We start from the raw sequence: 121,896 nt of genomic DNA on the forward strand, positions 1-121,896 counted from the left end.
TTACTAAATTGTATACCTGAAATTAATGTAACATTGTGTCACTGTGCTCAAAAAAGAGAAAGGAATAAAGAAAAAGAAAAGAAATATAGATTAACTCCAGCCAAACATAGATGAAGAAAAAATTTGCATCCTACTATGAAAAGAAAAAGTCTGCATCAATGTGATCATATTTTTGTTGGGCCTTCTAAATCATTATTAAGTAAATGTTTTATAGAACATATGCGAGCAGCCCAGGGGGCTCAGCAGTTTAGCGAGGCCTTCAGTCCAGGGCATGATCCTGGAGTCCCAGGATCGAGTCCCATGTCAGGCTCCCTGCATGGAGCCTGCTTCTCCCTCTGCCTGTGTCTCTGCCTCTCTCTTGGTATCTCATGAATAAATAAATGAACATATTCATTAAGTATGTATGTTTTTCATTTATTTCTCTTAAATAATTTTTATCTTCTTCTAGCCTCCACAGTTGATGACTGATGATAAATATCACTTCAGCTGCTTATAAAGTTTCCAATGTTATGTCCGTGGGAGTTTATAAGGAGCTAGAAAACTGGGAGAGGCCATATCCTTTGTCAATCCCAGTCATTATTTTCATTACCATTACTTTATCTATGACTCTACCTTGTCTCTGTGTAATAATTCACTGATATCATTCAAGAACTGTGGGACAGGGGCAGCCCCAGGTGGCTCAGCGGTTTAGTGCCACCTTTAGCCCAGGGCCTGATCCTGAAGACCTTGGATGGAGTCCCATGTCAGGCTCCCGGCATAGAGCCTGCTTATCCCTCTGCCAGTGTCTCTGCCTCTCTCAATCTGTGTCTCTAATGAGTAAATGAATAAAATCTTAAAGAAAAAAAAAAAAAAAGAATTGTGGGACAGCTCTACTACAGAGATCCATTCTACATACCATAAACTCATATAACTTTTGAGGAGATGCTTCTGTGAGTGTTCGACATCTTCTGCCACCTGCAGAAGCCCCCCAAATTATCAAACATCTTAATTTTTGGAAATATCAAACCACTTAAAGTGGCTGTATTTACTTGACATTTTCCTCAAAAACAAAAGCCAACTGGGTGAAGATTATCATCCAGGTACTTGAAAATTTCTGATATTTTAATTCTAAAATACATAGGCCAATAAATGCCACCCTTATTTCCTCTGAAATCATGCAATGAACTAAAACTTAAAGCTAATCTTAATTACTTCCTTAAAAAGGAAATAGAAAAATACCAATAGTGATAAAAAAAGAAAAGAAATCTCAAATTACTACTTCCATAAATTATCCTAATGTAGAATTTAATTTTTGATAGCCATGGAAATTGGAAGAAGGAATTCAGGGTAACAATGCTAAAATCTTGCTAAACTACTAAGAAGAAAAAAATCATTTTTATCTAGCAATTAAGACTGACTTGTTCTAAAAGTGAAAGCAGCTCTGCAACTCCGAGATCTTTGGTTTTTATACACCTTTGCATGTAATGTTCAACATAGCTCCCAGGCCAATGATGGAATACAGGGTATATCTTTTTTTTCTTCTGTCAGTCATTGCCATTGGAGATTTGTCATATATGGAAGAAGACTGAGAGCATCATGGAAACACTTAAAAAGGCTGAATATATTCATAGACAAATAGATTAGAAATCATAGGTATGTTACTACTCGCCTAGAACTTCTAGGTAGCTATGTTTGATAAAAAAATAATTCCATCACAATTAAATTCAGAAAGATACAGATTCATCATAACATAATTATGCAAACTACATTTCACACTTCAAGTGTCCTACAATTTCTAATATTAAAGGTGTTAAGATAAAATTTCCCCATTTTTAAAAATTTTCAAAGCCTCAGAAATTTTTACATTTGATTTTTACTTACATGTACCATACATCCTATAATCTTTAGCTAGATGAAAAAGTAAAAAATCTTACCTAAGCTTTTTAAGAGTTACATTAGGTTAGAATAGTATATGATGCAGTAGTTAAGTTAGAAAAAAAGATAAAGCCCTGGTGGTTGTTTTCTCCCTTTCTTTGTTCCAGAAACCACCTGACAAGTCTGCCAACATGTTAACCTTTCTTCTTCCTCCCCAGAGTCTCTAGTAATAGAGCAAATGTGATGCTTCCTATCAAAGATGAACAATGTGTCTGTGAGCTAGGGGGTTTGAACTTCACCTTCACCTTGATTAGTCTTGACTGTTTGGATCCACACATGAGTTTAGAAAACATGTACAACCTTAAGTCACTTTTCTTTCTGAGACGCAGAAAAATAAAGGAGGTGAATAGAACACTGGATGTGTGTGATGTGTGTGTGTGTGTGCATAAATGAGTCAAGAGCTACGCAAAACTATTTTTTAAATTTCATATAATCATTACAAAAACATTGCAAATGGAAATTCCACAAGTCCCCTAGGAAACTTTGTTATTTGCAACTTACCAATAATCCTTATTTCACCTTAAAAAAATCAGATTGTAGTAATTTATTCTCCATTTGCCCCTTAGATTCGTGTTCCATCTTTTTTGATCCCATAATATCCTTCAGGAGACTATGAACCACATTACTCATTCTCCATTGTCATCTGACTTTCTCTTGGGTTAGGCCAATTGGAGGTGCTGGCGGGAGATCAAAGATGAGGAAAAAACACACTTAGGATATGTTTTCCCCATCTTTCTATCTCTGAAGTGGTTCTGACAGAGGTTTGTCCCTGTGAGAATAGATTCTGTATGGGAGCTCCCTTTGTGTGATCCCTGAACTTAGCCTGGCTTCAATTCAACCCTTAGAAACACACACTCAGGTTTAGATATGCTATTGCTAACATCAGGATGCCTCAACATCCTTAGCTGATTCCAATTACCTAGCACATACATCTATCAATAGTCCCTTCATTACAAAAAGCTCTTAAAAATCACAGCTCAATAAATCCTTATTTTGGGGGGGAACTAGACTGACGATGTTATTACAAAGCTCTCAGGTTTCACCCCAAAAGAAAATATATTCAAGTTAAAACAAAGGAATAAATATGAATTATTCTAAACAGACAAGTCAATAAACAAACAAAACATTTGTATATTTCCAGTTCCTCTACCCAAAGAAATTATGTGTTGACTACATTGTGATATTTCTATTAAAAAAATAGAAGGAGCCACCTCTCAATTGCCCAAGTAAAAAAAGGAAAAAAACATATAATAAGACATTATAACTGTGAACCATTTAGATAAGTGATTTCAAACTGTAGGTTGTAATCTTTAGTGTGCATCATTAAATCCAAGTAATCAGTCAGGACCAGCAATTTTTTAAAAGATATAATAGATTAGACAAGTCAGGGATTTAATTAGAATAGAATATAAATAATCGCAATGAGTTGAACATAGAAAGGATATTTCTCATGAATCTTGATTTATTAAGAACACATATGTGTTTATGAATTTGTCACAATTTAAAATATGGCTTTCACCATGAGTTACACTTTTAAAAGTTAAAAAAAAATTCTATTATAAAATAGAGATCTGATCCTTCCTTCTTTTGGAAGCATTTATAGGGTTATGTACACAGAAACTGACTCTGAATGGGCTACAATATATGCCTTCTAAGATTGAAGGAGCCATCATTCTTCAGGATTCTGACGCAAAATAAAGAAAACAGCTGGGGATTGGGAAACCACTATGAGAAAGAGCTCATTTTTACTTAATATATCTTGTGTAGAATATAAAAAAAGTTTTTATTTAGCCACAAGGTTCTGAGTCTTTTGCTCACTGCTTAATGGCAAAATGTATATGCACATATACTTGTACATGTATTCATTTCACAGGAGATTTGAGAATTGGCAAATAGAAAATTCCTCAGATCACATCACAGATTGCATTTAAAATATAGGAAATATTATTCATGTTTAAGAGAAGACGGAATATTGGCTCAGCTGGAAAAAGTAATCTTCACCAAAACAAAGCCAGCTTGAATGTCATTGCCCTTTAAACGAAAGTATAACCTAATGATTTGTAGGATAGGCCCTATGGACAGAATTCCAGAATTTAGAGCCTCACTTAGCCATGGTTAACTATGTGATCTTGTATGTGTTTTTAATCTCAACTTCTCAGTTTTTCTTCTTAAAATGGAGACAATAAAATTATCTACCACTTAAGATTGTTTAGAGAATTGTATAAGTTAAACAAGGGCTTAGTACCTGCCATATCATAAGTACCCCCATAAAGGCTAGCTACTACTCTTTTTAATTTCTCTGTTTACTTTTACTCAGAATCTCTATTCCTTGGTTCTTTCCTCTAATGTACTGTAATGGTGTATAATGATTAAAATACCCATACCTTTATGTAGGACTATGTTAAGCTTATATAATTGTCTATTATGTATATATTATCTTTTATCCCTTGCATATTTGACAGAGATTAAAAAGATTATCTTCTGATTTACCAGAAAGAGATTCCATATTACATGTTATATATAGTAGTATATATTCCAGAGCATATAAATAACACATAACATATATTTCTTTCTAATTTGAGAATCTTTGCATGAGAGAATTGTAATATCAAATTTGTACAACAATATGAGGGAATATAGTATTTCCTATAAGTAAGTCATTTAAATAATTTTAAATTGCTCAATTACCTTTGACAAAAGCCTTAGAAAAGCATATATATATTAACCAGGCAGTCTGATATGGTTCAAATAGCACTGTATTGGATATTGGACCTGATTTCTTTTTCTTTTATGAAGATTTTATTTATTTGAGAGAAAGACCACTTGCAGGGAAGGGACAGAAGGAGAAACAGACTCCACACTGAGCGGGAGCCTGAGGCAGGAGATCAGTGCAGGGTTCAATCCCAGGACCACAAGATCATGACCTGAATCGGAGTTAGACACTTAATGGACTGAGCCACCTAGGTGTCCCCTGATTTAGGAACTTACAATGTCTGATAAGTTACTTAGCTGTACTGGACTTTGATTTATTCATCTGTAGAATGACATTTTAGAATTACATAATATCTAAGGTACTTTTCTATAATTCTCTGATTTAAAATAATCATTACAAAAATAATTTGCTAGCACTATTCCAATGGACTAATTCTCCGAGGGACTGTTCAAAAGAATAGTGTATTTCGTACTACTTCCCTCACAGTAAAAATCCCCAGTATTTTATTTTCTTGGATCCCGTGGAATAAAAATTTTCTCTCTTCCTCAATGGTATAAATATATTCTACTCCTTTTCACTACTCTAGTGTCATTGCATTTAATTTCACCAACCAAAATAAGTGAAGTGATTGAGAGTGCTAATATAATTCTTTCACTTATTACTTAACATAACCTTAGGTAATTTATTCAAATTTCTTAAATCTCAGTTTTATTGGTACAAAAGAGATATTAACAGTAGTTATTTCACTTTGTGAGAAATAAAATTATTTATTCAGCAAGCCATAGATGGAGTTCTTGCTACAGAGAAGCATTATTCTATGTGCTCCTGAGCAGTAGTATGTACATGAAGGGGTTTGGGACAGGTTGTCCCAAATATGCTACCTTTGTCTGTGGAATATTTTGAGCTGAATGCAATCATGAGCCTGTAGGCTCAAGGGAAACTTTTGACCCTGCCTTAACTACATAGAAGAATTTAAATTGGGGGTCTTTCTCAGAATGAGAGTTATTACTAGGGATAAATTTTATCTGAGTGATTCATCTACATGGCAAGGCAAACATGTACTTACCAAACATCTGCCCTTATTCTTACTTTCCTGTGAATTGAGTTCCTTTCCTTTGAAGTCTTACACCCCTCTACCCCCTCTCCTTAGTTTTAGGTGACATGTATACCTCACTTTGCCTGTCTTCAGAATTTCATATCTATGTGGATTTCTCATAAATAAGAAATTAAATTTGATTTTCCCTGTTCGTCCATCTCATGTCAATTTGGTTCTTAGTGCAACTAGAGAGACCTTGAAAGGGGCAAAAACAAAACAAAACAAAACAAAACAAAACAAAACAAAACAAAACAAAAAAACGCTTCCTCTCCAACACCTGACAAATGTAATGCCCTCATGGATCCTGCTTTTAGAAGGAGATACAAACAACAAACAAGCAAACTGATATGTCAGATGATAGTAATTAAGGTAGAAAAAGTGGGGTAAATGTTTAGAAAGTGACACCATGGTGACTCAGTCGATTAGGTGTCTCGTCTGACCTTTGGTTTCAGATCAGGTCATGTCTCAGGGTCATGAGCTCAAGCCTCAAATGGGGCTCCATTCTCAGTGGAAGTCTGTTTGGGATTCTTTATCTCTTCCTCTACCCCTTCCCCAACCTGTGCACTCTCTCACTTCTCTCTTTCTCTCTCTTTCAAATAAATAAATCTTAAAATTAAAAGAAAGTGATGGACAGGAAAAGTAAGGGTGTGATGGGAGCTATTTTGACCCAGTAGTTAACACCAACAGATACAAGAAATACCCCCAAATTTCATTTCCTTGGCATTGTTTAAATTTACATGCTGCTTATGTCTTGGAACAGTTTGAGTCAGATTGACTCACAGAGAGCTCTGTATTAAGTGAGACTATTTTATCTATTTTATCTTGCCATTGTTTTTGCAGTTGGGGAAACACAAGAGGGAAAAAAATCATGCAAGTTTTTTTCAGTCAGCCTGATATGTGTGGCACACACATCAGTTCTATCCACATCGTATTAGTCAGAACCCAGTCACATGACCCAAACTTAGTTATGAAAAAGAGTGTGAAATGTAGCTTTTTTTGGTACAGCAAAGGAAGTGAACCCAGATTTGATGGACACTCTGAGAGGGACTTTTAGTGGAGTACACCGTACAGGCTTTTCTGCAGAGGAGGTACTGTGATAGAAATGTCCTGCTACAAGCTTTGCCAATTAAGGGGGGGGGGGGGGCAGAACTTACCATCCCAAAATATGCCTCTTTGGCATAAGGATTATCTTAACCTGGTTATTTTTAGGAAACTGAATACATAGAGGAAACTCTGCAAATCAAGCATTAGTTATCCTTTGGTAAGGGAAATTTGTTTATAAGGAAAATATCCATTTACTGTGAGGATGTCTCTTTAGGTAAGAGTGAAAGAGGAGAATCAGTGAATCTAGTAATTTATCAGTGGAGAAGGCATGGACTTCAGTCTGCATAACAACCATGCCCTTGTTTACTGTGATTTGCTGGAAAACCTCCCCCCATAGCTGGCACTTCTTACCCCCAACATCTTCTTTTGTCTTTAATCTAAAGACGTTCCTTAAGATGTCACTTGGGCCATTTCAGGGAGTTACTTTTCCATAAATACAAAAGGTATACATGTTATTAAACTGTTTTTTTTTTCCTCCTGTTAATCTTTCTTTTTACAGGGATGGTCTCAGTCGAGAACCTAGAAGCATATAGGAAAAATAATTTTTTCTCCCCTGCATACTCAATGCAGAAAAATTGTTCATGATTGCCCTACATAATTGAGGTAAATTAACCAGTTTTGCAATAATTCTTACTTTTTGATCCCCAAACCATTATTCCTTCTTTCTGTATTCCAAAACCTGTGTACGTATATACATCATTCTATTCCTCTTGTGATCCATCACCTATTCCTTGATTTCACTATTGCATTATATTTTAATTATTTATGTATTCCTGAAACAATTTTTAAAATCAGTATTTTAATATTCAGTAATATCAGAAAATACCAACAAATAAAATAATTCAGTTACATTTGAATTTCATTAAAAAAAGAAAAACAATTTTCCACAAATTAAAGGTCCATATATATTTGAGTGCATGCCACATTTACATACACCCACACACAATGTGAGTTTAAGTGCACTTAAATTCAAGACTCTTTTTATCATTTTCTTCTCAATAGAATTACTCAACCAGAACAGATCCATTGGTTTCCAAGGGAGAAATTTTGTAAGTAGAAGCCTATTGCTTAAAGTAATTCCCCTATGGGACTACTACCATCTGGCAAAGAAATATGCACATCAAAGCAGAGAGAAAACAGCACCTCTTAAAAGTAATTTTCTCTAAGGGTTTGCCTGCTGGTATCCTGCCAACAGTAATCTTTAAACCCTTAGCTAGCTACACAGTGAAAAGCTTTCAGATTAGGGGAGCCCTGGTTTGTGTTTCTGATTCTGAATAAAATAAATAATAATATTTAGTGGAACCAAGATATAAACAAAGATCTTTAATTTTATGGCAGGAATATCACTGAGTTATTGCTTTTCCTTCATTAATCATGTACTGCTACTAAAAATAAAATATGGAGACCATTTTGGGATATTGAGGCAACTCTAATTAGTCACCTACTATAAAAAAAATTCATGCTGATGGCTCTCAGAATATGTGTAATGCAAAATTACCTAGGTATAGAAGTGAAAATAACAGTGATAAGGAATAATAATATAAGACAATAATGATAACTGTGCTAGTTATTGTCATTTTGTATTTACTATATGCCAGAAAACGTAAAAGGTGCTTCTCATGATTTATTTACTTAAATGAAATTACAATTCTAAGATAGGTCTCATAATTAACTTCATTTTACAGATATGAAAGTTGAGACACAAGAATAAATCATTTTCCAAGGATGCCTGAGCAGTAGAGATTTTTTTTAATTTTTATTTATTTATGATAGTCACACAGAGAGAGAGAGAGAGAGAGGCAGAGACACAGGCAGAGGGAGAAGCAGGCTCCATGCACCGGGGGCCGACGTGGGACTCGATCCCGGGTCTCCAGGATCGCGCCCTGGGCCAAAGGCAGGCGCTAAAACGCTGCGCCACCCAGGGATCCCAGTAGAGATTTTTGATACCACAATATTTGCTCTTTGCCCTTTGGCCAATCATTTTTTTATTCAAATAATCCTATGATACATTCAAACATCTTTCATCTTCAACCACTTGCATTTCTCTCTTAACTGTATGAAGTTAACTCTCTTAACTTCATTATTTCCTTCATTTGGCCACACATGTTTTCACCAAGTCAACCTGCTTAAACTTCTATTGTTAATGAGTTTTCTTTGCTTAAAATTAACTTTCATTTCTCCCCAGGGACCATCCCAAAAGAAATTCAATAACCCTTATGCATGGTGGCCAAGTGTTTCATAAACTGCCACTCCTTTATTTGAAGCTCATACAATACTGGATTTTTACAAGAACAAGGTTTTTAGTAAGATTCTCTTGAATGTAACTCATACCTTCTACATATACTACAAGTAGCTTAAGTTTTCTAAGTATTTTATCACTTTTGAGCTTTGTATTAAGTTTTGCCTTATGATTTTATTCAGAGCAAAGTGATGTCATATAAAAAATGCGAGACATGGAATATTTTTTAACAAAAATTTTCTTTCTAGGGCAGTCCAGCAGTTTAGCCCCGCCTTCAGCCCAGGGCATGATCTTGGAGACCCAGGATAGAGTCTGACGTCGGGCTCCCCGCATGAAGCCTGCTTCTCCCTCTGCCTGTGTCCCTGCCTCTCTCTCTCTCTCTCTCTCTCTCTCTCTGTCTCTCATGAATAAATAAAATCTTTTTTAAAAATTTCTTTCTAGGTATAGTTCCTTTCTTGATCTCATTCTCCAAGTAAATTGTAGCACTTCTTATTTTCTATTTCATATCTATACTTTGCCTTTCTTGCCTTAACATTCTGTTGCATCCATTACTGCTCAGCAGAATTTTCCTCCATTTTTTTCTAGAAAAAAAAATCTATTTATTTGAGGACCAATTCAAAATCACCTCCTCCAAGGAGTCTCCTTTGATCTTCCAAAGAAAGGTGTTTCTCCATCATTCAAAACATAAATTTATTACTTCTAGCATATTCTTCCTTGAAAAGTGTTTAATTATTATTTTTTGTCTATATGAAAAAATAGTCTTTTCTTGCCTACTACATTGGAAACTGAAGATCAGGAGCTATTTGAGACATACAGTAGAGCCTTCTCATAAATATCATGATGACTTCTATGTAGTAGAAACAATAGTCACTACTTGAAGGCAATCCATATATGTTGTAATTCATTTAACATTGTTCTGAAGTTGCAGTGCGCATTATGCACTAAAGTAGTACACTGTATAGCTTTACCTACTTAGGCGACATAGTATAGTAACTGTCCCTTCTGCATTTAATGCATCTGCCTTTATACGGTTATCAATGTACTTTGTGATGACCTCTTCTTTTGGATCCTAATTCACCAACTGACAGGGATGGTCTAACTTCCATCCTCCATTTTTTACTCTCTATTTCTTGAGTATTGTGCCATCTTCCTCATTGCTTCTTCCAGATAATTATCACTGCTGTCCATTCCCTTTTCTTATTTCCACATTTACAGATAATTTAGGCAGAACGTGCATCCTTAAACTATGACTTCTCACCGAGTACAGAACTTCTACCAAGTTGTAAAAACAAAATCTCTTATCAGCTCTGGAACAATACCTGCAGTTATTTCCCAGTTGTTTTGGCTAGACATCTTAGTCAAAATGAATTTATAACTACTGGAAATTACCATGCAGTTTATTTGGGTTGTATTTTGTTTTATGTCTGTCTTAGTACTGTCTCCCCCACTCTTCAGAGCTCAGAAGAGTAATGAAGGAAATGACAGCTATTGATGCAAATGTTAATGCATTACTACTGGTATTATATATCAGAAATCAACAACTGTATGAAGTTTCAATTTCAATGAAGCTTTGCTAATTTTAAGTGTTATGCATTTTTTAACATTTTATTTATTTATTCATGAGAGACACAGAGAAAGGCAGAGACATAGGCAGAGGGAGAAGCAGATTCCCTGCAGGGACCCTGATGCAGGACTCAATCCTGAATGCCAGGATCATGCCCTGAGCCGAAGGCAGACGCTCAACCAGTAAGCCACCCAGGCATCCCTTAAGCATTTTTTTTTTAAGAGAGAGAGACAGTATATGTGCATGTGTGTGTGTGTGTGTGTGGGGGGGGAGAGAGAGAGAGAGAGAGAGAGAGTGTCTAAAATCACCGTATTTTCTCACACTGAGAAGATACCTTTTGGTATCGTCTCATGTTAATTCTTCAATGGACTTTGCAAAGCAGCTCCTTCAAAGCTAGTTATTTCCATTCAAAATTTTTTACTGTATTTCTGAGTTAACTGAGCGAATTAAAAAATAAGTAAGGCCTAATTGATGCACACTGATCTGGGTCCCCACATCCGTAGACATTTATTCAACTTCTAATGCAGCTTCTCTTAAGCCATATTATCTAAATAACAAGAAACTCTCCACAAGAAACTCCAAGGGAAAAAAAATCACACATATCTATTCTTATTTGATTATTTGGCAATATTTAACAGTTTACCCATCCTGTTTTTCAGGAATATAATTTTTATTTTTTTTTAACATATGTCTCATCATTCTCTCATAAATCTCTACCTAAGGAAAAAAAAATTCTACCTATTCTGTAAGCCCATCCACCTCAAACTCATTACAAAATTTTCTTCCTTGATTTTTCTCTTTAAGTAGGTCTTTTGCTGGCCCCTTTTGTTTTCTCTCTTTTCTCCACATGCAACAATCTATCCCTTTCATTTTCTATCTCTGCCTTTCACTTCTAGAGAGCTAGGTAAACTACAAATACATAAATTCAATTGCTGACTCAACATCTCTGCTTTAAACCCTTACTCTACGAAAATAAAAAAATAATTCACTGAAAACTCAACAATCTCTTTACACCAACTCCAAAATCTATTCTATCCTTTCTTTTTTCACTAAGTTACTTTCTTTTTTCACTAAGATATTCAAGGAAACTAGCTTAGTGCTAGGTATAAGCTTTGCATGTAAATAATATATGTTTAATTTTTAATGGTAATTAAATCTATTTAGAGTTACTATGTGTTCTTAAAACCATGCTAAGGGACATGAAAAGAGGCTAGAATTAAAAAAATATAATCTCTGCCACTTGTAGTTCTTTTAAATCCTAGGATATTCAACTAATATGATGTCTCCCACATACTTTTTTTCTTTAAAGATTTTATTTATTTATTTATTTATTTATTTATTTATTTATTTACAAGTAAGAGAAAGAGAAACAGAGACAGAGAGAGACAGAGAGAGCATGAGCAGGGAGAGAGGGAGAATCAGACTCTTGGCTGAGCAGGGAGTTCAATGTGGAGTTCAATCCCAGGATCCTGGGATCATGACCTGAGCTGAAGGCAGACACTTAACTAACTGAACCACTCAGGCACCACCAGGTACTTTCTTTAAAAGATCAACTCTAGATTAATTTTGAAGTATAATTAATACACAATGTTACATTAGTTTTAGGTGTATAGCACAGTAACTAGACAACTCTATACCTTATGCTGTGCTCACAAGTACACTTACTATCTGTCACCATATATCACTATTCTAATTCCAGTTACTATATTCCCTATGCTGTACCTTTCAATTGTGCCTTATTCATTTCATAACTGAAAGCCTGTACCTCCCACTTCGTTTTGCCCATTTTGCTCATACACACAACCCATCTCCCCTATGTTTTGATGAAAGAGAACTGAAGAAATCATTTGAACTACAAAGAAATTCACTCTTCCTTATTTCCAATGAACTAAGCAAAACCATCTGAAATTCTTTTGAAATTATTTCTGCAAGTGTGACACTTTTTGAACAACTTAATACAGTTGCTACACACAAGTCCAAATTCTTGACTTGGATACATTATTTTTTTAACCTCAGCTAGTAGTTTGAACATACAGATAGTGAACAGCTTGATTTAATATATCAGCAACAAAATACTTAGCTATCCTTTAGTGGAATAAGGGGTGAAAGAACATAATATATGTCACACTTTCATTCTGGATTGAATTGTCACACTAAACTGCTATAGGAGAGGAAAAAATATGATACTTCTAGGTTCTTTGCTCACCTAATAATTACATTGACAGAAGACAAATTAACAGGAGAAAACAAACTTAAACTCTTATGTGTCAGAGCCTGGTGAAACTAAGAGATCCAAGGGCAAGTCAGGCAGGTGAAGCTTATATGCCATCCTAAGCTAAGGAATGGGATGAGGCTGGGCATTAAAAGCAAAGGGGATAAGTCACACGACAATGAAGATAAAAGCAGATGTTGGGTAATTAGATGTTTGCCTGACATACAGAAAGGTCATTCAACTAAACTTTTATTTGTGGTAATAGCTCTCTTTCTGGGCCAGGCCACCTACCCAAATTATTTTAGATAGTTAAAGGAGAGATAAAAGTTTTTCTTGAATCTATTAGGTCTTGATTGCCTTCAGCTCACATTAATCTGTGAGCCAAAATGGCACATTTTGGGGTGGTGTATTCCACTCCCTTTCACTGTAAATATATACATTTTCAAATACCATAATATTTTATGGAAGATACTGATGGAGAACAAATATTAAATGCACAATCTTTTGACTCTATTTTCTGACTGAAAGGCAAAAATATTTCATTTACTTTTATAAAGCAAATTATATTTTAAAATATAATAGACAAGTAGTAAAAATCAAAGGCCTACTATTTAATGTAGGCCTAAGGCATATCCTCTTGAATATTTTTGTACTTTAAAAGATGGTTCTCAAAACTATTTGCCCTGAAACTTCTCTATGTAACTTTGAATATTCCCCTAACTACTTGTTTCCATGAAATAAAAATGATAATAGAATTTGATATTCACTTTTTTAGTATTTCTCAAAGCGAATTTAAACATATGTTTTCAGATTGCATCTTTTTATACCTTTAATTTGTTATGGTTCTATGAAAATTTTAAATTAGAATTTGGCTTTATTGCATTTGGCTTTAAAATATATAGTTTCACTTAGAAATTGTTTTAAAGATTTTATTTATTTATTCATGACAGTCACACAGAGAGAGGCAGAGACACAGGCAGAGGGAGAAGCAGGTTTCATGTGGGGAGCCTGATGCAGAACTAGATCCCAGGACCCAGGGAACATGACCTGAGCGGAAGGCAGACACTCAACCACTGAGTCACCTAGGCATCCCATAGAATTTCTTTCCCCACAGTTTTAAACTACTGCTCATCCCTTAGTAAATTCTTTTTCAGTGTTTTTTGGGTAATTTTTATGTCATTTAAACTCATATTAGGTAGACTTAAACACATATCTATTACAGAATTCCCTTTGAAATAAATTCTCTATCATAGATTTCTGTACTCATACATCATTCAAAAATAGATGTTATTTATTATAGCATAAATTAAATTTTATCTAAAATAAGTGATTAAAACTATTAAATATGAAATATACGAGCAAGATAGTATAATTTAATGGAGGGGCCATCACATTTGGAATAAAAAATTTAATTTCCATTTGAAGCCATAATATATATCAATTCTGTAATTTTGATCTATTTGGCTTCTTGGTCTCACTTGTGTCTGAAAAGCACATCATAATAAACCTACTTCTCTAATAATTTATATGTATGAATATGAAGTCAATATTTTGGTACCACAAAGTCATATATTTCCTAGTTATTGGAGTTAATGGTTTCTTGCTTTAATCTCCAACAAATTGTCATTTGTAGGTCTTTCAACCTTTTTTTATAAGTCATAGTAAAAATGTTAGTTTTAGGTGTACAAGATATTGGTAAAAGCTGAATATTAAAACATTTCCTTCTTCTGCCTATTCCTTTATGAATCCTCCCATCCCCTTCCCTGCATCCCCCAATATTACGCACATGGCACTTTGTGGGCCATGAAATGTCCCTGTCATTTGGATGAAATTTAGAGAAAATGTCTTTTTACCAAACATTCTAAATTCTTCACCTGTATGTTAGAGCAGCCATATTATTTTTATACCAAACAAGAGAAGAATGAAACTATTTTTGAAATTTAAAAATACTTAAATAGACTATGCACATTATGACAACCATGCAATTGCAAACATCTTTTGACTCTCAATGTATCTTAAGGCTTAGGCTTACCTGCTATTTAAGGCTTACCTAATATTCATTTAAATGGTATACTATTGAGCAGTTACAATATATCTATAATTCTAACTATAGAATTTTTGTTTTGAAATTTCTTAACTACTTTCATTTATCTTCTACAGGTCTCAATATTTGCATAATCCTTGATTTTTTGTTTAATAAAACTCAATGTTTTCTAAAAGATAAATCTAAATTAAATGTAATAAAATGTATTCCATGAACTAATCCCTGTAAATAGCTATCATATCTGGTTCTGGGCTGTAAAAAGATTCAGAATAAGTAAAGTAGCTATTATAACATATCTAATTAATTTCTTACTTCCACATCAATTTTAAATTGTGAGTGTAAAAAGTCTGATATGCTAGGAAATTATATTTTATTGGATTAATTTTATATAGATAGAAATTGCAGGTGGGTGAAGGCTTAACATTTAAAATGTAATTTGAGTTTATTTTTCTCATTAAAAAACTAGAATTGGAGTTTTATAAGATAAAAACTCTATTATAAGTGATACTTTATGTCTAATTTAGAAAAAAAGTTTCTAAAAGCAAAAAAAAATAGTTTCTAAAAGCTCTATCTTATTTTACAAACCAAATGAATGCAATAGAAAGAAAGCAAAGTGAAGGTAAAGAAACAGTTAATTAGCAAATTGGATACTTACTTTGTAAATATAATGGAATTGAACAGCAAATATCTTTAGATACCCAATGGTCATAAAGGACAACAAAAAATAATATACAAAATAATTTATTAAGATAGAATTTTTTAAAGGTTGACCAAAGTATTAAGTAACCAAAATAAAGTAACACAAATTAACAAATGCTAGAATATCTTTTAATTATGATATTGAAGCTCAAGCACAAAGAAAAAATTCTATAAGCATCCAAGAAGAAAATTCAAATTAGCTAAATAGAGAAAAGAAACAATAGGTTCATTTGACTGATAAACCTCTCCTGACCAGCATTCAAGGCAAAATCACCAAAGGATCACAGATTCTAAATGCAGATGCTAAAAAACCATAATCTAAGTTTTGGTTATGCTTCAATGATGTTGTACATGAGCATGAGCAACAGAAACATCTCAAATGTATATGGCTAGGTGACCAAATACATAAGAACAAAACCCCAAGCCTGACATCCTAGTGTCTAAAGCATCACAGTGAAATACAGTGAGACAATGGTAAAAGTTTAACAAGAAAATGCATAAAAGGCAGAGAATAGAGAAATGTAGAGATATCATTTAAAGTTGAATACAGACGAGCACATAGGTGGCTCAGTGGTTGAGTGTCTGCCTTTGGCTCAGGTCATAATCCTGGGGTCCTGGGATAGAGCCCCAGGCTTCCTCAGGCAGCCTGCTTCTCCCTCTGCCTGTGTCTCTGCCTCTCTCTTTGTGTCTCTCATGAATAAATAAATAAAATCTTTAAAAAAAATAAAGTTGAATACAGAGAAAGTAGCATTCAGTAACATTATAAACACCAAATATATAAAAATAAGAATACTGGATACTCAGTGATGAAAGGAACACACATAAGTTTGTCTTTTTCTTAGTGACATAATGTAACATGTATAAAAATTAGAGAAAATGCCAATACAAATTCTTGAACATAAAATACTAAAGGAAGAGATCTACATCTTGTTACTAAATTAATGAAATTAATAAGAACATTTAAAGATACAGAATATCATCCATCTATCCATCTACCCACCAAAATCTGTATTTTCACTGGCAAAAAATTGTAAGAGGGTATTAATCATAACTTCTTATTTGGAGTATCAAAAATAAGCCTAAGCCTGAGAAACAGTTGCATTCTTCTTCAGTTTAATATGGAAACCATATAACTGCCCTAGATTATGCAGGAAAAAAATTGCAGTGTTCACTTAAGCTATGCTAAGCTATTATAAGACAGGTTTTGACACTTTTAACTCATTACTCACCCAGATGATATTAATCAGGGAAGACCAGATCTCTGACTTAGAGGTACTGAAGAAACTGGGGAGCTGCAGAATAAGAATGTTTTCGTAGGCTCTTTTCAGATACCCGGGAGGATGAATCCTTGAAAAGGACTGAGGCTGCTCCTCTCTCACTTGAATTCCAGTGACATTCACACAAGAGAAGTACATAAGCTATTTGGCCTACGTTTTTTGGCATTTAGAGATTGCTGATAATTTACAAACAATCTGAAATCAAGATGCTGGCTGGCAGGGATAGAAAGGGAACCACCTTGAGAACTGCCTGCAACGTTTCCGATTTGGTCATGCAAAGACACTTGCTGCCTCTGTGAACCTGATTTAGTTCAACTGAACTAACACTGAAGAAAGAGGTCTAGATGTGAGTTATTTCACAAGAATCTACCCTCAAAAGAAATGCATTGAGAGGACTAGATCCCAAAAAGCCAGGAACTGTAAGGAAGATGAGTCATAAGTTAAAGATGAGGAAGCATTGCCCATACCAGGGAACTATAGTCCAAAGTGCCCAGATAAGGGATTTATGAGGAATCCCCCCCCCAAAAAATATATATATACTATAAGAGGAAGGATCATGTTTGGTGCCCATGATCTGCTGGATTGCGTTTCGTCTAGATGTCTAAAACCTGTCCCTTTAGGCCTAACCCCAGAGGTACTACCAACAACATCTTGCAAGAGGGAAGGAAGGAGAGGGCAGGAGAAGAGATCACCATCACCTTCCAGTTGAATGTTGTATCAACTTGGGTGATGGATGAGAGTAAGGGAATTTGAAAGTCAGCTGGGTTTGTTTATTACCTGAGACTTATTCCAAAAGGCCAAAATTTCATCCAGATGTTTAAAAGAAAAAATAAAAAAGCATATCAAAGGAACAACTTAAAGGGATCACCTGTAAAACCAAATAAATTTGCTTAAGCTTGTATTTTATCAAGACCAGCTCATTCAATGCACTAGAAAAAAAGTAGAGTAAATATTGGGCAAGCAAACAAACAAATCTTGTCAGTATTTTTCCAGGAATAAACAAAGGATAGAAGGAAGAATTACAGTCAATTTTTTCTTCATTTCCATAGCATATGGAAATGAAAGGTCTATAATCCTGTAATTAGCATTAATATCTGTTAATAAATGAACTCTGTCAAAGCAAAAAAGATTTTATTGAGAGTATTCTAATTGGGCAGAGAATCCAGAATATGAGTTCAACTCTATTGAAACAAAGAGCTGAAATGTTTTTAATATTTGCAGCAGGAGGATCACAGTCCGCCTGTGTTTGTCAATTGGCCTTTTCCAAAACAAAAGTAAACTTCTTCATATCTTCCCAACTGGAGGTCATTTACAGCTTGTAGCAAGGCATCCACCAAAACCATCCAATAGAGACCCTGAGATAGGGGCATTATCTTCTTTGATTATTATATTTCAAAGAGATGGCTCTCAGTACTTGAGAAAGACAATCCTCAGTTATAAAACAAGAAGGATATTTTTAAAGTGACTTATAGCTCATATGGGGCAGAGAAAAGACTGACAATTACTTTTTTAAAAAGTAAATGCTCAGGCAGCCCTGGTAGCCCAGTGGTTTAGCACCGCCTTCAGCCTAGGGTGTAATCCTGGAGACCCGGGATCGAGTCCCACCTCGGGCTCCCTGCATGGAGCCTGCTTCTCCCTCTGCCTGTATCTCTGCTCCTCTCTCTCTCTCTCTGTGTCTGTCATGAATAAATAAATAAAATCTTTAAAAAAAAGAAAAGTAAATGCTCTAAGGGAACGGGTTGCATATTAATGCATAAACTGCCTTTTATGCATTACTATGTGATGGACTAACATATTTCTACAAGTGAATCTTAATATCCAAATCTCACTTTGTTACATTTTTTATTCATTTAGCTTTCACTTACTTTTGAGATGAAAGGATCAAACTGAATAACTCCAATGCATTTACTTAAATAAATCCAATATTAAAAACTCAAAAAGCTGAAAAACAATGTGTTCCTAAAGAAAATATTTTAGTAGCAAACATACAGATCTAAATAATTTCTTCTGAGATTCAAATAAGTGACCTGGAGAATCAAGTACCAGAAACATCTAAACCTCAAGAAAAATAAATAAATAAATGACTAAAAATATATGACAAAAATATAAAATGATGATTATTTTACTTTTTCTGTGAATTGATTTGAGGTTTGCCAGTTTTTTAATTCAATCGATAGCTTCTATCCTTTCTCTAGCACTCTTAATCAAACATACATAACTTTACTCTTATTTGTAAGCAATATTCCAACCATTTCCCCTCATAAAATACATTATTCTCCCTCCATTACCATTCAGTTCTTCCACTCTCTCTCTTCATGTTTTTGTTTTTAAGATTTTATTTATTTATTCATGAGAGACACAGAGCAAGAGAGGCAGTCAGAGACACAGGCAGAGGGAGAAGCAGGCTCCATGCAGGGAGCCTGATGTGGGACTCGAACCCAGGACTCCAGGATCAGGCCCTGGCCTGAAGGCGGTGCTAAACCGCTGAGTGATCCAGGCTGCCCATCTCCCTTCATGAGTTAAAGCATTTTGTAAACATTTGTGGTTTTTAATCTTCCTTTTCCCCGATTTATTTTTTTCCTTTTCCTATCTCCAATGAGTCTGTATCATTGCAAAAGCAAACAATCAAACAGAAATAAAAACAAAAATAACTGTTTTCATGTTTAAGGATATGGGATTTAACAGAAGCAAGTAGGTTTAAGGAAAAGGATTGGATGGGGTGGAATTCAGGAGGCTATGTGTGATGTCACTGCCTTGTGCTACAAGCTTAGGGGATATGATCTTTAGATCTGGCTGCTGTTGCCACTGAAAGTGTTCTCCCAAGGGTCAAGTGTCCTCAACCTTTGCAGGAACAGAAATAGACAAAGCTGCACATAGCAAAGCATGTAGCACAAGTTTGGCAAGTGAATTCACTTAATGGAAACTTATTTGCATCTAAATAATGTTGCAAAGGAGGATGAGAGGTTTTGTTTTACCTGTCCAGCCTCTGCTCTTAATGAAAACTTACTAGAAAGAAGTAGAAATTGGTACCAAATGTCAACTGATTACATGCAGTACAGTATAGCCACTGTCTACTGAATATTTAAATATATCCATTTGCTTATCCCTAAATTTTAACACAGCAATAATGACAGTAACAATGCATTTTTTGCTTAAGAAAAAGAAGGAAGGAAGGAAGGAAGGAAGGAAGGAAGGAAGGAAGGAAGGGAGGGAGGGAGGGAGGGAGGGAGGGAGGGAGGGAGGGAGGGAGGGAGGGAGGGAGGGAGGGAGGAAGGAAGGAAGGAAGCTCAATCTTTCCCCAAAATGGACAAGCAGTTACATCAGTCTTTGTAGTTCTTTCTGGATAAGAATTATTCTGCTTCTAGTTAACTACAATGCCCCCTACATATGCTATAATTTAAAGAATAAGTTATATAATAAATAACAATAAAAATCTTTATATATATAATATAACTGGTAAGAAGAATAACAGGAAAAAAAAAGATAGTTGCTTTATATACAAAACCAAACCAAATAAGGTCAAAGTATATAGATAACCGTTATATTCTTTATTTTTGTACTTTGTCATAATCTTATTTATGATGTTCTTTTACTGCTTAATTCATATGCCCTAAATTCTAAAATAGCTCCTTCAGTTGATCAGTGATTTTTAACTGATGAAGTACCTCAAATGATTATGTATGAAATATCTGAGTGTTGAGGGTATTGCTTAGATGAACTGTAGCTGTTTATTAATTTTTGCCACTGGTATGGAAGTACTCAGTTATCCCAAATAGTTCCCTAGACTCCAGATATATTCCTACTATTCAATCCCACTTCCTTTGCTTCCTAAAATCATGTCCAAAATAAACTTACTTGTACTCAAATCTTCCTCTGAAGTTTTTGTTCAAGTGAATAAAACTAAAGCAATTTTAAGGTCATTTTATTTAATTCAGTAATCTCCATCGTGCCCTGTTTGTTCAATGACATGAGGAATTTATATTTTGTAGGAGGAAAACTTGATATCTGTTCTATGAAATCATTGCTGGGTCTTCTAGTGAAAGCATCTTCCTGAGTAGAAAGTCCTCTGGATAAACAAAGTCTAAAGATTTAGGAGAAGAAAAAAATGTATAAGTGGATTATTAGATATAATGGTGAAACGACCCATTTCTATTTCCATCATTCTCAGGTCCATGAACACTAACTATGATATCTCAACCCCATATATAGTTTTCTGGTTTAGAATATAAAATATAACCTTTAAAAGAGTACCCAAACTTTATGGTATGTGGCCCTGTCTGGTATTTTATGGAGACTTTGAAAAAAGCATATCAATATTCTTAGTAGACCAGCTGCCTCTCAGTAAATTAATTACATCAAAAATAAACGAGAGGAAAAAAAATCATTGCATCCTATCAATAGATACTGCAAGAACATTTGATAAAATTCAACAGAGCAACATAATATAAACCCTTTACTATCACTGGACTAGAAAGCAATTAGGCAGGTATAATAAAGACTGTAACCAATAACCCAAAAGAAGGTGCATGAAAATTGATGACATAATGAACTACTTTGTTTAAAATAATTATCTAGACAAGGACAACTACTATCGCCTTTATGGTTTAACATTTCTTTGGAGAATTTGGCAAATACAAGATGAAAACAAAGTGATTTACATCAACTTCAGAAAATATAAAATCTCCTTGTTTTGCTAAATGAAAAGATGAAAACCTAGAAAATTCCCATATTAGGTTTGCTAGAATGAGGACATTTTGTCTTAATTTAACCCTAAATATCAAGAGTAAAATGAATGAAAATATTCCATTGGCAAAAATGAAATATACGTACTTAAAAAAAACTCATGAAGAAATACTCAGAAAAGACATCTACATGAAACAATTATAAAGCCATTAGCAGACATAAAACAATATATAAAAACAATGTAAAGTTATTTATAGAAAATACTTAGATATCATCATAAAAATATAAGTTCTCAATTAATATATGTATTTATTTGATGGAATCCCAATAGAATCCTGAGATTTTCATGTAATTAAATCGAATGATCTTAAAACTGCTTTAGTTTTATTCACTTGAACAAAAACTTGAGAGGAAGATTTGAGTACAGTAAGTTTATCTGGGACATGATTTTTGGAAGCAAGAGTGAAGAAAGAGGGGTAATGAAGAAAGGGAAAAAAAAGTATTCATAGTATAATAGTTTATGTTTGTGGATCCTGGGCATGTGGGGGGAAGGCAATCACTGGGCTGACCTAAAAAGTATGGAGAACTGTGCATCAGATTGCTAGGGGCCTGGAGTGATTCTCCACCATCTTTGTTCCTTTGTTCTTTAAGGATGGCTCCAAGGAGCATTAAGTCAGGACTGCACAAAACTAGGGCCAAATAAGCTGTAGGTGTTGCAAAAGTTCAGGAGCTGAAGAAAAATCTTAGATAAGACCTTGATTTTGTCTAGGGTCTGACAGTGACAGGTAAGTCTAAATTCCCAAGGATCATCTAATATACATGATTAAAGTTAGATCAAAAGAAAGTGACAGAGTATAGCAGAAATATCTGCAACAAAAATTGAGAATAAATAAGAATAAATGGTAATGTTATTAAACCACTTAGTGGAGCATTTCCTTAAAAAGATATTAAAATGTAGGGGAGTCAGACTGGCCTAGTCAGTAGAGCATGTGACTCTTGCTCTCAGGGTGGTGAGTTCAGGCCTCATGTTGAGTGTAGAGCCTACTTAAAAAATTGTTTTCTTTTTAAATAAAAAGATATTAAAATATAGAGAGTAGACACTAATCAAATTAACTTAGTGTTAATGTAAGAATATACAAACCAATCAAACGAAACAGAGAAATCAGAACTAAATTCCCAAATATGACATATTAACAGAGATGAATGCAGCAAGTTTGATTCAGTGGAAAATGACAAACACTTTCATAAATGGTAGCAGATACATGGTATTCAACAGAGGAGAAGAATGAATTCCCAGCCTTCATCACAGTCAAAACTAAAATCCAGGTGAATAAATTATTTAAATATTTTTAAAAGCATGAAAATGTTACAAGGAAATTCTAAGATACTGTATGAATTATTTGAATATAGAAAGTCTTTTCTAGGCAAGACTTAAAATCAATAATCTATTTAAAAAATAGATATTTGGGTGCCGGGATGGCTCAGAGGTTGAGCGCCTGCCTTCGGCTCAGGTCGTGATCCCAGGTCCTGGGATGGAGTCCCACTTCAGGCTCCCTGTGAAGAGGCTGCTTCTCCTTCTTCCTATGTCTTTGCCTCTCTCTCTGTGTTTCTCAAGAATGGATAAATAAATTTTTTTAAAAAGATATTTGATGAGAATAGATCTGTCAATGGACAAAAATAGAACAAAAATATTGTATCATAGCAGACAAAATTTCTAAGTTATTTATTAGTAATGAGTAAATGAATACATATAATAAAAATGGCAGAGATGAATTGTTATTACAAAAAAGAAAATGTTTTTAAAATTGATAAATAAGTAATAGATGCTCAATTTAATAATAGATGCTCAATTTGCAATTCAAAGATGCATTATAGCTATATATATATTATAGCAATACATCAAAAATTGAAATATGTATTTCAAATGTAGACATCATTCAGTTATTCTACTTTGAAAAATTAATCAATTACAAAGTACTTAAATAAAATCATATTTATTGTTTGCTTTGTTCCAAAATATGGAAACAAAGTGAAGGACAACAGAGAAATAAATAGAAAAAAATTTAAGAGGGTACTTTAACCAAATCAGAAAAGCAATTATAATCAGTAAACTACTTAAATTTTTATAAAATCTATGATGACAATTATGTAGACAGTTTTGAGGGAATTGTCATATTTGAGGGAAACATATTTGGTAATATCATGGCTCATCTGTGTGTAGAGATGCGAGACTGTTATGATTAAGTAGATGCAGATGGATGATGTATCCATAGAGAAAAACAGCATATATGATATGGATTCAGTTAACTGAAGAGTAAGATTGGGATGACATTACATATGATTGTAGGAATAGTGAATTTTTGCTGTGTTAATTTTTTCTTGCTAAGAATAGGTAAATAGATCACACAAATTTTAGAACACATATAATGAAATATCTTCTAATAATTGCTATTATTATTTTTATTTTTCTGATTATATGAACTAAATATATTATTAAAATTAAATCATAATGCTTTTTTAAAAAGTAATTCCAAATTTTATTTGAAATATTACACTTATTAAATTGAGTGAATATGAAACAAAAAAGGTAACAATGAATAAAGACTCCAGATACATAAATATTACATATTTATATTAAAAAGCATCCTCTCAGTAATAGAGAAGAAGATCAATTAAACAGAATAAAAAGCATAAAAGAAAGTCATTGTCATATATAATGTAGGATATAAAAAAAGGCAGTTTAAGTCATTTGAGAAAATATTAAATACTATAGAGAATATTGAGACTTTTTGCTGGTTGAAGCATAAAGTTTGGCTTTTCTCATTATATTACAAGAAGGAAGGAAAGAAGGAAAGGGAGAAGGAAAAGATGTAACATTTAAATATAAAAATGAAACAGTAAAAGTATTTAAGTGAATTATATTTTATAAAGGGAAAGCCCTTTTATTATGATACAAAAAATCAATAAATTACAAAGGAAATTATTAATAAACTTAACTACTACAAATGTGGCAAACATATAAAACATACAAAGCTAAAGAAAATTTTAACAAAAGACAATCTGGTCAGATAAATGTTACAGTTCCTTCTGGATTTTGTAATTTCAGCTATTTTTAATTTTCATAATTATGTTTTATAGATTCTGTTACTATAGTATTATAGTTTAAAAAGCAGTATATTAGTTTCCAAGAGTTTCTGTAACAATATCCTACAAACTAGATGGTTTACCACAACAGAAATCTATTCTCTCACAGTTCTGGGAACCAGAAAATTGAAATCAAGGTGTTTGTTTTGAGGGAGAATCTGTTATGAGCATTTCTCCTTGCTTCCGGTAGTTGCTGGCAACACTTGACATTCCTTGGCTTAAAGACGCATCACTCCCATCTCTGTTTGTCATCATATGTGTGTCTGTATCTCTTTGTCTCCTCTTAGGAGGATACCAGTGATTGATTTAGGACCCACACTAATCCAGCATGGTCTCCTCTTCACTTGATTATATCTGCAAGTGCCTTATTTCCAAGTAAAGTCATTTTCATTGATGCAAGGATTAGGACTTCCATATACCATTTTAAAGGACACAATTCAACATGTAACATAATGTAAATATCTGTAATTTATAGAGTATTTTTTTTCCAAAAAAAAAATCAGTGCTAGCCTTCTGTTTGTGTCATCCTCACCCTCAGAGTTTATGGAATATGTGTAATTAATAAAAGTAAATACTAATATGTTAACCCTTTAAGACACCTTTTGAGAGATTTCATCTTGACTTTTGTCCTTTGGTTTATTATTAGTTGCAGTTATCAATATATTCGGTATCTTGGGAAGGGAAATAATATTAGAGATCCACGTAGTGTCTGCATACTATGTGCATATATGTTCATAGTCAAGAAAAGAATATATATAAAATACACACCCTGTGTCTAAAAATCATTTTGTGGGTGGGAGAAAACTTTAGGAGTCGATGAATATGTTTAGAGCATAGATTGTGGTGATGGTTTTGCAGAAACCTTGCTTCAAACTCACCAAGTTGTGAACATTAAATACACAGCTTTTTATATGTTAATCATACCTCAATAAAGAGGTTTTTAAAAATTGCCTTGATCTATTCATTCTCACATGTGTTTTTTTTTTTCAAAAGTAATCTAGAGGCTTAAAACACACACACACACACACACACACACACGAACATTGTATTACATTGTTTAATCTTCAATAATGCTCTTAATGCCCCCATCTTCCGTAGAGCTCTTTCTTTCACACTTTCTCAGTTTCTAAGTGGCATGTCGTTCATTTATACTGGGTGCAATCTAAGATGTTTTTCTATATCACAACAAATAAATGTTAATACACCTTGTAAGAGATTACACAAATGTATTTAATCTTTTCAAACCTGTTACTAATACCATATTCTAGAGATTTCACTCACTGATATTTGCCATAGCAGAACCATGGACTATTAGAATAAAGTGTTCAAAGATACATTGTTTTTAAATGTTTTCTCACATAACTATGTGCGAAAATTCTTAATAAGAACATTCTTAATAAGAATAATGGAAGATGATGCCCGTTTGTTGTCAACTGTTGCTGAATGAATTTCCTAGAATAATGAAGGAGAATAATTATTAACAGTATCATTTTTACCAAGACTTTTAGCATTACATATCAAATTATGGACTCACTGATGTGTCCTAAAAATCCTTGCTGAGGAAGCAAACCTACAAGGGACAGAGGGACTACATGTGGGTGTGCTGGGTGCCCAAGAACAGAGGGGAGTGGAAACCCCTGTCAATCACCCGGTCTGTGATCTGAATAGAGAGCTCTACTCCCTGAGAGCTTGAGTCCCTTTGTCCCTCACAGGCATGCTTTTATCGCCAAACCTCATGACAGAGAAAAAAGTACAGGGAGGCCCCTTGTTGGTATTCGGTGTTTAGAGCTGCTGCACAGAGATTTTAAAAATCGTTCTTTGATTTTTCAATTTACTCTCTTCTAAGGCTGATAATGCTTGAGGGTTGTGCTGAAGAGAGATTAGAGACAGGTAATAGAAGCCACGGAAGAAGCAACACTTGTTTTCTGCTATGGTCAATATGAAAAATTATCCTACTTTGATGAATGGAAGCCTGGTGTGCTGAGAAACACGGAAATATGGAAAAATGTAAATTGCACAGCCCTTTTACATTCAAAGGGAAATTCAAGTTATGTTTAGAACTGGGTTCTCTCCAGATGCAAGTGAATGACAAACCCTGTGTGTCCCCAAAGAAACATTCTCTATAGACAGAAATACAGAATAAGGCCTATATCTTTATTTCTCTTTTTTATGCTGCATGGCAAAACTTTCGAAGGTAATCATTTTTACGTACCATACCTACTGGAGGGCATTTCTCAAACTGTTCTCTGAGAAATTCTTGCTTTCTGGGCAGCCCAAGTGGCTTAGCAGTTTAGTGCCTGCCTTCAGCCCAGGGCGTGATCCTGGAGACCCGGGATTTAGTCCCACCTCGGGCTCCCTGAATGGAGCCTGCTTCTCCCTCTGCCTGTCTCTCTGTTTCTCTCTCTGTTTCTTGAATAAATAAATAAAATCTTAAAAAAGAAAGAAATTCTTGTTTTCTGAGATTATTACAAGGTGCCTCTAACTACAAATTGCCAATCATAAACAAACGTTAGTAACATATTTTTCCAATAATTTGTTTTTAACATATATGCGATTACTTACATATCTGTCTCTTACTTGTCTAATAAATACTGGGAATTCCAGAGCATAAAGGAGAGATGAGAGACAGTCTACTGATTTGAAGTCAGATATTTTGTTTGATAAACTAACATATATAGTGCATTCACTATATGCTAGCTGCTGATCAGAAGTTCTTCGAATGTATTAATTCCTTTGATCTTCACAATGTAAGGTAGGTGTTAAATTAATTAAACATAGAGGCCATTATACTGAGGTGGCTCTAATGCCATGGCAGCCTGTGCAAGCAAATCAAAATCTAAGCCTCTAAGTGCCTCTGGGTTATGAATTGAAACCTAAGGACAATCAATCACAAGCAGCTAAAAGGCTTTAAGCTACAGTCAATCACATAATTTCCTTGCTTTGTTTTTGTCATCTCTCTACTAGAGTCTTTCTCCAGCTTGGAGTGGACCACTCCTAACTACTTCTGGTTTTGCGCTGCCTGATTCCAATTCATTTTTGTTCAAATAAACTCTTAAAATTTTTAATATGCCTCAGTTTCTCTTTTAACATAGATAATTTAACTGTCATCATTGTATGGAAAAGTGAAGCAATCCACCTCTTAGTGTAAGGACTGAAATTTAGATAATGGATTTGATTAAAGGCCAAAAGTAAGCCCCTCCCTACAAACATAATCACCTGATTTATAATGAAGGTACAAGTTGGCTAGATTTAATAAGAAAAGAATATCCTTTTCAACAAAATGTATAGAAACAATTGAACCTCCAAATGCAAAACTGGAATATTGATTTAGAAGTTATTAAAATTTCTAGAATGAAACATAAAAGAAAATATATGTGCTTTTAGATTCAGCAAAGACTAATTATATCACCAAAAATATGCATGAAAGAAAAAAATAACTTGAATCTTATCTAAATTTTAAAAAGTTTGCATAGCCACACTGTTAAGAAAATAGAAAGATAAAGTGAAGACTGGGAGAAAATATATATAAATCACATTTATGACTAAGGATATAAATCCAGAGTATATAAATAACTGTTAAAATCAACAATAAGATGATACAAATAGATATATTACAAATATACGAAGAGACATTTTGACAAAGAGGATACACTTTATGGGTGTCAAATAAACATGAAAATACACAACATCATTAATTACTAGAGAAATACAAATTAAAATAGAAATGAGATACCACTACCTACTTATTAGAATAGATAAAAACAAAACTGACAATACCAAGTTCTGACGAGGAGATGGAGAAACTAAAACCAACATGGTTGGTGAGAAGTTACAGGCAATTTGAAAGAGAGTTTGGCAGTTTCCTGATTGATCAATCGATTGATTGACTTTAAGATTCATTGGTGGGGAGGAGCAGAAGGAGAGAATATCCAAGCAAACTCCTGATGAGCATGAAGCCCAGCTCAAGGCTCCACATCACAAGCCATGAAATCATGACCTGAACCAAATCCAAGAGTCAAATGCTTAACCAACTGAAAACCCAGGTGCTCTTCTTATTTTTAAGCTTTATTCTTGAATAACTACTTAAAAATGGAACTATACCCTGAAATATTTTTTGCACAAAATAATTTATGTAAGATTTGTTTTCACTAAGAAAGATAATTTAATCAGGCTTCATTTCACAAGCTCTTCTTGTGGGTGTATAATGTCATCTTAAAAGTTTCCTTTAGTTAAATAATCTTTTAAAAATCTAGCAAGGAATAACAAGAAGAGAAAGAAATATAATCTGATTTGTGAGCAAGAGGAAATGGGCTTCTATATATGGAACAACAAATCAAAAACAGCAATGATGTTTACAATGTGTAATCACAGATTTGTGCTAAAATCATTGAGAGATATTCAGAAGGCTCCTTTCCTTGATCAATTTTCCCAATTGCCAACTAGTATCCCTTGCACCTCTCAAATGTTTCTGGGAGTATCTAAGACAGTCTGAGCCCAAGTTGAGGTAGAAAAGCTCAAGAGACTATTTTACAATAATAGCTCCATCTCTGCTGCTTTTCTACTTGTGTTCTGTATATCTACCTATGTTTTATATAGTGCCTCCGAATAAGTCAAAGTAGTTAGGTTCCCATTTCAAGGGGGAACACATAGCCTAAATCTCTTTCCAATACAAACCCCTAACCCCAAACAATAAAGAGACTCATTCTCCTTTCTTTTCTGAGTCTCCAAGACATTCCATCTACTATTCTCTACCTGTCACTTACTCTATTCAGTAAACTCTGCCTTCACTTTTGCTGGATTGCATTTGATTTCTATCCTGCCTGATGCCAAGCACCATCTTGGCTGATCCTTTGGAACCCCCTCCAGGTATTCAGACCCAGCCTGCCTGCATCAGTTACTACTGGTAGTACTACACATCTATCTTTTCAAATATGAATCTAAGCAAAAACTCTGAGATGTTAATGCTTTGCAGATAATTATGGTAAATAAAGAAGACAATAGTTCTCTGCTAAAAAAAGATCAGAAATTGAAATTTCAAAACAGATATTTTCTAATATATTGTTTTTAAAGCATCCTGCTTTATTTACTTATTCATGTTCTGATTTCTCCTGTTAGGAATGTAAAAAAGTTAAAAATGTGATTTTTTTTCATGAACCTATCAGGGTGTCATTTATAACTCCCCAATAAATACAATTTGTGTAACACAGCTCATATGAGAGACAAGGCAGCAAATAGTTGATTCAATTGCCTCACAAAATCCTCAGTTCTATTGTAAAAAAATACAAGCCAAGAAAGAAACTCCCTGTGGTGTAACATGAGGATCAATTATTCATTTGATTCGTGTAAACTGGCAGGAATGACATTATTTGACAAAAAGCTTTTGTTTATATGATTGAAGGCAAATGAAAAAAAGAAATCAAATAACTTGAATATAAAGGCTTTATTTACATAAGAGGCTTATGAGATCCATGCAACTGGGGTTCAGTCAAAGCAACACTTCCATCAATGTATATTTATGATTATTTTAATTTTCTTTCTTTATATACATTTCCCAGAAAGAAGACACCTCAGCTTGATGATTCCAAGAACTATTTATGCTTGAAATGCAAAGGCTTTTGATTTGTTTTTTTTTTTTATAAAATATTTCCTGCATTATAGTGGATATATAAAGATAAAATAAAAGCCATAAATTATAAAGTAATCCAGAAATCAAAACTAAATTACTATAGAGGAAACTTTTTTTGCTGTATTTCATTTTTAAGAATACCTTTTTTGTGGGTAGAATGTTATATATATTCATTTATGAAAATCATAAAAAAGCATAATAAACGTATACTTTGATATTCCAAATAATTAGATACTGATTAGATTTAAATGTGTAGGTGTGCAATCTCTTTTAGTCTAAATAGTCTCAAATTGGAAATTTGTTTTTACTTTTTCCTTTCCTCTTTTAATTTCTATTTAAAAATGACTTCCTCACATCATCAGAAACTCTTAAGAAAAAGCATAGCCTAATTGACCTCTAATCATTACTTCCCCAAGTTTTATGTTATCTATTAAACATGTATCTCTTTCCAAATTTTTACTTTTACAAATAGTACAAAATATTTTACTTTTCATTTATTATGCTTGTAGAATGAATTCCTAAAATTAAATTATTGATTAGCTTCTAAATGTTATCACTTATTTTATATTGGCAGAGAAAGATAAAAAATGTATGCAAGCATACAGTTTTCCTACAATTGCTGATTTCATGATGTATGATTATAAATTATGTAGAAAAATAAATAATCTTTGTTTCTCATCAATAGAAAAATATAATTTTATAATTAATTTGTAAATTAACTATTACTTTTGAATTTTAACCTTTTTAAATTTATTATTGGAAAATTATCTTTTTCTAAAGAGTTTGTTGATGCATTTATTATGAGTACTCTCCTTTATGATGTGCAAGCTCTTAATTTATAGATGCTATAGTTTGGGGTTGTCAATGTTACAAGTGTTTTGTCTTCAATAAGCCACCATTTTTTGGTGCTTTAATTTTTTGTTTATCATAAGGTACAGAAATGTTTATGTGTTTACTGAGATTTGTTTTGTTGGGCCCAGAGAAAACTTTTTAAAGAAAATTTTGGGGGACGCCTGGGTGGCTCAGGGGTTGAGCTCTCCTTTTGGCTCAGAGTGTGATCCCTGGGTTCTGGGATCGAGTCCTGTATCAGGCCCCCCACAGGGAGCCTGCTTCTCCCTCTGACTATGTCTCTGCCTCTCTTTCTATGTCTTTCATGAATAAATAAAATTTTTAAAATAATATAAAATTCAAGACCATATTTCTTATTTATGCTGTTCTAAATATTTTTTCTAGTTTTTATAGCTTCAACAGGTATACAACCATTATATTGCATATGTCAAAATCATAATTGAATAATTGATTCTCCATATGAAGTACCTTATTAGGAATTATTTTGATCAGTCATAAATTGTATCCATATTGTATTACTAAGAACTGATTATTCTGCAACATATAACACTTCAAATGTCTATGTAAATAAAGCTTTCTGTTTTACATCATAGTCTTTATATTTTATAGGCAGAAGATTAAATTTAAATAGAAATGCCCTTATTTTATTTAAGAGGATCTCAAATTTGTTTACTAATTCCAAGGGCGATCTCCATGTATACCTGTAAAATAGGATCAAATAAATGAACATCTGTGGAGCTTTTGTTGGCATACTATGAGTGTAAGTGAGGTTGGATGATTATTCCCCACTAACATCTCTTCTAAATAAACAGTATTAAGAAAGTATTCTGTAAATTAGATAAGTGTCACCTGATGTGATAAAATAAACACTAACAGAAGTGAAACTCACTAAAAAAGCAGAGCAGAAGTCATCCATTTTAAGAGATAGAAAATTAGGGCATGTAAGCTATTATAGTGGTGCCTTATAAAAGCAGTAATAGTTAAGAAAGAAAAGAAAGACAAACTTTTCTCCAGAAAATTCTTGAATGCCTTACAAAACATGAATTTTCTTTTTTTTAAAGATTGTATTTATTTGAGAGAGAGAGAAGGTGAGAGAGAGAAAGAGAGTAGGTGGGGGGGGCATAGTAGATGGAGAGGGAGAAGCAGACTCCTTGCTGAGCCAGGAGCTCAAGGTGGGCTCAATCCCAGGACCCTGGGATCATGACCTAAATCCAAGGCAGATGCTTAATCGACTGAGCTACCCAGGCACCCCAAAATGTGAAATTTGTAATCAATAAGACCACTAATCTGAGAGGAGATCTTTTGTCTCATTTTGTGGTTGGATTTTTAAAATCAATTAGCAGCTAGATTAATACAAAGTTTGTGTTTTAGATTTATCAGTCATGCCACTTCCTCTAACCAACCACCAGGCACGCATGTATGCATGCAGATGTGTGTGCACAAACACACTGAGTTTGGAACTAATTGAGGATCAGAAAAATTGTTATTAATGAGTTTAATTAGTTAAAATTGTGAAACTGAGATTGTTGAATTACAGCGAGTAATCATTGGATAGGATAGAGACCCTGAGAAAAAGTTTCATCTGCATAGTAACATAGCTTACAGATGGTTCCCACCTTATACTATAAGGCAAAAGAGGGAAAGAAAGAGAAAGAAAATGACAGGAATATTATATATATATACATAATATATATATGTATATATATAGTATATATACATATATATACTATATATACTATATATATATAGCATTAGAAAAAAGGAGGGGGAGGAAAAGAGGTAAAGGGAAAGAAGAATACTATTTTTAATGTACCCCCCCCATTAGAAGATTGATAATTCACTCATTCTCCAATGAGGTTAACAGTAAAACTAAAAATTGGTATTCTTATACAAATAGAACTTCACTAAGGGCACATGAGAAAAATGAATTTCCCTCTAAATATATATTATCAAACATGTTAGAGACAAATTTTGAGAATTGTCTTGTTTCAATAAAAGAATGAAGGAAAACAAATACACATTAAAAAAAAAACCCACCTGTACCTGTCATGATTTACAATATGCAAAGTGTCTTCTATAATTATTGTCTAGTCAACTATAGCAAAGTTAAATTTAACTGGAAAAATTAAATAATAACTGCAATGTATGTCAACTTAACTTTTTAAATAAAAGAAGTTATAAGACAGCTTATTCTTAATTGAGAAGCAATAATTTTGAAAATATAATTATGGATATACATTATATGTCTCATATAAGTATGTCAATATAATTCAAATGAACATTTCTACAGTCCATTACACTTTATAAAACTTTTTCTAATGCCTATCTCACAGGACCCACTTAGATAGGTGAACATTGTTATTTAGGATAAGAGAATGAGGTCTTAATGAGTTTATGAAACTTATCTAAAATCAAATAGAAAGAATATTCTAGAATATGATCCCCAATTTTATGAATTTCTTTCTTCCATGATTAGAAAGAGATGAGGAGGGAGAGACAGAGACAGTGCCTGTGCATACATACAGGCCTATATTGGTGTGTATAAAAGAGAAAAATGGATTTTGGTCAGAATTGATAAGATCTAAGAATGATGATATGGGCCAGGTAATAATACGCAGGACGCTTTAGTTAAAATACAATGTAAATAAATCAAAGTGAATATGCTTAGGCTGGTTGAGCAATTTATTTTCAGGTAAGAACTTATAATGGTGCTACTCATCCTAACAGGATGAAAATATCTTCTATGTAAAGCAAGATCACTCAGATAATATATAAAACAAAGACAGTAATTTTGATCTTTGGAGTATGATGTGCATTTATTTAAGAATAAAGATGACATAATAATGATATAGAAGATAGAGTATTTTTGCCCTTGTAGAACCTACCATATGATTCAGTAATTCCGCTTCTGGAAATATATCCAAAGGAAATAGAAACACTATGTTGGAGAGATATCTGTACCCCCATGTTTTTTTTTTTTAAGATTTTATTTTATTTATTCATGAGATACACAGAGAGAGAGAGAGAGAGGCAGAGGCAAAGGCAGAGGGAGAAGCGGGGTTCATGCAGGGAGCCCAATGTGGGACTCGATCCCGGGTCTCCAGGATCATGCTCTGGGTTGAAGGCGGCATTAAACCGCTGTGCCACCAGGTCTGCCCTGTACCCCCATGTTTATTGCAGAATTATTTACAATACCCAAGACATGGGCATTCATCAATGGATTAATGGGTAGAGAAGTTGTGGTATATATGAACAGTAGAATATCATTCAGCCAGAAAAAAAGAAGGAAATCCTGCCATTTGGGACAACATGGTTCAGCCTTGAAGATATTATGCTAAGTGAAATAAATCAGATTTTTTTTAAAAAAGGCAAATACTATATATGATCTCACTTTAACGTAGAATCTAAAACAAACAAACCAAAAAATAAAAAATAAAAATAAAAATCCCTCTTAGGAAAAAAAAAAAAAGGTCAGATTTGCAGCTATCAGAGGCAAGAGGAGAGAAGAGAATTGGAGGAAGGTGGTCAACAGACACAAAATTCCAGCAATAAGATCAATGAGTACTAGCGATGCAGTGTACAACAGAATGGCTATAGTTAATATTGCTGTATGGTATATTCGAAAGCTTTAACAAGGGTAGATTCAAGGAGTTCTCATCATATTATCTGTATGACATGATGGATGTTAACTAAATTTATTGTGGTAATTATTTCATAATATATGCAAGTCAAGTCATTAGCCTTTACAAAAGCTTATACATGCTGTATAACAATGACATCTCAATAAAACTGGAAAAAAAATAAGTACAGGAAGATGGCAGCATAGGAGGACCTTAAGCTTATCTCATCCCACAACCTGGTACAACCAGATAACACTCACATCACTGTAAATAACCCAGAAAATGACCTGAATACTCGCAGAACAAACTTTACAACTAAACATAGAGAAGAAGCCACATTGAAGAGAGTAGGAAGAAGCATAGTGGGGAGCTAAATAGATCCCCAACCTTCTGCAGGATGGAGGGATCCTCAAGGGTGGACAAAAGAGAGAAACACACCATCACAGGAAAGACAAATCCCCATAATATTCGCTTTGAAAATTAGAGAGGCTGAATTTGATGAATTCTTAGAACCTGTGTGACTTAAAGCCTAGAATATTAAAAATCAGCAGGCTTGGTTTCAGGAGAGCCTGGAAGGTGATAAGAAACTGAGTCCTCACACTTAAAGAGAAAGCACAACAAACAGCCTGAGGAGATAACAGCTCAGAAACATCAGTTTGAAAAGCACCTGGGGCATGCAAAAGAGAGAGTTGTTTATGCATCTCGGAGGAGCGGAGATCACTGGAAGACTCCTCTAGGAACAGGGAAGTTGGCAAGCACCATTTCCCTTTCCCACCCCCAGCATAAACAACACCAACCACCTGTAGGAACCAGCCTAGCACTCACATTCACTACCTAACTAGCTTAAACCAAGCCCCATACTCCCACTGTCCCATACTTCAGCAGATTCACCCTTTCCAGTCATGCTTGCCTCAGTCCCTGCACTGCAGGTCTCTGCCCCAGAAGATCAGCATAAACCGTGCCCACCCAGGTCTCCTGACCCATGTGCTTTAAGGGCCTTCATTCTAAGCAACAGCAGCAGGCCCTACCTGTGGAAGTCCAGCCTGCAGTTTCTTAAAACTGCACACACCATACAGATCTGCCTTGGCTGGCCTTGATTCTGGCAGCAGCAGCAGCATGTCTCCTTTTGCAGCAGACCAGCATGTACCCTGTTAAAACTGTGACTGGTCCTGGAAAGCTGGTCCCACAATGACTGCAGGTCCCCTCTCATCAGTGTGAAATCTTGCAGGCACTGTGTACCACCCCCCTTCCAATATGCTCTTGGCTAAAGGCCATTTAAACTGGGGCCACAAGTTTAAATGTGTGTGCCAGGAACTTGACAGGGGTCAGCACCACTCCAAAGTGACTCTTGTCTTGGAAAGATAACCATGCACACCACTCAGACTGAAGCCCCTGCAGCAAGCTGGGGACAGAGAGTTGGTAATTATAAGCCCCATGCACAAATGAAAACTTTTCTGGTGACAATACAAGAAAAGTATCCTGCAGTTTAATGCTACTGCACCTCTAGCAAAAGCCTAGTCTGACTAACTCAAGTCCAAGGTGGCTCCAGAATGGTCCACTAACAACACAGGGACCAAATCCTGCCCACCGTAGGCAAAGAGAGTCACTGTAGATAAGTAGTCTGAAGGAAAAAAGTAGCCAAGATAAAACAGCAGGGTGTATGCAAAGCCCATAGGAGACACCCCTGAAGCACCAGGTTCTGGTGAACAGGGGACATTGCACTCCAGGGCACCACAGGACCTCTTCTTCATAAGGCCATTATTTTCAAGAGCAGAAGATGAAGTTGACTTTCTTAACACTGAGAAACTGACTCAGAGAGGTAGAAAAAATGAGGAGAGGAATATGTCTCAAATGAAAGGACAGGACAAACCCACAGTAAGAAAACTAAATGAAATGGATATAAATAATGAACTTGATAGAGAATTTAAAGTAATGATCATAAAAAATCTTGACTTGAGAAGAGAATGGAAGATATCAGTGAGACCTTTAACAAAGAAAGAAAAAACAATCAGAAATGATGAACACAATAAACAAAATTAAAAATACACTAGATGGAATAAATAGCAGACAAGAGGAAGCAGAAGAGTGAAACAGCGACCTGGAAGACAAAGCAATGCAAAGTAATTGAACTGAACATCTGGGAAAAGAAAAAAAAAAAAAATATATATATATATATATACACACACACACAATGGGATAGTCTTAGGGTAACAGTGACTCTATCAAGTATAATACTTGAATTATAGAGAGCTCAAAAGAGGGAAAGAGAGAAAAGGGGGCAGAACATATATTTGAAGAAATAATAACTGAAAACTTCCTGAATCTGGGGAAGGAAACAGAAATGCATAACCAGGAGGCACAGATCTTTCAATAAAATCAATCCAAGGTTATCCACAACCAGACAAGCAATAATTAAAATTAAATAACATGCTACTAAATGAATAAGTTAACCAAGAAGTCAAAGAAGAAATAAAAAAATTACATGAAAACAAATGAAAATGGAAGCACAATAGTCCAAAATCTTTAAGATGCAGCAAAAGGGGTTATAAGAGACAAGTTTATAACAATACAGGCCTACATCAAGAAGCAAGAAAAATCACAAACAAATAACCGAACTTTACACCTAAAAGAGCTGGAAAAACAACAACCAAATGCCCAAACCAGCCCCCAACCGGCTTCCAGGCAGGGAAGCCGTGGCTGGGAGGTGGGCTGAGGCAGCTCGGGTAGGGACTCAGGGCGCAGTAGGGACACGGGGCGCGGGACATAGCCTCCCATCGGCTCCCCTTAGGTGCCGAGATGCTCAAGGGAGCTGGGGCAACAAACAAGGGCAAGAGCCAGGAGCTAAAGAGGACACCTCCTGGCTTAGGTCCTGTGGTGGTGGACCCCAGAGGTGGTGTCACCATAGCCATCCACGCCAAACCCGGGTCCAAACAAAACATTGTGACAGACATGAGAGCGGAAGCTGTGAGCACGGCCATCTCAGCCCCCACTTCGGAAGGAGACGCTCATGCCAAGCCCTTTTGGTACCTGTCCAAGGTACTGGAGCTAGGAAGAGTAAGTGGTTTTGGATGAGGGTGGTGAATCTCGTAAAAAAGTGGTGAAGCTATTAGCATCCACAACCACTGAAGAGATCTTGGAGAAATTAAAGCAACAGGTCTAGAAAAAAATAAAAGCAAATTTTGAGAAATACATCCTTTTTTTTTTTAATTTATTTTTTATTGGTGTTCAATTTACTAACATGCAGAATAACCCCCAGTGCCCGTCACCCATTCACTCCCACCCCCCGCCCTCTTCCCCTTCTACCACCCCTAGTTCGTTTCCCAGAGTTAGCAGTCTTTACGTTCTGTCTCACTTTCTGATATTTCCCACACATTTCTTCCCCCTTCCCTTATATTCCTTTCACTATTATTTATATTCCCCAAATGAATGAAAACATATAATGTTTGTCCTTCTCCGACTGGCTTACTTCACTCAGCATAATACCCTCCAGTTCCATCCACGTTGAAGCAAATGGTGGGTATTTGTCATTTCTAATAGCTGAGTAATATTCCATTGTATACATAAACCACATCTTCTTTATCCATTCATCTTTCGTTGGACACCGAGGCTCCTTCCACAGTTTGGCTATCGTGGCCATTGCTGCTATAAACATCGGGGTGCAGGTGTCCCGGCGTTTTCATTGCATTTGTATCTTTGGGGTAAATCCCCAATAGTGCAATTGCTGGGTCGTAGGGCAGGTATATTTTTAACTGTTTGAGGAACCTCCACACAGTTTTCCAGAGTGGCTGCACCAGTTCACATTCCCACCAACAGTGTATGAGGGTTCCCTTTTCTCTGCATCCTCTCCAACATTTGTTGTTTCCTGCCTTGTTAATGTTCCCCATTCTCACAGGTGTGAGGTGGTATCTCATTGTGGTTTTGATTTGTATTTCCCTGATGGCAAGTGATGCAGAGCATTTTCTCATGTGCATGTTGGCCATGTCTATGTCTTCCTCTGTGAGATTTCTCTTCATGTCTTTTGCCCATTTCATGATTGGATTGTTTGTTCCTTTGGTGTTGAGTTTAATAAGTTCTTTATAGATCTTGGAAACTAGCCCTTTATCTGATAGGTCATTTGCAAATATCTTCTTCCATTCTGTAGGTTGTCTTTGAGTTTTGTTGACTGTATCCTTTGCTGTGCAAAAGCTTCTTATCTTGATGAAGTCCCAATAGTTCATTTTTGCTTTTGTTTCTTTTGCCTTCGTGGATGTATCTTGCAAGAAGTTACTATGGCCGAGTTCAAAAAGGGTGTTGCCTGTGTTCTCCTCTAGGATTTTGATGGAATCTTGTCTCACATTTAGATCTTTCATCCATTTTGAGTTTATCTTTGTGTATGGTGAAAGAGAGTGGTCTAGTTTCATTCTTCTGCATGTGGATGTCCAATTTTCCCAACACCATTTATTGAAGAGACTATCTTTCTTCCAATGGATAGTCTTTCCTCCTTTATCGAATATTAGTTGCCCATAAAGTTCAGGGTCCACTTCTGGATTCTCTATTCTGTTCCACTGATCTATGTGTCTGTTTTTTGTGCCAGTACCACACTGTCTGGATGACCACAGCTTTGTAGTACAACCTGAAATCTGGCATTGTGATGCCCCCAGATATGGTTTTCTTTTTTAAAATTCCCCTGGCTATTCGGGGTCTTTGCTGATTCCACACAAATCTTAAAATAATTTGTTCTAACTCTCTGAAGAAAGTCCATGGTATTTTGATAGGGATTGCATTAAAGGTGTAAATTGCCATGGGTAACATTGACATTTTCACAATATTAATTCTGCCAATCCATGAGCATGGAATATTTTTCCATCTCTTTGTGTCTTCCTCAATTTCTTTCAGAAGTGTTCTATTGTTTTGAGGGTATAGATCCTTTACCTCTTTGGTTAGGTTTATTCCTAGGTATCTTATGCTTTTGGGTGCAATTGTAAATGGGATTGACTCCTTAATTTCTCTTTCTTCAGTCTCATTGTTAGTGTATAGAAATGCCACTGATTTCTGGGTATTGATTTTGTATCCTGCCACGCTACCAAATTGCTGTATGAGTTCTAGCAATCTTGGGGTGGAGACTTTTGGGTTTTCTATGTAGAGTATCATGTCATCGGCGAAGAGGGAGAGTTTGACTTCTTCTTTGCCAATTTGAATGCCTTTAATGTCTTTTTGTTGTCTGATTGCTGAGGCTAGGACTTCCAGTACTATGTTGAACAGCAGTGGTGAGAGTGGACATCCCTGTCTTGTTCCTGATCTTAGGGGAAAGGCTCCCAGTGCTTCCCCAATGAGAATGATATTTGCTGTGGGCTTTTCATAGATGGCTTTTAAGATGTAGAGGAATGTTCCCTCTATCCCTACACTCTGAAGAGTTTTGATCAGGAATGGATGCTGTATTTTGTCAAATGCTTTCTCTGCATCCAATGAGAGGATCATATGGTTCTTGGTTTTTCTCTTGCTGATATGATGAATCACATTGATTGTTTTACGGGTGTTGAACCAGCCTTGTGTCCCAGGGATAAATCCTTCTTGGTCATGGTGAATAATTTTCTTAATGTATTGTTGGATCCTATTGGCCAGTATCTGGTTGAGAATTTTTGCATCCATGTTCATCAGGGATATTGGTCTGTAATTCTCCTTTTTGGTGGGGTCTTTGTCTGGTTTTGGAATTAAGGTGATGCTGGCCTCATAGAACGAATTTGGAAGTACTCCATCTCTTTCTATCTTTCCAAACAGCTTCAGGAGAATAGGTATGGTTTCTTCTTTAAACGTTTGATAAAATTCCCCTGGGAAGCCATCTGGCCCTGGACTCTTGTGTCTTGGGAGGTTTTTGATGACTGCTTCAATTTCCTCCCTGGTTATTGGCCTGTTCAGGTTTTCTATTTCTTCCTGTTCCAGTTTTGGTAGTTTGTGGCTTTCCAGGAATGCGTCCATTTCTTCTAGATTGCCTAATTTATTGGCGTATAGCTGTTCATAATATGTTTTTAAAATCGTTTGTATTTCCTTGGTGTTGGTAGTGATCTCTCCTTTCTCATTCGTGATTTTATTAATTTGAGTCTTCTCTCTCTTCTTTTTAATAAGGCTGGCGAATGGTTTATCTATCTTATTAATTCTTTCAAAGAACCAACTCCTGGTTTTGTTGATCTGTTCCACAGTTCTTCTGGTCTCGATTTCGTTGAGTTCTGCTCGAATCTTTATTAACTCCCTTCTTCTCTTGGGTGTAGGATCTATTTGCTGTTTTTTCTCTAGCTCCTTTATGTGTAAGGTTAGCTTTTGTATTTGAGTTCTTTCCAGTTTTTGAATGGATGCTTGTATTGCAATGTATTTCCCCCTTAGGACTGCTTTTGCTACATCCCAAAGATTTTGAACGGTTGTATCTTCATTCTCATTAGTTTCCATGAATCTTTTTAATTCTTCCTTAATTTCCTGGTTGACCCTTTTATCTTTTAGCAGGATGGTCCTTAACCTCCACGTGTTTGAGGTCCTTCCAAACTTCTTGTTGTTATTTAGTTCTAATTTCAAGGCATTATGGTCTGAGAATATGCAGGGGACAATCCCAATCTTTTGGTATCGGTTCAGACCCGATTTGTGACCCAATATGTGGTCTATTCTGGAGAAAGTTCCATGTGCACTTGAGAAGAATGTGTATTCAGTTGAGTTTGGATGTAAAGTTCTGTAGATATCTGTGAAATCCATCTGGTCCAGTGTATCATTTAAAGCTCTCGTTTCTTTGGAGATGTTGTGCTTAGAAGACCTATCAAGTATAGAAAGAGCTAGATTGAAGTCACCAAGTATAAGTGTATTATTATCTAAGTATTTCTTCACTTTGGTTAATAATTGATTGATATATTTGGCAGCTCCCACTTCGGGTCATATATATTGAGGATTGTTAAGTCCTCTTGTTGAATAGATCCTTGAAGTATGATATAGTGTCCCTCTTCATCTCTCACTACAGTCTTTGGGGTAAATTTTAGTTTATCTGATATAAGGATGGCTACCCCTGCTTTCTTTTGAGGACCATTCGAATGGTAAATGGTTCTCCAACCTTTTATTTTCAGGCTGTAGGTGTCCTTCTGTCTAAAATGAGTCTCTTGGAGACAGCAAATAGATGGGTCCTGCTTTTTTAATCCAGCCTGAAACCCTGCGCCTTTTGATGGGGTCATTAAGCCCGTTCACATTCAGAGTTACTATTGAGAGATATGAGTTTAGTGTCATCATGATATCTATTCAGTCCTTGTTTTTGTGGACTGTTCCACTGAACTTCTTCTTAAAGGGGAATTTTAAGAGTCCCCCTTAAAATTTCTTGCAGAGCTGGTTTGGAGGTCACATATTCTTTTAATTGCTGCCTGTCTTGGAAGCTCTTTATCTCTCCTTCCATTTTGAATGAGAGCCTTGCTGGATAAAGTATTCTTGGTTGCATGTTCTTCTCATTTAGGATCCTGAATATATCCTGCCAGCCCTTTCTGGCCTGCCAGGTCTCTGTGGAGAGGTCTGCTGTTACCCTAATACTCCTCCCCATAAAAGTCAGGGATTTCTTGTCTCTTGCTGCTTTGAGGATCTTCTCTTTATCTTTGGAATTTGCAAGCTTCACTATTAAATGTCGAGGTGTTGAACGGTTTTTATTGATTTTAGGGGGGGATCTCTCTATTTCCTGGATCTGAATGCCTGTTTCCCTTCCCAGATTAGGAAAGTTTTCAGCTAGAATTTGTTCAAATACATATTCTGGCCCTCTGGCCCTTTCGGCGCCCTCGGGAACCCCAATTAAACGTAGGTTTTTCTTCCTCAGGCTGTCGTTTATTTCCCTTAATCTATCTTCATGGTCTTTTAATTGTTTGTCTCTTTTTTCCTCAGTTTCCCTCTTTGCTATCAACTTGTCTTCTATGTCACTCACTCGTTCTTCCACCTCGTTAACCCTCGTCGTTAGGACTTCTAGTTTAGATTGCATCGCATTCAATTGATTTTTAATTTCTGCATGATTGGATCTAAATTTGCAGTCATGAAGTCTCTTGAGTCCTCTATGCTTTTTTCTAGAGCCACCAGTAGCTGTATAATAGTGCTTCTGAATTGGCTTTCTGATATTGAATTGTAATCCAGATTTTGTAACTCTGTGGGAGAGAGGACTGTTTCTAATTCTTTCTTTTGAGGTGAGGTTTTCCTTCTAGTCATTTTGCTCAGTGCAGAGTGGCCAAAAGCAAGTTGTATTGGGAAAAAGAGAAAAAGAGAGGAGAGAAAGAAGGAAAGAAAAGAGAAAGAGAAAAAAGGGAAGAAAAAAAAACGAAAAAAAAAAAAGAAGAAAAAGAGAAAGAAAAAGAAAGGAGAAAAAAAAAGGGGGTGGGGGAAGGAAACAAATCAAAAAGCAAAACAAAACAAAACAAAACAAACAAAGAAAAAAGAACCACGGGGGAGTATCTTCTGATTCTGTGTAGTCCCTTGGCTTCTCCTGGAAGTTGTCCGTCTAGCTGGTGTTCTGGGGGAGGGGCCTGTTGTGCTGATTTTCAGGTGTTAGCACTTGGGGGAGCTGCTGTGCCCCTGCCTGGTGCAGGGCTCAGTGGGGTTTGTTTACCCGTGAGGCCGCAGGAGGAACAGCCCCAGTGGCGGGGCAGCTCTGGAAACCTGGATTCAGCTCCGGCAGGAACCACGGAGCTCTCTGTCTGCAGGGCCTGGAGGCTCCGGGGCGGGGCCGCTGATCTGCTCAGCTGGGGCAGGAGCGTCCTTGCTATCCTGGGCCCTCCCGGCCTCTGCCTGTCCCGGGGGAGGCGGGATCCTGGGCTGTGTCCCGGCGCCCTGTGCTCCGGAGCCTGCGCTGGTGGATTCGCGCTCCCGGGCCGCGCAACCCCCTCCGCGGAGCCGCCGCCCGAGCACCCGAGCTTCTCCTGGAACCGCGCAGCCCCCTCCGCACGGAGCCTCTTCCTCCGCCCGAGCCCCTCCGAGCTGCTCCCGCCCCGCAGCCCCCTCCGCGGAGCCGCCCCCTCCCCCCTCGGAGCTGCTCCGGGTCCCGCCGTGCGCGCTGCAGCCCTTAGGGAGCTCGGCGCACTCTCCTGGGGCGCAGGTGTCTGTTACTGTCCCCGGGAGCCCGAGGGCATCCCCGCCCTCCTGGGTCCTGCTCTAACTCCCTGGGAGGCCTTTCTGCCCGGGAAGGTCGGTGCAGCTCCTGCTTCTCCGGGACGGGGCTCTCCTGTCCTGGGGACACTCGCCCCGGCCTCAGCCCGGCTCCTCGCGGGCCCCTCCCCCTTGGAGGCCTTTGTTTCCTTATTTCTTTCTTCCCCGTCTTCCTACCTTGATAGAACCGTGAACTCTTCTCACTGTTGCATTCCAGGTGTTCTCTCTTTAATTCTCAGGCCGAATTCATAGATTTTCAGGATGATTGGAAGCTTTTCTAGGTAATTTGGTGGAGACAGGTGATTTGGAGACCCTGCTCTTCCGCCATCTTGCTCCTCCCCCCCGAGAGATACATCCTTGAGAAGCTTTTTAATTGCTATCAGTGAAAAGGCTGTTAAGTAGGAAAATAAATTTCAGGGCATGGAAGAATAAGAAAAAAAAAAAAAGAAAGAAAAAGAAAAAAATTAAGAATAGGACTCAAAAAAGCAGGAATTTTAAAAGTAATGTATGTTCAATTCAGATTCTAACATCCCTGACCCCAAACAGCTTGGAACATTAGTCTAATTTTATCACGTTACACAGTAACAGCTGGAAGAGATCTTCAAGAATGACATTAGTCAGTCCCTTCATCCTGTGGCGGGGCTTCCAGAAGTTGAGAGACCTGTTCAGGTCACATCATACAGGATGGCAGCTAGAACCAAGGCCCCTTGACTTCTGGCTGGATGCAGTTTATCCTGATTGTAAATGAAGATTATTTCCATGCCACTTCTAAGGTTCTGAGGATTTCCTTCTGTAGAGTTTAAAAGTGACAGAAGAAAACCTGTCACACTGCTTTGTGGTCTTACTTTATATTTTAAAAGGCTTATTTAAATACAAAAAATGCTTTTTCTGTCTTTTAAAAACTCAATGGACCATTTTGTGACAAAGTAAATAATAATCAGGACTTGTAATTTAATGTTAATTATTTTGGAGAAGTCACTGAATTTTCATCCTCATTGGATGGTAACTACAGTCTTCAAATCTGGTAGTTCTTATGAATCTCCAAAGATCCTTAAAAGAAGAGGGCCTGAAAGCTACTTTCCGTATTTGTAAAAGCCTATCAGAAATCATATCTATATTAAAGCTTCAGAAGCTAATAATAAATATGTTGTTTTAAAATATCCAATGCAAATTATAGTGACTTGGTCAGGTAAATAATAAGTTCATTACCTTTGTTGATCATAATCAAAGTAGATATGTGCTTTTGTCTAAGTACTTGAGAAAATATATTCGTAGACAAAATGTTTAAAAATACAAAATTCTCCAAGAAGAACAAATAATAAAAAACTACTGATCCTGAAAGAAAAAAAAAAAAAGCCCAAACAGGTAGAAAGAAAGGAATAATAAAAATTACAACAGAAATATGTGATATAGGGATCCCTGGGTGGCTCAGCAGTTTAGCGCCTGCCTTTGGCCCAGGGCATGGTTCTGGAGTCCTGGGATCGAGTCCCATGTCGGGCTCCCGGTGCATGGAGCCTGCTTCTCCCTCTGCCTGTGTCTCTGCCCCTCTCTATCTCTCTTTCTACGTCTATCACGAATAAATAAATAAAATCTTAAAAAAAAAAAAAAAGAATATGTGATATAGAAACTAAAACAAAGGATGTGTGGGTGGCTTAGCAGTTGAGCATCTGTCTTCAGCTCAGGGCATAATCCCAGGGCCTGGGGATTGAGTCCCACTCTGCAAGGAGCCTGCTTCTCCCTCTGCCTATGTCTCTGCCTCTCCCTCTGTCTCTCATGAATAAATAAATAAAATCTTTAAAAAAAGAGAAACTAAAACAACAATAAAACAACAAACAATAAATACCTATTTGAATACTTTTTATCCCCCCCCCCCCGCCTTTTTTTTTGTCTGGTTGCTGTGGCTAGGACTTCTAGTACTATGCTGATTAATGAAGATCAATAAAACCAGGAGCTGGTTATTTGAAAAGATTAACAAAATTGATAATCATCTAGCCAGACTCAAAGAGAGAGAGAGAACACAAATAAAAACACAAATGAAAGAGGAAAAAATAAAAATAGCACAGAAATACAAACAAGTTTAAGAGAATATTATGAAAAATTATATACCAACAAATTGGACAAACTAGAAGAAGTGGATAACTTCCTAGAAACATATAACTTCCCAAAAAATAATCAGAAAGAGAAAATTTGGACGGACTGATAACTAGCAATGAAATTGAATCAGTAATCAAAAACTCCCAACAAATGAAAGTTCACGACCAGATGGCTTCACAGGTGAGTTCTATCAAACATTTGAAGACGTTTAATACCTATTCTTTTCAATCTTTTCCAGAAAATAGAAGAGGAAGGAAAACTTCTAAATTCATTCTAGGAGGCCAGCATTACCCTAATACTAAAACCAGATAAAAATGCCACAAAAAAAGAGAACTACCGGCCAATATCTCTGATGAACATAGATGTAAAAATCCTTAACAAAATATTGGCAAACTGAATCGAACGATACCTTAAAAAAAATCATTCACCATGATCAAATGGGATCTATTCTCTGACTGCAAGGGTAGTTCAATAATCACAAATCAATCAATGTGATATATCACTAAGGCAAAGGATAAAAACCACATGATCATTTCAATAGATGCAGAAAAAGCATTTGACAAAGTACAACATCCATTCATGATAAATAAAACAAAACCAAAACATCAATTCAGTTCCTTTTAGAAGGATCATAACTCAATATAATAAAGGCCTTAAATGGAAAACCTACAGTGAACATCATCTTCAATGGGGGAAAAAAAAAAACCGAGAGGTTTTCCTCTAAAGTCAAGAACAAGGCATGGATGTGCAGTCTCACCATTTTTTAATCAGTATAGTATTAGGAACCAGACAAAAAAAAAAGTGATAAAAGGTATTCAAATTGGTAAGAATGAAGTAAAATTTCCCATATTTGCAGATGACATGATAGTCTATAGAAAATCCTAAAGAATCTACCAGGACAGCCTGGATGGCTCAGTGGTTTAGGCCGCCTTCAGCCCACGGTGTGATCCTGGAGACCTGGGATGGAGTCCCACATCAGGCTCCTCGCATGGAGCCTGCTTCTCCCTCTGCCTGTGTCTCTGCCTCTCTCTCTCTGTGTCTCTCATGAATAAATAAATAAAATCTTAAAAAAAAAAAAGAATCCACCAAAAAAAACCTACTAGAACTGATAAATGAATTCAGTAAGTTTGCAGGGTATAAAATCAATGTACAGAAATCTGTTGCATTTCTATACACTAATAATGAAGCATCAGAAAGAGAATTTGTATTCCCATTTATAATTATATCCAAAATAATAAAATAGTTAGGAATAAACTAAAGAAATGAAAGACATGCAATCTGAAAACTATGAAATATTGATGAAAGAAATTGCAGATTATACAAATAAATGAAAAGACATTCCACACTCATGGATTGGGGGAAGAAATATTGTTAAAATGTCTATACTGCCTAGAGCAATCTGCAGATACAGTACAATTCCTATCAGAATACCAAAAGCATTTTTCACAGAACTAGAATAAACAATCCTAAAAGTTTTGTGGAACACTAAAGACTCCAAATAGCTAAAGCAATCTTGAAAAAGAGGAGTAAAACTAGAGATATCACAATTCCAGGATTTAAGTTCAATTACAAAACTATAGTAATCAAAACAGTATGATATGGTCACAAAAATAGACAAATAGATCAGTAGAACAAAATAGAAAGCCCCAAAATAAACCCACAATGATACAGTTAATTAATCTTCAACAAAGAAAACAAGAATATGCAATGGGAAAAAGACAATCTTTTCCACAAACAGTGTTGGGAAAACTGGACAACAACTTGCAATGAATGAAACTGGACCACTTTCTTAAACCATGCATAAAAGTAAACTCAAAATGGATTAAAGAGATCGAAAGATATGAAAATCCTATAAGGCAGCACAGGCAATAATTTTTCTGACATCAATCATATGTTTCTCTTGAGATAACAGAAATAAAAGTAAAAATAAACTTAGGGCTACATCAAAATAAAAGCTTCTGCACAGCAAAGGAAACAACCAACAATACTTAAAGACAACCTACTGAATGAGAAAAGATATTCGCAAATGACATATCTGATGAAGGCTTAGTATTCTAAATATATAAAGAACTTATAAAGTTCAACTCCCAAAAAACAAATAATCCAATTATAAAAAATGAGCAGAAGGCATGAACAGACATTTCTCCAAAAAAGACATCTAGATGACCAAAAGACATGTGAAAAGATCCTCATAATCACTCATCATCAGGGAAATGCAAATAAAAAACACAATGAGGCATTACTGCATATCAATCATAATGACTAAAATTAAAAAAAAAAAAACTCAAGAAACAATAAGTGTTGGCAAAATGTAGACAAAATGGAACCCTAGTGCACTCTTGGTGGGAATGCAAACTGGTGTAGCCACTCTGGAAAATATCAGGGAGGTTTGTCAAAAATTTAAAAATAAGACTATCCTGACCCAGTAATAGCACTACTGGATATTTACTCAGAATAATAAAAATACTAATTTGAAGGGATATACACACCCTTACATTTATTGGAACATTATTTTCGATAGCTGATCTATTGAAGTAGCTTAAGTGCCCATTGATAGATGAATGAATAAAGAAGCAGTGTATATATATGCAGAATGGAATATTCTTCAGCCATTAAAGGAATGAAATCTTGCCATTTGCAACAGCACGGATAGAGTTAGAGTATAATTCTGAGCAAAATAAGTCAGTCAGAGAAAGACAAATAGTATATGATTCCAATCATATGTGGAATTTAAGAAACAAAACAAATGAACAAAGGAAAAGGAAGAAGACGAACTAACCAAAAGACACGTTCTTAACTATAGAAAACAAACTGATGGTTAATGGAGGAGATATGGAGTGGGGGATGGGTGAAATAGGTGAAGGGAATTAAAAGTACACTTAATGAGCGTTCAATAATATATGGAATTTTGTTTTGGGAGATTTTTTTGAAGCTTTTATTTATTTATTCATGAGACACACACACACACAGAGAGAGAGAGAGAGAGAGAGAGAGGCAGAGAGAGACTCCATGTAGAGGAGTGTAATGTGGGACTTGATCCCTGGTCTCCAGGATCAGGCCCTGGGCTGAAGGTGGTGCTACACCCCTGAGCCACCTGGGCTGCCCATGGAATTTTGAATCTGTATATTGTACACCTGAAACTAATATAACACTGCACATTGGAATAAAAATTAAACTATAAATAAAAAGAAAAAATAAAAAGAGCTGAATGAAATCTTATTACCAAAATATAACACTGCACACTGGAATAAAATTAAACTATAAATAAAAAGCTAAAAAAATAAAAAGAGCTGAATGAAATCTTATTACCAATGAAGCAAAGGTCCCTTCCTTGTTCCATGTCCCACATTTACAATTTTATCCCAGTTATGTTTTTGACAGATGGTACAAGACAATATTTCTTGTTCCAGATCAGAATGAAATTTCGCCTATCAATGTTAGTAGATTGGGTTCATTGGAATCACAAACTATTCGTTTTTTTATACCTGGCTGATATACTGACGTTCAATATATGTCGTTTTTTGGGATCCCTGGGTGGCGCAGCGGTTTGGCGCCTGCCTTTGGCCCAGGGCGCGGTCCTGGAGACCCAGGATCGAATCCCACGTCGGGCTCCCAGTGCATGGAGCCTGCTTCTCCCTCTGCCTGTGTCTCTGCCTCTCTCTCTCTCTCTCTCTCTGTGTGTGACTATCATAAATAAAAAAAATAAAAAACATCTATGTCATTTTTTGTTAGTTATTGATATGCCTTACATCATCTTCACAGATTTCTGAGAAAAAAAATTTTGTTGAAAAATATTTGTACAGAGGAGCACACCAACATTGTAGTTTCTATTATATACTGCTAAATAAAAAAATACATCCTTTTAGAATGTGACTTTAATAAGGAACACTTTTGTTGACTTTTTTACATGTTAAAAATCCACTTGGGCAATTCAGTTTTACTTTCCATTATTATTGAATCAAATTCAGCAGTTGTAATGAATGAATGATTTTGTCACCAAAAAGGAAAGCTTTTCCTTTGCAGAAAGAACATATTCTCTACTCTACTCTAGTTTCATGACCCTTATGAATGCTTAGTTACTTGCAGATCATGAACTGGAAGGATACAAGAGTATGCAGGTTTCAATAGTTCTGTTGCAGTCACTCCTATCTAAGGAGTGTCCCTCTACAGAGAGTTTCCAGGATTCTTAATTCAATGCCTGCCATCCTAGCAATATGCACAGGACGGAGCATAAAATAAAACTCCAATAAATAGGTTTAGATCTGTAAAAATGACTGCAATTCTATTACTTGTACTTAAGAGAGTTATATCTACTTCCAAGTATTTTTATTTCACACAGGGCACAAATTACTATAAATAGTGTTTGGTAAATTAAAGCCTAGTGATTCCTCAAGACTTTTATACACTTTTCTTTTTATCCTTACATTATGCCTAAGTCACAGGGATATCAATAATTAATATAGGTTATTAATTTCAGATGAAATAAAATGAAATCCCTATTCCATGTTGCAAAATGTAGAATATGAGACCACATCTTTAAATGTTATTTTTCTATTAAGCCATTGCTATGAGATTTGCTTCTCTAAGCTTTTTTTTTTTCCCTACCTATTCTTCTTCCTCAAAGGAACACTTTGAAAATTAGTTGTACTTCTGTAAATATGATTTAGATTCCTTAAGAGAGAAAGCACTCAGAATATGGAATATGTAATACATTTATTCAGTAAATTGTTACATCAAATCATAATCTAGAGAGATGTTTATTGAGTTTGTAGAGGGCAGAAACCATAAATATATCATCTTAAAATGAAATCTTATAAAAACAATTTAAAAAAGGAAATTGGCTACCATTAATATACCTTTTTAAAGCTTTTATATTACCATTATACTACCTTTAGCAGCTAGTGTCCATTTATACTGTAATTCCAATTACATAATTTAGACTATATTGATTATACCTTAATTTTATTATATTAGAGATTTTCCATAAAAATCTTATATAGTGATATTTCTTTCTTTTCATAATTATTACAACTTTCTCTAGCTTTATAAACGTTTCCAGTTTATGATGCCTAACTAAATAGAGAGCTGTGTTCCTCCTCAAATTTAAATTATAGAAGAAATTTAATGATTCATTATAGTATTAAAAAAATGTGAGGGGGGATCCCTGGTTGGCGCAGTGGTTTGGCGCCTGCCTTTGGCCCAGGGCGCGATCCTGGAGAGCTGGGATCGAATCCCACATCGGGCTCCCGGTGCATGGAGCCTGCTTCTCCCTCTGCCTGTGTCTCTGCCTCTCTCTCTCTCTCTCTCTCTCTCTGTGACTATCATAAATAAATAAAAAATTTAAAAATAAATAAATAAATAAAATAAAAAAGTAAGTCTTATAACTGCTTAAACTTTTCATAAAATAGAGATTTTAATTTTTAATAGGGCATCATATTACTAAGATAAGCGACAAAAATTATAGACTTCTTGTTAGGGCTTAAAAATTGCACATAAAGCAAAGATACAATCTTTATTATTTGGGTGTGTCTTGAGACTGTTGTTAGAAATAACTTCTGCAAGAAGCTTTATGATATCAAATAGCATATCCCTTTCTGTAGCTGTATGGGGAGAATAAGTAATTCCTCATTTTTATCTTGTGAGATTTCTTTCACAGTTAGATAGGAAAGCCTGTGGCTTTTAAAACCTCAAGGGTTGGGATCCCATTAATTAGCAATGAGAGTCAAACAAAACATGACTAAGAAACTCAAAACTTAAAATGTGGAGAGGAAAGGAACAAAATCAGTCTATGAGCAAATGGATTACAGAAAATGGAATATCTTACAGACATAGCCTTTGAAAGCTTGCTAAAACCTTAAACAGATATATAATATTTTTAAGAGAATTAATTTTGTTTCAGCCTAGTCAATGAATATCAAAATGAAGATTTTTAAAACTAAATTTGGTAGTACAAAATAGAGAAAGCAGTGTTTCTCTGCATAAAACTTTGGGATAGCTTTTCTAGAGGATGTTTTTACTTTTATTACTGAAAGGAAGAATATAGAAAATCAGAGATGGGAGAGAGTCAGGGAACTTCAAAAAACTGAGAAATAAGACAAGAAGCGTGAAAATTATGGTAGACATTGCCAAAAGAATGTCTAAAATCCAGTATACTTTAAGAGTAAAATTCAACTACTTCTTGCCTAAAGATTTTTCTGGTGGTAATTATGATCACCTGGTTTCAAATCCTAGCTCTGCTACCTAGCTGTATGACACTGGAGAGCCACCTAACTTCTCTCTGTTTAAGTCTCTTATCTGTAAAATGGTGATAATTCTGGGACATACTTCCCATAGCATAATTTCTTTACCTGGTGAGGACTCATTGACCTAACACATTTAAAAATGTTAGACCAGTGCCTCTAAGAAAGAAAAGCATGTACATTCCATATATTTTCTTAGAGCAGAGTTTGCAAAGTAAATACACTCTTTTCTCCACATGATAGATTGGAGGATACTTTGTAGTAGGTAAAGGGTAAGTGACTGCCATATAATCCTTTTCTTGGCATCAGTGCTGGGTAGACAGGTCTTAACATTTTACAATACAAATGTTTCCAAGTTTTGCTTTTCTGTTGATTTCTTTTTATGTATACAAACACAACCCTTCAGTAGTTTTGTACTGATGGCTTGGTTTTCTGTGAACAATATTTGTGACTGAGCCAAAATGACTAAGCTAAAACATGCAGTAAAGACAGGTAATATGCATCTAGACCTTTTGAAGATTTAGTTTAAGTTCTATCTATTCTCTAATTTGAAAAAGGGAAGGGTGGGCTGAATATGGAGTTGTTAATAATACTCATAACCACACCACTGATTTTGCTTTTGACACCCAAACATTAAAATTCCCAACACTCAAACTCTAAGAGAACCAATATATATCATGATCTTCTACCTGACTTGAATATTAATGCTTATGTACTGGTTAATATTTCAAGTACTCCTGAAAAAAGAGAGAGAGAGAAACCAAAAGTTACACTACCCAGGGTTGATTTTCATGGTCTGGAGAATTTGTTTGTTCATACAGCTATGGTCAATTTTAATATATGCAAGAAACAAAATTGTTAAAAAATGAGACATTTGGGATAAAAAGGAAAATATGATGACTTAAAAAGAAAAAGGTAAAGAAATTATGCTATGGGAAGATCAAGCCATATACAAGAATTTGAAGTTCAAAGTTTTGTATAACATTTCAGAGGTTCATAGATTCTTTTGCTTCCTGAGCCTTTCCATGGATCCCCTTGGGATAACCTTGATAATATTGAATCTCCTGTATCCAAATCCAAATAAGTTTGAAAATTATTTTTTTTTTATTTTTTTTTTTTAAGTTTGAAAATTATTAACTGTGGTTGTCATACAACCTGAAAAACCTTGTTCTGATATTATGTTATCACTGAATACTATGTATGGTGCTGTGAACATATTCTCATAAAAAATGTGGGACCCAAACACAGGAAGTATCTGAATTAAGACCATTTCATATGGAAGTAAATTGATGGATTACTTGCCCAAAGCCATAATTTTTGTTTTTCCATTATGTACATTTGAATTAATGATCAAGTTTTATCTCAGAATAAAATGAGAATTATGGTCTGGAAAATATTTATAGGATATATGATCAAATGACCTGAACTAATATCAACAAAATATCTCCTGGGTATCTAACCTTGCCCAATGTAACTAACAGAATTCCCATGTAAGGTAAGGTGATTATACTGTATGCCTAGGTAAATTCAGATTTTACTCTACACAACTACATGCTATAAACCAGTTAAAAATTAGAACATAGAACATTAGAGCCATGCTGGAAAACTCTTTGATCTAAACCCTGGAATTATTACAGTAAACAAAATGGGAGCTCTCATGGGGCTTACATTCATATAGGGCAAACAGACAAACAAACAAGCAATATCAGTAAGTAAAATACATGATGTACTTGATAATGATAGGTACTAAGGAGAAAAGCAATGCAGAGGAAAGGAATAGAATATACTAAGGGCAGAGATTTTAAATTGGTATTTAGGGAAGGCTTCACTGAGTTACATTTGAACAAAAATCTGAAGGAAATGAGGGAAAAGAGCAAGTACAAAGCCCGGACCCAAAGAAAATGCTTTCCCTGTTTGTGGTCCTGGAACTGCCAGGAGACCAGGATGACTAGAGCCGAGTAGGTAAGGGGAGGATGAAAAGAGATGGTAGATTAGACATAATAGGGACCAGACCCTGTGGATCCTCATACCTGTTGGCTGAAAAAAGGTGACAACTATTTGACAGATATCTGTAGAGTCCTGAAACAGTCAGCTCAGTACCCTGCTTAAGTGCCATTGTTGTTAGAACGATAAAAGTCACTTAAGAATGGCTAACAGATGGTCATTATTTTACCACAGATTATTACTTGGAGGAAACCAGTGAGGACCTCCTGGAATTTAGTAATCATTACCTGGAAATGTAGGTGGGGAACAAGAATTCTTTAGCTTTGTCTCCATGGGCCATGAATTGCCTCGGAATGAAAAGAAAGTTATCAAATCCACTGGCATTTTGTTTTTATACATATCAGTTGACATTCCATTATAAGGATGGCAGATGGGACACCTGGGTGGCTCATCGGTTGAGTGTCTGCCTTTGGCTCAGAGCGTAATCCTAGAGTTCCAGGATCGAGTCCCTCATCAGGGTCTCTGCCTGGAGCCTGCTTCTCCTTCTGCCTATGTCTCTGCCTCTCTCTTTCTGTGTCTCTCATGAATAAATAAATAAAAATATTTTAAAAATATATATAAGGATGGCTGGAAAAGAATGAAGGGAAGTTTTCTTTAAAGAAAAGATACAATTTTCTCTCCCACAGGTGCTGTTCATTATGAATACAAAGGTAAATATGACAAGATTCATGGCCCAAAAGAATTTGCAATCTAATGGTCTGATACTTTTGGCAAAATAGGCACTAAATATGGAAATATTCTATGGAGAATTTTAGTTGTCACAGTTTAGAAATCAAGAACATTTCATATCTGGTCAATAATTCATGAAGTACTTTATATATCTTATCTTATTATTTCATTTAAAAAACTGCCTTACCTACTGAGTAACTCACACAGCTAACAGATGGTACAGAAAGAGCCTGAATTTCATTATGCAGGACCCAAAAATTCTTGTTCTTCCTCTACACTAAAATCCCTTCAGGCTATAGATATGAAAAGAATTAGACTTCAATCACTGTCACTACCATTAAGAACCAGATCTGACTCAGCTGACTTACTGCATGGTAGATATCCTCTTCTCACCTAATGATTGCATAGTGTTTCTACTGAAATTTTAAAGAGAGATTGATCATTTTAGTTGGTAGGGAGTAGGAATTGTGTAGTCAATGACATATGAGTAACTCCAATCTGCGGGCAGAGAGACACATAGTAGAAAAGAATGGATGGGTCATTTTCATGACATTATTTAGGAATTTTCACCAGGTTTCTGAACCAAAAAATTGGAACACATATTCTAATAAACAGGAGTCTATTTTTAGTACAACAAATTGAATTCTACAAGTGAGAACTGCAGAATATTTCAGTAAAATTTAAGCTGTATGGTTTTATATATACATATCTATGCCATATTTTAACATGGAGATAAACTTAATCAAAAGAGAATATTAGTTACATTGGAACACCTGTCAGGCTAAAAAGAGAAAAGTCAAACCATTGGCTTTCCTCATTAAAGGATCTTATAAGGGTAAGATCAATCATCTGCCATTTGTAGATAAAGAGTCCAATACATGCACAGGCAAGTCTACAAAATGAAATGATGGCCAGTTTGTGGCTATGATAATTCTCATTTTTTAAAATTTATTTATTCATGAGTGACAGAGAGAGAGAGAGAGAGAGAGAGGCACAGACACAGGCAGAGGGAGAAGCAGGCTCCATTCCATGCAGGGAGCCTGAAGTGGCACTCGATCCCAAGTCTCCAGGATCACACTCTGGGCTGAAGGCGGCGCTAAACCACTGAGCCACCTGGGCTGCCAGATAATTCTCAATTTTATCGGCTAAGAATATTTTGAGGAATTTTGGATTATTATATCTATGAACTGCAGAGTGACATAATTTTAACTTCAAGAGTCCCCAGTACCACAGCTTATAATTTATTTTTTTTATATCAGGTGTCATCTTGAAGAATTTGAATTCTTTTAATATGTTAAATATTATATTTAAATATATTTACTTTGACAGCTAAAACGGAATGGATTTTTTTTCTGAATAAATAAAATCTGTGATATCAGATTGTTCAATTCTAAATTTTTATTAAACCAAGTTTTATTTCCTGCTGTGGATCAGGAATTCATGAATAGACCCTGTTCCAAACACATATGGCTGAGTGTTTAAATACAGAAGTTTATGTGTATAATAAAGTCTGATTGCTTGCCAAATTAAAAACCTCCTAATGACAGAGACTAAGGATCTTTATAGAAGTTAAAAAATAGAGTTTGACTATGTTTTATATGCATTTCAACACACTGAAAATTTACTATCTGAAAATAAGAAGAAAAATTTAAAATACGAGGGAAAATAGTTTGTGCTTAAAAGACTAAACAAACTAATTAGATATTATGTAATTACATTTATACCAATCAATGTTTGTGTTTAGTGTATTTTTGTAGTATTCCAATATTCACCATAATTCATTCTTTCAGAAACAAATCAATGTTAGCTTATGTCATCAATGTTAGCTTATTCTGAGGAATCTGAAAATTTCACCTTGTGGTGATAGCAATTATTTCTATTGCCTGATATTTTTCCTATAGCTTCAAGTTAACCAAATCTTATTTTTGTCTTTTAGGTAAGCAAATTCATTCTTTAAGTGATCCAAAGAAAAAGAAAAATGTTCTAAAATGACTAGTTTGAAATTATTGGTATTATTTTAAAAGTTAAAAGCAAATATTTTATAATGTTCTTAAAACAAAGAAAAGTGATCCGTCTCCAAAACTATGCACATAATGAAATAGCCTATATAACTCATATATCTTCAGGTCATCTTCTAATGCTTTGTTTATACACAATGCACTCAGTTCTACAATAGATCTAGGGTTTTTGTTTTGTTTTGTTTTTAATATTTTTTTTATTTAGGAGATACAGAGAGAGAGAGAGAGGCAGAGACACAGGCAGAGGGAGAAGAAGGCTCCATACAGGGAGTCTGACATGGGACTCGATCCCAGGTTTCCAGGATCAGGCCCTGAACTGAAGGCAGCGCTAAACTGCTGAGCCACCCAGGCTGCCCTAGGTCTAGGGTTTTAAAACCTATTGTCCTTCCTACTTCTCTACATCTTTCTTATTTCTTAGCAAAATTGATGGATGCACTTTTCAGTCCATAAGAATTGTTTTTTTAGATTATAAAAACCAGTACCATATTGGATACTGTTTCTAGAAAACAGGTATTTCAAATTGTATTTAGTCATTAGGTCCCAAATGCATCACTTTCTTAGGCTTTTGTAGGCAAAAATAACAAGTTATCAACTCTATGTGTATAGCCCAATGTAATTGACAGCTAAAATTATTCCTTTTATCATTTATTTGCAAGACAATTAAATTTTCCACATACTCTTTTTATGTACAAATGTTCTAATCACTTTCATTTTATAGTAGAGGAAGCAAATTAAAATAGGTTACATAATTGTTCAAAGATGCTCCTCACCTTTAATAATTAATATCACTACATACATACTAAAAAGGCTAACAGGCTATATATTTTATATATATAAAATACATGTATACATGTTTATATATGTAAGTTTGTATGTAATAAAAACATATTTCATACACACATATATATACAAAATAAATATAGACACACACAGACAATACAAACAGCTAGCCAAAGTATAAAGCTCCAATACATTGCTACTGGGAATACAAAAGGCTACATTACTCTGATAATCAGTTTAACAGTTCTTAGAAATGTAAACTAATACTTATAATATGGCCCACAGATCCCATGCCTAGCTATTTATCCCAGAAAAATAAAGGGCCATTTTCACACAAATACCTATAAACTTATGTTTATAGCATCTATATTCATTTGGAATATTTGGATATAATTATCTGAAAAATAACCCAAATGTCCTTAACTGATTAAATTAGCTTTTAAACACTGCAGTACATCATACTATTACTGTTACAATACTATTACTCAGAAAAAAAGAAATCTACTTATACATACAACTTGAATGAACCTCAAAGCATTATACTGAATGAAGGAAGCCAGTCTCAAAGGGTTACCTACTCTATGGTTCCAGTTATATGACACTCTCCAAGAGACAAACTATAATGGTAGAGTGCAAGTCACTGATAGAGAGGAGTTAGATGTTGGAGGGGTGGGGATGTTTGGAGTGATGGCATTGTTCTATGCACTGAACTATTCTGTGTATTGTGGTAGTTACTAAAATCTAGAATGTGCTAATAGACATGTATACATCTAAAGAAACTGCTGGGTGGCTCAGCAGTTTAGCACCTGCCTTCGACCCAGAGCATGATCCTGGAGTCCTGTGATCGAGTCCCGAATCAGGTTCCCTGGGTGATTCCCAGGGTGATTCTCCCTCTGCCTGTGTCTCTGCCTCTCTCTCATGAATAAATAAATAAAGTTTTTAAATATATATAAATATATATATTTATATGTATATATAAATATATATTTTATATATACATCTATATTTATATATAAACACATATTTATATATAAATGTATATTTTATATATTTTTATATAAATATATTTACATTTTATATTTATATATTTTATACATATTTATATTTATATTATATATATAAAAATTTAAAAATAAAACTAAATATCTAGGTACATATTGTGTATATACTTATATATGTATATGCAACTGTATAATGATTATAATGCTATTAAATAGTGAATCCAAGATTAAACATCATTCTTTGAATCTGTGTATAATCTAAATTTCATTTACTAAATTATTTGTGAATAAATTACACATATATGTAATGTGGATTCACATATATGTAATGTGGATTATACGTATGATAGATCTCTAGAAAGAAGAATATGCCAACAGTATTGTAATATATTAGGTTTCTATACTGGGACATGAAATTTGTCAGTTAAGTTAAAATGTAAAGAATACCAAGCCTATAAATAAGAGCAATATAATGGAACCTAAGACAATAAACAAATCATTATATAATTTTCCTTGGTTTTCTTCTCACATGATGAAGAGAATATAGACTATATCAGTCATTGCCATGATGATTATATGAATCAGAACATTGTTTATCTTAGGAAAGAATAATTCAAGTAGTACAAAGATCAAAAAAGGAGAATGGGTCAGAAGAATTATAATAAAATTCATGTTTCAAATTAATTTTATAGAGACATCTTATTTAAAAATTATTTCTTCTTGTCTTCATCCCCATGAGTATGTTAGTAGCCATATATACATTTATCTGTATGTATTGCTGTCCAATCATTTCTAAAGTATTACAACTTCTAAAGAAGCAGTCTTAAAGCCACCAAACAAAGTTCTCAAGACTCTATCACTTTGTCCTCTATCAATATGATATTACGTATGGCTAGGAATTTTATATATGCACCACATTAATGGTATTAAACATCTATTTAAGAGAGTTAATTGAATAAAAATGCTTGCTAAGAAACTGTTTATTAGGCTTCTTGTAATTAATACAGAATATACCTGGCTGTTGGAATTGAGTTAAATTTTCAGGAAAAAAAAAGCTGCTTCTGATTCTACTGACTTTACTACTGCATTCTATATTTACTCAAATCAAAAGGACATTGTGGAAGGGGGTGGGGGATGAGATGGATGTAGGCCCAGCTTTGGACTATTACTACAGTATACATAAAATTGAATTTATGTCACAGAAGTAAGATCATGTAACTATTGAGGTCACAAAGATGAGTAACTTAACAATTTTGTAGCTCAGTTTGCTTATCTGTACAAAGGCACATGGAGTGTCAATTATTTCAGTGGTTACTACCAGCTGGCTGCCTGTTAATCAGTCTAGAGTTTGAAAAGATAGCAGGAAAAATGTAATATTCATATGGCATGTCCTAGTTAGAAGCCTGAAATTCTACCTGAAATAAAGAGCAACAGTAGTTGGACTAGAACATTATGTCCAGTCTTTTCTGTCACTCAGTTAATTATAGTTATTACTAGAACCTCTGACTAAAATGCTAATTAAACATTCCTATTGGTCAATTTACCTGTTGTCACTTTGGTGAATAGAAAGCAAGTTGATATCTGGAATTGCTAGGAGAATATCACCATCAACACTACCCCCACCCACAAATATATGTGCAATTACCAGAAGACTTGTATACTTTTTTGGTGGACATTGTGTCAGGAAAAGATTGCATCTACTTATGACGGCTCAGCTATATGAATAGGACCTTTCCCAGATGATAGCTAGAGATATACTATGTGAAAAGGACTAAGGTAAACAGACCAACTCCTACATAATACAAGCATATTAACTAAAATATTATCTTTTTCAAATTGTACTCTTTTCTAATTTGTTTTACAAAGTATTACTAGAAAACAAAAGTAGGGAGAAAAATAAAACTAATATTAATGAAATGTCTACTGTTTACCAGAAATTCTAATGGAGATGTTTATTATGTTATCATGATAACCCCTCTTGTATCAGATTTGTACTGGTATTCTCATTTTGCATAGAGTAAACTGCCTAAGAATTTTCTTAAAGCTATAAGTAGAAATGTAGAAGTTTAAGTCAATTTCTCTTTGATTATAAATGGAGTGCACTATACCAAACAATAGCACCTATCTCTCGTTGAGAGTACAAGTTCCAAACTACAGGAAATACATTTTAGCCTTGTAACAATAAGATAACAACAACAAAAGTGAGTGGAAAGGGTAGGATATGAGCATACCAGTGACAGAAGCAAGGAGAGTTTGATGCAGTATTCATGGATATTTATGTACATAATTTATATATATGTTAATTTATGTACATGTACTATCTATGTATCTAATGTGTCCACCATTTAGTGATCTTGTCATCTAACATAAATCACAGAATCTAAGTGTCATTTCTTCCCTTAACATGGGGAAATAATAGTAATCCTTACCTCACAATGTTGCTAAGAGGACCATAGATAATTAATGGAAAAGTACCATCAATCATAAATAAAATATATACATTTAGAGGGCCTAAGATGGCAGAGTAGCAGGAGGACACTAGGCTGGCCTTGTCCCTTGAATATAGCTGGTAAAATATTAAGTCCTTCTGAATATCCAAGAAATCAATATGAGGACTGACAGAACAAAATGCATAACTAGAGAAAGAAGAGGCCACATTGTGGAAGGCAGGAGGTGCATATGTGTGATTTGGGAGAGAAATGGATCAGGGTGCTATGGAGAGGAGGGAGCCCTGGCTATAGAGAGAAGCAAGAGAAAGAGAGAGAGAAAGGAATACACAGGGGATGATCACACAAGAAAAACACTTACCCAAAACTACTGACAAGGAAAACAAGAGGGGCTGTTTTTTGTGAGTTTTTACAACCAGTGGGGCTCAAAGACTGGAGTTTAGAGGTCCTCAGCATGGAGCCATGAGGGTGCTATAGTGGTCCTATGGAGAAGGAGGGAAGAGAGCCCAGGAACAAATGGTATGATCTCAGAATCCCCTAAGAGAGACAATTCCCCCATGTTGAGCATATCTGGGAGACATGGCATTGCCTTTCCAGGGACAAAGGAGTTGGAAGGTGCCATTACCCCCTCCTACCCCTCAGCATAGGCACAGAGACACGTACTGAGGGCTGCTAACCTGGACACTGGCTCTTTGCTGCACTTTATTCCAAATGCCATGGCCCTGCACTTTGGTGTGATTGTCCTTCTGGGACAAAACTACATTAGTCCCAGTGTGGCAAGACCCCCCTCCCCAGAGGACCAGCATGAGTCTGTACCATGTGAGGCCGTTAAACTTTGGAATTTTACAACTCAGCCAGCCTGCCTGGGATGGAACACAAATGCAATGTGCTGCCAGGTGGACAAACATCCCCGACACAGACAGAATAAGGGCAGGGATCTGAGGGACTCACAAAGGGAGACTGTTTTCTCTTCTGGAGGGCTTCCTAAACAGTGGTGGGTGCAAACTACCCTCTCTGGGGACAGGGAGGGGGATGGCACCATTTCTCTCCCCCACCCTTCATCACAAACTTCAATAGGCAGCATAGTGCCAACAGTGGCAGTCTAACCTGCTTACACCAAGCCACACAGCCATGCACTCTTCAGGTGCTGCTTTTCATGGGTAACTGTGCCAGAGAACCAGAGCAGTAGGCTCCTCCCAGAACCAGTACAAACCCCCTACACGCACCATGTCTACACAGTATACCCAAGAGATACTTCCTAAAGCTCCAGACACTTCCTGAAGTTCCAGCATATGACCTCTTCTTTATAAAGTCATTAATTTCAGGAACAGGAAACATTAGAGGCTTTCCTAACACAGAAGACAGACACCTAGACAAAATGCCTAGATGGAGGAATTCATCCCAAGAGAAAGAACAAGAAAAGGTCATGGCCAGGGATCTAATCAAAACAGATATAAATAATATGCCTGATCCAGAATTTAAAGCAACAATCCTAAAAGCATACCTGAGTTTGAGGAAAGCATAGACAATATCTCCTGTACCTCAGATGTAAAAGACCTAAAAGCTAGTTAGGCTAAAATGAAAAATGCAATAACTGAGATTTGAAACTGATGGGATAAAATGACCACAAAGAGGGAAGAATAGAAATGAATAAGTGATATGAAAGATAAAGTTATAGAAAATAATGAAACTGAAAAGAAGAGAGAAAAAAAAAATACATGATGAATGTAGACTTAGGGAACTCAGTGACTCCATAAAGTGTAATAACATTCATATCATAAGAGTCCCAGAAGAGAAAGAAAAGGAGGCAAAAGGTTTATTTGAAGAAATTATAGCTAAAAACTTCCCTAATCTGGGAAAGAAAACAGACATCCAAATCCAGGAGGCACAAAGAACTCTCATCAAAATCACAGAAGCAGAGGGATCCCTGAGTGGCTCAGCGGTTTAGCACCTGCCTTTGGCCCAGGGTGTGATCCTGGAGTCCTGGGATCAAGTCCCACAGCAGGCTTCCTGCATGGAGCCTGCTTCTCCCTCTGCCTGTGTCTCTGCTTCTCTCTCTCTCTCTCTCTCTGTGTGTGTGTCTCTCATTAATAAATAAATTAATAAATCTTAAAAAAAAATCACAGAGGCAGTCCAACACCATGACTATATGTAGGCAAATTGAATTTAATTAAAAAAAATTATTAAAGATATTTGGTAACTAAACTTGCAAAAATATATAAAGAAAAAATCCTAAAAGCAGCAATTCAAAAGAAGTCCCTAATTCACAAGGGAAAACAAATAACATCAGCAGTAGATCTGTCCACAGAAACTTGGCAGGCCAGAAGAAAGTGGCATGATATGTTCAATTTACTGAATTGGAAAAATATGCAGCCAAGAATACTCTATCCAGCAAGGCTATCATTCAGAATAGAAAGAGAGATAAAGAGTTTCCCAGACAAATAAAAACTTAAGGGATCCCTGGGTGGCGCAGCGGTTTGGCGCCTGCCTTTGGCCCAGGGCGCGATCCTGGAGACCCGGGATTGAATCCCACGTCGGGCTCCCGGTGTATGGAGCCTGCTTCTCTCTCTGCCTGTGTCTCTGCCTCTCTCTCTGTCTCTCTGTGACTATCATTAATAAAAAAAATTAAATTAAATTAAAAAAAAAAAAACAAAAACTTAAGGAGATCATGACCACTAAACCAGCAAGAAATATTAAAGGAGACTCTTTGAGTGGGAAAGAAAAATCAAAGGTGACAAAGATTTGAAAGGAACAGATAAAATCTCCAGAAACAATGAAAAAACAAATAATAAAGTAGCACTCAATTCATATCTATTAATCATCACTCTGAATGTAAATGGATAAATATTCCAATTAAAAGACATAGGATGTCAGAATGAATTAAATATAAAAACAAAACAAAACAAACAAACAAAAAAACAAGACTCATCTATATGCTGCCTACAAAAGCTCATTTTAGACCTGAAGTCACCTCCAGATTGAAAGTGTGGGTTGGAAACCTATTTATCCTACTAATAAATATCAAAAGAAAGCTGGAGTAGCCATACTTATATCAGACAAACTACATTTTAAACCAAAGACTGTAATAAGAAATGAAGAAGGGCCTTATGTCAAAATAAAGGGACCTATTCAACCAGAAGATCTGACAATTATAAATATTTATGTCCCCAATTTGGAGCATCCAAATATATAAACAAAAATTAATAGCAAACACAAAGTAACCACCGATAATAATACAACAATTGCAAGGGACTTTAACACCCACATACATCAATGGACAGATCATTTAAACATAAAACCAATAAGGAAACAATTGCTTTGAATGATACACAGGAACAGATGGACTTAACAGATATATTCAGGACATCTCATCCTGAAAGCAACAGAATACACATTCTTTTAAGTACACATGGGACATTCTCCAGAGTAGATCACATACTAGGTCACAAACCAGGTTTCAAGAAGTACAAAAACACTGAAATCATACCATGCATCCTTTCTGACCAAAATACTATGAAACTTGAAGTCAACCACAAGAAAAAAATTGGGAAGACCACAAATACATGGAGGTTAAAAAGCATGCTACTACATAATGAATGGGTCAACCAGGAAATTAAAGAAGAAATTTTTAAAAATACATGAAAACAAATGATAATGAAATTACAATGGTCCAAAACCTTTGGGATGCAGCCAAAGTGGTTATTAAGAGGAGGTCTACCTCAAAAAGCAAGAAAAATCTCAAGTATGCAACCTAACCTTACACTTAAGAACATAGAAAAAGAACAACAAATGAAGACTAAAGCCAGAAATAGGGAACTAATAGACTAGAGCAGAAATAAGTGATAGAGAAACAAAAACAAAACAAAAAACAAACAAACAAACAAACAAAAAACAACCCACAGTAGAATAGATGAATAAAACCAAGATCTGGCTCTTCAAAAGATTTAATAAAATTGATAAACCCCTAGTCAGACATATCAAAAAGCAAAGAGAAAGGAACCAAATAAATAAAATTGTGAATGAGAAAGGAGAGATCACAACCAATACCACAGAAATACAATTATATAAAAATATTATTTAAACTATATGCTAACAAACTGCATAATCTAGAAGAAATATATCAATTCCTAGAGACATATAAACTATCAAAACTGAAACAGGAAGAAATAGAACACTTGAACAGACTGATAACCAGCCAAGAAATTGAATCAGTAATCAAAAAATCTCCCAACAAAAGTCCAGAGCCAGATGGCTTCCCAGGGGAATTCTATCAAACACTTAAAGAAGAGTTAATACCTGTTCTTCTCAAACTGTTCTAAACAATAGAAAAGGACAGAAAATTTATAAATTCATTCCATGAGGCCAGCATTATCTTGATTCTCAATCCAGAAATAGGTCCAATGAAAAAGAGATTATAGGCCAATATCCCTGATAAACATGGATGCAAAAATTCTCAACAACATACTAGCAAATCAAATTCAGCAGTAACATTGAAAAAATCATTCACTGTGACCAAGTGGGATTTATTCCTGTGCTTCAAGTGTGGTTCAGTCTTCACAAATCAGTCAATGTGATCTACTGTATCAACAAAGGAGAGGATAAGAACTGTATGATCCTTTCAATGGATGCAGACAAAATAAAGCATCCATTCTTGAAAAAAAAAAAAAAAACACCCTCAAGAAAGTAGGAATTGAGGGAACACACCTCAACATAATAAAAGCCATATACGACAGATGCATAGTTAATATAATCCTCAATGGAGAACAACTGAGAGCTTTTCCTCCATGGTCAGGAATAAGACAGGGATGTCTATTCCCACCACTGTTATTTAACATAGTACTAGAACTCCCAGCCACAGAAATCAGACAACGAAAAGAAATAAAAGACATCAAAATCAGCAAGGAAGAAGTCAAACTACCACTATTCCCAGAATAAATGATTCTCCATGTATAAACCATTAAAGACTCCACCAAAATATTACTAGAACTGATACACATTTTCAGCAAAGTTGCAGGTTACCAAATCAATGTACAGAAATCTGTTGCATTTCCATACAATAATAATGAAGCAGGAGAAAGAGAATTCAAGGAGTGGATTCCATTTACAATTGCACCAAAAACTGTTAGATACTTAGGAATATGCATAACCCAAGAGGCAAAAGACACACACTTTGAAAACTATAAAACACTGATGAAAGAAATTGAAAATGACACAAAGAATTGGAGAAACATTCCATGCTCATGGATTAGAAGAACAAATCTTGTTAAAATGCCTATACTACCCAAAACAATCTACACAGTTAATGCAATCCCTATCAAAATACCACCAGCGTTTTTCACAGAGCTAAAACAAACAATCCTAAAATTTGTGTTGGACCACAAAAGACCCCAAATAGCCAAAGCTACCTTGAAAAAGAACAACACAGCCAGAGGCATCTCAATTCCAGACTTCAAGTTATATTACAAAACTGTAGTGATCAAGATGTTATGGTACTAGCACAAAAACAGACACATAGATCAATGGAACAGAATAGAAAACCCAGAAATGGGCCTACAACTCTATCATTAACTAATCTTCAACAAAACAGGAAAGAATATCCAATGGAGGGGAAAACAGTCTCTTCAACAAATGGTGGTGGGAATACTGGACAGCAACATGCAGAAGAATGAAACTGGACCACTTTCTTAAACCATGCACAAAAATGAATTCAAAATGGATGAAAGGCCTAAATGTGAGACAGGAAACCACCAAAATTCTAAAGAACACAGGCAGCAATGTCTTTGATCTTGGCTGTAGCAACTTCTTACTAGACACATTGCTGGAGGCAAGGGAAACAAAAGCAAAAATGAACTATTGAGACTTCATTAAGATAAAAAGCTTCTACATAGCAAAGGAAACATTCAACAAAACTAAAAGGCAATCTATGGAATAGAAGAAGATATTTGCAAATGACATATCTGATAAGGGGTTAGTCTCCAAAATCTAAAAATAATTATCAAATTCAAAACCCCAAAATCAAACAATCCAGCTAAGGTATGAATAGGTATTTTCCAAAGAAGACATACAGATGGATACCAGACACAGGAAATGATGTTCAACATCATTCATCATCAGGGAAATACAAATTAAAACTACAATGAGATATCACCTCAGACCTGTCAGAATGGATAAAATCAACAATACATGAAAGAGCAGATGTTGAGGAGAATGTGAAGAAAGGGAAGTCTCTTATCTTGTTGCTAAGACTGCAAAGTGGTGCAGCCACTCTGGAAAAAAGTGCTTAACTCAAAAAAGTTAAAAATAAAACTACCCTATGATCCAGCAATTGCATTTCTACATATTTAATCAAAGGATACAAAAATACTGATTCAAAGGGACACATGTACCCTGATGTTTATAGTAGCATTATCAACAATAGCCAAATTATAAAAACAGCTCAAATGTCCATCAACTGATGAATGGATAAAGAAGAGGTGGTATCATTTGCATTGATGTGTCTGGAGCTAGAGTGTATTATGCTAAGGGAAATAAGTCAGCCAGAGAAAGACAAATACCATATGATTTCACTCAAATATGGAATTTAAGAAACAGATTAACATTGGGGAAAGGGGGGAAAAAGAGAGGGAAGCAAACCATAAGAGACTCTTAACTATAAAGAACAAACTTAGGGCTGCTGGAAGGGAGGGGGTGGGGGATAGGTTAAATGGGTGTAGAAATTAAGGAGAGCACTTGTGATGAGCACCGGGTGATATATGGAAGTTCTAAATCACTAAATTCTCCACTTAAAACTAATATTATACTGTATGTTACTAATTGGAATTTAAATAAAAACCTGAAAAAATCTTAAAAAGGAAAAAAGAGACATGGATACTGTATACAGTCAATAGGAATTCTGATTATAATACAGTAATAAAGAGTACAAAAAAAGCCCCACAATAATAGAGAATAAAGAAATTTCCCCTCTTTAATTATATATTAAGCAAAGGGTTGTAATTAGGTAATGCTTTAGATGAAAATAACATTATACAGACTTCACTTGACTCTTCAGGATTTTATAACTAATTAGTTCATCCAAAAGACAAAATGACAAAGTAACTTCTCCTTTCAATAACTGACACTAACCACTAAAAAGAATTAAGAAAGTATTCATGAATATTGTGATTTATCTTCCTACACATCATTAAATGCCAAGTAAATAAATTGAAGTGAGAAAAACATTTTAGAAATACCTAATTTGGACTCACCTTCTGATATTATTCACAAAAGTATCCAGTCTGTATTTTTTGTCTTAAGTTATATATAGTAATGATTAAGATTTAGTTTCTTAGCTCACTTAAAAATGACAATACCCAACCACATAGTTTTCCAATCAAAAACATTAATCAAATTAGATTCTATTTTCATTAGCAGCAAAGTAAAATCACCCAGTACTTATTGAACACTCATATAAGGTGGAGTAGGTGTCCAGGGGGGTAAAGAAAAGGAATAAACTATGATTTTTTATCTCAGTGAGTAATATGAGTGTGAACTATAATTGGAAGATAAGCTAAGAAAGTTTTGTAAGGAAAATTACTAAGCTCAGTAATTAGAAAACAGATACAGAGACCATGATGAAAATATTGTCGATGTAAATGAATGGTATAAACATATCTCAAAAACAGAGAAAGATAGGATTTACAGAGAATGAGTTAGGCTCATTTAAGACTCTGAGAAATGCAAGGATGGGAGGTATACCACCATAGGTTTCTTGAGACAAGATTGTTTAGACTTTGAAACACTGGTTTTAGGTATTATATCTTTTGCTATTCTCAAAATGAGAAGTCATTGCAAATTTCTGAGAAGGATAAAAATTTTATTTGGGTAATAATGAAAAATAGAAGTGAAAATGTCAGGTAAACTGAGGGGTTTTTTTTCTTCTTCTTCTTCTTTTTTTTTTTTTTTTTTTAGTATTGGCAAAAAATACCTAATGTTGCACTATAGTGATATCAGAAGAAAAGAAAGAGAATATGCTGTGAGAAATCCTGAGGAAACAGAACCATTGGGATTAGAAGCCCAGGAGTTAGTAAGGAAGATAGAACTAGCCATCAAGGTAGGAAACCTTTTTGACTTCAGACAGCTTTGAAAATTGAAATATTAAGATGTGTGGGGGAAGTACTTTAAAAGCCTGTTGAATTTGAAGAAGTGGATCATTTAAGTGGAAATATCTGGGGAATCACTGCAGCTCAGGAAAGGTAGACTAAAACTCCAGAAAGAAGTCAGACAGGAAAGAATAATTTAAGGGTCAGAGGATAGAAGTGAACATTGAGGCTGTGGACCTGAGTGAGGTCTCCAATGGAAAGGTAATAAAGAGAATGTTCCTCAAGAGAAATTCGAGAAATGTCTATACATTATGCATGAGAATTTTGAGAAAAAGCATCAGGGAGAGTTATATGTTATGAAATTGAGGGGAAGGAGTATTTTTAATAGAAAGGAAATGACCCATTGGTGTTGCTCTCTACAGTAAGGTCAAAGAAGGTGGAACAATGAGGAAAAACCAGACTGACAATTAGAAAAGCTCTGTTAAGAGATTAAGCTCAGAGAAGTGGGAATGAAAATCAGATTAAGGGACTCCTGGCTAGTTCAGGTGTTGAGCGTCTGCCTTCAGCTCAGGACGTGATCCCGGAGTCCCGGGATAAAGTCTGGAATCGGAATCCCTGTGGCGACCCTGCTTCTCACTCTGCCTCTGTCTCAGCCTCTGTGTGTGTGTGTGTGTCTCTCTCATGAATAAATAAATACATATTTTTAAAAAAGAGAGAAAAGAAAGAAAACTAGATTAAAAAGACTTAAGAAATTAGTATTCGATGAGCAACTGGAGGCAGCAAATAATGCACTATGCTTTCCAGAATGCTTGCAACTCAAGATTTTAATTAGACAATTCTTGAAGGGATTATACCTAGCCAGAAGTTAGAAATGTTGAGGCCTAGATTATACATAACTAACACTAAGGAGTGTATGATATGGCTGCTGGAGTCGGGTCAGGGAGGGGGTCTGGACAGCAGTGAGTACTATGAGGGCTTGTGGGCCCCACGATGGGGTCTTGCGAAGGGCAGGCCTTTCAGAGGAGGCAGCCTGGTAACCAAAATGATGCTTCCAAAGGATGAATAGGCATTAGCCTGGAGAAATGGAGGTGGAGACAGATAAGGAAGGGCGCTTGGTATCAAGCAGGTATCTCAGGGGTGGAAGACAGAATATCAAACAGTTGGGAAACTATTCACATCAGGGTGACTAGAAGGTATAATTTTGTGAGTTTGCTGAGAAATTATGAATCGTGTAAAGTGAGACTGAAAAGAAAATCATGACCTTATAAGCATGCTAAGAAATTACAACTTTCCCTTGAGTACAATGAATAATAGGATTCTAAGCAGGGGAGTGATATTTATCTCAGTCAATCGCAAGATTAGCTTTGCTATTTCCTTAGTTTATGAAAAAGGAGAAAGGCAGAGAAAATGAGTACAATCAATTTTCGATCATGGGACAATAAATTATGTCTGTTTCTTCTAGTTTTGAAATTTTTGATGCCTCCTAGCATGGGAATTATGAGAAGTATGAAACTCATAAAGGTACTGAATTTTAGGTTTATGTTATAGTCTACCTCTAATTTTAAAAAAAGAAAGTCTGTGCAGTCTCTGAAGTTAAAATATCAGCAACTTTGGAGCTGCTGGGAATGATTATTCATCATACAAGGGACCTTATTTGGATCTAAGGCTCAAACCAGTATGACTCTGAGAAAGCCAACAGGAACTGAAGGGAGGTGCTCAACAGAATGGCCAGTACCTAATGATAGCATCCAAACACACTGTTGCTAAAGTGAACTCTTCCCTGAGTTGGAGAGATCTAATAATTTCTCCACAGCAGAAGAAAAAAATGTCTAACATTGGAATATATCACAAATAAAAAGTGACAAACTATGGTGCAAAGTAACCAGTCACCTGGAAATCATTTGCATACACCACTTGTTTGCAAAAATAGAAAAAAATAAAATGATAGTTTCCACCCATTTATTTCATTTGTCAGTGCTTCAGAGTTATAAAAAAGCATCTTTAAATCTTGGTACCGGGAATAAAGATATCAATGTAGCTAAACTATCCATCTTCTTGAATCTTAGTTGATGTACCAAAACTCATAATTTTCAAGAATTGCTGCCCAGAGGGAAAAAAATCAGTTATAAAAACAAACATAACAAGCAAACAAGTTTTAAAATTACCATGGGCAGGTTATTAGGGACAAAATTTCCCTAAATGAATTATCACATTAAGATTTGTGACCTACAACTGTTGCTCTTCTCAGCTGTGAGATTGGCACCCACCAACATGGTGTGTGTTCAGAAAAAAGATGCTTTTTTAAAGATCTGTTAATTTAACTTATGTAAATGATTTGGCTGAAAGATGAAGAGTGCAGAATTTTGCCATTTGGATGCCTTTATTAACTGAAAATGCAGGTGTTGAAATACGTTTAAAGCTCAGTTATTCTGTTCTCTGCTGGTGTAATGTGGGCAGATTCTCACTTGTTAATTATATTGTGTATAAAAAAGTAGAAAAACTAAATTGAAAGAAATAAAAATATCCTATATCAGTACTTTTTTGCATAGAAGCTTATGCCCACAAAGAAATATGGCACTTGCTGTTACAAAACCAGCTTTGTCCTAATCACAATCCCACAGTCACAAATTATTATGACAGAATTATTTACCTTTTCAAGATACCGCTCCCCATTGTAAATAAAATCTCTTATTATTTTACCGTCAGCATTCACCATTATGCTATCGCTACTTAAAGATATCTACCCAGAAAGTAGATATCTATCTAGAAAATCATAACAAACTTCATTTCTTGTCATTTCATAGAGCAAGTCTCCAAAATGAAGTAGTGACACTACCTAATAATTTGTTAAGGATGCCTGAGTGGCTCAGCGGTTGAATGCCTTCCTTGGCTCAGGGTGTGATCCCAGATTCCTGGGTTCAAGTCCCACATCAGGCTCCTTGCATGGAGCCTGCTTCTCCCTCTCCCTGTGTCTCTGCCTTTCCCTCTTTCTGTGTCTCTCATGAATAAATAAATAAAATCGTTAAAAAATAACAATTCATTATTTCTGATTTTTCAGACTGCACATGATTTTGTAAATTCTGGCTTTAAAATTACCCCTCCTCCTCGCTTTACCCTGCTGTTAGAGGGTAAATTACAAGACTAGATTTCAATTCACTAGTTACTCCTAAAATTTTTAATGTTGTTTACTTGTGAGAAAAAGTGATTTCACAACTAATATTTCATAGGCCTGATTCTGCAAGCATGTCAGACATATAGCAGTTTACACCTCTTTTAAATACATTATGAACCTTCATCTTTGCTATGGATTTTAAACACTAAAAGATACTTCTAAAATTCCTGTTCTGATTTAGATTTAGCAGATTAAACATTGAATAATTTATTTAATACGTACATATAAAACAATTATCAAATTGGATATATCTTTTTATATTTCTTTGTTTCCAGATTCTTATGTTCTTGAGAAACTTTTGGACATATGTAAAAATGGATATAAAGTTTGCTTAAATATGGAGTTTGTCAAAAGGTGAAATGAGGATAGTGAGTCTTATTTCACACGTCAGCACCTAGAAAAGTAGAAGATGATGTTTATGAAACAAATAATAATGATTCAGTGTTTTAATAAAAAAAATATAAATGAGGATAAGGAAACATAGCATCACTATAAGGTAGAGAATTTATTCCAATTTAAATTGGAATATTTAAGAACTGGAGGACACAAACCCAATGCAAATATAAGAACTAGCCCTGTGGAATTAAGTAAGACCAAAACAGCAGGTGAGTAAAAGCCAGCCACCAATTTGCAGCTGAGCTTCTGCTGTTGAGTATTAGTGATGCAACTCAAGAGTTTTCAGCAAGGCAGGCTATTTGGTGCATGTCTGAAATAGAGGCCAGGTACAATCAAGACAAACAAAATGTCCATCATGTCTCTGATACCCAGAGACTCTGGGCTGTAAGTTACCTCTGTTTCAAACTGAAACATTAAAAGGCCTAACTGTCCTGGGAGTAAATATTGCCACATGTGGTAATGGTTCAGGAAACAATCTTTACTTGCTAGAGGCATTGGGGAGATGCTTGCAACTCATGCAGAGGAGGAATAAGGAAAAGGCAAAGGAGTCTTAAAAATGGAAACAGTAGAAAAGAGTTCAGGAAATGAGTTAAAAAGTAAAGAGGGGTTTGTCTTTTGATTAAAATCATGAACTCTGCACACAAAAGGAGGCTTCTGGATCTTGCAAATGAGCCCAGGGACCTCTGTGCCTGGCAACCTTGACTTGCTGACACTGTCTGTCCACGAAACTCAGCTTCATGAGTAAATGAATTAGTTAGTCACCAATGAAGTGGAACATGACAAATTATTTCCCTGAGGTTTCGTCTATATTCCATGTTAACATATCAGAAAGCTCTACAGATGGGGGCAGAATTGTGAGATAAGGATTATTAAATGAGTTGTAGTATAACTTATATTTGTTTTTTCCTTTTAAAAGACATCTGTCATATTATTTAGTCCTCATCTCTCAACGCTCATTTTAGAGATCAAGATATTTTGCACAAAAGTTTAACAAATAGTGATTTCTATGGATCAGACACTATATAAAACCTTGTATGTAAATTGAGTTAAAGAAACAGGGGGTCTATCTTGCTGAAGTTTATGAGCATAACAAATATTTACTAATCAACAAATGGAGAATAATACAATTAGAAAATTCAATTTCTTTGAAGCAATGTCCAGGGAGCTATGAGACCTAAATAAAACAAGGGGATCTAGTCAAATCTCAGAGCATCTAGCATTTAAGTGGAGAAATGATACACAAAGGGGAGTTAAAGTGATAAAAGGATGAAGTGGGGTGAAATTCCAGGAAGAGGGATGCCTGGGTGACTCAGCAGTTGAGCATCTGCCTTCAGCTCAGGTCATGATCCCGGGGTCCTGGGATCGAGTCCTGCCTACATCAAGCTCCCTGAATGGAGCCTGCTTCTCCCTTTGCCTATGTCTCTGCCTCTTTCTGTGTGTCTTTCATGAATAAATAAATAAAATATTTTTTAAAAAAAAATTTTAGGAAGAAGAGTAAGCAGGCCAAATACACAGAGACAAGGGGAGACATACTGAGTATAATCTAGCACAAGTATTATAGGTAATAAGGAAGAGTATTTGCAGATGATACTGGGATATCCTACAGGGGCTTGAAGGTAAAGAAGTCTAAGATATTTGGGCATTAGCTAAATAACTGACAAATAGTTTTAAACAAGAATGGAACATAACAAACTATAGCTGCCTTTAAGAAGATCCTTCTGCCTACAGGAGTGAATGGATTGGATAAGGAGGGATGGGGTTGGAGAGGGTGCATTAATAATATTGTCAGTATGAATGCTTAGGAGATTGTTATAACAGAATGACAGTCTTGGCTATCCACACTCTTTCTTCCATTTCTCCAAGCTCTGAACATTGAATGACCCAGGCCTTGGTGTTCTCTTCTCTTCTTTATCTATACTTACTATCTGGATTCTCTGTCAAGTCTCATGGTTTAAAAGTCATCTAATCTGTATTTCTCCATCATGGACTCAACACTTGAACTCCACAAACTTAGGACTATTTTAATTTCTAATAAGCATTTCATAATTTTTTTAAAGATTTTATTCATTTATTCATGAGAGACACACAGAAAGAGGTAGAGGGAGAAGCAGGCTCCATGCAGGGAGCCTGACATGGGACTCGATCCCAGGATTCCAGGATCATGCCCTGGGCCAAAGGCAGGCGCCAAACCTCTGAGCCACCCAGGCTACCCTCTAATAAGCATTTCAAATTTAACTTGCCCAATTGAAGTCTTTATTTGAAATTCTCCAAATCTGTTCTTCCTATAGTCAACCCAATCTCAGTATTGAGAGCTTTATTTTCCAAGTTTCTCAAATTTGTTGATAAAGTGTTGAGCCATTGTCTTTCTCACAAAACTTGCATCTAGATCTTCAGCAATTGTTATTCCAATAAATGCAAAATTCATCCTTGTTTTGCTACTCCACTCTTAACATCATAGTCCATGACATTAATTTCTCTCACTTTGATTGTTTTGATAGATTCGTAATTAATCTCTATTTTCTACAAATGTATTTGAGAGGTATTAGAGTCTTTTGAAATGAGAAAATATATAAGATGACTTACTTTGAATGTTGTGGCTGCACAAATGTGAAATACCAGATACCCAAGTGCCTCCTTGCACTGCCGCCTCTCCCTGCCCCTACAATGAGCTAGAAAGCCAGTTTTGTAGTCACTTCAGAGTCTACAGCTGCGTGAGTATGAGATATCAGCCTAAGCTGCCAGGCTGACCCCTAATACCATGCCTGTTCTTGGAGCTAGCTCCTCCACCTGTGCACCTGCACACTCCCAGTCCAACCCCTGTCACCAGCTTCCATTGTAGTACATGCATGCCCAGGGAAAAAGTAGGTAGCAAAAGGAAAACACACTGACAGTCAAGGTCCTTGTAACTATTTGTAAGCCCATAGTTGACCCCTTTCCTTGCTACCTGAGCTATCACTATGATTATGTCTAAAACTATCCCCTGTAGCTGGCCCCCACAGCTGGGTATATAGACACCACTAGCTCCAGCTACCACTGCTACCTGTCCTGCTCCCTTGTTAACAGACTAGGATGTACCATTTATATTCCCAACAGTTCTTGCAGCCACTTTGGACCTCCCACAGCCCTGGCCAAGGACCACACAGGTATTGATGCTATGGACTAAGAGTAGCTTGAGCTTAAAAGGAATCATGACCCTGAGGCCCAGTGTTTCCACACACCCCTGCACATGGTGCTCTGCACCACTAGATTTAGGGTCACTGCATGACACAACATGCCCTCACACATAGGCAAAATGCTTCCCTTACCAAAGCAATCTATAAAGTCTGAAAGAAGTGACTGATTCTTCAAATGCACAGATATCTGTGCAAAGCTACAGGGATCAGAATCAGGAAACATGTCTTAATAACAACAGCAAAAAAATATAATAAACCTTTAGGAAATTGCCCCAAATAAATGGAAATCTAAGAATTGACCAATGAAGAATTTAAAATGTACTACCAATGCTTGAAAAGCTAGAATAAAACATATATAAATATTTAGCAATATCAAGAAAACAATACAAGAACAAATTGAGAAGTTCAACAAAGAGATAAAAAAAAAAAACACAAAGAATAAAATTTGGGAGCTGAGAATACAATAAGTTAACTACAAAATTTAATAGAGTGCTTCAGCCCAAGAATTGAACAAGCAGAAGAGAGAATCAGTGAGTTTGAAGACAGATTAACTGACATTGTCCAATCTCAGGAAAAAAGGAAAAAATAATGAAAAAGAATGAAGAAAGTCTACATATTAATAAGATATCATCAAAAGAAATAATATAGTATCTTGGGAATCCCAGAAGGAGAAGTAAAAAGAAAGGGGTAGAAAAGTCTATTTAAAGAAAAAATGGTGGAGGCAACGGACTGGCTCAATTGGTGGAATATGAGATTCTTGATCTCAGGGATGTGGTTTTGGGCCCCACGTTGGGTATAGGAATTGCCTGAAAATAAAATCTAAATGCATCCATGCATACATATATACAACTAAAACAATAATGTTTGAGAACTTCCCAAACCTGGAGAGAAATTTGGAAAGTTCATGAAGCTAGGGGTAACTATAAAATTTCAATTCAAAACAATCTTCATCAGAACATATAATAAATAATACTACCTAAAACAAAGGATGAAGAACTTTAAAAAGCAACAAGAGAAAGAAAAATGAACAAACAATAAAAACCCTCTTTCATAAAAGAGAAGCCCTATAAGGCTATCAATGGATTTCTCAGCAGAGACCTTGCAGTCCAGGAGAGAATGAGATGATATAATCAAAGTATTACAACAAAGAAACCACCAACTGAGAATACTTTATCCTACAAAGCTGTCCTTCAAAATTGAAGGCAAAATAAAGACTTTCTTTGGTAAATAAAAGCTGAGGGAATTCAGCCTCATTAACACAAGGACTGCTGAAAGGAATTCTTCAAGCTGAAACAAAAGTATGCTAGTTAATTACATGGAAATATATGAAAATATACAGCACACTAGTGAAGGTAATAATATAGTCAAGTTCAGGGTGCACCAATACTATACTATGCTGATGTGTTAACGACTTAACTCTGGTAAGTGTTAAAGACAAAAGTATTAAAAAGCTATAGTTTCTATAATTTGTTGATGGATACACAATATAAAAAGATGTATGTGACATCAAAAACAAGGGGGGAAAAGCATAGAGTTTTTTGTGCAATAAACTTAAATTGTTAGTATAAATGTTAGTGTAAAATAGACGATATATGGTTAGTGTAAAATGTAAAATTGTTAGTGTAAAATGGATTGATATGACACATATATCACATTATATAGAGAGAGATAGGTGATAGACATAGATATCTATATAAGTGTGTGTGTTTGTATCTTACAACTGTTTAGCATGCACAAGATTTCATGCATCTCACCTCATTAATAATTGCTCTTCACTCAGGTATAAATAAAGAAGTATGTGATCTGAAAATGGTAATACTTTAATTTCTATACTACAAGGTTTGATCAAAGATTAAAGTTCCATGTCTCATAGCATATCATGGATATTACATAATGTTTTATTACTGTTTAATTTCTGTGATATGTAACATTCCACTTTTGATCCTGGCATATAAAAGCAAAAGAATCTTTTACTTTTATTGGGTAAATCTTGTGTTCACTAAATTCAAGTTGGTCATGGGGCAGATTTCTTTAGTATTACACTGCAATAAGTTCACTTAATTTTTACTAAGGACTCTAAATCTTTATTCATAATTTATATTTATCTAGAGAATAAATATACATAAAATGACATACAAATACATACATATATATACATATATATGTATACATATATATAAAATTTTATATAAGCCTCATGGGAACCACAAAGCAAAATTCTACAATGGTAACACCAAAGATAAAGAGAAGGAAATTAAAGCATACCACTATGAAAAATCATCAGTTTACAAAAGATGACAAGAAAGAAATAAAAGATAAATGGAACTACAAAACAGCTAGAAAGCAATTACTGGAATGGCATTATTAGCCCTTACCTATTAATTATTATTTTAAATATTAATGGATTGAATTCACCAATCATAAGGTGTACAGAGACTGGACAGATTTTTAAGAAAGACCCAGTTGGGTGCTGGCTATAAGAAACTCACTTCAGTTTTCCAGAAATATACAGACTCTAAGTGAAGGGATAGCAGTAGATATTCTAAGCAAGTTAAAACTAAAAGAAAGCAGTGGTGGCTATACTTATATAAAATAAGCTTTTATCCAAAATGATAACAAGATACAAATATGGTCATTATATAATGATAAGAGGACAATTTGTCAAAAAAGATATAACAATCAAATATATACACAAACATTGGATAAACTACATATACTTAGCAAATAACAGATTTGAAGGGAGAAATAGACAACAATAATAATAGTACTCCACTTTCAGCAATGGATAGATCATCCAGACAGAAAGTCAACAAGGAAACCTTGGACTTGAATCATACTTTAAAACATACTTTAAAACCCAATGGAACTAACAGACATATACAGAACATTTCATCCAACAATACCAAAATACACATTCTTCTCAAGCACATATGGAACAGTCTTTAAGATAGATCATATTATTGGTCACAAACCAAGTTTTAGTAAACTTAAGAAGACGAAAAACATACCAAGGGATCCCTGGGTGGCGCAGCGGTTTGGCGCCTGCCTTTGGCCCAGGGCACGATCCTGGAGACCCGGGATCGAATCCCACATCGGGCTCCCGGTGCATGGAGCCTGCTTCTCCCTCTGCCTGTGTCTCTGCCTCTCTCTCTTTCTCTCTCTGTGACTATCATAAATAAATAAATAAATAAATAAATAAATAAATAAATAAATAAATAAATATTAAAAAAAAAAAAAAACATACCAAGTATATTTTCTAACCCCAATTGTATAAGACTAGAAGTCAGTAACTGGAGGAAAACTGGAAAATTTATAAACATGTGGAAATTAAAAAACATGCTCCTGGAAAACTAATAGTTCAAAGGAGAAATCAAAAGGTAAATCAAAACTGCCAAATGAAAATGAAAGCACAACATATCAAAACATATAGAATAGGGCAGCCCCTGTGGCCCAGTGGTTTAGCGCCACCTTTGGCCTGGGGTGTGATCCTGGAGACCCGGGATCGAGTCCCACGTCGGGCTCCCCTGCACTGGGCCTGCTTCTCCCTCTGCCTGTGTCTCTGCCTCTCTCTCTCTCTCTATGTCTGTCATGAATAAATAAATAAAATCTTTTAAAAAAAACCTCGAATAAGGATAAAACAGTTCCATAAAGAAAGTTTATAGCAACAGACATCTACATTAAGAAATAAGAAAGATCTCAAATAGATCAAAAAGATCATGAGAGACTATTAGGAACAATTATATACCAACAATTGGATAACCCAAGAGAAACCAATAAAATAGTAGGAACATTCAGCCTACAAAGACAGAATTATGAGAAAACAGAATACGTAAACAAACAATGATGTGTATGTAGAAGGAATCGGTAATCAAATACAACAGAGACAAGTTCAGGACCAAATGGTTTCACTGGTGAATTCTACCAAATATTTAAAGAAAAATTATTCACTTCTCACTTGTCAGAATGGCTGTCATCAAAAAGACAAGAAATAAGTGTTTTTGAGGGTGTGGAAGAAAGGAAATTGTGTACTGTTTGTGGGAATACGAATTAGCACAGCCATTATGGAGATCAGTATGAAGTTTCCTCGAAATGTTAAAATGTAAACATACAAACATACAATATATATACATGCATACTCTATATACACACTTTATATAAACTATATGTACACATATATACTATATATATTGTATATATACACATATATATACATAAACACACTATATATATACACACATAATATAAAGGTCCATTTGAGTTGTTACAAACAGCAAGATTTCCTTTTAGCTCATTACTGAACAATAATCTACAATGGAATATTGTTCAGTTATGAAAAAGAAGCCAATCCTACTACCTGTGACACCCTGAATGAATCTTCAGGATATGATGCTAAGTTAAGTAAGTCATACTGAATGATATCACTAAAAAAAGCCAAATTCAAATAAACAGAGAGTAGAGGGTGGTTACCAGGGGCTGAGAGTGAGAAAAAAAAAAAAAAAGAGAGACACTGATTATAGAGTATAAACTTCCATTTAAAAGATTAACAAGTTAGGGGAGCTAATATACAGCACTGTGATTATAGTTAATACTATAGGTATTATATACTTCAATGTTGATAAGAGAGCAAATCTTAAATATTCTCACTACAAAAAAGAAAATAATTAATGTGAGGGGATAGAAATGCTATGTAGTGCAATGGTGGCAATCATTTTGCAATGTATAGATGTATCAAGTACCTTAAACAGTACTGTATGCCAGTTATCTCTCAAAATGGGAAAAAAAAAGAAAAAGAAAAAGGAATACCATCTCTAGCTGATTCAGCCCAAAGAACAAAATGAATTAATAATTATGTTTAGATGACTCATTGGACATCAATAAGTAAGACAGTATTTACCATGATCTGTTAAATCTTACTTGATAAGATACTGTATCCTACCAATGTTCTCTTCACTCATCCTATTCCAACAATACTGACCCCTTAACATTCCTAAGACAATATCAAAAATACTCTTATTTTATGACCTTTGAAAATCTCTTATCTCTAATTATAAAGCTCTTGCTTCATGTATATATCTGTATGGCTGGCTTCTTCACTCCCTTTACTGATCTGTTCAAATGTCCTCTTATTAAAGAATGCTGCCTTCATCATCCTAAAGAAAAAAAGAAGAAGAAAGAAAGAAAGAAAGAAAGAAAGAAAGAAAGAAAGAAAGAAAGAAAGAAAGAAAGAAAGAAAGAAAAGGAAAAGGCCCACTTCTCCCCAGGATTCGTTTTGCTTCATAATTTGGTTTATTCTTTTTTACTTCTTCAGAGAATTTGTTATTGTATTTCATATTATGCATTCACTTGTCTGTCTGAATTCTTTATCTTTCTGCACTAAAATGCAAACGCTGTTAAGACAGGACCACTTTTTTAAGGACCACTTTTTTTAAAGTTTTTACTGTTATAATTCTAGCAACTAAAATTGGCAGATCAATATTTGTTTTTTAAATAGTAAATTAATAGGAACACCTATTAATTTGAGTATCTGCCTTTAGCTCAGGAGAGAGTCCTGGGATTAAGCCCCACATCAGGATCCCTGCTCAGTGAGGAGTCTGCTTGTCCCTAGCCTCTGCCCCTATCCTGCTCATGCTCTCTCTCTCAAATAAATGAATAAAATATTTTTAAAAATAAAAGAATAAATAGCAAATTAATAAATTAATGGATGGTGGATGGATAGGTAAATAAATGAGTAAATACGAAAGCTGAAGGAAAACACCAAATTTCTGTTTTGCCCAACTGTATTATAAGAACAGATATTATTCATATAGAGAATACAAAAGAAGAATCACAGTTTTGGGAAAAGGATGAAAAGTTTATTTCCATACATGTTAAATGTAATAATCTTTCAGGACATCAAATTGTAAGTTGGCAATAGAAAACAAGAGTCTCAGAGAAGCCCTCTTCATAGGGGTGAAGTGTAGGCTTTACTGCACATTTACAGAATGTAGATGTGGTGATTGAAGGCATTACTACGGATGGTTCTTCTAAAGAAAGTGTCTTAGTCTATGCAGGCTGCTATAGCAAAACTACTGTAGATTGGGTAGCTTATTAACAACAGATATTTATTTTCACATTTCTGGAAGCTGGATGAAGGCACGAGAAAATTTAGTGTTCAGTGAGGACCCACTGTCACATACAGTTTTTCATCTGTGTCCTCATGGAGGGGAAAGAATGAGATAATGCTCTAGAGTCTTTTTTTATGAGGGCAATAATCTCATTCATGAGGGTTCAACCCTCATAAACCAATCACCTCCCAAAGGCCACAAATATCACCATACTGGGGATTATGTTTCAACATATGAATTTTAGGGAGACACACAAACATTTGGTCTACTTCAGGAGGAAAATAAGTGTTAAGAGAAGAAGAGCTAGCATGCAATATGGAGAAGAAAAAATGTTTAAATTATGGTAGAATATTAAGAGCCAGAAATAAAAGAATGAGTAGAAAAAAGGGCCTTTAAGATAGAAGTTAAACCATGAAAAGCTACATGAATTAATCAAAACTCAAATAACAAATAATAGCATTTTGAACACAAGGATCCTTATTCCACACCTTATATTCTTTTCATAACTAGACAGTTGCTTCTCTAGTCAAACTATAACCACAGTGATAATTAATAAAGTAATATAATGAAACAAGGAGCAAGAATTGGCATAGCTTATGACTTAGAAAGGTATTTTTCATAGAATAGAAAGAGTATAATGGAACATTAATGCTTGAGTCATTAGCTTTCCAAGAAGTCTACTTCAAATTATTCAGTGGGCAAAAATAAAAGATAAAGTGACCAGAAAGCAAAATGAAGTAATTGGATATTGGGCAGGAGGTACCAGGAAAGATTCAGACAGATGGAAGGGGACCTAAAATGGTAAAAATATATTCTGGATGGGTGAACCATTATCCAAAAAGGTTAACTGAAATAGTAGATCATTTCTATGTATAAAATTAGGTCCTATATCCAGAGTTCAAAAGGCTTAGTTTAACTTCATGTGCCTCCAATGCCAGGCAATTAGATGAAACCAAAATCAATTTGCTGAGAGCTGGGCTTTGATTCAAAAACCCACAAGTTCTGGCTTGGCAATTGTAACTGCATTCACTCTGTTACTAGGAAAATCAGGAATAACAAAAAGTGGTGCGAGATGCTTCCAAGGTTCTGTCTCTTACAATTGCTTTACAAAAACAAACAGCTCTCATTCATTTGTTGTTGTTACTGTTTTTTGTGCAGTCAGCTTTGCCTTCTTAAGCTTAGGGAACTCTTTTTTTCTCTTGAGAAGCCAAAACAAATGTTCCTGAAAGGTGCTATTTTAGTATAGTTTTTTTTTTTTTCCCCCTGTTTCATGTCATAATGGTCTATTTTGTCATGATTTCTCTTTTCTTATTGTGCCTTTTGACTTTTGGTATTCTGGGGATTTTAAGAAAGAACAAAATGTAAAGTATAAAACGATGTTACCAAGACTAAAAAATTACTGAGGATAATACTGTCACATTTCACAAATAGTTTATTTCTTGGTAAGCTTTTAAGGTTGGTGTGATTTTTGTCAGCTTCAGTTCAAAACTTCAGCTTGAAGAGGTGGAAAAAATGTCTATAGTTGTATAGTTCTTGATCATACTCTTTTAAATAAAACTCTTAGTCCTAAAGCCATTGGCACTTAGTACATAATACTAAAAGTGATTCTAACACCAATTACAATGTGTGTGCAGGAATGAGTTTCCCCACCGATCAATGCTCAAACACCAACTAGGTATAATTCAACTGACTTCTAATACTATTCACCGTGAAATAGCAACAGATTCCACAGTTCAAGGGCTCAGTCTCACAAGACTGCCCTCCACTTCAGTTGTCCAGTACTTCTGACTGCCTGGCTGTAAATCAGAGGTTCCCATAATCCCTTTCTCTGCTTTAATTAATTTGCTAGAGCAGCTCACAGAACTCAGGAAATCCATTTATTCACTAGATTATTGGTTTATTACAAGAGCTATTAAAAGATAAAAATCAAGAGCCAGGTGAGGAGATAAATAAGGTGAGGTGCTAAACAAAGGAGCTTCTGTCCTCTGGAGCCTGGGGCTCTGCATAGTGGCACATGGAAGCATTCTGGTTCACCAGCCTGAAGCTCTCCAAACCTAAATATAACTGAGGAAGTCAGATCTGTGTAGGGCAAGGCATGGGGAAAGGGCATAGTTTCCTCATCCTCTCTATGCAGGCCAGTTCTTCCTGCATCTCTAAGTGTTCACCAATCCCAACGCTCTCTGAACCCCATCTTCTTGGGTTTCTATGGAGGCTTCATTATATAAGCATGATTGATCAAATCAACCTCCAGCCCTTCTCTCCTCCCCAGAGTTAAGGAGTGTGATCCAAAAGTTACCTCATTTACATAAGAAAAGACATATTTATCACTCTCTCATTTAGGAAATTCCACGTGTTTTAGAAGTTGGAACTAGAAACTGGAGGAAGACCAAATATATATGAGAAATACATTTTGGTCAATGAATCATTAAATACATAGTTCTTATAAGTCACAGATGCCAAATAATTTGTATTGCTTTGTGTAGTAATTAAGGTCACAACATAGATTTGGGATTTAGGTAGACCTGAATGAGCAGCTCATACCCACCACATACAAGCTAAATTCCCTTGGAACTCTAACTTCAAGCTTTCTCATTTGTAAAATGGAGATAACATCGTATATCCTAGAATCCTCAAGATTAATAACACTATGTCAAATGCTTAGCACAGTACATGCTACATAGTGCTTATTATTTTTAAAAATTGTGCTCCAGCATACTATTCATGCTTATGATTCCAAATAACCGCTCATACTTATATTTCACTGCAATGCCTTGTTTGTTTTTTAAAGCCTTCGAAGTATTGCTTTTATATGCAAGGACATGGAAATTTGCATTAAGATGAGAGTCAGTGGGGCATAAGGTTTTCACTGAGAGATGGAGGTCACAGGTTTTTCTTTTAGCACAGATTTAGGGGACATGGCTTTAAGCCAGAAAAGACTCCACTGATTCCTCTCTGCTTTGAGTTTCAAGAAAGTAGGACTGTAATACAGAAGCATGTGCGCCACAGGGTTGGTTTGGCAGGCAAGCCCTTTGCTATTTCTGAAGCATATATGTTTCTTTCTGTTTCTAACATGCTAGAGGCTTTTCTCATTGCCAAAATTTCTCCTTTGTGAAACTCCATAGGAAACTGATGTAGTCCATGTTCAAAAGACATTCAATACAAAGCTATGAAGCTGCTATTGACTTCACATCTCCACTGGATGAAAAAAAAAGTTACAGGATGTCAGGCTAATCTTAAAAAGTGATGCTTATGCTATTACAAAGATCAAAAAATTCAGGTTTTAAAATATCCCTCTGAAAATGGTAGGTCTGTGAAAGAATAGAGATGCCATTGACAAAAGGCTACTAGTTCTTTCCTGTTTTTCGAATCCCTTTACACATTTCCTGAAGCATAACATCATGCTGTTATAAGACCTTCTCGTTGGGTGTGGATTTCACTTAGTGGTTTCCCATCAACCATCTCATTGCCAAGAAATAAGAGAAGATGGGCTTACACTCTTTCATTAGAAACAACAACAACAAATAATAAACAACTAGAAACACTTTCATTTTTACTGTCCTACTTATGGAAGCCTTGAAAGCAGTGTAAACTCTAGGAAGTTTACACTATTATTATTATTATTATTATTATTATTATTATTAGAGTGTTCCTGTGAAGAAATTTTAGCAATCATGAACCTAAGAAAGCAACATGTAAAAATTTATGAGTTATTCACTGTGGTCTTTTTCCTTCAATTAAGAGCACACTGTGTAGAAGTATTTTGTATTAGTTAAGATACAAAAAGCGGCTACCATAAAAACAGCACCAGAATGTTGAGCTTTAAGTGAGACTGAAGATTATTTCTTTCTCATAAAGGAGTTTGTGGGTGAGTAGGCTACAGCGGCTAAGGGGCTTGAATATTTCAGATCATTTAGGGACTGATAGTTTTTCTATATTTCTCTTCTTCCATTGTTCAGGGTGTTGGATGTGTCTGTGGGGTTAAAGCTGGAAGCCTCCAGCATTGGTTCCCATAACATAAGGTGGAGGAAAAAAAAAGGGAAAACATATAAGTACATAAAGCTCTGAGGTCATTCCCATCCCCTTCACAAGCACCCTACTAGCCCTAACTTATTCACTATTGTCAACAAGATGCAGTAAAGTGTGAAAAATGGTCTCTAGGGAACAACTAAATCTTGATCAGGAAACAGGGAGGGAATGTTACATTACCTAAAGGGCGGGGGGGGGGGGGGCAATGGATAAGTAGATATTAAGGATATTTGACAAAATTTGGTGTGAGTCTGAGTATTTTCCCTAGGAAATTTAATTGCAGGAATATTCCTAAAGGAATATCTCCCAGGAATATTTAGTTATGGAATATCAAGTTGTAGAGTCTGGAATGTTTAAAGAGACAAACTAATATTAGCGGGTTGACAGACCATTTGGGCTTGCTATACTTCCTACCAAGTTTTCTCTTAAACACACAGAAGGAAAAGGGTTTAGTGTAATTAAAGAAAAATGAAGGACACATGTAAATTTCATCCTGAATTTAAGCAAATGGCATTGTTGATGGAGATGAATTTAAAAGTATATTCTTGAACCACATATCTCATGCAACTACAGCCTTATAAAGCAGAACAGACATCCAAAAATAAAACAGGAAAAAATTATAATACCAGTAGTATTCCACATTCAACCACAATCTTAACAAGCCAGAATAGTTGCCAACAAGAAAGTAGGAAAAAATGACAATACATCTGACTTTACCAAATTGTGAGAACTAAAAGCTAAAATTTAGAAGAGAAGAGAAAATAAGCAACTTTCCCTCAAGTGCACAGAAGTTATCATTTTATTCTATGAGTGCTAGAAGTTCTGTCTCCAACCTTTGTCAACAGCTCTTTTCTCACTGGCATTGGGAGACTGCCGATATACATCACTGCAGGAAGTAGGCATATGCAGTGCTTCCTTACTTCCTGAAATGCAAACATATGGCAGGGAAAGCACCATAAAATATACTGAGACTAAGCTTAGCATGCTGCGAGCAGGGCACTCACAAACTGTAATGTTGAAAAGACGACTTCAAACTGCATCTGACTCTCTAGCTCAATCAAAAAATCCAAAAACATAGAAAATTAGACCTAACTTCAGGCCAGTAAAATACTTCAAATACCTCTAAACACAATTTACAAATTTTGACTTGCGAGTAAGGAGTTTATACATCAATCTGACCATCATATTGAAATCTGAAAGGAGGAAGTTATCACGTGGTGGTAACTGAACCTGAACTACATCAGGACTGAACTAATTCTTTGAACTCAAAAATGAAAACAAAAACAATAGCAGACCTATGAGCAGAAACTAGAAAAATGGATACAATGCCTTGATGATTCTGAAGATAATTATATCTTTCAAAACTTTCTCTCTATACATGACTAAAAAGGATAGAACATCTTGAAATAAAAGTAGAGATGCAATGGGAGCTGGCAGTTCAGAGGGAGGAAAGGAAGAAAGAAAAATCAAGAGAAAAGAAAAATTTAAGACACAAGACAAACATCAAAAACTTCTTTGGAAATAATAAATTTTGAGGTAAATAAAATGACTGTTTAGAAAACAATAATTTCACTCACAATGAATAGGAAAGTTAAAAATAAGAAGAAAATAATAGATGAATGATTAAATAGGGATAGACATTGTAAGAAGATGATAGAAATCCTAAGAATTATATGTTTTCAGTGGAAGAAACCATGAATAATATAAACAAAGCCAATAATCACAAATAATAACCACTACCATGTATGAATCATTTGTCATTTGCATCTACCGTTATCTCATTTAATCCTCAGGAAACTTCTATAATATATATTCTTACATCTACTTAACAACTGTTGAGAAGAAGGTTGCAGGAAATTTTAAATAACTTGCCAGAGAGTTAGAAGCAGATGCTGCAAATCCAGCTGATTCACTTCTAGAGGTGATGTACTATATATTTACTATCAGAGAGCTGGAAAAAAAATAGGAGTTCTAAGTTTGAAAGGGTTTTTGGTGCTTTATAGGAGAAAAATTTTCAAAAGCACTTCCCTCTTTATACCCTGAGGAGGAAAAATGTTTGAGTTTCAATAAGTTAAAAAACAACAAAAACAAACCTGGAATTACTTATAAAGAAAAAAGTGGTTTTGCTACTGCCACTACTAATTATTATTATTAATTAGATAAAAAGAGATTAGATTTAAAATTCTATTTATTGACTTAGACCATAAGAAGACACTGGAATTTTGAGGGGGAAAGTTTAGGATCTAAGTGATCCATACTTGACAGGCTGTCATTTGCACATAAAGACCTCAGAGAAAAATGCTCAATTTCACAAGAACTCTGGAAATACCCTTTTCTATGTAAGAAGATTATTTAAAGAACTAATCTAACAAAACAAATGTCAATCAAAATAAAGCATTGGGAAAGCTGTTATGATAAAGTAGGATTAAAAATTTTTAAAGCAATGTCTACAACCAACATGGAGCGCAAAACTACAACCCCAAGATCAATAGTTGCATGTTTGGCAGACTGAGCCAGGCTGGTGCCCCTGATAGGGTAGGCTTAAAGAACAATCATGGATTGAGAACATGAATTAATATGAATCACCTCTTTAAAGGAGAGTGACATGGAGTTGACCTGCTTTGGCTTTTAGGCCTGTTTCTAGTTCTCCCTGATTCCTGTTTTCACAGTTTTCTCTTGTTCTATGATGGTAGTACAGTAACCCTCATAGTAAGACTTCAGTAAATATGTTTGATAGAGTATAATGTATTGCATTTCCATGAATACAGGTTTCTCAAATAACCGTGTGAATTTCCTCCCTCCTTTGAATGTGGGTAGGGAAAACTCAGATTCTCCCACACAGGCATCATTTACTAAGTCATCAATCAAGATGCCTTGATTCAGATGGGGAATTTTCCGTGCTGTTTGATATCTACCAGGGCCCTTGAAATCAACGGATGAAACTTCTGAAAAACCCCTTTCTTGAAACAATTATCATTGGCTGGATTTGGTATTCTCCATTAGTCCTTGCTGAGAATGCTCATCCAGTGTGACATCAGATGTAGGTTATTGTTTGGTGAGGCATGGCAATTGCTGGGAGGAAACTGAAATGGATTGAACAATGTATATACAGGGGTAAAAGTGTGTGTGACTAAAACCATGCTCCTTGGTATTAAGTATGCCACTGACAGCCACTGTAAGGACAATAATGTTCTTCTGATTCTGCAGCCATATTGATCTCTATGTTTCTATCATTTACTAAAATGCAGAAGACATCATGATTATTCGGATAGTTGTGGATGTTTGGCATTGGATATAGGTGAAAGAACATCACAACAAACAGTACAAAAGATTGACAATGAGCACTTAAATTAAATGTTAACATAACTCTATAATTAGGTGTAAATGCTATAATATATATGGGTTTTAACTGAATGGAAAATCATTTTGAAAGACTTCACATATTAAAATACTGGAGTACAAATTAATATTTTTTTTGTCTAGGTCTATAATTAAACATTATGTTAACTTAGAAATAAGGGAAGTGCTAGCAGAACAAAGGAGGCTCAGTACCTTACCTTGAAAGTGATAACCTTACATTGTCTTTATTCATTCGAGTTATATAGACATGTTTATATTTGATGTATTGAAAACCAGCTATAATTTTCAAAATAACATTTATAATGTCCACACTACCTGCAGAGAAACACAATAAAACAAGACATAGTTTCTGTAAAGAATGTCAAAAGACATAAAACATAAAAAAATAGAATAAAATGAGAAAGCAGATTGCCAAACAACTGTTAAATATTAAACAATAAATACACATGATTTGATGATGTTAAACTTTACCTCAGCCTCATATTCCTGGAAAATATCTACAGTTGAGAAATCCTCCACCACATTAATGTTCTAGAAAATAGTTTACAGCAAAAAAACTATTTTTTCCCATATGACTTAGATGACACTCATGTATATAGCCCCTTGTTTATCTATGACAAGGCAAGGCACAGATGCTTCAAATTCCCATTCTTTGTCTCATAAATGATTAGCTGAACTATTTGTCCCCCTGAAACTAGCAGACACAGAGATAAATATTTTCTAGTTGACTGAGACTCCCTGATTATAAAACAATCTCAGCTGTAAAATCACCCCACATATAACTTTTCTACTCCTCCTTATGAATGTCTAAGGCAAAAACCATCCTCTGAGATACTCTAATCTTCAGACCTGGTGTTCTATTCTTATTCTAGGAATCTGAATGAAATTAATTTCCCTAGCTGTTTGTTTTTCTTTTTGACTGGTGCCACAAAGTGCATGGGACTTCCCATTTCCTTGTATGCCCCTTTTTTCTCTACTCAAGTACTGAGGCACCTGGAGCCCCTTGTGATCCACATATGGAGAATCCCACAGTAAGTTCAGCTCTGACCCCCATATTCCAGACTTTTGCCCATGGCAACATGGTAAGGATTTAATTTTAATTATTTTGTTCAATGCTTTTTTGGGTTAGTTTTGTTGCCAATTCTTATTTAACCTGGTTACTAAGGGAAACTCCAATCGTTTTTCTACCTCCTTCAAAATCCTTGTAAATTATATATTTCACCACTGTAGCATCAACTGAGTTCACTACCTCCATTTGGCAGAATTTTACTCAGGATTATGTCTCTCAACACCAAAAGACTCCTCCTTTACTTCCAGCAAACTCATGCCCTCTCTTCCCTCAAAACTCCTCACATATACTATCCCCAGCCCTTTTCTCACTATTTGTCCTTATTCTAGTTTCCCTTGTTTGCTTTCAGCTCTATTCCTCTTCATTACCTTTCTCTGTCTCCATTAAATCCCTCTACTTTTCAATATTGCATCCTAACTCATCTTATGGCTTTTTCCTACTTGTGATGACTAATGACCTGAGCACCTATCTGAACATCTTAAACCTTGATCTCACTCAGATTGCATGATATTGTCAAAGACTTCCCAGAACCCTGTAAGAATAGAAAATAAATTAATAATCATTTCAGCCTGGTCCTTGGGACATATTTTCCCAGGCTCCATGATTTATATTCACTTGTACAGCTGCTAGTGGGCTCAGGAGATAGACTCTCAAAGAAATTAGAACATGCCTAAAGCATGGCTGAAACCACAGGGGAGAATGAAAATTTATTGGATAAAGATGCAAGATTGCAGACAACAAAGAGATAAATCCAACTCAGTTATAAATCTAGATTAGAATGTATCTGAGCTACTGTAAGTTTGCTCTCAATAACTGAATCACTTCCACCATTGACAATTTCATTAAGAGCTTACAACAAAAGTTAGAGACATTACACACACACACACACACACACACACACACACAAACACAAAAGATAAACTGGTAGAATGTTTCTGTCTCTGAAATGAATATACTAGCTCAACACCATGAGGACTCTATTACAGAAGAACTGAATAATACATTGCAAATTTGTGCCTTTATCTGCAACTTAAATATTCAGAAGGAAACAAACCAGAGAAATCTCCCTACAAAATGCCTTTAGGTAGGGACACACTTGTAGATGTTGTTAAAAAAAGAGAGATGGGGGAGGATGTCATAGGACTTGGCCTTAAAATGCAAAAAGAAATAAAGAGTCCCCAAATCTACCTCCCCAATGATCTTCCTTTGGGCAACCATCCTCCTTGTTCCTACAACTAATTCTCAATAGGCAAGGGGAAATAATCATCCTCATAAATGGATACCTGTTCACCTTCCTAGTGGACACAAGGGCAACACATTACTCTTGTTTTCCTATAACACTCTCTTGGAATAGGCAAACTGTATCCGTGGTGGGACTTGATAGTCAATCTACCTTCCAATTTGACTTTATCTAAAGATTCCTTTGTCTCACAAGGACATCTCATTATTGGATAGGTTTCTGCTTAACCTTATTATCCCAGTAAAACTTCTGGGAAAACATATACTTTCAAATTGGAATATCTGTATTCGTCACTTTCCTCAATGTCTCTAATTCCACACCTACACACCTTCACCCTTTAATGACTTTCACTGCCCATAAAATAACTCTTGCTCATGAGAAAGCTCCTTCAACCCATTAGGGGAAACAAATGAGGTTAATGACAGCTGCAAGGGTATCCTTTGAAAAGAAGCCTGAGCTACTAACCTATTGCAAGCTTTACCTAAGGAATTAGCAATTACCTCCAAAGCTAAAGGTAACTCTGGCTGACAAATGTACTAGGATGACCACTTCCCAAAAAAACCCTTCTTCAATCACCAGTATGCGTTCATTTACTTAACCTTTCTTAGAGTCTTAGAGTCAAGAACCTCTGCTTAAGGAGTTTAAGAGATAACTGCTGTTACCATCTGAGACTGAAAAACGTAACTGGAAATAGACTGGACAGCTGGGATTTTTTGTTTTGTTTTGTTTTCCCATTCAGATAATCTTTGGATACTCAATTGACCCCTGATCTTTCCTTGGACCCTCACCTAAAATATAGTATGCAGTCTATGTAACGTTACATATCATAATATAGAAATTCTTAAAGCTAATCTTTTACAAATATTGGTTAAGTTTCAGGTATCATTTTAAGATGGTAATCTCAATTATCTCATCTATCAGATACTTAACCATGCTAAAAATGTAAAGTTGGGGTATGGACAAGAGCCAGCTTTTATATGAATTTAGATTTAGAATTAAAGCTATAAGCTATTTGTGTCTGTCTGTATGTTTATATATGTATATGTATAAATGTAATATATGTGTAGTATTATCCTCTTTCCATTGATATTATCAAATTAAATTATAAAATCTCTTAATGGAGATCTATTCTGACTAGCTTAAAAATAAAATAAGCACTTAATATTCAGTTTAATATGCTTTTTAAAAAAATACTTATTTGTTTAAGAGAGAGAGTGCACAGTGTGGGTAGTTGGGGGTCAAGGGAGAAGGACGTCCAACTGAGTGCAGAGCCATTACAGGGCTTAATCTAAAGACCCTGAGATTGTGATTTGAGCCAAAATCACAAGTCAGACACTTAAGCAACTGAGCTACCCAGGCACCCAATAAAGTGAATATTCTTAAGATTTTCAGAAATTAAGGAAATTTAACTAATATTTTTAATGTATAAAGAAAGTAATCTCATAGAAACCAACAGAATGTTTTAAGAATTTACTTCACACAATTTTAGGTATGCCTTTGGCCAACAAGACTCATATTTTTTTAACAAAAACAGCTATGTCTTCTAGGTTACCAATGTTAAATGCTGTATAGGCATACATTTTTATGCTAGTTGGACATGTCTCCAAACAAAAATAAGTGCATCTAAACAAGTTTATTAATAAAACAATCTAGGATTACTCATACTAAATGTTTAAGATGATGCAAACATAAATTTGTATTCAATCAAATTGAATCATTCATCTGACAAATTTTAATTCAATAGTAATTAAGTTTTGTAGTATGTAACCTTGAAGATAGTTCCAAAATCTTTGAGTAACTTAAAATCTTAGACCTATGCTACATTAAGTTAATTAATGAGTGGTTGTTAGATTGTTTCCAGAAAGATAAAATACTGAAGCATACTTTTTCCCTTATTTTTATGTTACAAAAAGTCTGTGTATTGCTGTTAAAATTGTGTGAGTAGGATCTCTGCCAGTCTGCTACAAAATTCTGATATAAAAAAGTTCATAATTATAAACTTTTATCTGGGAAATAGAAGTAACTGTGGTTAAAAGTAATAATCATAGGGACCCCTGGGTAGCTCAGAGGTTGAACCTCTGCTTTTGGCTCAGGGCACGATCCTGAGTCCTGGGATCCAGTCCCGCATGGGACATCCTGCATGGAGCCTGCTTCTCCCTCTGCCTGTGCTTCTGCCTCTCTCTCTCTCTCTTTCTCTCTCTCTCTGTGTGTGTGTGTGTGTGTGTGTGTGTCTCATGAATAAATGAATAAAATCTTCTTTAAAAACCTCATAATCATAAATGACAAAGATATTCTGGTAGAAGCAATGGTGGTAGAGAGGAACAATTTTGTATGTCAGGTATACAAGATGTGTTTTTGTCAAGGAAAAAGAGAACAGTTTTGTTCTAAAGTAAAATGACTATTTTTTCAGGATGAGAAAACAGTAAATGTATGACAAGACCTAAAAGATATATAAACTTTTAGGGATCCCTGGGTGGCGCAGCGGTTTGGCGCCTGCCTTTGGCCCAGGGCGCGATCCTGGAGACCCGGGATCGAATCCCACGTCGGGCTCCCGGTGCATGGAGCCTGCTTCTCCCTCTGCCTGTGTCTCTGCCTCTCTCTCTCTCTGTCTCTGTGACTATCATAAATAAATAAAAATTAAAAAAAAAAAAAAAAAACTTTTAGAAGTTTCCTGGTAAGTAAATTTCATTTGTCCTGGTCAAAGCTGGCTGAAGTTTGTTGTATTTATTAAGATTGTCTGAAAAGAGCTTTAGTTTAAAAATTATACTGATGCAAAATTAAGGTTTTGTTTTCTCTTTATAAAAATGATCAAATTTTTTTAGATTATTGGTCTTCTCTTAACGAGAGGTTAAAAAAGTTTTTTCTTTACCTTTTGAAAAATCTGCCTAAAAGGGAAACATATTGTGTCATATCAGAATAATGAACTGTGCTTTAATGTAGACGTTATCAATTCCTTGATTATTTAAGAGAGCAAAGTCTTCTCATTTTTGAAAAATATGCTTCTTCATAATCATGTTACTTTCTTATTTTTTAAATATTTTATCATCATATTAGTTGAATAGGTAGCTGAGTATTGTTACTCACTAAGCCATGATCCTTTTAAGTAAGTGCTCAAACTTCCTAATAACTTTTGACACTTCCCTGTCCCAATGGGTTGTATTTTGCACCTAAAACTGTCTGTGAGATCTCTCAAGGCCTTCAATCTCTTACCTTGTAAAAAAAATAATAATTGCTAAAAAATAATTGTATTTCCTATGTTGTGAGTTGCATAGGAAGTATTGTCAAATCAGAGGAAATGCTTAGCCCTCCCTATGTTTAATCTATATGGGTAAAATATCATGCATGTAAAAATTCCAGAAATTATATGTTGTATCCATGGTGTTTCTACTTACGAAAGTCTTGATGTTGCTTTGCCTGATTTTTTTTTTTAAGATTTTATTTATTTATGAGAAATACAGAGAGGGGGAGTGAGAGAGAGGCAGAGACACAGGCAGAGGGAGAAGCAGGCTCCAAGCAGGGAGCCTGACATGGGACTGGATCCCGGTCTCCAGGATTAGGCCCTGGGCTGAAGGCGGCACTAAACCGTTGAGCCACCTGGGCTTTGCCTGATTTTATACAAAAATATAGTATATTCAGAAATAGTTTCAGTTATCCTTTAAAATATTAACTTGGTTGCAATTTTATTTCTTTAATTTGAATCCAGTATGTTCCAGGCCAATGGTTTTCAATTAGGGATTCACATCACTTACCTATGAAGTTTTATTGACATATAGTTATTTAGGACCCTCTCCAGACACTGAATCTCTTTACTTAATACTCTTGATATATTCTAACTATAAATGTTTGCAATATTCCTGACATATTATTACTCATCTAATAGATGTTATATCTGAAGATTGTTTTCTCTGTAAAGATTATGTTAATCCATTTCAATAAGATAGATGTAAACACTGTTCTTTGAAAATAGGCCTCATCATGATGTTTATAGTTATTTTGTATAAACTTCTTTGCATTGACTATTCTGTTTTGCATGCTATAGTAAAGACCAAACTTCCTTGCCAGCTGAATTATATGTGTAATGAACTTGCATCAGATCTTTCACTTTTGAAAATTAGTAGTAATAAGTTGAACACAGTAATTTTAAATTTTTTGTCATTTACAAATAGATTTTTGTTTACTCTCATGCTTCCCTGAAAGTGCTTGCTACTCTGCCAAAGAGACTCATGGCAAAGGGCTACACCAGGTACTCTTGGCCTCTCTCCCTTATTGGCATAGCCTTAAAGTCATTCTTGCCTGTTTAAATGCGGTGTGATTTTTGCTTTGACAAGACCTAAGATTAATTATGGAGGCAAAGTTTATAAAGCCCTGTTGAGAAAATTGTCATGTATTCCTATGTACCGGAGTTCTAGCTTCATAGATGAGCAAGGAAGGTTTTTCTTGACAGGCTCAGGAAATTTAGGATTTTGGGGGGCCTTGAAAACAGAGAAATTCACCCAGAGAAATTCACTGCAGGTGACATATAGATAGTTCTAGGATTAGCTGCCTAGCCTCAAGAGATTTTAAAAGTCCAATCTGAGATTTCTGATGAAAATTTATAGCAAAGCAAACATAAAAAGGCCTATGTGGTAAATCACCATGCTTGCTTCACCTATATAAGTAATTAGACCAAAACCAATTAAATTAGTTTTATTTTATGATCAAGATAAATATTTCTTTGAGATAATCTTTGATGAAAAGGAGGGGAATCTATAGAGAGAAACATTTTTTCTTTTTTTTTTTTTTCTTTTCTCACTGTCTTTGATCAGGTCTTTATTTAAAATTAACTGTCCAGAATGATTGAGTTTTATGGAATAAACAAATACAAGTTTTTAGGCAGCGAGCTTCTTCTCTTACGTGGTAGGTTTCTTTTCTGCAGGTTTCTTGTCAGCTGCTGGTTTCTTGGTAGCTGCAGCCTTTTTTCCTACCACAGGGTTTCTTCAGCTTTTTCACACCAACAGCTTTCTTTCCTTTCTTCCCTACCATGGGCTTCTTGCCTGGAACCCCCTTCTCCTCTGATTTGGCTTCTAAGGCTGCTGCCGACTTATCCATCCGGAGTTTGTGATTCTTGGCCTGGCGAAGAATGGTGTTCCGGCGCATGGTCTTTGCATACGGGTTTAGCTTCAACATGATTCCAAGGTTCTTCAGTGGATTCTTCTTCAGGACTCTACGATGAATCTTCTTGCGTGGTGCTTGGAGGGCTCTTTGGATCTCTGGGCTTTTCAAGATTCTGCTGAGGTCTGTATTGAGCATCTTATGCATGGGAAGGTTGTAGTTACTCTTGAGGGAGGCAGCCTTATGCCAAGTGCCATACAGATCATCTAACTTGCAGAAAGCACTTTCAGTCCAAATGCGGAAACGTCCCACATGCCCACCAGGAGCAAGTTTCAGAATGTTCAGTTTGCTTACATTAAGTAAAGTAATTCCAGGGATGTTTCTGAAGGCCTTGATGATACCGTTGTCTTCATTGTAGATGATGCAGGGTCCCCTGCACTGGATGCGAGAGGGTTTCTCATTTTGCCCTTGCCAGCTCTCATTCGCTGAGAGGCATAGACCTTTTTGATATCATTCCAGGCTTTAAGTTTCTTAAGAAGCAAAACCGCCTCCTCGGTCTTCTTGTAGCCTTCAACTTTATCTTCAACCACCAAAGGAAGTTCAGGAACTTCCCCAATACGATGACCTTTAGACATGACCAGTGCTGGTAAGGTTTAGGCAGCCAGGGCAGAGCAGATGGCCTATCGCTTTTGTGTTGTGTTCACTTTGCGGTGCCAACGGCGCCAGGTTTTGGTTGGTGCAAACATGCGGCCTTCACGACACATATTTCCAAAAGCACACCCTGGCCAGAACGGTGAGGCCCATCACCTCGAACTCTGGGAATTCCAGCCACGGCTCTGCCAGTACCCCAAGACTCAGCACTGGTTTGATGACCTGATAATTCACTGACAGCATATGGCTGTCTGTTGTTTTTGTGCAAGTTGGTGTGAACAAAGTTCACGATATCGGGTCGAAAGGGAGCCTTAAACACAGCAGGCAAGGTAACATTTTTGCCCGATGATTCCCCCTTTTCGGAGTACACAGATATCAACGGACGAGCTCACGCCATCGCGGGGAGGGGAGAGGGCCACTGAGAAATATTTTTTCAATAAAAAATCTGTAACATATCCTTTTAGACTATCAGATAGATTCTGATCCTGTTTGTTATCTTTGTGCTATTTCACACTTCTCTATAAATTTCAGGTAACTGATGGATATGCAAATCAGAGAAGTGGGGACTTTCTCTCCCACTGTGGAAAACCCAGTTGTTGTTTTTATGTACCGGTTAATAAATTTAATCTATATATTTATTATGAGAACACATTATGTTCTATTTTCAGCAAATTTCAATCAAACAAATCATACAATATTATCAATTATAGACACCGCATTATACATTCAATCCTCAGAACTTATTCATTTTATAACTGAAAAGTTGTACTCTTTTACTAGCCTCTGCCTACTTCCCCAACCCCACAGTCCCTGGAAACCACTATTCTACTTTCTCTATAAGGTCAACTTTTTTTTTTTTGTTTTCATTTTAGGTTACACATGTAAGAGATACTGCATTTATCTTTCTCTGTCTTGTTCATTTTACTTAGTATAATGCCCTCCAGATTTATCCACATGGCAGATGATAGGATTTCCTTCTTTTTAAAGATGTGAACAAAAGTTGTTTCCAAAGCTTGGCTATTGGGATCCCTGGGTGGTGCAGTGGTTTGGCGCCTGCCTTTGGCCCAGGGCGCGATCCTGGAGACTCGGGATCGAATCCCACGTCGCGCTCCTGGTGCTTGGAGCCTGCTTCTCCCTCTGCCTGTGTCTCTGCCTCTGTCTGTGTGTGTGTGTGTGTGTGTGTGACTATCATAAATAAAAAAATAAAAAATAAAAAATATTCAAAGCTTGGCTATTGTCAATAATCCTGCAAAGAACATGGTATTGCAAATATCAGTTCAAAATCCTGATTTCAACTTCTTTGGATACAGACCCAAAACTGGAATTGCTAGATCATATGGCAGTTCTATTTTTAATTTATTGAGAAATGTACATATTGTTTTTCATAGTAATTATAGCAGTTTACATTCCCACAAATGTGTACAGGGTTCCTTTCATTCTATATTCTTATAAACATTTGCTATCTCTTGTCTTTTCGACAATAGCCATTTTAATAAGTGTTAGGTAATATCTCATTGTGGTTTTGATTTGCATTTCCCTAATAAGAACAGATATTGAACACCTTTTCATGTACCCATTGGCCATCAGTATGTTTTCTTTGTTTGGAAAGCTGTCTATTCAGATCCCTTATTCATTTTTTATTGTTTTTTTTTTTTTTCTATTGAGTTATACGATTCTTTGTATAATTTGGGCATTAACTCCTTGTTGGCTATGTGGTTTGCCAGTATTTTCTCACATTCCATCAAAATGATAGTTTCGATGGTTGATGGTTTTCTTTGCTGTGTAGAAGTTTTTTAGTTTTAGTCCACTTGTTTATTTTTGCTTTTTTTGACATTGTATTTTGTGTCAAATCAAAGATCAATATCAACATAAAGGAGTTTATCTCCTATGTTTGTTTTCAGTAGTTTTATGGTTTCAGGTCCTATATTTAGGTTTTAAATCATTTTTAGTTATTTTTTTGTGTATGGTGTAAAATAGGAATCCAATTTTATTCTTTTGCAAGTGGATAGCAGTTTTCCCAACTTCCCAGTTTTACTTGTATAGTCTTGACTCCTCTGTTTAAAACTAATTGATGATATATAGATAGGTTTATTTCTGGGTTCTCTACTCTGTTCTATTGATCTATGTGTCTGTGCCATTACCACACCATTTAGATTACTATAGCTTTATAGAATAGTTTGAAATCAGCAACTGTGTTGCCTCCAATTTTGTTCTTCTCTTTCAAGATTGTTTGGCTATTTGGGGTCTTTTGTGGTCTTACATATATTTTAGTATTTTTTGTTCTATTTCTATGAAAAGTGCCATTGGAATTTTGATAGGGATTCCTTGAGTTTAAAGATTGTTTTGTGTATTATGAACATTTTAACAAAATTAACTATTCCAATCCATGAACATAGTATGTCTTTCCATTTATTTGTATCCTCTTCAATTTATTTTACCAATGACCCATAGTTTGCAGTATGGAGATCTTTCATCTCTTTGGTTAAATTTTATCCAAAGTATTTTATCATTTTGATGCTATTTTAAGAGAGATTGTTTTATTAATTGTTTTATATATTTTATCATTAGTGTGAAGAAACACATCTGATTTCTGATACTTATTTTGTATCCTGCAACTTTACTGAATTTTTTTGCTTACATTAAACTTTTTTTTTTTGCATGTGGCATCTTTATAGTTTTCTATATATAAGATCATGTCATCTGAAAACGGAAACCTTACTTTTCCTTTCTTATTTGAAAGCTTCTAGTACTATGTTGAATGAAAGTGCTGACAGCGGGCATCCTTGATCATTCCTGAACATAAGGAAAAACTTTTGGCTTTTTAATGTCAAGTATGATATTAGATGTGGGCTTCTCATACATGGCCTTTATTGTGTTGGAGTCTGTTCATTCTTTATGAAGTTTGTTGAGAGGTTTTTTTGTTGTTGTTTTGTTTTTTTTTTTACTATAAAGAAGGTTGCATTTTGTCAAATGCTTCTTCTGCATTTATTTAGATGATGGCATGATTTTGATCCTTCATTTTGTTAATGTGGTATAGCACCTTTGTTGATTTGCAGATGTTGAACTATAGTTGCCTCTATGAAATAAGTCCCACTTGATTATGATCCTCTTAATACACTGTTGAATTTGGTTTGATGATGCTTGTTGAGAGATTTGTCATTTTTATAGATCAGGAATATTGCCCTATAATATTCTTTTTGTATGTCCTTGTATGGTTTGGCATCAGAGTAGTGCTGCCCTTGAAAAATGTGTTTAGAATTCATCTCTCCTAAAAAAAAAAAAAAAAATTCATCTCTCCTAAAAAAAAAAAAAAAAAAGAATTCATCTCTCCTCTTTAATTTTTGGAAGAGTTTGAGAAGGATTGGTATTAATTCTTCTTTAAATACTTGGTAGAAAAAATAAATAAATAAATAAATACTTGGTAGGATTCACCGGTGAAGCCATTTGGTCCTGCACTTTTGTTTGTTGGGAGCGTTTTGATAATTAATTCAATGTCTTTATCAGTAATTGTTCTGTCAGATTTATTATCTATAGTGTTTGTACTACAGACCTAGCTAGACACAGAAACATTTCTTGTTAACTAAGATTTCCTTTGATTACAAAAACAATCTTAATCATAAATGCACCTAAACTATATAATGTGTCTACTCCTCTCTTTAAATATGTAAGGTGAAATCACCCTACTAGGCTGATCTTCAAATCTGGATGCTCTTCCTAATGCATGAATTCCTAATGATGAATAAAATCAGTTCTCTACTTGTTTAGCTTGTGTCTTTAATGGAGTTAATTCTACCATCCAAGACAAACGGTTTCAGATTATGAGATTGCTTTTAATCTAACCATATGATATTGTCATCATGTCATTAATCATTCACTATTTAGTATATTACTTGAAGGATTTTTGTAAATGCCTTTTGTCAAGATGAGGTAGCCTCACTTATTGTGAGTTTTCCACAGCTTTTAACCATGAATAGTGTTGAATATTGTTCATTGATTTTTGTTTGCATTCATTGAGATGATCATGTTCATTTGCAAATGTTAAAGCAAGCTTGAAATATGAGAATAATAACCTCATTCATATGAAACAAAATCTTTTTAGATATTTGCATTAATATTTATGAGGAATATTGATCTTTGGATATGTTTGCTTGTAATGCTTTTGTTAGGTTTTGGTATAAGGATAATGCTGATCTCAAAAACAAGTTGGAAGTATTCCCTCCTTTTTAATTTTTTTTAAATTTTAGTCACTTTAGTATCATTTATTTTTTAAATGTTTGATATAATTACCAGTATAGTCATCTTATCCTTGAATTTCCTTTCTGTGGGAAAACATTTAATTACAAACTACTAAAATATTTAACAGGAATAAGTTTATCCATGTTTCTCTTATTTCAAAAGTGATTTGTATCTTCATGGAATTTACCTCCTCTAACTTGTGATTGTCAAAAAATTAATTGGCACAAAGTTGTTGTAATATTACCCTAAAATGCACTTAGCATATGCAAGATTGTAGATAATATTCCTCTTTGAATTCCCAATTTTGTAATTTTTGTATTTGTGTTCTCTCTTCCTCTCTCTCTCCCTCGCACTCTTTCACTCATTCTATTAAATGCTTATTTTTTCATTAACTTTTAAAATAGTAGTTTCAGGGGGTTCCTGGGTAGCTCAGTCATTTGGGAATATGCCTTCCGCTTGGGTCATGATTCCAAAGTCCTGGATCCAGAGCCAGGAGCCCCACACTAGGCTCCCTGCTCAGTGAGGAGTCTGCTTCTCCCTCGCCCTAATGCCTCTTCCCTCTGCTCATGTTCTCTCTCTCTCTCACTTCCTCTCTATCTGCTCTCTATTTCAAATGAATAAATAAAATCTTTAAAAATAAATAAAATAGTAGTTTGGGTTTCATTGATTTTTGCAATTAACTTTAATTTCTTCCTTCTACTTACTTTATTCTTTTTGATAGCTTCTTAAAGTAGAAGCTCACATAATAAAGTTAGCCTCTCTCTTTTAATGTAAACACTGACAATTTCTAAGCACTGGTTTAGCTACATTTGTAAATTATTACCTTGTGTTTTTACTGTCAATTACTTTAAAATATTTTTAATTTTTCATTTTGATTTCTTCAACCTGTTATTTTTCTAAAGTGTGCTGTTTAATTTCTAAAAGCTATTTGCTACTGATTTCTGATTTAATTACACTGTGGTCAGATAAAATGCTGATGTGATTTGTCTCTGAATAAAATACAATGTTTTATGGTCTGTGTTGGTCAAAATCTCAGTAATTTGAAAAATTCGCATTCTGTAGTTTTTGCTAATTGTGCAACTTTTCTTTTAATCCAGTTGTGTCTTTATGTTGGTAGTACACTTCTTATTGGCAGAATATATTTGCATTTTGTTTCTCTAATCAGCCTGATAATAGCTGGTTTTAAATTATATTATACTGGCCATTTTTAATGTAATGATATGCTTGATTTTTAGGTCCACTGTCTAGCTATCTGTTTTCTACTTATTTCACTTGTTCTTTATTTCTTCCTTCTTGATTTCTACCTCTTTTTTTGGAAAAAAAAAAAGTATATTTTTAGATTATATTCCTCTGTATTTTTATCTTTCTAGCTCTAGTCATGGTTTTAGTTTATTTTACAAATGTACTTATTTATTTCATTGCTGCCACTGAGATTACAATATCCATTCTGAATTTATCACATATCTCTTACATTAATATTATGTAATTTTATATATAGGGTAAGAATCATATAGTAATATACAACACATATATCAGAGTCAAAATCTAATAAACAAATTACTTCAGTTCAGAAAATAATATATTCATGACAAAATGATGGGTAAGTACTAAATCGTAATGAGAAACAAAGAGAGGAAGACATAAAAGGTGAACATCATTAATGTGCTAAAAGAAAAAAAGTTTTTAAAAAGGCATTTTTATCCTCTAATTTAATAGTTATGGGTAGCGTAAAATTCAGAATGAGTAAAATTTTCTTGCTTCTGTACATGCCTAGTAATTCTTACTGTATGACTGATGTTATGGATGCTATTGTTAAAATTATATTCCTATCTGCCTTTCAACAGTTTTAAGTTTGTCCTGCTTGAAAAATAATTTACTGGTGATTGCCAATACTTGTTTTTAAGGTTTCTTAGAAATCTTAGTTTAGTTCTATCTATAAGAAAGATTACAGTACCTCTACTTTTGAGATCTTGCCTTTCTAGGGCTTAACTAAATACACATGTTGTTCAGTAGGATTTCCTCACTCTGTATGGTCAGAAATCCAAAGTGTTACTTGTATCTGATCCCAGAACCTCTATCCTGAACATGTTTAGTCAATCATTGTGCAGAAATTCCAAGGAGACTTATTTGTATACTCATGGAGTTTCCTTTCTGTGTGTTTCTCATTTCTGCTAAGTTGCACATTTCTGCTAAGTTTCTATTTCAGTTATCCTAAACTCTGATCAGTTTTCTCTGCTCAAATAATACATATGCTCTTTGTCTGGGCTCCACTTCTCTGTGTTTTTTTAAATGCCTTAAAGAGAAAGTTGGAATGAATGAAGAGCTCACTTTGTGTGTTTCCTTTCTTTCAAGAACCAGGGATCCATGCTATGTATTGTGAAATAGTTGATTCATATATATATTTTGCAGTTAACAATTGTTTACAAAAAGTGAATAGGTCTGAAATATATTATTCTCTGATGACCAGGAAGACCCCTGATAAAATAGTTTTTCAACTAGGCTGAAATAGTTTAGGACAAAAATGATTATAAATACAGAGTAATCTATTCAATCTTCCTGGAACAATTTATTCAGTACACCAAAGAAAACGGAAAACCACTTTCTAGAAATTAAAAATTCAAAATATTCTCTGATGAGATGAAGAAAATCCAAAATAATTGCCAAGACTTCAAATAAAAACATTCTTGATAGAAATTTAAAAATTCTAAGATGTGAATTATGTATCAAACTTAGAAAGAAACTATTTCAAATATAATATTTTTTTCAAATGTAATGATTTAGAAGTAAAATTACATATCAGCTGTTTGTGAGGTGACAAAAACTCAAGATGGGCATCTGGGTAACTCAGTAGGTTAAATGTCGCCTTTGGTTCAGGTCATGATCCAGGAGTCCCTGCTCCTTGGGGAACCTGCTTCTCCCTGTCCCTCTGCCTGCCACTCCCCCTACTTGTACTCTCTCTGTTAAATAAATAAATAAATAAATAAATAAATAAATAAATCTTTTTAAAATCCATGCAAACCAATGTCAGTGAGAAGTTAGCTATTTAACAAAATTCAAATTTTAAAAATCCTTTTTATGATTTTTTTCCCCATGCTCCTCTCCAAATTTTCATTAGATATATTTCTCCTTTGGGAAGCAGAATTATAATGACATAGAGTTACACATACATCTCTATAAGCCAAAACTCATCATTTTATTTCTGGAGTACATGTTTATAACCATAATTTTGGCTTTAAAAATTAACCTATGAATATATTCTGGAAGATTTTATTTTATTTACCAGAGTACAAGTTCTATGAATTTTGCAATAGTACAATGGGTAGACATGGGGAATAAGAAGTGGTGAAATAATGTTTGGAGATGGATATGTTGACATATTTATTGGGAAAGTGTCTAAAATAACAGATCATGACACAGGTGATAACTATATATTATGTATAGTTATACATATATATATAAAGAGCTATATATATATATATATAGGTACATGTATATCTACACATATATAACTACAGAAAGTATCAGTGATAAAATTTTTTAAGTTTCATAGGAGTAAATAAACTTTGCTTATGATCAAGAAATAAGAAACTAAATATGTAAAAATAATTATATAATTATGTTACTTACAGTTATAATTACATATAATTATAATTATATTATTTAGTTATGGAGATAACCAGTAACATTAAAGGCAGATATTCAAATCCTTATTTCCACCACTACCCCAGAATCTACTCTCCAGAAATGACATCTTATCTAAAGAAAATCCCCAACTTCGTGAATACCACAATGAATAAAAATAAATCCATGCAGAGCAATATCCTGACAAAATTTCAAGTTTCAAGAAAAAAGTTATTAAAGCCTATAAAGTAAGAGAAAAAAGACAAAGAAAAGATAAATGCATCCTTAAATTACAAGTCAGGTTTATATCAGGCTTCTAAGCGCTAATCTTAAAGACTAAAAAGACAATGGAGCAGTGCTTTAATATAATCAATAACAATAATTTTACAGTATTTTGAAGTCTTAAATTCTCTATTTTAGTGATATTTATTAGGAAATATGTTTTTTTAACTGCAAGTTTACTAAAGAAGAAAAGCTAGTTTTATGTTGAAGAATATTTTTTTTATTAACCAAAAACAATTATTGAATAATCCGATTGGCAAGGGAAAAAAATATGGAGAGCTAGAAAAGGACTGAAATGTTTATAGTTCAACCAAGAAAATGAGTAAGGCTGTGAAACAAGAATTTAGGAACAATACAACAGCCTTGTGCTGGAACAAGCATGCCAAGAGAGAACTGTTCAAAAATTATTGCATATATAATCATAAGAGACAGCATCCAGAAAATAAGAATTATAATTTATTCAGATGTAGTTCTGTGGCTCAGAGGTATTCACTAGCATTTTTCTAAATTCCAGGCTCCATAGTGAGCAATAGAAAAATAAAAATGATTTCATCAATATGTGCTTTTATAAAAATTCCACTGAAATATATTTGAAATATAAAGTACCATGGAGAAAAGGACACATTTAGCCATATATACTTTTACATTTAAAATGTATTTTCCACGAAGTTTTATTTTATCCTCAAAGCACCCTAGACATGGATATCATATCCCTCTACCCATGACATCTCCTCTCTGGCAGTTAATTACCTATTTTAGAGAAATAAATAATAAATGGTGAACTATGCAACTTAATATGTTGGCAGATATTCCAGTATAATTTCCAAATGTTTAAGCTCCTTTCTTCTAAAATATGTTTGATACTAGAAATACTTGTTATATTATTTCTAATTAAATCTCTTAACTGTGAATGCAAAAAATGTTTTTAGACATATTTGAGTTTAACACATTTTTAGTAATGTTAATTGAAGTTAATTTTCCCCTCCTATCAGTGAGAAAGATTGAATGCATTTGTAACTGACCTCTCTTAGGAAAATTTTTGTATAAATAGGTTTGCTATAGAGCTGAAGATCCAAGAGGAGAACTCTAGGAATGAAATTCTTTTATATTCTTTTATCATGAGTTTTAGCAGATTTCAGTATCAATCAATTCCTTTTAAAAACTTCTAACAATATAAGAAACAGACATATTAGGATAAACCGGTCAACTTAAATAACATATTGGAAATGTATCATTGAGCCAAAAGCACATCCCACTTTGCTGAATTCTGATTACATACTTGAGACTTTGGCTAACACTCATAAAATAAGTAAAGCAATCTTTAAAATACTATAATTTATTTAAATAATTAACTGACAACTTTTAACCATGTTGCTTTCTCAACATTTTACATGATGTTACATGCGTTGTTCTTCATTTACATTAATTATGGTTACAATACATGTAGCTCACACATTAAGTAATGGAAGAACAAAACATTAAGTTACTGAACTTCAGTAATACTATTAGCAATTAAAACATGTAATAGCACAATGCAGGGGAAAGAAAAATATATATACGAAAATAATTTGGATCTTATTTTTTTGTTTTGTTTTGTTGATGTATGGGTACATATGTGTGTGTCTATTGCAGAGGGATAGCCTCAAAATTCTTTTCAACAGAAATAAAGGTCACTATAATGTCTCAGTTTGTCATTTTCTGATATCTTCCTCTTTATTCATCTTCTTTCTGGGTCAGGCAACAAGACAGAATTTGTTCCCAGGAGACCATAGCATGTTTTTTTTTACAGACTATAGAGAGGAAAATGTTTTTCTCTATTGGGGCAAAGATTGTCAGGTATTTACTGAAGCCCATTTCCCTTCTCTCTGGGAATGCACCTAGACTGCATTTTCAGTATCCCTGGGGATAGAGAAGTCAGTTATAATTAAAGTAATGATACATCTGAGCGGTAGGTGAATTTTTTTTCTTTGTGTTTACTGCCTTGTTTGGACTATAAAATCCTTCTATGTATCCTCCAACTTTCTCTTCATGGAAGCAATCTATAATGGAGAGGTGCTAGGAGTTGACTGAGAGAAAAAACAAGGAACAGACTCTTAACTATAAAAAACAAAGTCATGGTGACCAGAGAGGAGGTGCGCGGGAGGATGGAGGAAATAGGTGATGGGGATTAAGGAGAGCACTTGTGACGAGTACCGGTGATGCAGAGAAGTGCCGAATCACTATATTGTACACACTATATTGTACACCTGAAACTAATAAAACATTGTATGTTAATTAACCGGAATTAAGATAAAAACTTAAAAAGAATTAGGGGTGAAACAAAGACAATTTTATCATTGTTGAGCTACAAAATAAGGGCATGGAACAGCATGCAGGGCAGCTCTTGAAAGGCCTATATATAAAAGAGAAGAAAACTTTTCTGAAGTAAGGTCAACATTTTGTAAAGGTTTCTTCAAGTCTATCACTTCTTAAGAGAGAGCTCTTAAGCCCAGAGTCTCTAGGAGAGTCACGAGGCTATAGAGAGAAAGCTGAATGAAGTTCAGGGCTACTAAAGCAATCCAATCTTGAGGAGACAAGATCCTATAGAAAAAAAAGAACTGCAGAGAAGTGAGGCCAAATCTGTCCTAGCACCCCACCCACTTCCCCAAAGAATTTTCAGTTGTCTCAGACTGTACATGAGGCTTTTAGTATACAAGTAAAATACACCAGCTAAAAAGAAATAGGACTATTAAATACCTTCAGGAATTCCACTGTGCTGGGAATACAAAGATCAGAGTTAAGAAACCACCAGGTTATTATTTGAGCCTTCATATGGGATGCATCTTGAGTAAAATCAAACCAAAAATGATATACCTTAAAAAAATTAAATGCAATGTCTAATTATTGCTATCCTCAATTGGAATAATGATCAGACTACTTATAAACTCTCATTGTAGGAAAATGACATCAACCAAAGTCTCTAGAATAGCCTTTTCCAATAAAATTTTCTGTCACTGTGGAAGCTGCCCTGCCCAAATGTGTAGCCACTAGCCACATATGGCTAATGAACCCTGAAAAATTATCTATTATGACTTAGGAACTTAATTTTAAATTCCATTTCACTATTTAAATTTAAATTTAAATAGTCACATGTAGTTCATGGATATTTTACTGGGCAGTGCATTTTTTATCAAACAATATCTGGCATTCATTCAAAAGTTATATATAACAAGAGATCGGACTAAATAATAGTAACTAAGAGGTTAAAAACAAAAACAAAAACAAAAACCAAACAAAAAAAATCATTAAAAACAACCTACCAGATACTACACTTTCTGGAGTTTTCGGGTACCTGTACACTTGATTTATTAAGAAAGTTAGTCAAAAAGAAACAGGAAGGAGAACGGATATGGGATAGGAAAGGGAAAGAGGCCAAGCCAGGGGTATGATCTCACATGGAATCCCCATCTCCTGCTGCCACAGGAAACTCTGGCTTGTAAATAGCAGACGGGCTTGTCCACTACCTCAGAAAATGAGCCGTGCTTTTAAATTCTTTTATCGATATGTCGTTGTTGAATACAGGATACTCAAGGGGGACAAAACTTAGCAAATGATTTTGGTTCTTTCCATGCCTGGGCAAAATAAAGTGGTCTAAAGAAGTTGCAGTATGAATTATTGGGATTGAAGTACAGAGAAGCTGGGGGATGAGCAGATAAAACTTAATTAAACAGATATTCAACTGCTGACAGCATCCTCTACAACAGAAGGGGAATCCACACTCTGGCAGCATTCTCTAAAGCAATATTTTTCAAAATGGAGTACCTAAGCCTGTAGCATCACCAATACCAAGGAACTTGCTAAAATGCAAATCTTCAGATCACCATTGTCAATCTTGTCTTTTATTTCTATACACTAGTATTTTAAGTATTATTTTAGAATCTGTGATAGGGAATTCCATTATGTGAAGCTCCCATTAATCTCTCTCTCTCTCTTTGGTCTCTTTTTCCTTCACTATTCTTTACATCAATATGTTTCCTTATATGCCAAATTACTTTTAATTCAAAGCTGGATTTTTGACATCATATTATTTTGATTTTTCTCTGTCTCACTTAGGATTTATCATTTATACATGAACCACTCTATGTATTTCAAGTAAGAATTTGAAGCTTAAACTACAATTAGAAGGGCTGGGGGACTAAAGGTTAATGAGGATGTATTGGTTTCTTAGAAAATTGGAAAGTTCAAAATCTCAAGAGAGGCAGCACAGGTGATGGTAGCTTCTGAAGCACCAGAGGGTACAGATTCTTAGGGAGATGCTTGAACAGCCCTCGCAAAAACCCCACATTTATCACATACATATGCCACATGCTTGCTTTAAGCTTTCACCAAAGAATAATAGCTTATTTTTCATACTCCACTTTCCATCTCTCGGAAGTTCTTTTCATCAGCTAACTCTAACTGAAACCCTGCTGGTAGAAAAGCTAAGAAAAGTAATTCCAATCTTTCAAATCTTTTGACACAGAGGGAATTTTAGAATGTTGGAATGAAATGAAGCTGTGCCAAATAAAGTATCTGGACAGATATTACTATTATATTGTTTGCTTTTTTTTTCCCCTACCAGTAACCTAGATGGTTTTCTTTTCAACACACCACCTAAGTATAGGTTTGAAAATAAATAGTATACATTTTAACTTCTCCTAACAATCATAAATGTTGGTTAAGGAGAATTCTGAAGGCATGGAGATGCTGTTGAAGTATAATACTGTGTTTAGAAATAAATATTTGGAAAAAAAATATCAGCTTTACTTGGATTATTACTCATGTCACATGGGATTGGTTTCTTCATTTCTTTAGCATCCTGCCTTGTATACTGATACATCTTAATAATATATCTATCATCATCTTCATCAAAAGCTAAGGTCTGACTACTCTTTAAAATAGAACCTTGATTCTAACAGGCAGATTGGGCCCATTTAGCTCAAATAGCTCTATTAGACAGCACATGAATTCTTTTGGAAATAAGAACTTTATAAAGATAACAAAGATTTGTTCAGAATAACTGAGCCTATATGCTTTAAAAAGAGCTATAAATATTTTACATTACATGGTTTTGGACTTTAGATAAAAGAAAGTACTGTTTCTTTCTGTGCTGATACATTTTTCCCTCCCTCTTCTTCCAGTGGCAAGTCAGTAAAAATTTATTTCTCTTTAGTCTCAAGAAAAAGTCTTGTTATGGTTCAAGTCAGTAACATTTCATAAAGTAGGGATAGTTTGCATTTTCCCTGCTATTCCAAATAATCTTAATCTAGAGGACTACTTTTGCTTTCATGAAGCTAGATTTATAAATAAATTTGGAAATCTCCCATACCCTCCCCCAAAATGTCTATTTTCTGCAGTGTGTGAGATGACCTAGAATTGTCTTGACCAAGTTTTATTTGTCACGCTTTGTAAAATATGTTAATCAACTAAGAACTCAGTGAAAAATGCAAGTACTTTTATCTACTTCAGTGTCTTTTTATCTTAAGCTAAAGAAGTTGTCCTCATGGTCAATTTTGCTTTACTGAATCTTACCCTGAGGTTTCAGACCAACATTTATTAATAGAAAACAAGTATTTTTGCAAATTATTATTCTACCTTCATATACTCCTCTCAGACACATGTAAGAAAGAGTAAAATCTTTGACTAGACTCAGGTATTTGTGATGCCCTTTGGCCAAACAACACCTGTGTCAGTTTGCCTAGAACTGCCTTAACAAAGTATCACAAACTAGATAACTTAAAATGATATAAATGTATTGTTTTACAGTTCTGGAGGCTAGAAGTCTGGAATCAAGGTGCTAATATGGTTGGTTCCTTCTGAAGGCTGTGAGGGAGATTCTGTTTCATTCTTCTCTTCTCACATTTTGTGGCTCCCTGACAGTCTTTGGGGCACTTTGGCTTACAGTTATACCACATTAATCTTTTCCTTCATCATCTCATAACATTGTTCCTATGTCTATCTCCCTGTCTCAATTTGCCCTTTTTATAAAGATACAATCATATTCGATAAGGGCCTACTCTAATGACTTCATCTTCATTTGATCATGTGCAAAGAACAAAAGTATTAGGATAGATGCCTAATTGAAGATGATTCCACTACCATCTTTCAGTTTAGTCCTTCTGTGCATAATATAATAATAAGCTGAAACACAAAGATCTATTTTAATTTCAACACAGAAATTAAAAAAAAACACTTCAAAGAGATAAATTAAATATAACAATAATGTTTAATTCATTGACTATATTAGGTTAATAAATAGCTTGATTCAAACCATAAAGGTAAGTCTTCCTCCTCTTTTCGGCAGCTGAGAATGTTAGATCTATGGGACGTCTGGGTGGCTCAGTGGTTGAGAGTCAGCCTTCAGCACAGGGCATGATCCTGGAATCCTGGGATCCCGTCCCTCATCGGGATCCCTGCAGGGAGCCTAATTCTCTGCCTATGTCGCTGCCTGTGTGTGTGTGTGTGTGTGTGTGTGTGTGTCATGAATAAAAAAATAAAATCTTTAAAAAGAGAGAGAGAGAACATTAGCTCTAGCACTCTAATAGAGACAATAAATATGGTCATGAGCCAGTGGAAAGCAGGGAACTAGCTACAGATAAAAACCGTGTGCAGCGAAAACTAGGAACAGAATGACCTGTCCCTCCATTAAAGATTGGAAAATCTCTCTACAGCATTCATTTCTACACCAGTGCAGGAAATCATGTCTTCTATATAATGATCTGAGCGTGGAAAAGAATTGACAGGGATCCCTGAGTGGCGCAGCGGTTTGGCGCCTGTCTTTGGCCCAGGGCGCGATCCTGGAGACCCGGGATCGAATCCCAAGTTGGGCTCCCGGTGCATGGAGCCTGCTTCTCCCTCTGCCTGTGTCTCTGCCTCTCTCTCTCTCTCTCTGTATGACTATCATAAATAAATAAAAAATTAAAAAAAAATTGACATTTCCCCAGTACTGAAAACCTGGCTACAAATTAACATAAAATTATCGTAATCATAAAATTAAGAACCATATGAGAGCATTCATTGATAATGGAGGTATCAGACCCAACAAAAAGGAGATAAACTCTATGAGAAGTGGAGGTAGTAAAATGTTCTATAAAATCTAAAAAAATGTAATGAAAACACTGTAAGGGTGAGAGAAGAAGTAAAAATTATGTTAAAATAATATATACTAAGAAATACCTATAGACTGACTGCCTGGATTTAATTTCCAATTCCAATCTTTGTATAATAATGGATACTCTTCTTGCCTGCTGTGTGCTTCAGTTTATCATCTGCAAAGTGGGGATAATTACAGTATCTACTTCATTAGATTGTTGCCAACAAACACTAAAAATCTGAAAATGTGCAGTCCACTGCTTCTTCCCATAAAGTAATGAGCTTAGAAATGAGAAAAAGGAAATATTTTTTTTAAAACACAAACTACTATACAATCTATAGTAAAGGTAAAAGAACTATTATTATAGAAAGTACCAAATATTTTTAGGCCTGAGAAAGAAGGCAATTAAAATACATCTAAAATTGAAAGATGCAATTATGATAACTGCACTAAAATGTATAGTTTTGGGGATCCCTGGGTGGCTCAGTGGATTAGCACCTGCCTTTGGCCCAGGGCATGATCCTGGAGTCCTGGGATCTAGTCCTACATCGGGCTCCCTGCACGGAGCTTGCTTCTCCCTCCACCTGTGTCTCTGCCTCTCTCTCTCTCTCTCTCTCTCATGAATAAATAAAATCTTTAAAAGAAATAAAAAGTTTAAAAAATAAAAAATAAAATTTATAGTTTTAGATATTTTTATTGGAAAAAAAAAACCTTAAAAGTAATGAGTTTGCTTCCAAATCTAGAAGTTAGAAAAAGAATAATAAAATAATCCTAGAGAAAGTCGATGGAAGGAACCAACAGACTTAAAGACTGAGATTTACAAAATGGAAAATAAAAGAATGGTAGGAAACATTAAAAAGAATGAAAAGCCATTCTTCATTAAAAATAAAAATTAAAAAAATGACAAAGCTGGATCTTTGAAAGAAAACAAAAGAAGGCATAGATTACCAATATCAGACACTAAAAGAGAGGACATGGAATAAAGGTGAAGAATAAAAAACAAGATTGAAAACATACAGAAAATTATCTAGAAAAATAGACTTAAGCAAAAGAAAAAAGAAAAAATAGAATTAAGCAAAATAAATTTAAAAAGAAAATCTGATCTTATTACTGTTTTAGAAATTTAATCCATAGTATATATCAAACTAAAAAAAAGTCGATAATTATGCCAGAGTCCATAAGCTGAATAAACTACAAGAACCAAAATAAAAATAATTAATAATAATAATAATAATTTATGGAGAAAAAAGAAAAAAAAAAAAACTCTTGCTTACATAAACTTCCAGAAACTAATAAAAAGGGGAAAGTATTTAAGTTCACTTAATAAGGTAATCTTATCCAGATGAAAACCAGACAAGGGCAGTACAAAAGAAAATTTACATTCGCGTTTATGTTTAAATAGAGATTAAAAGAAAATCACAAGTAAGATACAGGAGACAGCATCAAGCAATGTTTTAAAAGTACATTCTAATCCTTTATGGGGTTGTTCAAGGAATGCAAAAATGTTTTGTTATTAGAAAGTTCTTTAATGCGGGAGACCTGGGTGGCTCAGCGGTTGAGCATCTGCCTTCGGCTCAGGGTGTGATCTAGAATCCCAGGATCGAGTCCCACATCAGGCTCCCTGCATGTGGAGCCTGCTTCTCCCTCTGTCTCTGTCTCTGCCTCTGTCTCTCTCTCTCTCTCATGAATAAGCAAACAAAATCTTTAAAAAAAAAAAAAGCTCTTTAGTGCAATTGTGCAATTTACCACATTAACATTAGAGAAGTTGCTACATTTAAAATTATACTGGAATACAAAAATACACATTTGATATTAAGCCAAAAACTCATAATAAAAAATAAAGTCTCAACAGCTTAGGGATAGAGAGTAATTTCCAAAACCAAATGAAAGGGAACTAGGAAAATTCTAAAACAAACACAATACTTAAAAGCAAAATATTAGAATATCTTCTCTAAGATCCATAACATTATATGGTTACCTGATACCAGGGTTTACAATCAGTATTTCTTGGAGACTTTATCCACTAGCATTAAAAAATAAGTAGTAGCTACAATAATAGAGAGGAAAAATATTTAGACAATATGACCATCAATAAAAAATGCATTAACATATGAAGACTATATTAAAATAAGAGATTTCAAGAAAATTGTTGGATACAACATCCATATGAACAAATTGACAGCATTGCTATTGGTAATTTATAACTTCATCAACATCGAGATACACCAGTGGATATAAGACAGAAGTATTTGTTTTCATGGAAATTAGAAATCAGAACATGTAATTAAAAATTCCTAGTAACAGCCAATAAATAATTTAATTACTTCAATCATTTGATAAACTTTAGTCATTTTTGCCTTTTTTTTTTGAGATACATCTGACATATAACATATCATAAAACTACCTCTTCTAAATTGTACACATCAGTGGTTGTTAGTAATATTCACAAGGGTGTACAACCATCACTCCTATATGGTTCTGAAACTTTTTCTCACCCCCAAAAAGACCTGCTATCCATTAGAAGTCACTCCCATTCCCTTCATTTCATAGTCTGTTAGCCAATACTTTTTCTGTCTCTATGAATTAGCATATTCTGGAAATTTAATTAATTAACTAAAGACGTGGGGAAAAGGGGCAGAGGGAGAGAAAGAATCTCAAGCAGACTCTGTGCTAAGTGTGGAGCCAGATGTAGGGCTCTATCTCATGACCTCGAGATCATGACCTAACCCAAAATCAAGAGTCAGATGCCCAATACACTGAGCCACCCAGGCACCTGGAAATTCCATTTAAATGGAATCATACAACATGTGACCTTTTGTGTTGGTCTACTTTTGCTTGTCATAACATGTTATCTGGATATAGAAAAATTTGAACCCTCATACTTTGTTAGTAAAAATGTAAAATGGTGTAGCCATGTGAAAAACAGTTTAGTTGTTCCTCAAAAAGTTAGAGTTATCATATGATCTAATGTAGAATTTTTGTCTTTTTTAAATTCAATTTCCAAATAATTGACCTAACCTTAGTAAACAGCCACTCCCTCACTTGCAGTTATTCTATAAGCCCACAAAAGGCAACATAATGTAGTATTTGAACACCAAAACTCTGGGAGCACCTGGGTGGCTCAGTTGGTTAAGCAAGTGACTTTTGATTTCAGTGAGGTCATGATCTCAGGGTTATAAGATCGAGCCCTGAGTAAGGTTCCATGGTGGGTGTGGAGCCTGCTTAAGATTCTCTCTCTCACTCCATTTGTCCCTCCTCCCGTACCGCTAGTGAATGCTCTCTCTTTCTCTAATAATAATAATAATAATAATAATAATAATAAATACCCAAACTATAAAATCAGGAATATCTATGTTTAAATCTGTCTTACCATTTTACTTGGTGTTGACCTCTGTAAAATGTCAATAATATTACCATCTTCAGTGGGTTGCTATGAGGACCAAATAGTTAATTCATATAAACTGTCTAGAATGGTGCCTGAAAGAGAGCAGCAACTCATTTACTCAGCAAATACTTTTGAACTTCAGTTATTCCATCTTACATTATCTTACATGCTAGAGATATAATGATGAGAGAATAAACATATTTAAAAAACCCTCACTCTCCATGTTTCCATTCTATTGAAAAAAACATGCATTTTTTTTAGTTTTATTTGTTCATGAGAGATGCAGATAGAGAGAGTCAGAGACATAGGCAGAAGAAGAAGCAGGTTCCCTGCAGAGAGCGGGATGGGAGACTTGAGCCTAGGACCTGGGATCATGCCCGGACCTGGAGGCAGATGCTGAACCACTGAGCCACCCCAGCAACCCAAAAACATGTACATTTTAATGTTATTATGTTTCTTTTATTACATTAAATGTTGATATATTAAAAATAGTATATATTTATAAATCTAAATATAATAAAATCAGATGGTGATAAAGTTTATGAAGAAAAATAAAGCTGAAAGTAATAGAGAACATGTGTGTGATATATGCAAATACATAGTCATGGGTGTTACCTTTGTGAAGGTGACATCACTGCAGAGACCTGAATGAAATAAAATGCAGATATTTATAGGTACAACATTAGAGCATTAGAGACAAAGTAGAGACAAATGTGAATTTCTTGATGGCATTAGTTCTGGTGGCCTAGGAATAGCATGGATGCCAGAGTGGATGCAAAGTGATGGAGCTGCAGGATGATAACAATGAGGTCAGAGAGACAGAATCCAGCAAAGTAGAGGCCTGTGATAGTTGCAGGACAAGGAACAAGAGTGTGGTTCCTTAGGTCAAGTAAAGAAAATAGAACCAAAAGGAGGAGGTGACCAACTGTCCCATTTTACTCAGAAATCTCCCAGTTTTACCATGGATACTGAGACATCTGGTCACTCACAAAAGAATACTGAAAACTGACATTGGAATTGGCAACACAGAAACCTTTCTTGCCCTTCGTAAAAGTATGAGTAAAATGGAGGGAAAGCCTGATTTTCTTAAGTATTCAAGAGAATATAGGAGGAAATACCAAATTAGGTTCATGAAGAATACAGTCTTTCAGAATTTTTCTATAAAGAGAACAGAAGAAGGGAAAATAGATCATGGGTTTTCAGTTGTTTTTCTTCATTTTTATTAAAAATATTGAACCTGACCCAACTTCTTACATTCAATGACTTTCTTAATTCATCAGTATGGTGATATACCACCTTTTAACATTTGTTCTGCTTTAGACTAAATGTTTGTGTCCTTCCAAAATTCATCTGTTAAATCCTAATGCCCAATGTGATGGTATTTGGCTTTGGGAATTTGATTAGGTTATGAGGACAGAGACCTTGTGACTGGGGTTAGTGCCCTTATGAAAGAAGCCCCCTTTCCTCCTTGTGAGGACAAAGCGAAAAAAGGGCCTCCTATGAACAAGGAATCAGGGCCTCTCCAACACTGAATCTGAGGATATCTTAATCTTGAACTTCATAGGCTCCAGAATTGTGAGAAATAAATTTGTCTTATAAGCCACTCCTTTTGTGATGTTCTATCATAAAAACCTGAATGAACTAAGACACTCCCCAATAATTCTTAGAATTAAGGAATTTTGGAGAAGCCCCTAATATTTAATAATCCCATTTGAAAGTCCTTCTTTCTTAATTGTTTTGAACAATTTGAATTCTATATTTTCTTCAAGGCCCATTTAATTTTTTTTAAGATTCTATTTATTTATCCATGAGAGACACAGAGAGAGAGGTAGAGACACAGGCAGAGGGACAAGCAGGCTCCCTGCAGGGAGCCCAGTGTGAGACTCAATCCCAGGATCTGGGATCATGCCCTGAGTCAAAGGCAGGTGCTCAACCACTGAGCCCCCCAGGTGTCCCATCGAGGCCATTTAAAATGTTGTTTTCCTTGAGATTCAATTATATCCTCTAATTTTTTGTTTGTTTTTGTGGTGTTTTTAATTGGCTTTGACATATATCACATTCCTAGAGCCCTAGTAGATCTTAAACTTCTGGGTAGTGACACATTTCTATTTCTTCTGTCTCCTGTTTTATTCTCAGTGCATATATGTATGAATATATGTATGTATATATTATATACACACCCCAACCAAATGTTTGCTAGCTTGATTCAGTTTGAGGATGCAGTTCTAGTATATCTGAAGTGCTTTACCGTTAGGTTTCAAAAACCAAGGAAGTCTCAGTTCTAAGAGTAATGGATGAAGATATACTGTGTTTTGGGTGAATTTACAACATAAATCTTCTAATGGGCATGCCCAGATTCTCTCTGCAAAGTTATCTGACTAGGTACTGCATGTAGGTTCAGTACGTTGCTTTAGCTGAACGATGCTTTACTGCCAATACCCACTTCATTATTATTTATCTCAAAATAATAGAAATACATTATTCTCTCTTTTCTGTGGTGATGTTCAAATAGCGAGCCCAATTGTAGTGTTCTGTTCTTCTCCTAGAGCTGTAATTTAAATTCTGAGATACTCAGAATGAGAAATTAGAATGCCTTTTGCTTCATTTATAAAACCTGACAGCTTAATTCCAAATACTTTGGAGATTTAACTAATGAGAAGTGAATCAACCCTTCAACATTAAAAAGAAAATCTATAATTTGGCCTCATCTAGTGAGCAGAGCAAAATGTCAAATTATTGTAGGCCAATGGACAGGATTTTTTATAACTTTTATGATGTAGATGTTTCATAATAATGTCAAAACTTCTGCTCTATTAAGCCAGCATGTAACTGATCCAATACAAATTGCCCATGACACTAAATTGTATTGATGTCTTATCACAGAGATAAAGTTGGCTGTGGAAAGTGGGCCATGCTCCATCTGCAGCAAAAGAAAGATATTTGGGAAATCAAGTGACCAAGCTACTTACCCCTTCTGGAATTGCTTGCCTGTTGCAGCAGCTCTGAGGTATACTTGCTTAACCTTGAGTAATAAGAGTCGAAAGATCTAAATTGAAACTGACAGTCAGGTTTTATATGGTAATTTTCTATTTGCTCCTGCTTCTCTTTTTACTCAGCTTTTAGGTATATACAGTGTATCCATTAAAAGCACTCTAAGTTTCAAATTCTGTAGGATCAAATGCTTGGACTAGACAGCAAATGAAAATGTTGACAAATGTGATTTGCGCAAGTTGCTGCATTTATACCACTTTCCAGAGTATGTATATTTCTCCTTCAATTGTCAGAAGTAATTAAGAGCTACAAATAATTTGATAATAGCTCATTATAATACTATGTGCATGTATTTGCAATTATAAAAGATTTTGATATCACAAAGCCTTGAATTTACAAATCATGATAAGTTTTTCCACAATTATATATTTATGGAATATAGAAAAACACAAAAAGCTGGGGATATGAGAGATGGGAATATTTTGTTTTTATGAATGGTCAAATGAAATACAAATATTTAGCCAAGGTAAAGCAATGTTGAAAATAACTTTTCAAGTAAATAAAAAACTAAGGTGGAGCATAAGGATTAGGAACATTGTTTAATGCTTAAAAAGGCAGTGTACAAAGGATAGAGATCATAGGAAGGTGTATTTCAACTCAACAAAAGAAGTATGCTCGTATGTTTATTTAGCATTCTTTCAACATTGAGTTGGTTGGTTGGGGTAGGAAGTGACTTTTCCATCTCTGGATATTTAAGCAAAGCATATGGGATTAAAGTAGGGGTTTTCAATCTTGTTTTGACTATGTCTCCTACTACAAAATACCTTTAACACTGCCCTTAATAAACACATGTAAGCTTTATAAATATCATGTAAATGATATTTGTCATTGATACCTATGATATATTCTGATACTATTTATACATGTTAAAAAAAGCTAGTGTTATGACTCTCAACATTTATTTTTGCATATTACTAATATTTCATAACAGACTCTTGGAAAACAATAAAATAAATATTCCCTTAAAACTTTCAGTCTTATGATTCTTTCAAAATAAAATAATAGTACACAACAAAATGATGCAAACAAATCCCCATAACAACTTTGCATCTTTATTGTTTGAATCAGCTAAATCTGACTTATAACTGACCCAGAGCTGGAAAAGATTGTTTCTCAGTCACATGCTGGAGGTCTTAATCCTTTCTAGAATCATATCTGAGTCTTTGGAGGCCCAGTGTCTTAGTCCATTCAGGTTGCTATTTAAAAAATATTACTAGGTAGCTTGTAAACAACAGAACTTTGTTTCTCACCATTATGAAGACTAGGAAATCAAGATTAAGTTGCCAGAATGGTCTTATTCCAGTAAAAACTCTCTTCCTGGTTCATAGCCAGTACCTTCTCCTTGAGTCGTTTCATGGTAAGAAAAGCAAGGAATCTCTGTGGGTTTCTTCATAAAGCACTAATTCCACTTATGAAGGCTCCACCCTCATGACTTAAGCACCTCCCAAAGGCCCCATTTCCTAATGCCAGCATCTCTGAAGATTAAAATTTCAATATATGAATGGGGGGAGTGCACATGAACATTTATACCATAGCATCCAGAAATTCAGGAGAAGGCAAGGAAAGAACACTAATCACCAGTGTCAGAGTCACCCTTGAAGTGTTCATTGCCCCAAATCCTGTGGATCTTGAGATGAACAGCCCTGCTAACTCTAGAAGAATAGACAAGGAATCTTCAGTTTCAGCACTCATAGCCACAGTTCTGAACATCTGGTTCCCTTGACAGGAGAGACTGGAAATCTCAGTATCTGTGATGGAACAAACCATCACAATCTTGGATGCATAATATGTGTATTATGTTAAATGTATAATCAAAATAGAATACTACCAAAATGTGGCAACCCACTACTCTATTTTTGCATATATCTTTATTTTGTACTTTTTTGAAAAGTTATATGTAATTCAATACCCCTTCATTGTATTAACATTTAGTTAGTTGCTAGTTTGGGTAAAATCATGTAAATAATAGTGACTTGAGGTTATACTATAAAAATAATTGATACAAAAATATCATAGACCTGATTTAAATTCCCGTGTATTCTTACTTCATGTGCCCGAAAGTCATCGTTTTCCTTTTCTGTAAAATAGTTCTCAAACCTGTAGGGTTGTCTGAAGGTTAAGCCATAGAAGAGTGCTTATAACTGTCAGAGCCAAAAGAACTTACACAGACATGACAACATAATGTAATGTGATGTCCTACATGGAACCCTGAACAGCAAAAGGACATTAGGCAAAAAGTTAAGGAAATCCAAATAGAAAATAGACTTAAGTTAATAGTGTATCAAAAAAAAAAATAATGATGTATCAATATTGGTTCATTAATTGTGACAAATGTACCATACCAATTTAAAATGTTAAAAATAGGGAAAAGTATATGGAAACCCCCCAAACTATCTTTGCATTGTTCTCGCAGATATACAAATATTATCAAATTAAAAGTTTATTAAAAAGAATGCCTTAAACAAACCACACAATTATTTAATACACATACAAGGACTTTGTGGATATGTAGACATATTATATGTATTCGTATATTCAAAGGTATTGATTGAATATATATGTATGTACACATAAATGATATATGTGCATGCATATATGTTCCAATACTCATAAAAATGCACATATATACATAGCATGCTTACATACACATGCAAATATAGGAGAGATGGATTTCTAATAAGCTTCTCTCCTCAA

The 121,896-nt window shown here is 34.9% G+C and overlaps 1 long non-coding RNA gene and 1 pseudogene across 2 annotated transcripts; both read right to left on the reverse strand.

The window, feature by feature from the left end:
* Positions 1 to 20,783: 20,783 nt before the first annotated feature.
* On the reverse strand, positions 20,784 to 121,356 carry LOC140640909 (uncharacterized). Of its 2 annotated transcripts, XR_012037509.1 has the most exons (6): positions 121,221 to 121,356; positions 119,121 to 119,173; positions 116,767 to 116,795; positions 116,137 to 116,243; positions 114,745 to 114,813; positions 114,253 to 114,468 (listed from the first exon to the last, which is right to left on the reverse strand). It is a non-coding gene; the product is annotated as an uncharacterized lncRNA (long non-coding RNA). The 2 variants fall into 2 exon arrangements; XR_012037508.1 differs by lacking the exons at positions 114,253 to 114,468; positions 114,745 to 114,813 and adding an exon at positions 20,784 to 20,943.
* LOC140640908 (large ribosomal subunit protein uL4 pseudogene) lies at positions 96,643 to 97,922 on the reverse strand (annotated as a pseudogene).
* Positions 121,357 to 121,896: the final 540 nt, after the last annotated feature.

This window comes from Canis lupus, chromosome 10, assembly GCF_048164855.1.
Source record: "Canis lupus baileyi chromosome 10, mCanLup2.hap1, whole genome shotgun sequence".
NCBI lineage: Eukaryota > Metazoa > Chordata > Mammalia > Carnivora > Canidae > Canis > Canis lupus.